We start from the raw sequence: 144,179 nt of genomic DNA, 5'->3' as shown, positions 1-144,179 counted from the left end.
CTCCCCCCAAGTTATTGACTACATTGCAGCTTTCTTTAGCATTATTGCTCATTTTTGCATCAGAACGCTATATATAAGCACTGTAGAGGATAGTCGGTGCTGATTCCTTTCTGTACATTTTCTTACTTGTTCATAACAATTCTCACTGACTGTTTGAGTGGGATATATTGACACAAAAACATCTACAACTTACTACAAGGAGTGGAGCGGTCCACCCCCACCATTTGCATGAGTGGGATGGCCCAACCACACAGCTGCTTCGCGGTTGGCTTGTTGGCAAAAGATGTTAATTCAATGTTGAATTATTATCACAAAGGTTGCATGTATGGTTGAGGTCAACAACTGACAGTGGATCAACAATAAAACACACTCTAAAAAGAAAATAGTTGAACCAACTGAATTGAATTGCTTCTGTAGGTAACAAGCAATTCAGTTAAGTTTATCCAACTGAATTTATTAAATTTATCCAACTTAATTTATTAAGTTTAACCAATTCAATATATTATAATCATCCAACTCAATTTGTTAATATATTTTTAACAAATTTATTAAGTATGTTTAAGATAACAGATTTAAGTCAGTCTTACTCAAATCATTTAGTTTACTTCAAAAATGGTAAACTTACATAGCACTTTTCCAGTCATTTTGACCACTGAAAGCACTTTATACACTAGAGTCACATTCACTTAATGCACAGATCAGTTGGGGTTGGGTGCCCAGGGGTCACTTTGACATGTGGCAGGAGGGAGCTGGAATTGAACCATCAACCTTCCGATCACAAGACAACTGCTCTACTCACAGAGCCACGGTGGCTTACCAGGAAATCTGTCCCTGGTTACCTTGAGTCATTCTGTCAGACGAGGGATACAAATGTATTGAACTTGATTATTTCAAGTAAAGTCAAAGTGAATCCAGTGTGTTTCAGCACTGGTCCTCCAAGCCCTGCAAGTTTTAGGCATTTCCCTAATTCGGCACACATGATTTTAATTGATGTCTTAACGGGGTTTTGCTGAAATGAAAACACGCAGGTCAGTTTGCCTTGAGGACAAGGTTTGGGGAAGAACTCGTGATCTAAATGTTCAATCAATGTAAGCTGTTTTTCACACCCCTCTACACACACCCCTTTCCCCCCACCACCCACCCCTCTCCTGGGCCCATCTACCCCTCAATCTCCTCCCCCTTTCCACTCACCTGCCCTCCTCCTTGGGCTCCCAGTGAAACAATTTTAATTTTAGGTGAGGGTTTTAAATTTTCACATTTTATTTTGTTAAATATTTTTTTGGCTCTAGTGACCTTTATTTGATAGTTAATTGACAAGAAAGGGGGTAATGAGAAAAGGGGGAAGACATGCAGCAAAGTTTGTCAAGGCCGGGAATCAAGCCTGTGACAGCTGCATCAGGGACTGGGGTGGGCAACTCCAGGCCTCGAGGGCCGGTCTCCTGCAACTTTTAGATGTGTCTCTACTTCAACACACCTGAGTCAAATAATGAGGTCGTTAGCAGGACTCTGGAGAACCTGACTGCACTGAGGAGGTGATTCAGCTATTGGATCCAGGTGTGTTCTACCAGTGAGACATCTAAGAGTTGCAGGACATCGGCCCTCGAGGACCAGGATTGCCCCACCCCTGGACTAAGGCCTCCATGTGTGCAATCTGTGCAGTTTGTTGCACCCCTCATCACCTTCTCATTTCCCCCTACTCCCTTCCAAAACTCCCCACACCCACTTGCTCCTCCCAGCCTTCCCCTCTTTACCCCTCTCTTTCCTTCTTCCCTCCCCCCATCCTTGAGCTCTGGGTCAGAACATTTTATTACAGTGGGGGTTAATCATGTTTCAAATTACGCACTACATGTTGAGAACATTGGGTTGTGATTTCTTTATGTACATTTTCTTACTTGTCTGTAAATATTATTACTGACTCTGCATAATGTGTTGACACAAAAACATCTACAAGTCTCTACTAGGAGTTGTACAGTCCGACTCCCCCTTTTTGTCCCAACCAAACAGCCACTTTGCTGCTGGCTTGTTTGCAACTGGTTTCTGAATTGAATTCTCCTCCGAGCAGTTTTATGGTAAGTTTTTCAATATTACTTTGATATTAAATGTGTTTATTGAAAAATAAGGGCATTGTTTTGTGCCCATAGTAATCCTGGTTATTTTGGGGCAAAACAGATATTTTTAATAATTGAGGTCATGTCTCATTTTGTATTATATTCATCCTGCCCACCGCACCAGGCCTAAGTATGAAATCCTGCGAGATTTTGTGAGATTTGAGTTTTTAAAATAGGGCGGGGCCTGTTTGGTCTGAGAGAGCATGTGGTGGACAAGGAAGTGTAAGGCTGGCTGCTCCAGGTGGTGCTTTAAATTGTTGTGATAGTAATCACTTGTTTTTAACTTTTTATTATGATGTGCTTAGGGACGTGCTTAGATGTGCCTCTGTTCCAGAACAACTGAGTTAGATGATTGCATGACCGTCTGCAGCCATCAAGAAGTGCAGAAGGTTGTTAATCATCCACAGATTAAATCCAGGTGAGGCAGAAGACAAACACTTAAAACATGTAAGGCAGGTGAAACATTGAACTAAACCTGCTAATGACTGATTCAGTCTGTTGTTTCTTGGATTGGTAACTGGTTAAACTGAACTGGTCTATTATTACTTGTGTGGGATCTTTATCAGCACGTGGACATTTTGTAATGAATTTAATAAACTTACTTGGAAATATTTGTAGTTGACTGAAGATTAAACCAACTATTTGATGGAAGTTTATTCTGTGTAAATTATATTTTCCAATTACAGTATAAATCACCTTTTGCTCTATTTATCTGTCTGGTGTGTTAAATAAACCCTGATCCTCCCTGAGTTTTATCTTTAGGTTTTCTGATAAACAGCCTTCATTTTAAATATTGATTCCCTCATTTTAACATGAGTGCAGCATAATAAATCCTACACTAGACTGCTGCTTCATAGGTAAATGTAGTTGTATATGTAAACATTAAGATAAATATTAATGAAAGATTAAGATAAAAATTTAACAGTAACAGAGTGTACATGGGGAACTATATGGTTAGTATTTGTTCTCAGACCTGTAACCAGTACACTGTTTAATATTTCAATGTCTTTCAGAACTTTTCAAATGTTTATCATCTTTCTAACCGGCACCTTCCTCACTTTTATTTTTGTTTTTCAGCCGTTGCTCTGCAGTTTGACCAAAAGCTGACTCTTGAGGACTGCAGCTAAACTGTCAAGTGGCTTCATTACATGCCAGAATGAGAGGAAGACATCACAAGGAATCAAAGTGACGCCAACCAGAGTGAAACTGGGGTTACCACAACAAGTACAGTTTCCCTGGTTCATACAGTACAAAGCTTAACCTCATGGACTCTGTTCTTTTGTGGACAACAGACTGTTCTGACAGTCAAAAAGGAGTCACATATGTTTAAAGATCTGTCCCTCTTTTCTTAAATAAAATGTTATATCAAACGTATGTCATTTTTAAACTTTTGTACACAGTTTACCCATCATCTGCCAATGATATAGTGTTTAACACCAGTGAAGAAACTTTTAGCGGAATGTTATGTAGACCTATCAGACCTAAAAATGTACATAAACCCTTAGCTTTCATTCAATATAAAATCAACCCAAATCTGCATGTAGATCTGCATTCAGATGATGGATGAATCGATGTTGATTCCTAACTGATTCAATGTAAAATCAACAGAAATATGCATGTAAATTGACATACAAATGATGGTTGAGTCTGCATAGATTCCAAACTAATTCAATGTAGAATCAACAGAAATGTGTGCAGATCCTCATTCAGATGAAGATTGAAACAACATTGATTCCTGACTGATTCAATGTAGAATAAACACAAATATGCATGCAGATCCACGTTCAGATGAAGGTTGAATAAACATGGACTCTTAACTGATTCAATGTAAAATCAACAGAAATGTGTCCAGATCCACGTTCAGATGGTTGAATCAACATTGATTCAATGTAAAAGAGATATGTGTGGAGAACCACATTCAGAGGAAGGTTGAATCAATGTTGATTCCTGATTCTATGTTATATCAACACAAATATGCATGTAAATTGACATACAAATGATGGTTGAATCTATATGTCAGTTATGGTTGAAACCCTAACGTTGATTCAACATACAAGTCACCGACCACTTTCAATGTTGTTTCAATGTCACGTTCAACGTTAATTCAATGTTTCTGGCTGACATTGATTCAATGTTGTTTCAATCATTCTGTGCTATCTGGGTCTGATCTTTCATCCTTACCTGGGGAAGGTAATCCTAAAGAATCCAGTTTGTTTCGTAAAAACGGTTGAAACACACAGCACAGGACTTAAGGATCTCTGATCGCCCTGCTGCCACATAGAAGATGGCGGACGCTGTTAAGTACGACTCAGCGCTCCATGAGGGGTCTACGTATTGATGTCTATGGGATAAGCAATGCAACGTGATCCTCTGCAGCAAGTGATGGCAAAACGGGGCGCGTCATCACTACTTTACATTTACATTCATTTACGCTACATTTACATTTACCTGGCATTTCCTTTCCATTTCCCATTTTAAATTCAGTTCGTTGGGCGTGGCCCTTTTTTGGGGGGGATTTCCTATGTAGTTGGTTCAGCTTCACCTTCATTTCAGCAGCTCGAGTTTCCAACTTTTTACGAAATTGTTCCATGGCCATAACCTGTTCCCTGAGGGGCTATCTCCGCAAGCAATCCCATGTTGTCGCTCTCCTCATCAGTTGTGTGTTACCATAAAGCTGAACCTTCACCAGTCCGTTTCATGTCATCAACCGACTTAATCTCATCTCTACTTTCACCCCTGATCATTTTGACTCTATTGTTAAACTGCCTCTCTCTGCCTCTGCTCAGTCTAGTTCAGCTATTAGGCGGAATCGTTCATTTCATGTTTAATCTCAGGTCTTGCTCTGTAATTTTATTTTCTATACGTCCCGTTTTTTTATCCTCATTTTGAATCTTAGTTTTTTTATGCTCATCTATAACTTCAAGCCCCTGAGTTTTGGATTATGTTCAACCAGTCTTCAAGCACTCCCTTGACTTTACACCAACACTCCTGTCCTTTTCAGTATTCTCTTCATGATTATGTATCTCTTCCCTGTGTCCGTAGCTTCCCTCTGTGCCAGACGAGCACTTCACAATTTGCTGGTGGTGGTTGGTCTACATTGTCCAAAGTGTAAACTTATCATGCGATTGTCCTATATGTCCCTTTTGTGTCCTCCCATGCTGCTACTTGCAGGTTCATTTCTGTGTTATCACACTCGCTCGCATCCTCCAAAGATTGAACCCGGAGGTCTACTTCTAGCTCTTTGTCCCTCAATCAAACAGCTCTATTGCCAACCTCTTTCTGTTTCCCTGAAGCTATCTCAGTAACTCATCAGCTGGCTCATCTATCAGTCTGGCTCCGTGCCATCCCAGTAACCCAGCGTTCTCTGCCCCTGCAGCTGGCCCATGTCCCAGCGTACTCTGCCCCTTCAGCTCACCCATGTCTTAGCCTTTCTCTCATTGTTGGCCCATGTCTGTTGTTTTCTTTTTCCCTCATACTTTTCAGCGTGGCTCCCTTGCAGCGGGCACCTATCCTCTAGCCTTTCTCCAGATGATTTTGTGTCATCTAGCTGATCCCATCTGCCTCGCTGTGCACCTTCAACTATCCTTCACTCTCTTGCCTGGTATTATTTTGGCCCTTTCTCTTAGCAGTCCTTCATTGGGCATCATGATACCATGAAAACCCCTCTATCAATCAAATTTGATTCCTCCTACCAGCTTCTCACCATCTAGTCTTCTGCACTCCTTTGGCTGACAACCTGTACTGTATTTTTCTCCCTGCATCTTCAAGTCAGCACACAAGTTTTAGGTCTCACTTTTCCTCGGGCCCGGCCTCAGCCCCTTTTTTGGGGGAGAGCATCCCTAATCAGTTATTGGGATGTTCGAGTTCACATCAAATCTCAGCTCAAATCAGCTGCCAGGGCCCGAGCGCCAAAGAACGGTTATTCATTCCTGTCATTAAATCTTTTAATTGTTCCTTTTTTCGTCGTCTGAGTCTGTCCAGATTGAAATGTAGCCAATAGCGAAAGTTCAAGCTGGAAGACTCCGCCCCCTCCGTTCCCCCATCGGCGTCATGCTCATCTCCGACCTCAGCGCTGGACCTCACCCGGCACGTCCAATCATCAATCAAGCTCTGCATAAAAGGATCCACACCCAAGCAGTCAGCCGGTTCCCAGCTGCGTTCAACCCACCACCGCCCCTTCTCCACCCACATCCTTCGGCTCTCCAGGATAGCACCCTTTCCTGACCTCCACCACCAGTGTCGGGCCCCGGGGGAGAGTATCCCTAATCAGTTATCGGGATGTTCATCGAGTTCACATCAAATCTCAGCTCAAATCAGCTGCCGGGGCCAGAGTGCCAAAGAACTATTAGTCATTCCTGTCATAAAATCTTTTAATTGTTCCTTTTTCTCCGTCTGAGTCTTTCCAGATTGAACTCCTGTTCTGCAAGCTATTTTGATAATGGAACCGAAACGCACAGAATTGCGCAATACTTTGTTGAAACAATTATTGAGATTATTATTTTTGTTGGGTCATTAATTTAAACATGTTCTTTAGTAAAGTTACGAACGTTTTGATAAGGAGCCAGAGGAGGACGTGCGCGTCTCAGTGTCCTGGCGGCGTTCAGTTTGTCACCTAATGCCGAGATCGACTCAAAACCTTCCGCTATTGACGTATTGCACCCCTGCTCTAGCAAAGCATGAACAGCTCAAACAATATAAAATGAAAAAAAAGCTATTTATTAACTGATCAAGTTGTATTTTAGATTGTTCTTGAAAAACTAACCAGTCACGGCTGATTAGTGGGTGCACTCATGGCTGCACAGTGAACCCATTGATTCTTTACAGCAGACAGCCGCTCCCCTCTCTTGCAGGTACTGCGTATCCCCGCTAAATCTTTTAGGGGTACGCAGTACCCGATCGTACCCCACTACAGCTTAGAGCTTACCGGCATTAGGACAAAACTATAAAGCAATTTTCCCAAATAATGTTCATCCCTTGGATGACAAAATAAATAATTTACAGCTGCCAGTGCACAAAAAGCAGGATTTAATATCAAGATCTTGTCCCATTTTTGTGTGTCCACTTTTGTTCAATATTACCTGATATGGATGTTTAGAAGTGGTAATGGTAATCATGAGCAGTTATTCAAAGTCTGTACAGCAACTATTTGGAGTGTTTTTAAATGTTATCAGATCCAGGATGTGGTTCCATTAGCTCCCGCTGCCCACTGCACCAACCGTCAGTTGGTGCAACTGACGGCAGGAATGTGGGAAACAGCAGACTGAGAGAAGGCATGACTGCTTCACCTCGTCCAGCACAGCCAGCAGCAATGCACAGCTCCTGCTCATGGTGACCTTGCTTTTCAGAGTGAAAACAGACCCATCAGCACCATACAACCAAACTACTGCCATTAAAGGAGGAAGTAACAAAACATTGGTCTCCTTTGCCACACTTCAAGAGTATAAAGTTTACAACTCAGGAACAATTTCTAAAAAAAAAAGAGAGAGAGCAAATAGTATTTGTGACAAGATTTGCTTGACTTTGTCATTTGAAGGAGCAAAAAATTAGTAAGCTTATTATTCTGACAAACTGGTCACACTGATTACCAGTGGCAAGTTCTTCAAAGCAAGTTCAAAAGCTTGCTTACAATCAATTTACATGTAGTGTATGTCTTTATGTCTGGGGTCTCAGATGTCAAATCAAACATCCCAATTTGCATGAAACAGAGTGTTGTTTGAAAAGCTGAGTGTTCAGCTGGACCAATAATAGAGGACCAGAGAATCCATTTCTAGTCAGTGGGAAGTTAAATGCATTAGTTAAAGCGTATTCCACAGTATGAAGGAATCATGAATTGAACCAGGTCAGAATGGAACTAAATTTGTTTGGCTCATTTGCATGTTGCATGCAAGTTGGACATTCACAGAATATAAATGCTGTTTTTCTTTTACTTTTTTTTTTTTTTTTTTTTGAAACGACAGCAAAACAAAAAAAAAAAAGGATAAACAAGAACTGACAGACAAGGTCATCATAACAGATAGAGGCTCACGAGTATGTGGAATTGAGCCTACAAGGTTACAAAGATATGTATGAACAGATTTAAATGGGGTGTATGGGCTTACACATGAATCATGATTCAATCAGGTTTTATCCTTCGAGTTATATTGCATACAGGATTCCTCTCCTTCTTGGTGGTGTATCTTAAAGAAGATGTCATTTGTTATTTTCCAAATCAAATTAAAAATGAATGGGGGTTCTTCTGATTTCCTAAACAAATTACCTCAAAAGTAAAGTCAATTTCTGTTTAAATAACAGATCTGACTGCAGACATGTCCTTCCAGTATAAGAGATAGCGGGATAATCCCAGAAAATGTGGAAATGTCCTGCAGAGTCATTACCACACAATCTCCAACGACACCCAACCTCTATTATTAAAGTAATGGAAAATATAAGTTTCTCCCAGCATATTCTCACCCTTTCACCCATATCGCCATGTTCTGGGGAATCCGTTTAACCCACATGCAGAATCGGACACAGGCAATTTGGAAAGTTTAACATTTTTTATTTTTTCCGGTTCAGATAAAAGCTCCGTAACTGCATGGCTTCTCGGGATGGGTCCAGAATTTTGACAACATCTAAGGGAGGATAAATGTTAGTACTATTTCAAAAATAAGATGTCTTATAGGGAGTTCTGGTGGATCTGAGACTCGGAGAGGGGGCCTGATCCAGATAGGGTTGAGTTTAGTAGATCTACTGCAGGAGGACAACCAATGACCAGCGAGATTGAAATCTTCCACCAGGAGACAGATAAATGATTGATCTTTACAGCTTGGAGAAATATTTTAACTCAGTTAAAAGATCAGAATCCTAAAAAACAAAATCCTAACAAAATGTCATTACTTCAGTAATAATGACAATAGATTTTATTCATAATGCCCTTTATATCTTTTGATCTCAAAGAGCAAAAACAAAAGAAGCAATCGCAATGGATACAAATAATTAAATTAATTAATTAATGAAGTACTGTTGAAAGTGTACTCCCAACTTGTCAACAACAAAATATATCAAGGTTTTTTTTTTTACCAGCATCATCAGCATTCCAGAATTAGTATATCTCAAAATTTGATCAGTTCCAAGTTTCCTCTGTACCAGTCTGAAACTCCCAACACCAGGTGTCCTGATTCACCAATACATGACAATGAACTGAAAATCTTAAGGTAAAAACACTCACATAGACACGTTGCAGATAAAAGTCGTGTTGCCATGTATGGAGGAGCACAGTTTTGGAAGACAGGCTGCAGCACATAGCTGGAGAAAGTAAGGGCAATAACAGCCAGGGTTGTTGGGTACATGATGAGGACTGCGCTCCACAACAACAGAAACCTGAAAGAGACAGGAAACCCTGGTGACATGGGACAAAATTAAAAACTCACCAAAAGAAAAGGAGACGGAGAACTTTAATGGAATTTCTATATAAAATTAATCAAAAAGCAAACAAAATGCTTGGATCAACACTGACCACTATATCAGCTTAGAGCACTGAATTTCCACAACAGATGTCATTTTTGTTGTTCTAGCAAATTGTTTGAAGTTCTAGCAAAATGTCAAAGTTGTCACCTAATTTGTTAGAAAGTGCAAAGTACATTTCTCTTAAAAGCTCAATTCTGAAAGTAGTATGTAAAGGCCTGACAAAAAACTTTTATGATAAATTAACTTTCTTGGCTGCAGTGTGAAGTGAAGGAAAGCTTTTACTCACCCTGTCAGCCCACCAAATATCTCTGTCACATAGGAGTAGTCGCCGCCAGATTTGGGAATGGTGACACCCAACTCAGCGTAGCACATTGAACCTAGAGCAGCAACACAGCCTCCCAGTGTCCACACCACCAAAGCCAAACCCACTGAACCAGAGTGCTCCAGGACCCCCTTTGGAGAAATAAAGATCCCAGAGCCAATGATGTTTCCTGGGGAGAAGAAGAAAGTCAATGTAGCAGACCCAGAGGAGTTCGTTTTCAAGACTGTCCTGTGCAATCATGGATCTCTTTATCGAGTTTAACAACACATGTTAATGCCAAGTCAAAAGATAGTGCTGATGAAAATAGCCTTTTCTGAAAAGCATTTCTATTTTTCTATTATGTTTAAAACAGAAATACGATGGGATTTAAACAGTGAGACATCAAATTTATAGTCAGTCTCTCCCAATTTCAGATTTATAGCCTGACCCCAAAAAGGCCAAAATTTTTAAAATTGGTGATCGTGACCTAGTTGGACTCAGGCTACTGTGTCATGTTTAATAAGCTCGCAATACATGCAGCACAAAAAAATCAAATGAGAATGTGTGTTATAAAATGACTTATAGTCAATAGGAGGAGGACATTTACCCTGTTGAAGAAAGAAAGAAAATAAAGTGCAGAAGTTCATTAGAGTATAACAAGATCAACACACGCCACAATAAATGGACATGCAGCTCTGCTATCAATCACACATCCCAGATAATTTGCACTTGACCCCCTGGTGGTTACAACAAGCAACAAAACGGAGCTGGAAGATGTTAGACAAAAACAAAAAAACAGATGAGATGCTTAATCAAATTATGGTCTAAAATGAAAGCAGTAAAATCATATGTCAAGTTTACTTTTGCCTTGAATTTTCTTAAATTATCTTTGTGTGATGTAATCACACAAAGATAAGACAAAAGTTCAAAAACAGGAAGAGCGACTTGGACAAATGAGAAAAAAACTTGCATGACCAAAGCAACATCAGCCACTGGGACATGGACCTCTCAGCTAAATGTCTTCTAAACAGACTGAGACACAGCGACATGACAATGTTTGATATTCAGGATGGAACAAAGAAGATTGATGAGATATTAGGGAACTGCTCCAAGGCTCACAGAGAATAAATAAATAAATAAATGCATATTTATTTAATTATTTATTAAGTTAAATAATTTAATTATTTAATCAATGTTTATAATGTTTGTTCAAATTAAAAAGATGTATTTTTGAATTTGAAACTTCAGGGAACATCTTGGGTAAAGCTAATAGAGTCTAGGATTTATTGTAGGCTGCAATTAAGTTTCAGTTTCAATGTCTAAATGAAAGTTAAATTCTCCCTATGATGACTTTATCAGTATTTGTTACTAAAACAGCTGAAAAATCCGAGAATTTAGAGAATTGTGGGCAAACCAAGAATACAAACAAAATAAGAGTTAGATATTTAAGAGCTGTATTCAAAAAATTTGCCCTGGATGAATCAATAAACCTGAATACAATGTGATTCTCTGTCCTTCATTTCTGACATTAATTCGTGGAGCTGGTCCATTTTTAAAAGGGGGAATGAGTTAACTGGCTTTTGCTAACATGATTCTACTGATGCAGCCACATTTCTATAGGTCAGGAAAAGCTAGTCATCACATCTTTAACTGTTAAAATAGTTTATGATAGAGATTTTATGTTAAATAAAACACTTTTTTTTTTTTTTGCTCCGTAAATAAGAATGTAGTTTTTAAAAATTCTATAATTTACCCTCTTTGACTTGGTTTTAAACTAGGTTAATTTGAAATTGAATGACTAGTAGGCATTGCCTCACCAGAAGCTATAAAAAGCTGAATTAAATTAGCCTGGCTATTGCCTTCTTGTGCAGCCCTGCTCGAAAAAAATATCACTTACTCTGTATGAAGCAAGTAGCCCAGGAGAAGGGGCTGGTCTTACTAGGCTAGAATTAAACCATACTTGTTTCCTTCCTCTATGTGTGACTGAATTGAAATCATATTTTTTGTAATATGTCTCACGAAGATATATGTTGTGAATTGCTGCTTTATAATTCTATTGAAATTTAACGTCACAAACAAGTATTATATAATGCTTGTTTATCCCTTAAAATCTCAAACACATTGAAGTTTGTGCTTCTCATGGGAGAAAATATGAAAAAATTCAAGTGGTATTGTCACTGTATATGTTCATTTGTCTGACGAATATGCACAAAAGCTCTTCAGGTAACAATAAAGTTTAAAAGGTTTACTGTGAAAAAATTGAACCTGGTGAAAACCAAGTTGTGTATACACTAAAATCTTAGAATTGTGTGTGTGTTTTTACTGTGACTTTAGAGTTATTTGGATATCATGTTTAGCATAATTCAATTTATGGATGTTTGTCCAAAAGGCTGTCATGTGGTTCAGCACACATGCTGATTCTAAGTGAATTTGTTTGTTGTCAAAGTCACTTATTCATACAACACTTGACCAAACTGCTTCACAATTTATATCAATCATTATTATTTGAAGGAGTTTTCAGTGACTGTATGACTTTCCTAAGCAACACTCACACTAGGAATTAGGAGGAATGTAGAGGATATTAATCAGGATACTCTTCAATAAATTCTCAATATGCACAGAAGAGTGCCGGTAGATCATACAAGTTCAGGCTACAGCACTACCAGTAGCGCAGCAGAAGGTAGCCAAGTGGCACACACAGCCCTTACATAAGCAGACATAAAACACACACTCTGGTCTGGAGAGATGGGAAGTGACTGCCTCATGTCATCAAAACACTATTCTAATATTGTTAACTGCATCACAATGGTGCTTTTCATGACACTATGACGAACAGATTCAGAATCATTAGTGCAAATGTGAAATGCTACAATCACTTTAAACAAACAACGCTTTATAAATTAGAACTGCACAGTATATCGTTAGAGCGTTGTCATGACTATGTAGCTGAACAATAGTTACATTGCAGCAGTAATGTAGGAGGAAAATGAACTCACCATGTTCTCATGTAATTTCAAGGGTACCTGACACGCACTGTGTGCAGCAATTCACCAATCACCAATGACAATCATTCTTAAATCAGTTTGTGGAAGCAGACCTACAAATGGAGTGAGTTGCTGGTTATAATATTGAGAAATGAGCAACAATCAAGAGACTGTTACAAAAAATAAACACGATGTCAGTTATCTGGAATAATTTTGGTTACAAGACGGATGTTCCGTTTTGATAGTGCCTTGCACCAATTTACAAGAGGTAATATCACTAATTTATATGACCATTTAAATCTTCACCATACACTTTCAGTTCAACAAATGTAGAGCCAAATCTGAATGTTGTCCGAAGCAAAAAAAATATATAATTTCGGAAGGTTTTGTAAGTGTTACTCCATATGAGAAAGGTTCTAAATGGCAGAAAGATATAAGATAAGCTCTCATGCTTTACCTAGCTTTTACCCATTTATAGTTTTTCCAAAGATGGTTTTAAAAGTCGTGATCAAACTACTTTTTTCCTTAAGCTACCATCCTGGAACTGCAGAGACTGTCTACTTCATTAATCAACACAGAAAAAAAACATATTGCAACATTCACAAAAAAGAATGTTGCAATATGATCTTCTGCAGATCAGTGCAGAAGATGGAAGAAGAGCAGCATAACTTAAGGTGCTGGTCATTTCATTTGTTGTATTTTTTTTATATAATGTAATATATATTGTAGCGTTTAAAAAAATGAAATATTAATTTTTTCAATATCAGTTCTATTGAAAATGCTATTCAATGACTGTTTTGGTTTTGCATATGTGCCCCAAACATTACTGGGACCTTTTGATAAGTCATTAAAGTGATCAGATAAAGTTTTTCTCTTCAAATTTCAAAAATCAGATATAACAAATCATATAAAATAAAAATCACGAGCAAAACAGTTTGTTTGATACTAGAGGAATTTGTGGCAAGATTTTCAAGGGTTTCATTTACATACATGTCTGTGCTGCTCAGCCCACAGAAGAGTTTTTCCAACAAATGTGGCATCATAATTTTTAGCAAGATGTGTAACTATTGTTTAAAGATAATAAATTATCTAGTTTGTCTTATTGTAAGCAAGCAGTTACATAGGTAATGTCAGGGTTCCTGTGTGTGTGTTGAGTGTGAGTGATGCATCTTTTCCAGCGAAGATCTTGGTGAAGAACCTGGGCAGCCTACCCAGGTGGATCTCATCAGCCTCATCAGTGTTGGGGATAAAGGAGCAGCAGAACCTTCACTCAGTGCTGGATGATTAACGTGCACCGGTAGTCTCTCTAGCAGTCTCTTGTAGTCTACAGTACTTGTTTTTTTCATCTGTCTCTTCAGTATTTTCCAGTGGTTTCAAAGTCCTTGTGTTTGCCGTCTCTAGATCAGTTTCTGGATTTTTCAACTGGATTAGTTCCATTGTTTCCTCCTCTTGTGGATCTCACCTGCAAGTCTGCCTGCCCGCTGCTCCCTCCACACCACTCCATAGATTCTCTGGCTCCCAGTCATCACCATCCTCACGCTCATCTCGGGAACCATTCTCCACACTGGACCTTGGGCACATTCCCCCACGCTTCAACCAGAACCATTCTAAAGTAAGCGTTTCATATTGTATTGCCGATCACCTCATTTTGGGCCACCAGTAACCTTGCTCTCATTCCAGGCACCTCCGATTGCACTACTCAACCGCTCCTGGAAGGATCAAGGAGAATTGTTTGTCTATTTTTGCAAGAAAATAAAACCCTTACCTCTACTCAGACTTGTTGATTTTGCATGTGGGTCAGAAGGTTAAAGCCGAACATGGCAGGTAATTTTGAATTAATAATAAAAATAAGTAGTTTAAGCAATCTTCATAATAATAGAAGACAATAACATTAATACTTTTCAATACATAAATCTGCATCAAAAGAATATTTTCCTTTTTTAATGAGGAGTCACTTAAACCAAATTCTGACCTCATCTAAAACAAAAGGAATCACTTTAATGAGAAAATAGAAACTTAAAGAAAACCTTTTGAAATAATGTCAACAGTTTATTACAATAGTTAGTATTTTGGGGGATCTCCACCACTGATGTGAATGCAGTATAATTACAGTGAATAAAGATCTAATGAAAAACAGCATACAGGGGGGGAAAAAAGCCCTGTTATAGCAGAGTCCTGCTATAACACTGCCTCCTAACCTTTCCTGTTGCCTTGTCCTCAGTGGCCGAGGCTCCTTGTGAAACTTCTACCTCTGAGGCTCTATCTGCTGCTGGGACCTGGAGATCACTCAGCGCCTTTTCAGAATACAGCAGAAGATTGGATTAAACAGAAAAAACCATAGGTGACAGGCTAGGTGAAGTTTCTTTGTTTTGTTTTTCATTTTATAATCCTCTCTTTTTCTGTCAAACACACAAGTTTATATGTGTGTTTCTATATTATGATTTTGTATTGATTTCCATTCATTTTAGCCACTTACTGTTGTCCTAGCAATGACTAGTTTATTACTAATCCTAACTTTAACCAAACTACTAACTATAGCAAAAAAAATACCCTAATCGATTTCCATTTGCTCCTAACCATTCGTCTGTCTGAGCCTCACTGCAGGGCATCTGACCACTGGACCTGAACTCCTCCACCCTGTGGGAGGAGAGAGATCAACACCACCAGTCGATGAAAGAGATTGAGACGATCCAGAGGATCATGAAGATGTCTGCTGATCTTTGACACCAGAGAACTGATGAAACCTTTCCATTCACTGGCCTCCTGTTAGTAACCTCTGTTGATCTGCTGTCTAACATCAGCAAGGAGAAGGAAAAGATAAACCTGCTTCAGAGCTGTGAGAGAAGGCACCACACTCAACTGCTTGATGCTCGTTTCATATGAGGACAACATGGACATTGGATGAGGGTCGGTCTGGAAAATCCAAAGAACCACTACCAGAACCAATTGGACTGATGGGGGGCCGGAGGAGAGAGAGGGGGGAGGGGAGGATTACGCTGCAGCAACGCCAGCAGCAAGGAGAAGTGAAAAGAGACATTAAGATTAGTTACATGCACACACACACAACCGTCGCACACACACTGCCACTGCAGAAAAGAATGACTTTTATAGAGGTTTCTTATGCTCAATATCAGATAAACTTTTTCAGTTGTTCCTGTTAACTCTGAGTCCTGAACAGAAGGACCACTGCTAGCTAAGGTCCACGAGTCCACAAGCCATAGATTGAGAAACTGTGAAGGAAATTCTAATCATTATGTCACTGAAATGCAGAAACTGAAAAAGTAGCGAACTTTCTAAGCCAAAAAGGGTTTTAAAACTTAAGATTGGCTAGTTTCAAACACAGAGTAAACTTGATTAAATTTAAGTGTTGAAATAAATGTTTAAAAAAAAGTTTAATAATTTTAGACTAAGAACATAAATAAAATGTTATCAACAGGCACGTGTAGGGGGGGGGGTCTGGGGGTGCTTGAGCACCTGCCCTTTTTGCTCCTTGCCCCCAAGTGCCCTTTTGGTCAATTTTCATTTTTATTTATTTATTTATTTTTTGTATTATTATTTTCTAAGCCCTCTTGTGACACCTAACATGTACTAAAATTATTATTATTATTATTATTATTATTATTATTATTATTATTATTATTATTATTTTATTTTTATTGAACAACATAATAAGCCCTCTGGTCACCTTGTTACCTTTGACCTGCCCGTGACGCATGACGCAGTTGCCTCTCGCGCAGTGAGATAAGGGGGCTAACTGGAGCTCAACGTAGCGGACATTCCAGATTACAGATCAGTTTTTGGTGAAAAAAAACAAAACGTTTTTGGTGAATAAAGTGGAGTAGACTTGCTACTTGTCAGATGACGGAAAACGTTGAACGTGTCGTTTCTGCTTTAGCACAGAGTAGCGGTTTAAGCAGAGAGGTAATGAAATACAACAGACACTGACAGGCCTCTGCGTCTGCCATTGTCTGATAAACTACTGAGCGGGAGGAGACAGCCAGGTGAGGAAAACTGTTCTTATCTATTGATTCAGTATTTTTATCATACAGACATTAGGCTGTTGTTGTTGTGCTATAAGCTAGCTGCTAGCTAACGATTTTGCTAGCAAAGCAAGATAACTAAAAAGCTTCTCCCCTGTATCTTTAATATCAGTCATTCTTTAGTATTTATTATGCAATAAGGGTACATCGCCCGTCCAAAACCGATCATCTCCATAATGGATATATGTCCAATCTTCTAATTTCCTTTGCTACATAATGTACATTTCATTTATTCTGGCGTTAGGTAAATGTATCTTGAAGGAAAATAACACTTAAATAAAAGTCCAACAAGGATATTCATTTAGAATTAAAAATAACTCACCCTGAATTACCATGATAGATATAATGAATGTAATAAAAGTGACATTAATGAAGGGGAAAAAAACTCAACCCAGAAGTAAGTTTAGGGTCTGGTTCGCAGAGTATGAAGTTACATTTTTCCCCCCCCAATTATTCAATGGGGGAAAAAACTAACCTCAGTTAAGTAAAATAAAATTGTAATCAAAACTTTTGGAATTGTAATGATTTCTTTTTTTTAAAAACTAATCGTTTTGTTTAAAAAACCTTTTAATTAAATAACTCATTTTTGTCTTGTGAACACAAGTTATTTTATAGATTACAGTCCACTAAAAGGTTGCATTGTGCCCTTGTTTATATTTTTAATAGTGTAATTATGTAAAGACAAAATATGTCTGGTGGTCCAGCTCTGATTTACATATCTTGCTAAACATTATAAACTGATGAAAACCCCCTGAAGTTTATAAAGGAATATTGCATTACATTACAGGTGTCAAACTCCAGTCTTGGAGGGCCACTGCCCTGCAACTTTTAGATGTGCCTCTGCTGCACCACACCTGAACAGATAATTAGGTCATTAGCAAGCCTCTACACAAGGAGGAGGTAATTAAGCCATTTCATTCCAGTGTTTCATATCTGCTGCACATCTAAAAACTGCAGGACAGTGGCCCTTGAAACCTTGAGTTTTCATTTCAACGCTCAACATTATCAATTTAAAAAATATTCCCTGGTTCAAAAATTTACCGAGGTAGTGGTTGCGATTTCAGACTCCAATTCTGGCAGCAAAGTTCAGATTCAGCCTCCAGAACATCAGAATCGCCATGAGACCACCGTGTCATCTGTCTGAGGCAAATGGTGGCAGGCTAACAATAAGACTAATCTGTGGAATGACTTAAAACCACAGCACTGACACACAGGCCTTATCGTAGTACCCGTCAGGCCTGGTAAAAAGCGTTAGAACCAAAGGAATACCTCAACTTTTTCCGTGAGGAAAACTTTTGCTGTAATAAAGTAAGAAGTGGAGCTGAGCACGCAGCTTGTTTTCCTGCCTCACCTATGATGATTGTGCAGGCACTCAGCAGCCCGATCTCCTTCTTCAAAGTCACCATCTCCGGGATTTCCTTTTTCTTCTTCTTGGAGTCCGTAGCGGGTTTATGCGTCCAGGAGCAGATGTTGTTGCAGCTCTGTCCTTCCATGTCTGATCCGGTCTGAGTTCGCCTCAGTCCCAGTACTCCCAAAGCTCCTGAGCTTTCCTCACTCCTCATTCATGCACGTTCAAAGAGCCGCGCTTGCGCAACGACCAGCCGTTCTCCAGGGTAGAATGCTAAATACCAGAACACACCATGATACGTTCAGGAACCCCAGGGGGACCCGTCCCAAACCCGAGGCACCTTCCAACCGCATCCAAACAGTTTTCATGGACAGTGGTAAGGTACTGGACTGGAACGGTCATATTCACAGGTAAGGAACCTTAAAAAGGCTGGAGAACTTTTAACCAAGAGCAAATTCAGAAGGTTCTGACAAAAATCCTGACTGCTGGTGTGATAAATCACTTTCATATCACACCTAAACTCTCAGGGCTAAAATGTGCAACTCAAGTCAACGTTTAAGATTTTGTCCAGCTCTAAAAGCTCTTTGCTCTACGAATTATAACTGCAGTTTTTAGCTAGAAAATTGGAAACTGGTATTATGTCCATTTCTATGCCATCCCAGGTGAAAAAAAGTATACTTTAGTATATTTCAAACATACTTACATTTGTGAAAGTACATTTTAAGTATAGTATTTTAAGTGTACTACCTATAAATATATCTGAAGTATACTTGTACCAATTTCAAAATTAGAACTTTAAACATAATTGTACAAAAATACATTTTTAATAAATATATTAAATAAAAGTATACTTGAAGTGAACAAAATATATATTTGCCCAAGTGTAAATATACACTTGCTCAAGTATATTTAAAATATATTTTGTGTATATTTTAAAATATATTCTCAAAATAGAATTTTTTTAAATTCACTTAACACTACTTTAAATTATTAATTTCACTGTTTTAAATTACATCTTAGTGTAAATTTTAGGCTAATAAAGTATGCCTTTTTAAAATTTTCTTCATTTAACCAGGTGAACCCTGTTGAGATCCAGATCTAATTTTCAAGAGGGACCTGGCAAAAGTCTGCAATACGCAGCAACCTGATTACAAAATAAAACTAATTAATACATATGCAGAAGTATGTCTTTTAGGCATCTACAAAGTACTTTTCATGTAATTTTTAGGCATACTTTTTAAGTACTGTTGGGAATAGGAATCCCGATCGATGAATCATAATTTGTATTGACACACGGAGCATAAAATCAGTCAAGAAAAGCATTCAGACTTTACTTATTTTATTCATGTTCAGTGCTGAAAGGAGATGCTTTAGCCATTACATTTGAGAAGAGTATCTAAAAAAGTCTGTGCAGCGTCCGAGGAGAAGGAGGGTAGCTGATTATATGGACTGAAGACACTCCCTGAAATCACAACATGTCTCTGTGGCCTGAGAATACGTTTCTTTTTCGTGAGAAATGGACCTTGGTGTTTAACAGAATCAAAAATGTAACTCTTTACTATGGGCCTTTTGTCTAACAGCATGTGACTCTTTGTTGACCTTGGTAAAGCGTCGCAACATTCCCCCTGTTGGGCTCTAAAAGAGCCCAAAAAGGAGAAGACAAATCCTAGAGTAGACACTATCCCTTCCAGAAAACATCCCCCGAGGCTTTTACAAATGTTGGCATACATAGCATCATTTCAAGTATTGATGTTGTCTTTCATTCATGTCATTTCATGTCATTTCATTTCATTTTTGGGGGTAAAAACGGACAGAGCACCCCTACGGCTCTTAGGCGGTGGATCGAAATCACAATGTCCCCCTTACAATCTAATAAAGAATATGTAAAGAAATAAAATTTTAAAGAATGTTAGGGTTAAGATTGGAAAAAGGACATTCAACCCTCCATGGCATTTACTGTTTCTTTTTGTGGTGGAAAAAAACGAAAATTTTAGGGTGATATTTAAAAGTTAATGAACCACAGAAAGGATGCAATGTTAAATGAAATGCTAAGAAAAGCTTAGAAGTAATGACTATGGAAAGGCACAGAACATACAACGAAAACTTGCATTAAACAGCAAACCAATAAATCAAGATCAAGGCAGCACAGTCAAAATATACTGGCATGAATGATGAGGAAACAAGTAAAACTGCTTTCTAAGTAAAATGCAATAACGGTAATAAAATCTAATATCAGTTTCTCTATAGCGAGACCTATCTTCGTCAAATCAGTTTCTGCGTGTGTAAAGATGCAGAGGCGGCGCATCTCCATGGGATACACCGACAGTGCCTGTGAGGCCTCAGTGTGGCATTTCAGCAGTAAATTGGTCCACCAATTGTGGAAATCGCCCATAGTCTCACATCCCAGCACACCCAGAAAGAATTGGACTTCATTCTGCAACAGAAAGAACAAAACAAAAAGTGAAATCAATGGATTATATAATGAACACTAGAGTAGAGGGAGGGGGTACTGGAGAGTGCCCCTCCTGGGGACTCCCTTGTTCTACTGGGGGACTTCAACGCTCACGTGGGCAATGACAGTGAGACCTGGAGAGGTGTGGTTGGGAGGAATGGCCCCCCCTATCTGAACTCGAGTGGCAGGCACGTGCAGATGGGGGGCCTGGGGGTGCTTGAGCACCTGCCCTTTTTGCTCCTTGGCGCCAAGTGCCCTTTTGGTCAATTTATTATTTTTTTTATTTGTTTTTTTGTATTATTATTTTCTAAGCCCTCTTGTGACACATAACATGTACTAAAATTATTATTTTATTTTTATTTTTTTTGTACAACATAATAAGCCCTCTGGTCACCTTGTTACCTTTGACCTTTTGCCCGTGACGCATGACGCAGTTGCCTCTCGCGCAGTTAGATAAGGCGGCTAACTGCAGACCTCAACGTAGCGATTCAGTATTTTTATCATACAGACATTAGGCTGTTGTTGTTGTGCTATAAGCTAGCTGCTAGCTAATGATTTTGCTAGCAAAGCAAGATAACTAAAAGCTTCTTCCCTGTACCGTTAATGATAGCGATCATTCTTTAGTATTTATTATGCAATAAGGGCACATCGCCCGTCCAAAACCGATCATGAATTGTTTTTTATTCAACAGTTCAACAATTCAGCGCACTTTGCACAAGGAGAAGCTGTATGGGAGAGTGATGCAAAAGAAGCCTTCTCTGCAAGCACGCCACAAACAGAGCCACTTGAGGTATGCAAAAGCACATTTGGACGAGCCAGCTTCATTTTGGAATAAGGTCCTGTGGACTGATGAAACAAAGATTGAGTTGTTTGGTCATTAAAAAAATGCCTTATAGATGGCAAAAAAACCCCACAGCATTCCAAGAAAAACACTTGCTACCCACTGGGAAATTTGGTCAAGGTTCCGTCATGCTTTGGGGCTGTGTGGCCAATGCCGGCACTGGGAATCTTGTTAACGTTGAAGGTCGCATGGATTCCACTCAATATCAACAGATTCTTGAGAATAATGTTCAAGAATCTGTTACGAGTTGAAGTTATGCCGGGGATGGATATTTCAGCAAGACAATGATCCAAAGCACCTCTCCAAATCTACTCAGGCATTCATGCAGAGGAACAATTACAATGTTCTGGAATGGCCATCCAGTCCCCAGACCTGAATGTCATTGAACATCTGATTTGAAGTGGGGTGTCCATGCTCGGCAACCATCAAACTTAACTGAACTGAAATTGTTTTGCAAAGAGAAATGGTCAAAAATACCTTCATCCAGGATCCAGGAACTTATTAAAAGCTACAGGAAGCGACTAGAGGCTGTTATTTTTGCTAAAGGAGGATCTACTAAATATTTATGTCACTTTTCTGTTGAGGTGCCCATACTTTTGCACCTGTCAAATTTTGTGTTAATGCGTACTGCACATTTTCTGTTGGTCCAATAAACCCCATTTCAATACTGAAATATTACTGTGTCCTTTAGTTATTAGATATATCAAACTGAAATAGCTGTTGCAAACATCCAAATTTTTAGAGCTAAAAATGAATAAGATTAATAGGGGTGCCCAAACTTTTTTATATGACTATATAAAAGTTTGGTATATATATATATATATATATATATATATATATATATATATATATATATGTACTAAGCCAATAGAGCATCAATATATCAATAACATTTGTTATTTAAGTTCTCCTCTTAATAATGGTTAAAGAAATGCTTAAATTAAGTGACACATTTCAACCTTCAAAAATAGCATTGCTTGTTTTAAGTGTTGCCATAATCATAGGATCAGACAAAATCAGAAACCAAACAAAAAGTCATGTAAAGGATCAGATTATGAAATGAATGTGCTGCCTGTAGTCATGTTTTATCAAAGGAATATCATTTGAAATGTATATAGGAATGATCCCTAATAGAAACTTTACCAGAAATCTTAAACCAATCTTTTGCTTTTGTTATTTTAATCAAGTTCAATCAAATAATCCTCATTTAACAAGAAGTAACCCGCTACACTAAAGGCTTGTAAAATATTATCAATAGTGTGAAACGTTAATGATCCGTGATAAATTAAGATCCTTTGTGATATATTCCATTCATGTAATAAAAGACAACCCTATTTTGTCTCAAATCAAAAACTGTAAATTATGATTATGAAAAATGTTTAGACATTATTACCTTGAATCAATAATTACACATAGAACTAGATTTTTAGTTTTATTCTGTCAATCCTTTTGACCCGCTTTAAGCAGTTACATAATTGCTCATTTGTAAACTCCCAATTTAATTTGAATCCTCGTATTTTCTTCTCATTTTAAAACCTCATATAATGATTAGCCTGTTTTACAAGAATAAAGTTAACCCTGTCACTCCATATTTAACTGACGTATTTTATTCTCATCAGGGTTTTTGTTAGGTATTTTCTGATATCTACATGGAAAAAGAGAACCACAGACAACGTATATGAGTTTTTAGCCAAGCATCTGCAGAAGGAGAAGACACAGTGAGCTGCTCCTACGAGCCGTTCACAGAGCGTTCTGCCAATCTTTGGGTAGAGCTTGTCTTTTATTATCAAACTTCAAAGTGGGAGGATAGGCAAGATAGACAGCAGAGGAAACAGCTGAGGTCGTAAAACATTTTACCTAAACACAGCAAAGGTCGTAAAACAATTTAACATCTGTCCCATGATCTGAGCCCGGTTCAAATCTCGGTCAAACTGTTTCACATGAAGATAACAGGCAGCTGTGACTTCCAGGTCAGTTCACACATACAGTTTAAAGAAGAGAACACTTTAAACTGGCGAACATTAGACTGAAATATGAACTAAAGTAACAACAAAATGATAATACCAAAAAATCCCTATCAGTTTTAAATCCCAAAAGTTAAACAATTTTAACCTTTGAAAAAGTGGTTCTTATGAAAACCCATCTGTAAAATATTTATTTAACTGAATTACACTCTTTTGTAGTGTTTATCACATTTATCAATGTTTTTGGCAGTTTTGGGGAAAATTTGATACAACTAGATTTATTAAATTATATAATGTTCAGGTTAGATCTTTCTGCATGACTTGGTTAAACAAATTATTTTGAATAATAGCAAGAGAGAAGCAGCAATCAAAGAATTTATTCCCTGTTTTAAAAAACTCTATTTGACACATGACATCATTGTTAATTTTAATGTATTCAATTAAGAATATTCAGTGTTACTTTGGAAACTCATTCGAATAATTAAAACATTTGTGAATTTTGATTTAACCTCTTTTACATTTTGTTGGACCAACCAGGGCAACAGACAAACAGGACCGCCCCTGAGTCTCAGTCCAACTTTACATGCGATGTTCCATTTGCCCCATCAGAAGCTGTCCAGGGCAGCATTCAGTCCCACTGTGCAGAAAAATCTGGACAAAGTATGTGGCCCCCCTTGACAGAGCGAGGGAGAGACGGAGAGATACAGCATGTCATTGTTTTCAAACCTCTGTCTCGCGTCGGGCAGAAGCCATAGGTCTTTTCTGCCATAGGAGACCCTCAGAAACGACGTCTGGGTCTCGTCCTTTAGCCAGGTGTTTCCTCAGAGATCAGAACCCTCAAGCTGCAATCCGTCCTCATGTGACAACAGGAAAAATCAATCCAACCTCACTGACCTCTGCAGAAGCTGTAAATCGTCCAATAGGTCTTTGCCCTCAAACAACAGTCCAGCAGGTACAATTCATATGTGCAGAAAGTGCAAACGTCCAAGTCATTGCGGCTAAGAACAGCGGAGGCCTTTCTCCTCACCTCCTCGCACGGCTCCGAGCCCGCAAAACCCGGCCCCCACAGTCCCCGTCAGACCACAGGAAGCAGCACTGCTAGAGTAAAACACAAAGTAAATTAAGAAAATAGAAGTGTAAAAGACAATTAATTATAAATTAACTGTCTTTTCTGTAGCTTGTGATGTAGATGAAGAGTTGCCTCTTCTTTTTGTTTCTTTTTTTCTTGTTTCAGCCAGGCTCAGGGTCATTGGAGTGGCTCAGATAACGTCCACTGCCTGAGTCCCTGAGCTCCGAAGAAAAGATAAAATAGAAATGAGTTAAGATGATGTTTCAGAATTAACCGATTGTGGAATCAACTCCTCTCAAGAATTAAACTCTAATTATTAAAAATGTAAACAAAATGTTGTATTTCCAGCTACGTACACTTTTTATAAATTGGTTATTCAAATGCATATGTAAAATAATTAATTCAATAGTGTCCAATTTTACACAAAAGCATCCTTGTGAAATTGCCATGCTTTAAGACAACCAGTCAAATTTCCTTAATAATTTAGGTCAAAAAGAAAACTAATCAAATATTATTTATTCCATTAATGAAAATATGACCATTATCCTGATATTTTTCAAAACAGCTGAGTGTTGTATTTATGTATTGTTCTTTTTAGAATTTAAAAAATTGTTCACATTTTGTCAGAATTTTTCTCCATGTCCCTTTAGCGGCTCCATAGAATCTAAAGTACTTTTAACCAAAATGTTCTCAATGGTAACAATTACATCCAACTGTAACTTTATACAATTAAAATTAGAGGCGATGCAGGAAACTCATCAATCCGCAAATAAACATGGCATAGATATTGATTTAAGCTATTCAATTTTACATTACCAATTTTAATTTAGTAAGAGCTTCTATAAAACTCTGTATTTCAGTCATGCAGGAAGGCCCAGTATAAGAGCTCATTAAATAAACTCACAATATACCAATGTCAAATGAATAAATTCATAATTAACTATATCTTTGAACCGATTAGTAATTAGGGTCTATTTCTTCTCCACCCCCTGTTGATATAATTTAAAAAATTTGAAAGCAATTTTGCATTTGTTACTATTCTCCAAAACTAAAATATTACAGGGTGTGTTACAAGTTTAATATGATAAAAGGTAAGGTTAATAATAACAGCATTTAAGTGTTAGATAACTGTTATTACTCATTGTCAATTCACCATTCTCTGACTGTGTATAAAATAAACAGCCTCCGATCGGAGAGTAAATCAACTAGCAGCAGCTTTAGCCACAATTGGGAAAATATGTACACCGTTGTCAGTCAGTGTTGTAACGTTAAAAGGTTCACTTTCTGTATCAACTTTAATAAAACAGTATTTACATGTTAGCCGTTATTAGTCATTGTCAATTTACCATTCTCCAGCTGTATTCAAAAGAACCAGCCTTCGATCGGAGAGTAAACCAGCTAGCAGCAGCTTTAGCCACAGTTAGGAAATATACACGTACACCGCTACCTTTCAGTGGTGTGTTGTTAAAAGTTTAACTAAAATCACTTACATCTTCCAACACTGTTGTTAAGAAAAGCATTTTAAATATTGATTTAAGCGCTACCTGCCAAATAATTTACATATTCTGATGTGATTCATAATTTTTCCATTTGTTTTGTTGTCCATCTTTCTCAACAGTAGCCGACCTAACAACCTACCATGTCTGAGATGGTCTTGTTCCTCTGTCCATGGCAGGTTCAGTCAATCAGCTGTGGGACATCTGCTGCCTAGTCAAACTATCATGGGTCTCTTGATTTAAAAGGAGAAACCAGTACAGAGCCTTCCTGCTCCTGCAAGTCACACTTCTTGGATGAACACTCACTACTTCTAGCAGCTGTTAGAAATGAAATCTTGGTGTAGCTATTCTGTAATTAATATCTATATGTATCTATTAATAAATGAATTGATGTTGTGTAGAGTTCTGTAAAACCTATTGTAAATGGCTTCTCTTGAGTAATCTAAATATGTGCAACTTTTACATTTAAATTGCTTCTTTTTGTAAATTTTACACATCTGGCAACGAAGTATGTGGAGGAGAGGAAATGCTAAAATTAAAGCTGCCATTGTGGAACAAAGACATAAGGTTTGTGGCTGTTTCTTTAAAACATCTATTTAATAATGATATTAAACACTGTACATGATTACTACATTACACAAACATAATTACCACAGTTAACAATTTAAGTCATTGATAGAGAAAATGTATTTACAAAAGGTATATCAATTTTATTTCAACAGTATGTACTCAAGGTTTCCAACTTAAGAAGACATCCATGTAGGGTCCTTGGCGTGTGCCAGTCTGCAGTGAACTGGTGGATGACAGAGACAATGGTAGTGAGCAGTTTGAAGCAGAAATCCCACCATGTGATCCACAGGGTTTTCCCACCTAAGCACAAACTTCATGCACTTTGTTTCCACAGGCACCACAGCAGAATCAAGTGTAATCTGTTAAAAGGGATATAAAGTTGTTATTCCTATGTTATCAATTTTATACTGCCAAGTCTACAACTGCAGGAAGACAAAGTAAAAGAAACTTAACCTTCATTGGAGAAATGTGAAGTTAATGAGCTAATATATATATATGCAGTGCAGTTATGCACAGCCAAGATACTGCGCAGAACCCTCAAGCTCCCAGGCTCTGGTAGAGGACCCGAGCTCAGAGGATGAAAGAGAGAGAGACAGAGAGAGACCAACCGTGGAGGGTGAGAAGGGAATTTATATTTTTAGATAGGTCATCACATTGACAGCGTCTTCCTCCTCATGTCTTGATCGTAGCAAGAGTTTAACTTCTCAGGGCGTGATGGAGTAGCGGGTGTTTGGCATAACTGTCAAGTTTTCGACTTGTGGATACAGGTAATCTCGCTACTGAGCGGGTGTTGCTCACTAATCAACCTGGTTAAGGTTGATGACTGATGGTGGACCAACCATCAAACAACCATCCAATGGTTGGTGGTGGTGTGGTCCAATTGTAATGATTGAAATGTCAAAGTATAATCCAGTGGTTTTCAAAGCTGATCCCTGATCCTCAAGCTAATCAATTTTGAATCCAAGTATGCTGTTTGTCACCAACCAGAATCAAACTTAGGTTACCCCAACTTGTACCGTTTCCCTGGTTCACACAGTACAAAGCTTAACCTCATGGACGCTGTTCTTCCATGGACAATTAACTGTTGTTCTGACAGTCAAAAAGGAGTCAAGTATGTTAGATGTATCCCTGTTTTCTTAAATAAAATGTTATATTCATGCCATGTTGTCATGTTTAAGCTTGTGTAAACACATTTTTGGAAATATGTTCATGTAAGCTGCGACAGACTGGCGACCTGTCCAGGGTGTACCCTGCCTCTCGCCCGGAGCATTAGCTGGAGACAGGCACCAGCAGCAACCCTCCCAACCCCACAAAAGGGGGGTCGGAAAATGGATGGATGTTAATGTAAGATAATTTTGAATGACATATCCATGTCATTATGGTACCCATAATACCCTCGTCTCCCAATAAAATTGTGTATTTAACACCAGTGAATGGTTAATAGTATGTTAATGGTATGTTATTATGTAGACCAGTGGTGTCCAAAGTCTGTACTCGAGGACCGGCATCCTGCATGTTTTAGTTCTCTCCCTGGTGGTACTAACAACCTTTTCAGCTTGTCAGTGTTCCTCTTAGGCCCTCTAATGAGACATCATTTGATCCAGGTGAATTAAACCAGGGAGAGAACTAAAGCATGCAGGATGCCGGCCCTCGATTACCGACTTTGGACACCACTGATGTAGACCAAAAACTGTACATGAATCAACATTGATTCCTTAGCCTTCAATCAATATAAAATCAGCCCAAATGCGCATGCAGAACACATTCAGATGACGGTTGAGTTAATATTGTTTCCTAACATTGGTTCAATGTAAAAATGCAAACGTGCATGTAGATGCACATTCAGATAATGGTTGAATCAATACTGATTCCTTACTCATTCAATGTAACATCAACACAAATCTGCATGCAGATCCACAGGCAGATGATGGTTAAATCAACATTGATATACTGTCAGTTATGGTTCTTGATTCAACATGTATGTTACCGACCACTTTCAATTTCGTTTCAATGTCAGGCTTCAACGTAGATTCAATGTTTCTGCCTGACATTGTTTCAATGTTGTTTCACTCATATTGTGCTAGCTGGGAAATTTTTATTTTTATTTCCACACCTCTTTGCATCTGCAATTGAATGTCCCTAATACAGTAACTAAACACCATCATTTAAGTTTGCTTAAAGTTAATGCTAATTTGTTTCTATCAAATAATCTCTTTAATTTGCACATTTGCAATGTAATCATCAGCAGTAACTCAAAAAATTTAAAAATTCCTGTACTTAGCAAGCAAGACTAATTTAAATGTTCTTGATACCTTACACATATTTATGCAAAAGATTAACTGTTTCGGAACCAGTACTGACCCCTGAGAAACCCCAAAAGCACTGTCCAAACATGACAATATACTCTCCCATCTTCATAAATTGTTTCCTGCTTCCAAAGTCACTTCTCACTCAGTACAATACTACTACCATGATACCATACATTCCAATTTATTGATTAATATTTTTATGATTAATTGTGGCAAAAGCTTGTTTAAGATCAATGAATGCTCCTACTACACAATTTATGGTCTCTTGCTTTTGGGATTTCCTCAGTTGATTCAATTATTACCGATGATGTTGAACTGTTGATCTGAATCTGTATTGACTGTCCAGAAAGTAATTTATATTTTTCTATGAATTCATCTTATTATTGAATAGTTCTTCTAGTAGTGTGGAGAACTGTGGACGTAAAATAACTTGTCTGTCCCCAGTCTTGCGCAGCAGCACAACTTTAGCTATTTTCAGTGAATTCATGTATAAACTTCAAACCCAAGTATTTAACGTGGTTAAAGTGAGCTTCGTCATTTAAATTCTGAGGTATTAGCTGTAAACCCAAACTACTGGCATCACCAAAAATAAAAATGGTTTCATAAGACATTATTGTACAGTCATTTCACACATTTTAAAACAGTTGTGGTTAAATTTTTTTATTTTTAACAAAAAGATTTCTTAAAGTCTACACATTGAGATGCATTGCATCTCCATATAATTTATATAATGGCCCAATGAACACTGAAAAGTACAAGTCAGTCTTTATGTTCCAGTAATAAGGTTTCCATGGAAGAAGCTGTGGATCTGCTGGGCGCTCCCCTCGCCCACTATGGGCTCTAGCTCAGCGGGAGATGCGTTGGAGATCTCCTTGAGACTGGGAAAATTCTGCATCAGAGTCAAAGCTTTGACCCTGCCAACCCCAGGGATCTGCTGGACCAAAATCAGGGTCACTGAGTCCAACAGCTGACCTGAAGTCTTCCGCCTAAAAGGATTCTCTCTGCCCTCCCCGTGGACCTAAAGATAAATGATAATACATTTTATTTGTAAAGCGCTTTGCTAAAAACTCAAGACACTTTACAGGAACACTGTAGTATAGGACGTCATGTAAGCACAGGAAAAGAGAGCTTGAGTTACTATGTGTATACACAAGATAGTTTCAAGTTAATAAAAACGACACCCACATGCTACACGTCTAAATATGAGTAGCATATTTAGACATGCTACACATATTTAGATGTGTAGTATGTGGGTGTCGCTTTTATTAACTCATGAGTTTTATTAACGCTACCGCTGCGTAGTGTGCTCAGTGTAGCTTAGCCTAGCACCGAATGTCAGACATGACGAGGAACGGCGGGCGGGACTTCCTTTAGAGGTCCACTCACCCTGTGGGCCGCACTAATATTATACTTTGATATTACGGTGGGGGCCACGAGACATCGTCATGCGGGCCGCAATTGGCCCGCGGGCCGCGAGAATGAGACCTCTGCTGTAAATTGTTCTGATTTCCTTGTGAAACAGAAATATTTAGACATGTGTAGCATGTGGGTGTCGTTTTTATTAACTTGAAACTATCTTGTGTATACACATAGTAACCCAAGCTCTCTTTTGCTGTGCTTACATGACGTCCTGTACTACAGTGTTCCCAGGGGCGCGGTAAAGGGGTGAGAGGTGATGACGATTCTAGGGGCCCTGACAAGCAGGGGGCCCTCCACAGTTTAATTATTTATATTTTGTTCATAGACATAAAATAAAAAAATCAGGGTCTTGTCAAATATAAAATTAATCATATTCAAAGATTCAAAGATTGTTTTCAGCAGTAAAAATTTAATGTTACCCCTCCCAGACCAAAAAACACACATCCGTTTTTGGCCTGTACTCCCCCCTGAATCTGCATGAAATGATTTGTTCCTGCAGTCAGTAGAAGCTGCAGCTGAATGCAGCGGCGACTGTGGCTTTTGCTATGCTGCTAATAATAGTTATAAAATCAGGTTTTCAAAAACAAAACAGAGAGGGAGAGAGAGAAAAAGGCAAGAGTGTTAATTTATAACCCAGTTTTTCTCCAAGTAGACTGTGAGATTATCATCCATTTAGCATAATTAGCTTAGCTACAAAACTATTGTTTGCCTCCATTTCACTAGCATTTAATGAATTAAGGAAAAAAATTACCAACATATTCACATATTTAACTTGTTCCCTGTGCCTTTTACCACTTAACAGATGAGTGAGTGAGCAGAAGCTCTAAACACGTCCCTCCTGATCCGTCCTCTCCTGAGTGAAATTAAAGCTGCAGTATGTACGTTTTATATAAATATTTTTTTCACATTTTTAAAACTGTCATTATATTGTGACAGAATAGTATGAGAGGTAATCTGTGAGAAATCCATTTCCTCTGCCTTTTCCCAGTGCTAGAAACAACCAGTCAGTGGCAGGAGAGTTTTAGTGCTGTCAATCACAATCTCATGTGGTGCTGCAAACAAATTCTTAAATTCTTTGTCAAGGGGCCCATGATTTCTGGCAGCGCTCCTGACTACGCTTGTAACAATAGTGCGGCGGATGATGGAACAGTGCGGTACTAGTTGCCCTTCCCTGCAGTCGCCATTCCGGTACTTTTTACCATTAACAAATGCCACGATCAAACGCAGAGAAAGGCGACTGCTACCGGGTCTTTAGCCAGCTAGCAACGTATGCTGTCCATACGTTGCTAGCTGGCTAAAGACTTCTATAAAACGTAGAACAAGAGCGATGTCAAGTGGAATAAACTTAGCCTGAAGTGACCTAATTCCGATTTTTTTGACGTAATGCGACCTGTATTTGATCTTTTCATGACAGTTTGAACAGCACTGGTCGGATTCTTTTCGAATCTGACCCATATCCGATACGTATCCGATTCAAATGCGACCTAACGTCCAGGCCGCATTCATCCAAACTGAACGTCACTGATACTGATAATCCACTTTGTTCGCCAGTCATGGATGGTGCGCTGTCTGTAATAATCCCAGAAATTTTATTCCACGGGAGTTTCATGTCATCCACGGCAGCGCAAACAGAAGAGAATAAATCTGTTCCTCTTGTTTGGTTTTTCAGACTCTTGAGGTCAAGTAGCTCATCGGTAACGTTCATTTCGTTGTCCACTCCTCTCAAAAAAGTAACTGAGCAGTGTCAGAGGCGTCTGTGCTTTCGTCGCAAGCTAACGAAAAAAAGTCAAACTCCTTTCCTCTGACCTCCCAATTGTCTTGATGTCTGATGACACTTCTTCAACCCTGCGTGCCACAGTGTTACGTGCCAGGCAGACTTTGGCAAACTCTTGCTGCTTCTCAGGACAGATTTTCTTCACCATAGTCATCACGCGTCTTTGATAAATTCACCCTCGGTGAAAGGTTTGCAATGCTTTGCGATCAGCACGGCTACCTTGCAACTAGCCTTTGTAGCTTCTCATTTGACTCTCGGGCTCTTGCAAAATGTCGCTGCTGTGAGATTAAACTAGCTTCAAGATGCTTCAGTTTCTCGCTGCGTTCCTTCCCTGTGATCTTATCGTATATGTCAGCATGTCTCCATGGTAATGTTGCTTCACATTGAACTCTTTAAAAACAGCCACAGCCTCTTTACAAATAAGACAGACACAGTTGTTGCATATGTCAGTGAAGAAATAGTCTAATTTCCACCCATCCTTGAACTGTCGGCCCTTGAAGTCAACTTTTTTGTTGATAGTCGCCATTTTAGAAAATTGAGGGGAAAGAGTCACACGGGCTGCTGCCCTCTAGTGGGTAAATGAGGAACAGCATTTAGTGTGTAAGCTACGCCATATGCAGGTAACAGTACTGCTGCCCGATGTATTAATTCTACGTGCGGGCCAGACGTTATTGATTTTATGACAGAGGCTGCGGGCCGGATGAAATTTGACCACAAGCCGGACCTCATTCATACGGAGTTTCCCGCTGCTGCCTTAAGCTCTCTGAGCCGTTCAGAGGGGGTAGAGGGAGGAAGCGCTCTGCTAAATGCGCTGTGGTGCGCCTTCAAAATAAAACCATGCGAGTGGAAAATTTTAAAATTCTTTGCAACTGCAGTGAAATTATTTGGGGGACGACGAATGTGACTGTCTCTAATATTGGGGGGGACATGTCCCCCCTCCGGTTCCTACACCTATGGTGGCAGTGAACGGCCGGCAAGAAAAATCCGATTTGACAAAAAATCGGAATTGGGTCACTTCAGGCTGCAGTGTGAACGCACCCTAAATTTTGTCACACCTCATCATGTCTGTCAAAAAGAAAAAATAATTAAATGTTGATGGCATTTAAGGATATTTTTTTAATGTTTTTTGTGGAATCCCTTACGCGGCCCAGCCTCACCCAGACTCTGCCTCCAGCGACCCCCAGGTAAATTGAGTTTGAGACCCATGATTTACAGCTTTAAATAAAGACTGATTTTATCTTATCAAATCATGTTCTTTGATTTCTCCAGTGAATTTAGCACAATTCAGCCTGATCTGCTCTGTGAGAAACTCCGGAAGACACAGATAGAGGACTCCACAATCACCTGGATCTATGACTAGCTGACTAACAGACCACAGTTTGTGAGACTGAAGAACTGAGTGTCTAACCAGGAGGTCAGCAATACAGGAGCTCCACAGGGAACTCTAGTCTCACCATTCATTTTCACTCTGTACATTTCAGACTTTCAGCACAAGTCCGACTCACTCTTTTATACACGAGGCCCCAGGACTCTAACATTAGACCATTCAAGTCTGCACACATGAAATATACATTTAATGTTCTGCATACCTCCATTACCAACACATGCAAGTTATCTGCATGTGATATATGTAAAATATACTATATCCAAAGAAAGATACATGGCTGTAGGTCTGTGATCCAGATCAATATTAGATACTTACAATCTGAGTGATGAGCTGTGAGGCTTCTGTTTGCCCACTAACTGGGAGCAGAGACAAACCTAAGTCAAACACCACAAATCTCTGCAAAGCAGAGAAGTATTGCTCACTGAGCCGTGTCCTCTCCACTAATACCAGCTCCTGAAAGCTGCTACTGGCCTGAAAAACACAAGAAGAACAGTGAAGACCAGTGAGAAGGTTTGCATAAAACTATACTGCCATAGAGCTCACTGGCACCACCTACGTTTCTGTATCGAACCAGCTTCCTTTTGTAGCCATTTCCTGCTATTATGTCACACTCTGACACGTAAAGAAGCCTCGTTTTGCTGGGAAGATGAAAATCTGCGACACCCAGCTCCTTTTCAAAGAGGATTTTCACACCTCCATCTGCAGAAGAAGTTCAGCGAGGTGACCGTTGGGATGCGAAAAGATGGCAGGAGTTCAAACTGATAAACAGTAATGTCGGTTCAAAAGTAGAAGTCATTATTTAGATTTACTACATACAGAGTGATAGATTTCAAATCTATTTCTTTCAAGTGCTATGTAATTTGACAATAATGGCTAACAGCAAACATCATGGCCAAGACAACCATTGGGAAAGCTCACAAGATGTGGACTGCAGCTTCAGTAAGAGCTTAAAGAGCAACTACACAGAGACATACCCAGGATATGGATTATAACTGCAGCATTTGTTGTATTAAGTCACTCCTGAACCACAGATAATGTGACTTTGTTGGTCAAGACAGAGAAAGGGCTAGGGGAATGGTATCTGACTGGTGATTTACGGCCATCAGATACCGTTCCCCACCCTTTAAAACAGGATGAATGGTATCTGATGTGTGATTTTTTAGTCATCAGATACCGTTCTCTCACTTTACCACAGGGGGAACGGTATCTGATGGGTAATATCGAGCATTAAAATGAATTGCCCTGTTTTTAATTCATATAACACTATCTATCAATCGATCTAATAAAAATTCCCTTATTACCCTCCGCGGGTGGTCTGTTTCATCCTCTGAGCTCGGGTCCTCTACCAGAGGCCTGGGAGCTTGAGGGTTCTGCGCAGCATCTTGGCTGTGCCTAGAACTGCACATTTCTGGACTGAGATGTCTGATGTTGTTCCTGGGATCTGTTTGAGCCACTGCTCCAGTTTGGGGGTGACTGCCCCGAGGGCCCCGATGACCACAGGCACCACTGTGGTCTTCACCTTCCAGGTCTTTTCCAGTTCCTCCCGGAGGCCCTGGTATTTCTCCAATTTCTCATGCTCCTTTTTCCTGATGTTGTAGTCACTTGGTATTGCTACATCCACCACAACGGCTTTCCTCTGTTCTTTATCCACCACAACAATGTCCGGTTGGTTCGCCATTACCATCTTGTCTGTCTGGATCTGGAAGTCCCACAGGATCTTAGCTCGGTCATTCTCCACCACTTTTGGGGGTGTTCCCCACTTTGATCTCGGGGCTTCCAGTCCATATTCTGCACAGATGTTCCTGTACACTATGCCCGCCACTTGGTTATGTCGTTCCATGTACGCTTTCCCTGCCAGCATCGTGCACCCTGCAATTATGTGCTGGACTGTCTCAGGGGCCTCCTTGCACAACCTACACCTTGGGTCTTGTCTGGTGTGGTAGATCTGAGCCTCTATTGCTCTGGTGTTTAGGGCCTGTTCCTGGGCGGCCAGGATGAGAGCCTCTGTGCTGTCTTTGAGTCCAGCTTTCTCCAGCCATTGGTAGGTTTTCCTGACATCAGCCACTTCAGTTATTTGTCGGTGGTACATCCCATGTAGGGGCTTGTCCTCCCATGATGGTACTTCCAGCACCTTGTCTTCTGTTCCCCATTACCTGAAACATTCGCTGAGCACATCGTCCGTTGAGGCTTTGTCCTTGATGTATTTATGGATCTTGGATGTTTCATCCTGGACAGTGGCTCTCACACTCACTAGTCCTCTGCCTCCTTCCTTACGGCTCGTGTACAGTCTCAGGGTGCTGGATTTGGGGTGGAATTCTCCATGCATGGTTAGTAGCTTCCTAGTCTTAACATCCGTGGCCTTCATCTCTTCCATTGGCCAGCTAATTATTCCGTCAGGGTATCTGATTACTGGTAAGGCATAGCTGTTTATTGCACGGATCTTGTTCTTGCCATTGAGCTGGCTTCTCAGGACTTGCCTTATTCGTTGGCGGTATTTGACTATATATATATATATATATATATATATATATATATATATATATATATATATATATATATGTGTGTGTGTATTTATTATTATTTGTTTCACGCAAAAACGTGTGGGGTTGGCAGGGTCAAAACGTGACGAAAGTGTGACAACTTTGCCAGAGTGACGAAAGTGTGACAACTTTGCCAGAACCGGTTGTTTGAGCTTTCACGGTGTCCGTAGTTCTCCAGATAAGCGCGCTGAACAAGCGCGTGCTTGCTACGCGCGTGCTTTCTCGGTGCGCGTATTTTCTCGCCTGAGAGGTGCGGAGCTTCAAGAAGACGCAACGGGAAGACCTCTTGTGCGAAATTCTGTTCCCCTGTGAAAATCTGTTTCCCCTGTGTCGGGAGCGCGCCTGACCATTTTCCTAACAGCGTAAAATACGGAGCCCTCCAGGGGACAAAAGGATTTTTTTTCTTTTGCGTTACCTCGCAATACTTTTTCGTTCCCTCGCAAAACTTTGGCGTTCCCTCGCAGTACTTTTGCATTCCCTCGCAAAAGGTTTTGCGTTCGCTCGCAATGATCTACTGATCAGTTCATGCGGCATAATTGAATACTGTAAGCCATTTTTACGGTGGCCGCCGTACTTTCTGCTTTAATACAAGCTTATAAGGTTTTTCCATGGACTATTGAGTTATTATCGCTGGGTAATCAGTCATCTGATTGTGTCTCTGTTGGGTTCGTAGTCTGAATGGTTTAAAGGGCTGCTTTCAGTGCCGTTCCATCTGAGCTTTAACAGACATAAACATTCAGTAAATGAATCGATTTTCAATCAGTTTTTTGCACCAAAGCGTTAATAATAATAATCTCGTTTTATTATAAAACACAGCAAACTAATGGTGGTAGAGGGGCTCACTGGGTTAACTCGGGGAATCTCATCTGTCCGTGTATCAATCAACTCCAAATATATTCTTTGTTCTGTCACAATTATCGATTTATTTAATTTTGATTATCATGCTCCTAACTTTGCGAGGACTGACCACCTCGCTCACCCGCTTCCTCATGCACACAGAGCCAGCAGCCAGTAACCTTCCCATTCATACTTCATGACAGTCACGCCCACATCGACACGCCCACCACCAGGTGTCAAAGCCGCTGCTTCTGTCATATCAATAATTATTTAATTCATATGGCTCCTATAGAGCCTCAGTGAAAACGTGTTTATTATTATTAACTCTTTGGTGCAAAAAACTGATAGAAAATCGATTTATTTACTGCATGTTTATGTCTGTTAAGGCTCAGATGGAATGGCACTGAAAGCAGCCCTCATTCAGACGAACACAATAGACACAATCAAATGACTTATTACCCCGCGATAATAACTCAATAGTCCATGGAAAAACCGCACATAAGCTTGTATTAAAGCAGAAAGTACGGAGCAAAATATTTTAGCTCTTGAAGCCACCTGAAATAATCTGTTCCCCCTACATAAAATAGAAACAAATTAATTTACCAGCAAATCTTTAACTGCTGGTACATAGTGTTCTTGAAGACGAGAATAACCTAGTCCAGATTAGAAGTGTCAGATCTACTTTTAATAACTATAGAAAATGAAATTATTGTACTTATTAAGTTACAGAAAAACAATTTTCTTATATAATTGTTTTCATATTCCATGTTGATGTATTATGTTTTGGCTAAGTACATATTTTTTTAAAATAAAAACATACAAGTTATAGTAATCATGATAAAAAAAATTTAACACTCAAAATAAGAATATTAATGTTATAATTAAGAATAAGTCTGTTAAGGATAAGTCTCACAGCTATGTCCAACCTGATGCTGTAGAACGCTGCAGTGGAAACACAAAAATCCACAACCTCATTTGCTAGGAGTTTTTCTGCAAACAGAAATGTACAGTTTCATTTAATGGTTCAAAGATTAGGTAACAAAGAAAGTAATTCGCTGTACATGTCCATTTTATGTAGGGGGAACAGATTGTTTCAAGCGGCTGAAAGAGCTAAAATATTTTGTTCCCCCCTCCTAACTTTGGCAAATAAAGAGCAAAAATTTTCAAATTTGCTGGATTTTTTGTTGATGATGAGATGAATGAACACAGTTAAAGACTTGCTGGTAAATGAATTTGTTTCCACTTTATGTAGGGGGATCAGATTATTTCAGGCAGCTGAAAGAGCTAAAATATTTTGTTTCCCCCTCCTAACTTTGGAAAATAAAGAGCAAATGTTATCAAAATCACAGGATTAGTTGTTGATGATGAGAGGAATCAACACAGTTCAAGACTTGCACGTAAATTAATTTGTTTACATTTTTTTAGAGGGGGAACAAATTATTTCAGGTGGCTGGAATATCCATTCTCTCCTCTCCCCATAACTTTGAGAAATAAAAAGCAACTGTTTCCAAATTCTCAAAAATTGTGTGTGATAGCATACTAGACATTTCCTTAATCCAGTAATCTGTCATATTTTACATTAAAACGGGATTTAACAAAAAGTCTACACTCTGATCTTTTCAGGAAGTCTTTATTTTTGTGCCCTGCTATCAGCCAGCTGCCATCCTCTTGTATCAGAAATGAAAAATTATGAATGCACAATACGTATTGGAAACCGGTGTTTGTTGACTGACTTTTATTTGTCAGGCTTCAGAGACAAAAGTTGAAAAAAGATCGATTCTCTTCGCGTTTAAAATAACACAAAACAGCGTAAAAAGACCTCGTTTATTTATTTATTTATTTTATTTTGATAGCTGCAGATTAAACTGAAAGTTACAACATTGACATGATTATATGGGTAGTTTTTACCGAGAAATCGATCAGAAGCGCCATAAAAATGGTCAGATCCGCCGGATCCACCTCTCTGGCTGCAATGCGCGCTCTGACACAGGGGGAACAGATTTTCACATGGGAACAGAATTTCGCACAAGATCGTATCTGATGGGGAAACGCGGATCGACGTAACACCGGTGTTATAGATCAACTGGTGGCTAAATCAACTGGTTGAAACCTATGCGCACCGCAGATGTTTCCAAATTGTAGGTGGCTGTGTCGATGCCTGATGAAAAATGCTACTTGGGTGAAAAAACCGTTTGCAAAACTTTATTATAAATCCAATTTAACGCAAATATGTTTAATGTTGCATGTGAAAATTACGTTTCAAAACAATTTTCTAAAGAACAACCTTCATTGCGCTTCGAAAACACCGCATTTGAGCATAACCAGATCAATGAACAACACAATCCCATTCACATTCAGGTTCACCAGAATACATCAATTCCAACTCATGAATAGCTGCAATGTAAACCTAAATGGATAGTTTTTGCTTTTTGTAACCAGCACTGATCAGAAAACCATTGGAATTAACTTTCAGGTACCTGTTATCCGAGTTGCTTACATAACAGGTAAGCAAAAGGTAAACAGTAAGTGTCGCATTGTTTAGCGACACTTACTACCCACAGTAAGTGTCGCTAAACAATGAGGTGGTTGCAGGCACGTGCAGAGGGAGGGACTGGGGGTACTTGAGCACCTGCCCTTTTTGCTCATTGCCGCTGTTACGTCAATCCGCGTTTCCCCATCAGATACGGTTCCCCTTGCGTCTTCTTGCCGCTCCGCTCCGCCCCGCCCACGCGGCAAAATACGCGCGTGCTCGTAATGAGCACCCAGAAAGCACGCGCGTAGGGAACTACGGACACCGTGAAAGTTCAAACGATATGTTTCGGCAAAGTTGTCACTTTCCTCACGTTTTTGCGGGAAACCAATAGTAATAATACTAATAACAATAATAATAAAAAAATAATAGTAATGATAAATACATATATGTCACATATGTTCTATTTATTATATATATATATATATATATATATATATATATATATATATATATATATATATATATATATATATATTTTATTTTTTATTTTTTATTTTTCCCAGGTCCACGGACCGGGGGTTGGGGACCACTGATCTAACGGACACCCCGCGCTTTAGGAAGCAAACCTGGATTAACTGGTGACGCTTTCAGAATCTCAGTTCGAGTGAAGATTTTAACCTGTTTCTGATGTAAAAGTATATAAGACAATGTTTTTTCCCAGATGTCTCATTTGGTTTAGAATTACGGTCATTTGATGTTAAGAATAAAGACGTTTAGTTAAATTACGAGAAAAAAACATCAACAATAACGAACAAATGACACTGTCACATAGATCTGCGGTAGCATATGTCTTCTGTAAATGAGCTAGGAAATAAAGTGTAACATTACAGAAACAGTTAAAAACATTTCGCTATAGTTTCTGTGGATATGTTTGAAATATCACAGTATGATGAATATGTGGAAAAACTACACAGCCAGTCGATCTTTTTAAACATTTTATTTTTAATCCCAAGGTTCTTCAACATTTATGTCGGTTTTCAGGGATTCTTCTTTGCTTTGAGATCTGGTCATGCCACATCGAGATCTATTTCGATCTTCATTTGACGAGTTTCAACCTCTGAAGCTTAAGTAAGGACAAGTTCTGCGTAATTTACATGCTTTGGTGGTTTTGCAGATTAACTTTAAAACAAAAAAGGGCAACATACCATATTAGACCAATAAAGTCTTTCTAATTAGTTATTCCCGAGATCTTGGTGGTTGTTTTACGGAATCGGATAGTATTTTTGCAAAGATTTGTAGTTCTTTAAGCTTATCGGATTGTTTACTTCCTGGTTCGGTGAGGGGGGGGGGGGGTCCTAAAAAGCCACGCCCACAGAAACATCAGTCTTTTCCAGCTGCCACCACCAGTTGATCTATAACACCGGCCCTTGAGGACCGAGTTTGGGCACTCCTGGTCTAGAAGTTCACAAACTTAATAAGCCATCCTTGTTTTGGAGAGAATGTGTTTATTCCTATAGCCCTTTAAACCTGCACTTTTCTCATTGTTCTGTCATTAAACATCAAGGAGAATCAAATACAGATTTCTGTTCTCAAACTGTGTACTGGCTCTCAGTCATGTAAGACATTCAGTGCTCGCCGCTGAAAGTAACAGAAGTAAAAGAATAAAAAAGCTTTTAACCTTTTAGGGCCTGAAGAAGAGACGAAGTCCTCCATTTTTCATGGCAAAGAATGTGTCCGTACGGAAGATCTGAATTCACCAAGACAGCTGCTTTGGGATCCATCCTGCCAAACACTGACTAAATGTTTTCAACCTGTTTAAGTCTCTTCGGCTTATTTTCAACCACCTCCCATCCCCAAGGAATGTTTCTTCTTCTTCTTCTTTAGTTGATGTTGATAGCAACGTACATTAGCGCCATCTGTTGGAATGGAATGTGAAACAGTCGAAAATTTCTTAGGCCTACATCTTATTCCTGCCTCGTAGCAAGAGAGTCCAGGTCTTGTGCGAAATTCTACCGGATTTGAATCGCAGCCTGTTCCAGTCTATTATCTATCAGTTCCAAACAAAGAAATTAATCAGACTAAAAAAGCATATTATATTAAAAGGGCAACTGTAGTACAAAACTACAGAGAGGATCTTATAGAATCGATATTGAGTCTATAACAGAACCATTAAAATCAGGCCTGAGCAAAGACATGTGGAGAAGAGCTGGTGCTCAAAGTTAAAAAGAGGCACATAGAAAGATCTCAAGACACTGTAAACAACATAACAACAACCCATGTCAATCAAGAATCTAATCTGAAATTGAATCATATGTGCCATTGTCATTATGTGGTGACAAAGCAATTGTATTTATGTATGTAAACTCCTAAAGTAAAACTATAGCTATTTGATAAAAGAACTTTGAAGTTGTTTTGTCAAATAAAATTACTCATATCGAGAGTAACAAGTCCCTCATTAAAATTTTTACTTCAGTTACATTGTTCTTAATTAAAGGAGCAAATTTTAAAGTAAAAATGAAACACAAAATAGTATTGTATATTTTTAATGGGACATTAATTTCCAATATCTTCTATCAGCTGCTGATAACCTCTCCCATGTCAGCATTCATCTCTCACATCAACATCTTTTCATCCTACATCTATGAAGCTTCTCTGTGGTTGTCCTCTTCCTGAGAACCTGGCTTTAGATTAGGAAAACTATTCGTCCAATATTCCACTGTCCTTCCTTGGTTTTAAATAACTGACTCCAAACTAAACTCCTGGTTTTCTGTTTTCAGCTTTAGTCTTGCACTTTTAACATTTTCTGTTTTACTTTCTTTACAGTTAGTCACTATTCTTTTTGGATTCTTTTTTCTGCTCAGTTTATTTTGCCAAACATTTTTGATTTTTGTTACTGATGTGTGACTTGGACTATTTTCTTTGAATTTTCAACAAAGACGAAAAAAACAACAACAAAACATTGCCATAATTCCGCCTTTTAACTCCAAACATCACGTGCAGCGACCAAACCCTTCAAAAGGAACGTGCATTTGAAGGACACAGCAGAAGGGCCGCAGGTGTGCGAGATTGGAGAACGCAGATTTTCTGAGTGGAAGAGTTTAAGCGATTTCTGGTGAGTAATAAGTTGATTTCTAAGGCGGTTTTGGCATAATCTCTAGACTGTGAGTAGATTAAGATGGCTAGTTGTAGTGGGAGAAGTTCAGAAGATGAAAATATGGACACAGGTTGAGCTTTAGTAGATAATAGAAAAGGGGGAGGAGGGAAATACAAGAGTAAAAAAGGACTAAATGTAGGCAAAAGATCTTTGGAAGATGAGGAAGAAAGTGTTGAGGTAAGGAAGAAAAAAAATGATGGAAGAATTTAAAGTTATATTAAAATTTAAAACTGGACAAGATATGAATGGGGTCAGTCCGATCAGTTTATCAAATGGACTAAAGAAAGTTATCGGAGATGTGGAACTGGCTAAAGTTTTAAGGGCTGGGAGCCTTCTTATTATCTGTAAGAATGTTGAACAAAAGAATAAGGCTTTAAAACTCCAAATGGTATGTAAAAAAGAAGTGGTGGAAAGGAGGGTAGTGGGGGAAGAAAGAGGAACAAAAGGAGTAATATTAGGGATCCCGATTGGAGAAAATTTGGAAGAACTAAAGAAAACAATAAAAGGAGAAGAGATTTCAGGCATAAAATGATTGCAGGCTTTTAGAAATGGGGAAAGATTGTACAGTACATCTGTGTTACTGGAATTCAAAGATAAAGTTAAACCTGATAAAGTAATGATTGGATACATGAGTTTCAGTGTAAGAACATATACTCCACCACATCTCAGATATTATAAGTGCCAAAGATATGGTCATATTGCAAATGTGTGTAGAGGAAAACAAAGATGTGGTAGATGTGGAGGTGAACACCCTTATGGGGAATGTGGAGAGAATCCAGTTAAATGTTGTAATTGTGGAGGTAATCATACTGCAGCTTATGCAGGACGTGTGGTAAGGAAAGAAGCAACTGAAGTTCAGAAAATTAAAACTGATAAAAAAATTACTTATGCTGAGGCAGTGAAAGAGTTGAAAAGTACGGAAAATGCCAAAACACAGTTAGAAAGGAAAAAGGAGACAGATAATACTCAAAATAATATCATGTTAGAAAACCTTATTCCTTTTCTGGCATATATCATTAACTGCAAGCAAGAACTAAAACTGAAAAAAAAAAATTATAGTAAAGGCAGCAGCAAAATGCTTTAATGTCAAAGATCTGTCATGGGAAAAGATTCAAGAGGAACTTAGATATGGAGAAGGATCGTCTGAAAATGAAGCTTCGCAAATCAATACATAATTCTAATACTACAATGGAACGCTCGAAGTTTAATAGCTAACAGACAGGAATTTAAAGGTTTCATTAACAAATAAAATCCAAAACAGACATAATATGTATTCAAGAAACATGGCTTAAATCATCATTGCAATTTAGTATTCATGGTTATGCAGTCTTATGTAAAGATAGAATAAATGGAAGTGGAGGAGGATGCGCTATATTTACAAAGGAAAACATAACATTTATTCAAATGCAAATAAATACGGATCTTGAAATTAATGTGGTTAAAGTTTGGACAAATAATGGAATTATTAAAATAATAAATTATTATAATCCTTGTAAGAAAATAGAGAAAGCAAAACTTGAAACAATCCTTAGACACTGGAGAGGGAAAATAATTTGGTGTGGGGATTTGAATGCACATAGTACTTTGTGGGGGGATCAAGATGATTATAATGGTGGGATCTTAGAAGAAGTGATTGAAGAAATAGAAATGGTAGTGTTAAATTATGGGTAGATTTGATAAGAGGTAAAGAATCAGCCATTGATCTGACACTGGTATCACAATCTTTGGTAGACAGTTGCAGCTGGAAAGTATATAAAAATAAAACTTACAAATAGGAAGTGAGTAAGTCAAGGGAAATGGAGATGTGGGGATACAAATTGGGAAAACTATAAAAAAATAAGTGAGGTTAATATGGTAAATATAGATATAAATAAACCAGTAAATGAATTAAATTTAGAAATTATTAATAGTATTGTTCATGCAGCAAAAACAATCATTCCTAGAAGTAAAGGGGTTATAAAGAAGAAGATAGTTCCTTGGTGGACTCTATAGTATTCAATAGCAATTAGAACAAGAAACAAGGCCTACAAAAATCTTAAAAAATATATTTGCTTAGAAAATTTAATAAATTATAAGAGAAAACAAGCAGAAGTCAGGAAGATCATAAGAAATGCTAAGAGGGATTATTGGAGGAAATATTGTGAGTCATTGGGGAAAAATACGGCATTAGACAGGGTTTGGAATACCATTAAGAAAATGTCAGGTAAGTCAAAAGAATACTTTATCCCAGTAATAAAAGATAATGGGAACACTATAATAGATAATAAGAACAAAACAGAGTTATTAGCAAGAGCATTTACTAAGATACATAGTATGGAGAATCTTAGTAATACTGAAAAAAAGGATGGGAAACAACATTAAAAAATCACAATGAGTTGCTATATAATGATGAAGATGACGAGAATATTATGAATATGAAATTTTCTTTAATAGAATTAAATTGAGGATTAAAAACTCTAGTAAATCAACGCCTGGGGAAGATCAAGTTAATTATATTATGTTAAATAATCTTAGTGAAAAAAGTAAGAAGATATTATTAGAAATATATAAGATATGGGAGGAAGGAATTCTACCGGATAAATGGAAAGAAGCTATCATTATTCCTATTTGTAAACCTGGCAAAGATCCAAATTTAGCTGAGAGTCATAGGCCGATAGCATAAACATCTTGTATTGGTAAAGTGATGGAAAAAATGATGAATAACAGATTAATATATTTTCTGGAATCTAAAGAGAAGATTAAACCATATCAATTTGGGTTTAAAAAAGGAAAAAGTACAATAGATCCTATACTATGTTTGGAACATGAAATTAGGAGGGCACAGGTGAATAAAGAAGTCTTGATAGCAATCTTTTTGGATATAGAAAAAAAGATTCTTTATGTTGTGGAAAGAAGGATTATTGATTAAAATAAAACAAATTGGTTAAGGGGTAAAATATATAGATGGATTAAAACATTTTTAACTGGAAGAAATATAAAAGTTAAAATAAGTAGTGAAGTAAGTTCAAAACATCGAATTGAAAACGGTACTCCTCAAGGAAGTATAAGTCCTATGCTATTTGTTATAATGATTGATGATATTTTTAGTAAAATAGATAAATATTTTGGAGTGTCGTTATTTGCAGATGGCGGCCTTATTTGGAAAAGGGGGAAAAATAAAAAAAATTATAAATAAGAAAATGCAAAAAGTAATACATCATGTAGAAGATTGGGCTTTACAATGGGGTTTTAGAATTCCAATATCTAAATCTAAGTTCATTACTTTTACTAATAGGAAAATAAATACTAATGTAAATCTTAAATTGTATGAGAATGATGTAGAAAGGATAGATCAGATTAAATATTTAGGAATTTGGTTTGACAAAAAACTTACATGGAAAATACATATAAGAAAAATAATTGAGAAAAGTAAAAAAAAATGTAAATATAATGAGATGTTTAAGAGGTAAAGATTGGGGAGCTGATAGGAAGGTATTAAAAACAATATACATAGGACTAATTAGATCAGTAATTGATTATGGATGTATTGTATATAATTCAGCTTCTAATAGTTTACTAAAAGAAATAGATAGAATACAATATCAGGCTTTAAGAATTTGTTGCGGAGCAATGAAAACAACCCCAGTATCAGCTTTTCAAGTTGAAATGGGTGAGATGCCACCAGAGCTCAGAAGAAAACAACTACACTCTTAGAAATGGCTGTAAATTTACGGCGGAATTCCAGCAGTAACATACTGTTATTCCAAAATACGGTAGGATATTGTCAATTTGATGTCTTCTTCTCTTGTCACAATCAAGACTGATGACTGGCAGTAAACTACCGCAAAATAATTGTACAACACAGTTTTTTCCTAGGCAAGACATTTTACTTGCATTTGCACCTTAGAGAACCAGCATTTAAAGACAATATTAAACTGAAAGAAAAAAATACTTTCCATAATAAATCTTTTAGGGAATGAATAAAAATCTACAGAACATAATCAAAAGTGTTAGATTGCCATTGTTGGTGTTGTATGTTAAAAATACAATGTTAGTTAAACACTTGTTTAGTCAAATTTAAAGATAGGTTTGTCAGTTTCCCTAAAAAGATGGTGTTTGATAAAGAGTTGCTCCCACAATCGCAACGTATCTGTGACGTCACGTGTTTGCCCGGGAGACAGCAGTATGGTGTCTTGCTAGGATCTTATCATAACAAGGTAAGTTCCCCAAATCTATTAAAACATACTCTTTTTGTTCTCTTTTTAATGTATTTATGTAATGTAATGGTAATGTATTGTCTCAATGTTTGTAACTCCCTGGCGGACATTATACCACAATGTATGCTGCGTTTATACTGTTATGTATTCTGTATCTCAATAAAGATCAGGGCCGTGCGGGGACCACTAAAGGGGCAGGTGCTCAACAATAAAAAAAGGGCACATCTAACTGCATTCTAGGACAGAATATTAACAAAGCCACAGTTTAATAAACAACGATAAATTACAAAATTGTGAGATATACAATCAAGCTAACGAACATCTCCATATAGAGCATAACACTATGCATATGCAAGATATTTTATTAGTAATTTCTTTCTGCAGGTCTATTTTGTTATAGGAAAGTATTGCAATATTCAAACCCGCAATTTAGCAAGATATGTAAATCAGAGCTAGACCACCAGACATATTTTGTCTTTACAGAATTACACTATTAAAAATATAAACAAGGGCACAATGCCACCTTTTAGTGACTGTAATCTATAAAAAGAGCTGCCTGTTTGCTGCACATGCAGTGGAGATGAAGATGGTCCATTCAGGAAAGCAGAGCTGCATGTGGAACTGCAGAAAAACAAAAAAAAACAAAAGCCAATATTGAATTGTTAATGCATGCCACCATGAGAAAAGCCTACTGAGTTTTGCTTAAAAAAACTTTATAAAAAATTTAAATCACACATTTTTGACTCATGAAGTTAACTTTCTTTTTTGCAAAACAAACTTATTTGCGCTTGTCAGAAATCTTTTCTTAATATTCTGAGGTTTTGTTTGTGACTCAAAGTTTTGCCCATTCTCTCATGATATCGTGGGCAGGGCCCAAAATCACAACAAAAGATTTCTGATGTGTGCAAATAAATGTTTTGTTTGGTAAAAATTAGTTATTTAATTAAAAAAAGTATTTTAAACAAAACTTTTTATTAAAGAAATCATTACAATTCCAAAAGTTTTGATTGTAATTGTATTTTACTTAACTGAGGTTAGTTCTTTTGTTTCCATTGAATAATTGGAAAACAAATGTAACCTCATACTCTGCGAACCAGACCCTAAACATAAAGTCTGGGTTGAGTTTTTCACCTGTCATTAATGACACACTTTTATTACATACATTATATCTGTCATGGTAATTCAGGGTGAGTTATTTTTAATTCTAAATGAATATTCTTGTTGGACTTTTATTTAAGTGTTATTCTCCTTCACGTTCGCTACGATTAGCTCCAGTTAGCCGCCTCATCTCACTGCGCGAGAGGCAACTGCATCATGGGTCACGGCCAAAAGGTCAAAGGTAACAATAAGACGGGCTTATTATGTTGTACAAAAAAATACCCAACAAAAGACTAATAATTTTAGTACATGTTATTATGTGTCAGAAGAGGACTTAGAAAATGATACAAAAAATAAATAAATAAAATTGACCAAAAGGGCACTTGGGGGCAAGGAGCAAAAAGGGCAGGTGCTCAAGCACCCCCAGCTCCCCCCTCTGCACGTGCCTGATAAAGATCTATTAAAAAAGGTAAGTTTCAAGTTAAGATCGTCATGTTTTTTATTTTGATTATTTTTATGAATGCATTAACTTTCTGTTTGCGCAAGAGTATCAACTTATGCTTAACGTAAGTTTATTTGATTGGATATCGCGGTACGACTGTTCAGTACAGGGTTACTGAAGTCCAGTCTTTGAGAGCTGCTATCCTGCAACTTTTTCAGATGCTTCTCTGCGCCAATTAACACACCTGAATCAAATGAAAGGCTGGTTAGCAGGTCTGTTCAGAGCTGATCCTGGTCTGTTGGAGTAAAGATTAATCGAAAAGTTGCAGGACGGTAGCTCTCGAGGACTTGAATTAAGTACCCTTGGTTTATTATTTTGTTAGTAGCTAAAGCTAGCCAAGCAGGTGTAGCACGGGGTGTCGGGTGGTTAAACGAACATTAAAACTGTCAGAAAGGCAGTTTGAGTTAACAGTATTTAGCTGCTGAGTCATTTTCTTGAAGTTTTCGGCTATAGATGCCATAATGGGGAGAGTGGCTGTGCTGGACTGGTGGTTTGATCTATGCCATTAAAGCTAAGCCAAAATGTTTTTGTCTCTATAAATAATGATAATAAACAATGACATATTGACTGCCTCTTTTTTTCTTCATTAGTATGTCATGTTGGTGACTGAAGCCTGTTATGATGACTTCAGCACATTTCTTCTTACAGGTTGGCAGAAAAAATACTGTCCAGAATGTTTCTATAAGCTGACTAATTTGTATTATGCCTAATGTCTGAGTTGTGTTCATGGTAATTATTTCTGACATTTTTATGCTTTATGTTGTAGGTGATGAAAAATGCTCTGCAGGGTAAACCGGGTGGACAAAGTATTTTGGTGGGTCTGGTTAGTTTTGCTCACTTCTCTAAAATGTTTATTTATTATCCTAATGTTTCTGCTATTTATCCTGTTCTTCACATAACAGAGTAATTAATCCTCTCTAGGATTAATTACGGTCAGGATTAATAACAGTACAGCTACTGTGTATTTACAGGAAACTACATCCTCTTCTGTGTTATGTGAAGTTCTGATTATGCAGATTATGCATTTTAGAACCGCACCAATTGTAGCACTTCTAAGAAGTTTACACTGGGTTAGGTATTAATGTTCTATGGTAAAACTAAGACTGTACTTTAAAAAGTAGCATTAGTTTTCTTGGCAGTAGCTTACTCATAAAGTGAATGCAGTAGTAAAACTAAATTCACAGTAAAAATACTGGAACGCCAGTATTTGAAGGTATATTTACTTTCACCACTGTATTTTACGGTGGCCAACAGGTACAAACACCCAGCAAAGACGAGAAAAACACATGCAACTGTGACCTTGAGTACCGCTCTAAACCCTCTTTTTACCAGATCACACAGATAAGTTTGTAAAAATGGATAGAGGCACTACTGCAGATTACAAACTGTCAGGGTCTGTTTTTCCTCCCCTTTTCTTTAGTTCCTTAGTTTGTTTTCTTTAGTTAGGTTTATTTTCACTTATCACTGGAACCACCACTTCTCATGACATCCACTAGATGTCACCCACGCTCCACCCCTGGGAAGTGTCGAGGTTCAACCCGGACGCACACCTGCAGCTTGTTTAGAGGGCGTGGATCTTCAATATAAGCAGCAGCTTCACTCCTTCTCATCGCCTGAGTGTTTGCTTACCTCGGTAACCTTCGTTCCAGAAATAGGCCTTCTGTGATCTGCTCCAGTCTAACCCCTTGTTGTCTTCCTCGTCAGATTATCCTGCCGCCTCCTCGTTGCTCTGGTGTAATCCATCGTCGCTGGGTTCTGAGTGAGTGTGCCTTTTCCCCGTCGTGGATCATCAACCTCCTGTGTGCTTCCCCGACGCTGCCGGTGTTACCGGTCAGACGCCACCCGTGTGAACCTACCTCCTGTGTCCTTCCCCGACGCTGTCGGTGTTGCCGGTCAGACGCCACTCCTCGTGTGTGTGCGTTTATTCCCCTTCGTTGATCCTTCTCCGGTGATTTCCCCTTCGGGACGCTACGGGTCAGGAGACCCACGCCCGAACACCCCGGAGAACTTCTCGGACGGACCTAGTTCCAGGTCGTTCCCGTTTATTGGAGCTACCTGACCGCTCACCTACGAGCTCATTGCCTGCGCTCCGCTTCGTCCACATCACCTCCATCCCAAGTAAGCACTCATCAGTTATTTCCTGGAAAGCATCGTTGATCTCCTCTTACCCTGCGTCTCCTGTTGACAGTAAGACGAACCGGTCCGCCGATCCAGCATTCACTACCCGCTTCCTGATCTTTCAATAAACCATCATTGTATTTTACTCGCTCTGTCTGATTGTGTTCTTGCATGTGGGTTCGAAAGCTAAGTCCCAACATGATAGAACACTCAGGCCAGTTCATAACCTCAGCAGACACAATCAGACGGGCTCTGTCTGAACAACACGCGCTCATCCAGTCTCATGACTCCGCATTACGGGAGTTAGGAAACCGCCAAGCCGAGACTAACGACAAATTAACAGAACTAACCACCTTCTTACAGAATTCAGTTCAACAGGCTCCCAGCACTCAACCTCCTCCGACTGTGGCTCCGGATCCACCAGCCCATCCCATGTTTTCGGACGTCCAGCCATCAGCGCCCGAGAAATTCTCAGGTGACGTCAGGAGGGTCAAGGGTTTCATTCTTCAGTGCAATATCATCTTTAATCATTCACCGCAGAGTTTTTTGCATGACGGTGCTAAAATTTCCTATGTATTATCCCTGTTGACGGGTTGAGCCCTAGAGTGGGCCGAAGCCCGGTTTTCCTCTGCCTCTAATTATGGGTGTACCTTCCCCGAGTTTTTGGAAGAACTAAAGCAGGTGTTTTGTCAAGAAGCTGAGAAAACTTCAGCATCCCGTGAATTGCACGGATTGAAGCAGGGCCAGAGGAGTGTGTCAGATTTCGCCATTGATTTTAGAATCATGGCTGCTGCTTCGGGCTGGAATCCTGCTGCACTTAAGAGCGCATTTTTCCATGGGCCAAATGAGCAAATAAAGGACCAACTGGCCACTCTAGATGAACCAGAGTCCCTGGATGAATTCATAAACTTATCTATAAGAATAGACAACCGGATCCGGTCAAGAATGAGGGAGTGATCCCACCGCATCACCCTTCTGCGCTCTGCACAGATCAGCAACCAGTCTGCTGTCCAGCCTCCACCCACCTTTCCCTCAGCTACAGGACCTGAACCCATGCAACTGGGACACACTAAGTTAACCCCAGAGGAAAGACAGAGGAGGCTACGTTCCCGGCTTTGCCTTTACTGTGGTGAACCCAATCATGTTATCGCTAACTGTCCAGTACGTTTAAACCCGCAGGTCCGGCAGTAAGGATGGGGAGACTGCCGGAGACACAAGCAGTAAGATCTCGCTTCATCATCCCTGTCTCCATATTCAACAACGAACCATACTCATTATCAGCCCTCATTGACTCAGGGTGTGAACAGAACCTCATCAACTCAGACATAGTTGAGCAACTGGCGATTGAGGTTGAACCACTTCTAGTCCCTCTCCGTGTCTCAGCCCTCGATGGAAGGAACCTGCCACATTTGGTTTGGTGATTACCCACCAAACCAAATCTGTACGTCTACTCATATCAGGTAATCACACTGAAGAGATTACTTTCCTCGTGTTTCCTGCCGTTAGCGCTTCCATCATCCTTGGTTTTAACTGGTTAACCACGCACAACCCGCACATAGACTGGGCTGAGGCCAAGATTGAGTCGTGGTCCACAAGGTGTCACAGTACCTGCCTTCACTCCGCCATTCCAGTTGTGACTACACCTACAGAGTCAGCAGAGATCGACCCATCTGACGTTTCCTCTATTCCTTGTGAGTATCATGATCTAGCTCCAGTTTTTAGTAAAGACAAAGCCCTATCTCTGCCACCCCACAGACCGTCTCCAGCTGGCACTCACTGAGAGTGTCTGTAATCAGAACTGTGACTATAATAATAATAACAATAATAATAATGGAGGAAGTTGGGTTGCGGTCTGAGAGAGGAATTCAAATGATTGATCTACAGGCAGTAGATCAATGACTGTGCCATTGATCTACTGCCTGGCGCTCCATTACCCAACAGCAAATTATATAACATTTCCAGAGCAGAACGACAAACCATGGAGGAATACATAAACAAGTCTCTAGCTGCAGGGATAATCCGCACCTCGTCCTCTCCTCTCGGAGCAGGGTTTTTCTTCGTAGGGAAGAAGGATGGTTCCCTCCGGCCCTGCATTGACTACCGTGGAATCAACCAGATCACTATCAAGAACAAGTACCCGTTGCCATTATTATCCTCAGCCTTTGAGCCTGTCCAAGAGGCAACCATCTTCACCAAGTTAGATCTCAGAAACGCTTACTACCTCCTACGCATAAGGGAGGGTGATGAGTGGAAGACGGTGTTTAAAACCCCCATGGGCCACTACGAATATCTGGTTATGCCTTTTGGGTTGTCTAACGCTCCTGCTTTCTTCCAGGCCCTGGTGAACGACGTCCTGAGAGATCTCATTAATGTTTTTGTGTTCGTCTACCTAGATGACATCCTGATATATTCCAAGTCCCTCGTTGAGCACAAACAACATGTCCGCCTGGTTCTCCAACGTCTTCTGGAGAATAAGCTTTACGTAAAAGCGGAAAAATGTGAGTTTCACCGTCCATCAGTAACCTTTCTAGGATACTTTCTTGAAAGTGGACAGGTTAGGGCATCAGAAGACAAGATCAAAGCAGTACTCGACTGGCCCAAACCTGAGAACCGCAAACAACTACAGCGTTTTTTGGGGTTTGCAAACTTCTACAGGAGGTTCGTACGCAACTACAGTCAGACTGCTTCTCCCCTTACCGCTCTCACTTCCAGCAAGAGAGAGTACGTCTGGACCCCTCAAGCGGAAGCAGCCTTCGAGGAGCTCAAATCCCGGTTTGCACACGCGCCCATTCTGGTTCAGCCTGATCCCAAGAAACAGTTTATTCTGGAAGTCGACGCCTCCGACACCGGGGTCGGCGCTGTACTTTCCCAGATGTCTACCCACGACCATAAGCTCCATCCATGCGCCTTTTTTTCCCATAGACTCTTGCCAGCAGAGAGGAATTACGATGTGGGCAACAGAGAGCTCCTGGCGATTAAACTCGCTCTGGAGGAGTGGCGCCACTGGCTGGAGGGAGCTGAACACCCCATACTGGTCTGGACCGATCACAAAAACCTGACATACTTACAAGCAGCCAAGAAATCCAATCCCCGCCAGTCTCGTTGGTCTCTGTTCTTTTCACGGTTTAACCTTTCTATCACATATCGCCCAGGTTCAAAGAATGTTAAACCCGATGCCCTATCTCGAGTCTATTCTCCAGACGACTCTGAGGAGGCCCCAGCTCCTATCCTGCCACCCAGTTGCACCGTGGGGATGGTCACCTGGGAGATCGAAGACATTGTCCGTCAAGCTCAGCAAACCGAACCAGCCCCAGAGTCCTGCCCACCGGGTAAGATGTATGTTCCGTCCTCTGTCCGATCCCGTTTTCTCCAGTGGATACACAATTCTAAAGAAACTAAGGTGTCGCTCACTTCTGGCTACCATCCACAAACCAATAGACAGACAGAACGTATGAACCAAGAGCTAGAGACGACCCTGCGATGCCTGACCTCTACGAACCCCGACGATTGGGCCCAGTACCTCCCTTGGGTTGAGTATGCACATAACAGCCACATTTCAGCAGCCACAGGTCTCTCTCCGTTTGAAGTAGTGCTGGGTTACCAACCACCACTCCTGCCCTCTGACGAAGAAAATCTCTCGGTCACGTCTGTACAACACCACATCCGACGAAGCCATAAAATTTGGAAGGACGCCATCACTGCCCTCAATAACACCTCCGCTATCAATAAACGCCTGGCTGACCATCGAAGAACCCCTGCACCTACATATACAGTGGGATAAAAGGTATGGTTATCCACACGCAATGTTCCCCTCAAGTCTATGTCAAGAAAGTTGTCCCCAAGGTTCATTGTTCCCTTTGAGGTGTTGGCAGTCATTAGTCCCTCAGCTGTACGCCTTCGCCTTCCCCCGTCTCTGCGTATCCACCCAACTTTCTACGTGTCCCAGATAAAGCCAGTGCTGTCCAGTGAACTTTGCCCTCTGGCCGAACCCCCTCCGCCCGCCCCGGACATTGATGGCCATCCGGCCTTCTCCGTCCGCCGGATTGTTGCCTCCTGGCAGCGAGGTCGGGGTCACCAGTTTCTCGTCGACTGGGAGGGCTATGGTCCAGAGGAACGTTCCTGGGTTCCTGGATCATTCATTTTAGACCCCTCCCTTATTAGAGACTTTAGGGACTCTCAATCCTCGTCCTCTGTTCGGCCGCCAGGTGGCGTCCGTTGAGGGGGGGATACTGTCAGGGTATGTTTTTCCTCCCCTTTTCTTTAGTTCCTTAGTTTGTTTTCTTTAGTTAGTTTTATTTTCACTTATCACTGGAACCACCACTACTCATGACATCCACTAGATGTCACCCAAGCTCCACCCCTGGGAAGTGACGAGGTTCAACCCGGACGCACACCTGCAGCTTGTTTAGAGGGCGTGGATCTTCAATATAAGCAGCAGCTTCACTCCTTCTCATCGCCTGAGTGTTTGCTTACCTCGGTAACCTTCGTTCCAGAAATAGGCCTTCTGTGATCTGCTCCAGTCTAACCCCTTGTTGTCTTCCTCGTCAGATTATCCTGCCGCCTCCTCGTTGCTCTGGTGTAATCCATCGTCGCTGGGTTCTGAGTGAGTGTGCCTTTTCCCCGTCGTGGATCATCAACCTCCTGTGTGCTTCCCCGACGCTGCCGGTGTTACCGGTCAGACGCCACCCGTGTGAACCTACCTCCTGTGTCCTTCCCCAACGCTGTCGGTGTTGCCGGTCAGACGCAACTCCTCGTGTGTGTGCGTTTATTCCCCTTCGTTGATCCTTCTCCGGTGATTTCCCCTTCGGGACGCTACGGGTCAGGAGACCCACGCCCGAACACCCCGGAGAACTTCTCGGACGGACCTAGTTCCAGGTCGTTCCCGTTTATTGGAGCTACCTGACCGCTCACCTACGAGCTCATTGCCTGCGCTCCGCTTCGTCCACATCACCTCCATCCCAAGTAAGCACTCATCAGTTATTTCCTGGAAAGCATCGTTGATCCCCTCTTACCCTGCGTCTCCTGTTGACAGTAAGACGAACCGGTCCGCCGATCCAGCATTCACTACCCGCTTCCTGATCTTTCAATAAACCATCATTGTATTTTACTCGCTCTGTCTGATTGTGTTCTTGCATGTGGGTTCGAAAGCTAAGTCCCAACATGACACAAACAGTTTATTGAATTCACAAAGTTGAGCAAAAATAAATAGTCACTTTATTTTATTTACCAAATGACCACTCTAAAAGTAGGAGTCTATGCTGGTCCTGAGATCCTTAAAGCTGAAAAATAATTAAAACCCGATTAAATAAAATTAGACTGTTTGGGGGAGGAATAATAAAGAAAACACAAATACAACTAAATGCACCCGAGTGTTGTCCAACAAAAGCACACACACAACAATTCCTGGTGAATACAAAGAAAAGAAAAACTCCCCTTCCACTAGTCTCAATCTAAATAAAACGGCTCAGGACCTAGGGACAGCATAGGTCCCAGTTTAAAACAAGCCAGGGAGTTTCTACAATAGAAAACAAAAGCAAAACAAGAAAAATTCTTTTAAATCAACAATAACCATCTAAAGTAACAAAAGTAAAACAAAGAAATTAAATTGAAACAAATCAAAAACTGAAACAGTAGCAGGCCAATCTACACACAAAAGAAATCAGGTTAGACAAGAACATTAAGCAGCCAGAAAAATCATAAGAAAAGGTTTGTACCTTCTCTAAAGTGAAACCAGTAAACGGCGCTCGACGTCACTAAGTGCGTTTCCTATAACCATCAGTGGCGGAATCAGACATAAATTCTAAACCCACCTCACGATCAATGTTAAACATACCTCTGTACGAGTCATCAGCCTGCATCTGATCTCCTCAGCGATCTATCCGCTTTTAAATGTAAATGCCGATTACCTGTCTCCCTAACAAGCCAGCTGCGCTCCGCCACAGCGTCTTCCATATATGGGCAAGAGGAAGAGGGCGCAGCAGCACACATTCGGGTGGGACAATATGCCCCGGCTACAATCTACCCCAGCTTTTTGTATTGACGTCCCGTCAATATACAGATTTACTAACACCATGGTCGAAAAATGTCAGTCGCGCTGCTGCCAGCACTAGTGATCTGAGAGACTGTAGCCCCTTCTGCCCTACATCTTGGCCTCTCTGGAAGGTGATGGGGGTTTGAATGATGACCGGCCGTTCTCCTTGTTGTCCTTCGGAGGGGTCCCAAACTTTCTCCAGTCTCTTGAAGAGCAACTGTAGGGGCAGATGGAGAAAGGACAGGGAGAGTACATTGATTTTCAGCCATCTGAACTGTAAAGGCCGATTCCTCCACACCCGTTGACCGAGTTACCACATAGACAAAATCCAGCTCTTCGTCCACGTCCTCTAGGGAGTGGACGAAGTGTTGGACGTCCACGTCCAACACTAGGGAGTGTTGGATATGTCCTTGGCTCTCCTGGGCTCTTGAGGCCAGAGTCCCACAGGAACTGGTTTCAACATCAAATGGTGGACTGTCCTCAGCATTTGACGGTTATCCAGGGGTGCCACAGTGTACACAGAACCTCCAGGAGTTGGAGCTTTAATCACAGTATGGATGATGGGATTCCATACATCCTGAATCTTACTCCTCCCTTTATTACTGTGATCTTTAACATAGACCAGTTCATTTTCAGACAATTCAGTGGTCAGGCCTCCAGCATTATGACGCTCCTTCCGACGGTCAGCAGCCATTTTCAGGCGATCTTGAGCACCATCAAAGGCGACCTGGAGTCTGTGCCTATGCTCCCGTACCCAGTCCTCCACCCGCCCCTCTCGGATCTCTGGAACCCTTCCAAGGAGAAAGTCGACAGGTAAACATGGCTCTTGGCCAAACATCAGAAGGTAAGGAGACTCACCCGTGGCCTGATGGACTGTGGTGTTGTAGGAATACAGAACTTGAGGCAAATACTGAGGCCACTGTCCCTTCTTCTCGATAGGTAGAGTTCGCAGCAAATCATGCAATGTTCGATTAAATCTTTCACATTGGCCGTTACCTTCAGGATGGTACGGGGTGGTACGAGTCTTCTGCACTCCATACAGCTCACACAACTGGATCAATGCGCTTTCAAAATTCCGGCCCTGATCAGAGTGTAATCTTGCTGGAACACCAAACTTGTAGAACCAGTCCTGTACAAGAACTAGCAACAGTAGAGGCCCTCTGGTCTTTGGTTGCTACAGCCTGGGTAAATTTTGAAAACACATCAGTCATGATGAGAACATTTTCCTTACCATCTTGTGATGGTTCCAGCAAGGTGAAATCTATTGCCAAGACTTGGTTTGGTCTTGAGGCCAATAAATGGCCCATGGCCACCCGTGCCTGGGGGTGAGTAGCTTTAGCCAAGGTGCAGCGTTCGCATTGTTGGCACCAATCTCTAATCTGTAGCTTACTTTTTTTTTTTAAGCTGTAGCTTTCAGCTAGCTGCTTAGCCTCTACCGTGGCGTTATGTTGCTTAGTGTGACAATGTGTATCACACAGCGGCGAAGAAAAAAAAAAACAGGCTCGGAGTATGTTTTTTTTTTTCTTCTCCTAATTTCTCTATTACTCTTCACCTTTTTTAATAAAGGCAGTTGCATATTTAAAATATTTTTGTCAGATTCTAAAATGTTTAAACACATATAGCACATTTACACAAGGAATGTAAACAAATAATCCCTTTTCAAATACTCTCCAAATCTCAGGTAAGACAATACAGTGTAATAAAACTATTATGTTTTGAGGCTTAACTTTAATCAGTCAAACCGATTTGCTCAGGAATAAATGAAATCTTTTAGTGAATCAAAAATATTCCAACTAGATGTTACCTGACTTAATATCTGTGTTTAACTGTCATTTGGGAAAGCCTAAATGAGTCAGGTCAGGTGTTCGTTCTCCCGTGGTATGCTAAACCTGGACCAGCTGGCAGCAGGCGAGGGGAGCTGCGTGTTAATGCAGTGGGAGCAGACGTCACCGAAAACGTCGGATATATATTGCAATTAGGTGATGCACTGATGAACCGAGCAGAAATGTGAGATTTATACATCTACATTCTCGCCTACAAGCAGTGGCGCAACTACACATTATTCAGGTGGATGCGAAAACATAGATCGGCGCCCCCCCCCCCAAACTACTAGCAGCTATAGACGCCAGAAGTTTACCGTTCTTTCACAGTATCCGTACCGTACTTGCATTGACGGTAATCTGCTGTCAAGATTAATTACGGTACAGCTACTGTGCATTTACAGTAAACTTCTGGTGTATGTTACTGTAAATTTACAGGATACTTTCTTAGAGCAGTGTTTCTCAAACTTTTTCGGGCCAGCGCCCCCTAGCCCTAATCCATGTTCCTCACCGCCCCCCACCAAAGAATTTGTAGGTTACTTTGCACTGACAATTATTTTATTATTGTAGTGACCATTTGTCTCTAAACTTAAATTCAAAAATCAAAAAACTCAAAACTCGAAGGTGATCTAAAGAAAAGGTGAATCAAACTCAAATAGTCACCTGATGCACCGTGGATTCTGGTTTACGCAGCAAGGATCAAAAGTCAAATAGTTCTTTGGTTTTATTCTTTTTAGATCAGGCAAAAGCTTCTGCTCCTATTCCTGCACCTGCTCTCTGACTGACAATAAAAACCGATATGACTTATTGGCTGATTCTGTAGGCTGGTAAAAAACCTTATGACCACCCACGTGCATAATATGCTACCTAAGACCCACCTATTTATACCGTGAAATACCCACATCCCAACCTGAAATTAATTAACTAATTAAGTGAATTCCTAATCAAAGAACTTATTCTAAACAACAAATTAAACAAAAATTCTAATGATAAATCAACTAGGAAATAAACAATAAGAATAAAACAATTTAAATTCTAAGATTTAACCAAAAGAAAAAAGGGGAAAATGGCTCCTACAATTATTAATATTACTATCATTATTGTAGATGTTTTGAATCGGCGCACCGATTATGTTTTCCCGTACACTTCGCGCCCCCTACGCTCCTTCACCTCGCGCACATAACGGGGTAAATGTAGAGAGTTTTGCCCTAAACGTATCTGCGTCTGGAGGAGGGGAGGTGGGGGGAGGCGAGCGTATGTTTCTACGCTCCTTCGTGGGGGGCGCCGATTTATGTTTTCGCATCCACCTGAATAATGTGTAGTTGCGCCCCTGCCCATGGCACTTCAACAATATTATTTTACCTTTTATCTGGAAATAGTGTCTGTTTATTCTTGCCATACCGTCTTCTGTATTAATTATTGCTCGAAAGATCTTGCCATAACAGTTTATTCCTCCGTATTTACTTTAGTTTCTTAGTTTATTCTTGCATTTTGTTCTTCATTCATCTCCATTTAGTTTCATTTGATTAGTTTTATCCTCTCGGTTTATTGCTATGCCCATTTTAGTTTCTTTCCTGTTGCTAGATTTATTTTGTCGTTTATTGACCACCAGTAATTTTCACTCATCACCTGCTGCTCCTCCATGTGTTTCACATCATGTGTTGATTTTTTCACTGTTCAGCGTCGGATTCTCTGTTTTTATGCCATAATTCACATCTAGTTCGTCGCTCCGTTTTATGTCCCACTTGTCCTGTTTCAGAGTTTAGCGCAATGTGCGCGGCGTTTTTGTTTTGTTTTAAATCCCTAAGATGCAGGGCGGTCGGGAAACATGTCGATGGGGAAAAGGCAGACTGACATGGACCTTTTAAAACAACGGAAACAATTTCTGCATTCTGATTATTGAAATTTAAAAGTGCTGTGTTGTTCTATTACCCCCGTTTTATACCGGACCACTTACAGCACCGTGTTAACGCTATAAAATGAACGCTCTCTATCGAGGTGTCACCCGTGGAGGGATTTCTTTATTTAAATGGGTTCATTTTTCAGAGGGATACAAAGTGAGGGTATCGTGATTTTAGTAATTACATGTTTATAAGAGCGATTTTCTGTTGTCCTTCCATGGAAGTGGGCAGCTTTCAAACGGAAATAAAACACTTTTTAATATAAATTGCTGCTTTGACATGATCACAGAACTGCCAAAACATATGTAGCCTATAAATACCAGACAAAGTGAATCACAGCAGCGTCATCAGCCGGTGTAACGCTGAACTGATGCGGAGCGGAGCTGCGCCATGAAGCTAAAAACACTGAATAGAAGAAGAGCTGCCATTGATACAGTTGCAGCCAAGCATGATATAATGTTACACAATACAGTTTTACCAAGTTGCTCAAAGTCTAAACTGGTATTGTTGTGGATTTAAGGTGTAAAGTTTACCTTCGACCAAACGCCCCCCAAAGGCATCCCAGCGCCCCCCTTTTGTAAAAATGTCCGCCAGCGCCCCCTGCCGTCCTCTAAACGCCCCCTGGGGGGCGGTACCGCCCACGTTGAGAACCGCTATCTTAGAGTGTAGCCATAAACTATTGGGCAAATGTTAAAGGACATAAAGAAAATTATCCTCCAAATGCTATGCTGCAACCTTGTCAAGAAAAAGTAAAAAATAAGAGAATCAATAGTTTTGGATGGATTATAAATAAGGAGATAAGTAAAATAGGAATAAATCATTATTTAATTAGTCCCGGGGTGAATATTCCTGATACTTCACCCTGGTTAAGTGGACAACCTGAAGTTGATTTAAGCTTATTGGGAAAAGGCACACAAATGGAAAAAAAGCAGTGGAAAGATATGTAAATAAAGGAAATGCTGAATATTTACAAATATATACAGATGCTTCTTAAATGATGAAATTAGAATAGCATTTATAATTCCGGACTTAAATATTATGAAAAATAAAAGAATAACAGATTCACAGTTCATACAGGTGAGCTAATGGCTATATTAATGGCTCTAGAATGGAGTGAGGAAACGAGAAAGAAAAAAATATTGATTTGTTCAGATTCAAGTAGTGCGTGAAGTATTTTAGAACAGAATTCAGAAACGAGACAAGATATCATATTGAATATTAATCAATTTTTAAAATAAAAAAATATGGGTCCAGGGTTAAGTTAATTTGGATTCCTGCTCATATTGGAATAGTAGGAAATGAGTTGGTGGATAAATTTGCTAAGAGTGCAGCAAAAAGGGATAGTGTTGAGGTAAATATCAAAATAAGCAGAAATTAGGTCAACAGTATAAGTAAAATATATATTAAAAAGAAATGGCAGGAATTATGGGATAGAGAAGAAAAGGCAAGATTTTATTATAACATTAAAAAAAGTAGGGAAATGTAGGGAAGGTAATAGGAATAAAAAAAGAAGAGGATGTTATATCCAGATTAAGGTTTGGGCACATGTATGGAGAGCCGTTTCAGCCAAAATTAATTAAATAAATAAATAAATAAATAAGTGGGTGAAATAAATAAAAAATGAGTAAAATAAATAAAAAAATTAAGAAAATTAGTGAAATAAATAAAAAATGTTAAATAACTTAGCTTTTTCATTAGCCCAATTTTTCATTTATTTTTTATTACAATTTCCCTTTTTTCATTTATCTCTTTTTTATTTACCCATTTTTCATTAATCTATTTTTCATTTAACCATTTTTTTATTTAGCTTTTTCATTAACCCAATTTTTCATTTATTTTCATATCAATATCTCTTTTACATTTATCTATTTTTCTTTTATCCCTTTATCTATTTACCCATCTTTCATTAATCTATTTTTTAATTTAACAATTTTTCAATTTCCTTTCCCCATTAACCTGATTTTGTATTTCCCAGTTTCATTAATCAATTTCTCATATATCCCTTTTTTATCTATTTTTCTTTTATCTATTTTTCCTTTAACATTTGTTTGAAAAATAGTTAATTTTCCAATTTCCCTTATTCATTTAGCATTTTCTTATTTATAACATTCTATTTCCCCCCAAAACTTAGAAAAAAATAAATGCAAATGAGGAGAGGCACGTCATCAGGCTACAACTTCCCCAATTGGTTGGTTAGCGTCACACCCATACTTAGCTTCAAGAAAGATGGCGACCTACTAACGGATTATCAATAAGCTGAAGCTCATTTTCTAACTTCATTAGAAAATAGTGTTATTACTCCTGACTTTAGTTTTCGTGTGGCCGCTCAGACAGAACGTGTTTCAGTTGGCGGCTCTCACGACCTCAGAGCTTCACCGTCGGGAGTTTTTATAGTTTGGACCAAGCGGCCGCTGAAGTTGGCTTACGATTGAGAAGTTCGGGACACCTTCGTAGCTACCAGCTGTGATCCAACTATAAGGAGCATACTTTACTGTACATCGTAAGTGAACTGCAATATCCAGAGGCAGCTCTATGGAGCATCGAGCTGAAAGAATGAAAGTGGCAGGCCTTGGAGATCTTCGTCAGAGGTAATCTTTCAGACATGCACTGCTGCTGTCCGTCCAGGAGTCCTCCGGTTGCCCAGACGTTGCACGGTAAGCTACCGCTGATGTTTGTTTTCCAACTACAGTCATATTTAATCAATAGGGGCGCTCAATTACGATCGCGAAAGGTTTTGAGTTGATCTCGGCAACTCAAATGATCACCTACTAGCTCAGTTAGGATGAGCTAACTGAACGCCTCCAGGATGTTGAGACCGGTGTTATGCCCAGAAAAGCCCCCCTGCCCAAATTTGCCTCCCCTGTCGCGGGAGCGCGCATCGCTCTAAGCTCTCGCATATTGACGAGGAAACGGATAAAAATATGACCGAAGAGGAAATTTTTAAGATATTTGTAACATTATCACGTTTCCTAACCATGTAATCCCTAATACGGTGGGTTTTATTTCGCAAATTATTTGAAATAAATACGGTTTTTACACTTTTATTGACACATATGAGTCGAACTTTTTTTCAGTCCGTCTCTGTTGTAAACGTTCTCCGCAAATGGTTTGAAATTCTCTGCTTTGTCTTTTGATATCATAATAGCTCAAAAGCATTACAACAGAGACCCATTATGTAGAACATTTTATATCATGCTTCACTTCTAGTCTGTTAATGTAGGAGGAAATGCAACTTAATTTATGAGCCTGAAAATATTGGCATCCGTCTTGTTGATATGAAACTTATAGCATTAGCTCAGAGAACAAGTGTAATTACGTAGAAGAGATTAAATCATTTCAACTCTTTATTTCCCCCAATTAGCACAGGGATGCATGTTTTGGCAATATAGATTTTGAGCCTGCCACAATATGCATCCCTTCTTTATTCCCCACAAATATTATCCTATCGATATAAAACATGTACCAGCAGTTCTTGGAACTACTCAGATTATGTAGAAAAAAATATTTCACTATTAACTCTTGAATTCTTTAAATTAGCACAGGGATGCATTTTTGGACAATATGGATTTCCAGCCTGCCAAAATATGCATCCCATATCTATTCCCCTCAAATATTATCCAATTGATTTAAAACTTATAACAGCAGTTCTTGGAGCTACTCTCATTATGTAGAAATAGTTATTTCATTCTTAACTCTTTAATTCTTCAAATTAGCACAGGGGTGCGTTTTTGGGCAAATTTCCAGCCTGCCAAAATATGCACCCCTCTCTATTCCCTTCAAATATTATCCTATTGATTTAAAACTTATACCAGCATTTCTTGGAGCTACTCTCATTATGTAGAAATAGTTATTTCATTCTTAACTCTTTAATTCTTCAAATTAGCACAGGGGTGCGTTTTTGGGCAATATGGATTTCCAGCCTGCCAAAATATGACGTTTTTTTGTAATTTCTTTTTTTTCCCTCTGATTCGCCGCTCTGTCGCTTTTTTTTCTCTCTGCGCTCTTCGTCTGTGCTGCAGAGGGTAGCTCCAAGAACTGCTGTTATAAGTTTTAAATCAATAGGATAATATTTGAAGGGAATAGAGAGGGGTGCATATTTTGGCAGGCTGGAAATTTGCCCAAAAATGCACCCCTGTGCTAATTTGAAGAATTAAAGAGTTAAGAATGAAATAACTATTTCTACATAATGAGAGTAGCTCCAAGAACTGCTGTTATAAGTTTTAAATCAATAGGATAATATTTGAAGGGAATAGAGAGGGGTGCATATTTTGGCAGGCTGGAAATTTGCCCAAAAATGCACCCCTGTGCTAATTTGAAGAATTAAAGAGTTAAGAATGAAATAACTATTTCTACATAATGAGAGTAGCTCCAAGAACTGCTGTTATAAGTTTTAAATCAATAGGATAATATTTGAAGGGAATAGAGAGGGGTGCATATTTTGGCAGGCTGGAAATTTGCCCAAAAACGCACCCCTGTGCTAATTTGAAGAATTAAAGAGTTAAGAATGAAATAACTATTTCTACATAATGAGAGTAGCTCCAAGAAATGCTGGTATAAGTTTTAAATCAATAGGATAATATTTGAAGGGAATAGAGAGGGGTGCATATTTTGGCAGGCTGGAAATCCATATTGCCCAAAAATGCATCCCTGTGCCAACTTTCAGAAATAAAGAGATAAAAGTAAAATAACTATTTCTACATAATGAGAGTAGCTCCAAGAACTGCTGTTATAAGTTTTAAATCAATTGGATAATATTTGAGGGGAATAGATATGGGATGCATATTTTGGCAGGCTGGAAATCCATATTGTCCAAAAATGCATCCCTGTGCTAATTTAAAGAATTCAAGAGTTAATAGTGAAATATTTTTTTCTACATAATCTGAGTAGTTCCAAGAACTGCTGGTACATGTTTTATATCGATAGGATAATATTTGTGGGGAATAAAGAAGGGATGCATATTGTGGCAGGCTCAAAATCTATATTGCCAAAACATGCATCCCTGTGCTAATTGGGGGAAATAAAGAGTTGAAATGATTTAATCTCTTCTACGTAATTACACTTGTTCTCTGAGCTAATGCTATAAGTTTCATATCAACAAGACGGATGCCAATATTTTCAGGCTCATAAATTAAGTTGCATTTCCTCCTACATTAACAGACTAGAAGTGAAGCATGATATAAAATGTTCTACATAATGGGTCTCTGTTGTAATGCTTTTGAGCTATTATGATATCAAAAGACAAAGCAGAGAATTTCAAACCATTTGCGGAGAACGTTTACAACAGAGACGGACTGAAAAAAAGTTCGACTCATATGTGTCAATAAAAGTGTAAAAACCGTATTTATTTCAAATAATTTGCGAAATAAAACCCACCGTATTAGGGATTACATGGTTAGGAAACGTGATAATGTTACAAATATCTTAAAAATTTCCTCTTCGGTCATATTTTTATCCGTTTCCTCGTCAATATGCGAGAGCTTAGAGCGATGCGCGCTCCCGCGACAGGGGAGGCAAATTTGGGCAGGGGGGCTTTTCTGGGCATAACACCGGCACGTCCTCTGATCCAATACATCTTAAGGAGAAAATCAACAAAACGTGTTCAAATTAATGGCCCAACAAAATTAATAATCTCAGTAATTAGTTTAAACATGGTGTGTGCATTTCAGTACCATTACAAAAATAAAAAGACTGATGAGCAGAGCAGTAAATATGAAGCCTGAAAACCTAATATCTTAACGGACTGAATATTTTGTGTTTTTAACTAATCTCTGCTGGGTTTGTGGGGCGCAAGCGGTTGCCACAGGTTGATTAAATGACATTAAAAAGTTAGAGGTTTAGAGTCGATCGCCTTGTTTTACCTTTGTTTACCTTTGCTGGGATGCATCACAGCTGCTGTAGTTTATGAACTTTCAATAAACGACAAACTTGGACTAACTACCTCGTTCGTCTGCGACTATATGTCATTAAGTAACAAACAAATGGCTTCTACCGCGATAATTATGTGAAATTAAATTAATATTTTTAAAAATTTTGTGCGCTCTGGCATCTTGCTTTTGAGTCTGAGAGGCTTTTCCTGTATCAAACATGCTATTTATTTAGTGGAAATATTGATGTGTTAGAATGGCCCTTAGCGGCTGGAGGAAGTAGGAGACTTGAGGCAGAGAAACAGTGCAAATCCCGCTGGGTGTTTATTCACCAACATTTAACACACAGACAACCCTGCTAACAGCGGCCTAGGGTCTCAGCAGCAACACTCTTCAATGTGGCCAACATGCAGCCTTTTATAGTAGCTGGCTGTTCCACTTTACAAACCCACCAAAAAACAGGGTAAAACAAAATACATACACACAAACACAGTTTGACAAACTAACACAATCTTCAGAATAATATACATTACCAAATGTTATTCATTTTAATAATCTCTAAAAACCAATCTCTATCAATCCAAATATAAATCCACCATTAAATATATAAAATGTGTAGCTCTACTGCTCCCCCTCTTCCATCTGCTTTGGTCTCTTCTGGAACCTTTAAAAGGTGCTCAGGCCCCTGGGGAATCTTTTAGCCTGAACACCCTGCAGAGGAAGAGACAGAGGTAAGCCACACCCACACAAAGCCTTCAAACATTTCAAACAATCACAATACTTATATTATCCCTTTGTTTGTTGTATTTTAACAGGTCACCATCAGTTCCAGCTGAGATGCCACTGCACAAAAACACACAATCAATAAAACACTTCAATCCGTTCCTACTAGTTTCATTTATCATTCAAAATGCATTTCTTTTGTCATTTAACACACATTTTAAGGGTTGTACAGCCAAAGTAATGAAGACCTTCATTACATGATGCCATAAAACTCTCTCCAAAATAACCTTTGAACTTTTAAAGCTCCACTGTTGAAAATGAGAAGCTGACATTCACAAATGACATTGAAATAAATTCTAGTCCAACTTCTGGTTTGTTGCGATTCCTCTGGATCCTGTTGGAGGAAAAATATCCCAACTTCACAAGATGTGGCTTTAACCTAATTCCTGTCAGTCTGAAGTTTCTCATATTTAGGTCATCAAACCAAAGTTCAGATCTACCATAACTGGTACCATTGCCACCAGGTCAAAAGTACAGCTTTTTGGCACAGTACATTCATTAATGTTTCCATCATGTATGTTTTCAGATGCAGACCATGATGCAGGTCTCTGGTCTCAGCGTTTCCCTTCAGACTCCCAGTGGGCTCACAGCTTCAGGATGACCAGAGACCTTCACCTTTTTGGAGCAGGAACACCCGACCAAATGCACTGGTGACACATTCATTTAAAAAAAATGTGGCTGTTCTTATACCATTGATATGCATGAACCATCTGTATTTTACTGTTTTGAATAAACAAAATGTTTTATTATGAAATCTGTGAAGTTCTAATTTAATCAAATCTCATGTTTTCACGTCCCAGAGACAATAAAATGGATCGTTTGTTTGTGGCTTAAAATAAACGAAACAATCTTAATAGAACAAAGCTACAAAAATAGAATACAGAAAGTTTTGGACCCGTTTTATTTTTTGGTTTCATTACACTGAAGATTCTTCAACATGAAGCTAAACAGTGAGTGGAGTACCTTGTATGTACAACAATGCAGAAATGAACAGACATGACATATTGGGTTCTTAATAGCAACCCTAACAGTTATTTTACACATCTTGGTTTATTGAATAATGATTGTGTTCACTTACGGACACCTTCAGTTGGAAATTTGCAATCTGAAGTGTCAATGAAATAGTTTAACCAGTCAGTCCTCAGGTCTGTCTGCATGTTCCAGGTGTTTTCTTCAGTCACACCTGGCCTCAGTAAATGTCTGATGGATGAGCTAATGCTATTGTTTGTATCAGGTGCTCTGGAACAAACACTTTAAAATGTAAAATGTTAATGTCCTATATAACAGAGTGATATAGACAAATGTTTTCATCTCACTGTGTCATTTTCACTCTTGGCTGAAGTTCATCACATTTCTGGATGTTCTGTGTTTCAGTTAAATTGAAGTTAGCAGGTTTTTAATCGGGGCCACAACACCCTGTGTGTGTTGGGTTTAAGAAAAGAGGCTGCTCTGTTGAGCACCAGCATTCATTTTTCCTCTGATGTTTGGGTGAACTCTTCTCTGTGGAGTTCGGCCATCTCTGCTTCGTCCTGAAGGAGATCCATCAGGAGTTCTGGTGCTGCTCACAGTGCAGACGGTTCTCCTCAGTATTCGCCGTGCCACCCCTGGTCCCTCTCAGCCAGAACCTCCACAATCATTCTGTTCCTTCACCCTTGAATAAACATAACAGAATATGTTCTGGGTGTTATGATTCATTTGTTAATTGAAACAATGTTTAATATCAAGATTAATTTATTTCCTTAACAGTTCCTTCTCCTGTTCCCTCAGAAGGGCAGAGTTTAGGAGTGACTAATTACATTTACTCAAATATAGTTGAGTAACTTTTTGAAACTCAAATGAACTTTTAGGAATACTCTTACTATGCTGAACTTTTTACTTTACTCAAGTCATTTTATTATGAAGCATCACTATTATTTAAACAAATTTTTAATTTTGTCTTTAAAATACCAAAATTTCCACTGAACTTTATATTTTGGGCCTTCTAATTGTGCAATTTTTTAAAGATATGAAATAATTGATAACTTGATCAGTTACTCAGTACTTGTATACACTTTTTACCAAATGCTTCTTTACTCTTCTGTAATTTCTTATTCAGCTACTTTTTACTTTACTTTTTACTTTGAGTAAAAAAGTAGCACTTTGAGTTGAAGTGCTCCCGTTATTCCTGGAGTATAAATTGTGGGTCCTCTGCCCACCTCTAAGGAACAGTAACCAAATGCTGAGGCATATATGTTGACCAAAAACAGGCAAACTAAGGTGGGCAAGTTATACATCCACAAAGAACTACTTAAATTAATAGTCAGATTTACTTTATATGCATGTGGGCCACACTTGGCACACCTCAGGGATGTAACCAAGAGAGGCAAAGATTGTAGCACGAGTTCAGCTTTTATCCATTCTGTACCCTCACTAAAGGTCACTGTATTCAGGTTGTCTGTTTACAAAGGTAAAATAACGGCGATCGACTCTAAACCTCTCCTACCATTTTACTGTCGTTTAATCAACCTGTTGCCGTGGCAAACGCATGCTCCCAGCATAGATTAGCTAAAAACACAACGGATTCAGTCCGTTAAGATATTAGGTTTTCAGGCTTCATATTTATTCCTCGGTTAACAAGCCTCTCCTCTCATCAACACAGCGGTGGCTGATTAGCCAATTTAAACTTCGCTCTGCTCATCAGGGTCTTTGAGTCCCTTTTTATTTTTGTAATGGTACCGAAATGCACACACCTTGTTTAAACAATAATTACTGAGATTATTAATTTTGTTGAGCCATTAATTTGAACACGTTTTGTTGATTTTATCCTTAATAAGATGTATTGGATCAGAGGACGTGCTGGTCTCAACATCCTGGAGGCGTTCAGTTTGTCATCTACTGCCGAGATCAACTCAAAACCTTCCGCGATCGTAATTGAGCCCTATTGATTAAATATGACTGTAGTTGGAAAACAAACATCAGCGGTAGCTTACCGTGCAACGTCTGGGCAACCGGAGGACTCCTGGACGGACAGCAGCAGTGCATGTCTGAAAGATGACCTCCGACGAAGATCTCCAAGGCCTGCCACTCTCATTCTTTCAGCTCGATGCTCCATAGAGCTGCCTCTGGATATTGCAGTTCACTTACGATGTACAGTAAAGTCTGCTCCTTATAGTTGGATCACAGCTGGTAGCTACGAAGGTGTCCCGAACCTCTCAATCGTAAGCCAACTTCAGCGGCCGCTTCGTCCAAACTATAAAAACTCCCGACGGTGAAGCTCTGAGTCCATGAGAGCCGCCAACTGAAACACGTTTGTCTGAGCGGCCACACGAAAACTAAAGTCAGGAGTAATAACACTATTTTCTCATGAAGTTAATGAGCTTCAGCTTATTGATAACCCGTTAGTAGGTCGCCATCTTTCTTGAAGCAAAGTATGGGTGTGACGCTAACCAACCAATTGGGGAAGTTGTAGCCTGATGACGTGCCTCTCCTCATTTGCATTTATTTTTTTTCTAAATTTTGCAGGGAAATAGAATGTGATAAATAAGAAAATAAGGAAATACTAAATGAATAAGGGAAATTGGAAAATGAGAAAATTAACCATTTTTCAAACAAATGCTAAATGAAAAATAGATAAAAGAAAAAATAAGTAAATAAAAAGGGGATATATGAGAAATTGATTAATGAAACTGGGAAATAGAAAATCAGGTTAATGGAAAAAGGAAATTGAAAAATTGTTAAATTAAAAAATAGATTAATGAAAGATGGGTAAATAGACAAAGGGATAAATGAAAAATAGATAAATGAAAAATAGATAAATGAAAAAGAAAACTGAGAAATTGATAATCAGAAAAATAAATAAATGAAAAAATTGGGTTAATGAAAAAGGGAAATTGAAAAGTGGTTAAATGAAAAAATAGATTAATGAAAAATGGGTAAATGAAAAATAGATAAATGGAAAAAGGGAAATTAAGAAATTGATATGAAAAATAAATAAAAAAAATGGGTTAATAAAAAAACTAAATTATTTATTTAACAAATATTTTATTTATTTCACTTATTTTCTTCATTTTTTGATTTATTTTACTCATTATTTATTTATTTATTTATTTGTTTGTTTATTTATTTATTTAATTGTGGCTGAAAGGACATCTAATCTATACTCCAGTCTGGAAGGTGGCGGTAATGCACCTATAAGTTGCTTGCCAACCGCCATAAAACAAAGAAGAAGAAGAAGAAGAAGAAGAAGGAAGAAGGAAGACACAGCAGAAGCATAGACATAATATAAGGATACCCTTTTATATTATGTCTATAGACATAATATAAGGATACCCTCTTATACCCTCTTATATTATGTCTATGAGCAGAAGGATGAGTCCTCGATAAAATAGGCGGAGCAAGAACACATCCGGGTACTTTGAGCGTTCTTGCCTTGATGCGTAATTAGAAATGGAACAGTAAATAGACAGAGTAAATAGCCAATAGACATTAATACTGGGCCACTGTCCATGACATTTCACGAATACCCGAGAACAGACAAGTACGCATATTGAAAAACGGCCAAGGGCGAAACAAGGGTGCAAGTGCGAGTATTCGGACAGGGCCAGTATCTGAAGGGAAAACGTAACACTTGTTTAAAGTTTTAACTTCTGAAATCTAGTGGCGCGGAAATCTGACAAAGACTCACCGAATTTTAACAGTGCTTACCCTCACTTCTCAAGCCACCATGTAAAGATATTGCTGAATCCAGTTTTGGGAAAAAATGCCACTACCTCTAGCGGACAGTGTGAGAATAGCTGCCACCTTTCTTTGAATCAGTCAGCGGTAATTGGTGAACCTCTGAGAAAGGTATGTTTTGTTGCATTGAGTAAGCTGTAAATAACCCGACGAACAAAGAGAATGTAATTTTAGCGTTGTTAAAATGCGCTTTAAAGGACATTAGCTGGTATGTTAAGAATGTATAAACTTATTTTTATTGTAAATTAGAGAAACCCCATTTGCTTACGTCAGCTAGCTTGGCTAACAAGTAAAGCTAGCTGACAAGTTAGATTGTGGCTTTTATTCCGTCCCAGATAAACTCTTTAACACTTGCTGCTTCTGTTTTCTTGTTTCCCAGCTTCTGGTTCATTCACAAAATGTTGGAAATATCCATTTTGAAGGTAAGAAGCATTCCGCCACGACACTGAATTATTGAAGTTGGCGTCCGATAGCAGCTGTTGTTTTTGGCGCTATATATATATATATATATATATAAGTCGCAAGGAAAGGTCACTTTCCTTGTGACCTTGATGAGGTCACAAGGAAAGGAGCCACAGCCAAATACCTCCAATGAATATGGCAAGTCCTGAGAAGCCAGCTCAATGGCAAGAACAAGATCCGTGCAATAAACAGCTATGCCTTAATAGTAATCAGATACCCTGCAGGAATAATTAGCTGGCCACCCCAAATCCAGCATCCTGAGACTGTACACGAGCTGCAAGGAAGGAGGCAGAGGACTAGTGAGTGTGAGAGCCACTGTCCAGGATGAAACATCCAAGATCCATAAATACATATGGATGGATGGACAAAGCACAAAGCCTCAACAGACGATGTGCTCAGTGAATGTCTCAGACAATGGGGAACAGAGGACGAGGTGCTGGAGGTACCGTCATGGAAGGACAAGCCCCTACATGGGATGTATCACCAATAAATAACTGAAGTGGCTGATATCAGGAAATCCTACCAATGGCTGGAAAAAGCTGGACTCAAGGACAGCACAGAGGCACTCATCCTGGCTGCACAGGAACAGGCCTTAAACACCAGAGCAATAAAGGCTCAGATCTACCACACCAGACAAGACCCAAGGTGTAGGTTGTGCAAGGAGGCCCCTGAGTCAAGATGCTGGCAGGGAAAGTGTACATGGAACGACATAACCAAGTGGCGGGCATAGTGTACAGAAACATCTGTGCAGAATATGAACTGGAAGCTGTGAGATCAAAGTGGGGAACACCCTCGAAGGTGGTGGAGAATGACCGACCTAAGATCCTGTGGGACTTCCAGATCCAGACAGACAAAATGGTAATGGCGAACCAACCGGACATTGTGGTGGTGGATAAACAATAGAGGAAAGCCGTTGTGGTGGATGTAGCAATACCAAGTAATTACAACATCAGAAAAAAGGAGCACAAGAAACTGGAGAAATACCAGGGCCTCGGAGAGGAACTGGAAAAGACCTGGAAGGTGAAGACCACAGTGGTGCCTGTGGTCATCGGGGCCCTTGGGGCAGTCACCCCCAAACTGGAGCAGTGGCTAAAACATCCCACGAACAACATCAGACATCTAAGTCCAGAAGTGTGCAGTTTTAGGCACAGCCAAGATACTGCGCAGAACCCTCAAGCTCCCAGGCCTCTGGTAAAGGACCCGAGCTCAGAGGATGAAAGAGACCACCCGCGGAGGGTGAGAAGGGAATTTTTTTTATATATATAGCTACACATGTTTATTAAACATGTGTAGCTTGTGGTGTGCTGTAGTGGCGAAGGGGTTAAGCACAACCCACATATGGAGGGATGCCTTAGTCCTCGACGTGGCCGTCGTAGGTTTGATTCCCAACCTGGCAACCTTTGCTGCATGCTTTCCCTTTCTCATTTCCCACTTTCCTGTCAATTAACTATCAAATAAAGGCCACTAGAGCCAATAAAACCTTTAAAAAATGTGTAGCTTAGAAGAGGGAGGTTTTACTTTTTCTTAAAGGACGAGGCTACATTTATAAAAATCATTTGAATACCACAAGTAGTCTACATTTATGGCAAATTACAGAACATCCATTTTATGATTTGTGAAGACTGAAGACTTTTGAGCTTCTGTGGTATAAAACCAACAGTATCAGTGGCCCACCATATTTGTTTACATAGTTTCCACAGTATGGTAACATTGCCTTTGGACTATATGGCTTGGGTCAGAGGTTTTGGGTTTCCTTCCTCAAAGTTCTCACAATAGTTTGTCCCATTCTTCCTAAAAGAACAGGCATAGGTTTGGTCAGCTTTTTAGGCTGGAGCTTACAGTTCTCTGCCTGATATCTTGGCTGTTGTCTTTTGCCTTCTCCAATGTGTCAAATTTCTAATCTAGAATTTGCTTAAATTCTAGATTAGAAATTTCTGCTGATATGATTTCTCATATAAACCTTTTTAAGTCTTTTTGACTCTTGAACATCTTGAAGATGATCTAAAAACATTCAAAATTCTTACACTACAACCCACAGTGAAATGTGCATGGCAATGGGATATTGTAAGTATGTTCATTTGAAGTGTCAGACCATGACTGCGTTGGTATATAATTTTAGCAGCTGAGGCCTTAAAATCCACAAATGTGCCTCCAATTAACTCCAATGTGTTAGTTTGGCTATCAGAAGTTTTCAAAGCCACGCCCTCCTCATCTGAGCTTTCCCCTATGGTTTAAAAAGATGGTCATCATTATGTATCAAAGACATTAACAAATACATTTGACATAATCTTTCATTATTGTGGCATGTAGCATATAGAAATAATTTTGGAAATTCAAACTAACATAGAACAAGAGATTTTTGTTTGGTTCTGATTTAACTTGAGACAGTGAAAAATGTCAAAATTTTTTGGTGTGTTTAAACATTTGGTTTCAGCTGTAGTTCTTCTCCACTTAGACTTTTTTTTGTAAAATGTGTTGAGATATTTGTTGTGATTTGGCAGTATTTAAATAAATAGAATTTAAATTAACCATATTGATTCATTTCTTTGCCTAATATACTGTTCCATCAACATAAAACCATTTCGCTTTTAGCATTTATCAATTTAACTGAGCTTATGGTCACTTAAAATATCTAAGTATGAGTTTGAAAGATGATTTGTGTGTTGGTTTCTCCTGACCTCTGAAGGTTGAGAATCCATCTTGCCTCTGGGGTCGGGTTGTTTGCGGTGCAGTTGGGAGTGTGGAGACCACGGAACATTACACGATTCTTCAGGCTCAGATGAACCTTTTCTACCACGATGTAACTCAAGATCTACATCAACTGAAACCCACTTCACTAGAGGAAGGACAGGTATTGAAACCCTAACAGTTTGTTGTCGGATACATTTAGAGCTGGCTATGATTTGGATATTTTTGATCTTAAGTTCTTCCATCTGAACATGTTTTTTGCTCAAATTCTAATTAGAAATTTCTGCTGATATGATTTCTCATATAAACCTTTTTAAGTCTTTTTGACTCTTGAACATCTTGAAGATAATCTAAAAACATTCAAAATTCTTACACTACAACCACAGTGAAATGTGCATGGCAATGTGATATTGTAAGTATGTTCATTTGAAGTGTCAGACCAGGACTGCGTTAGTATGTAATTTTAGCAGAATAACAGTATAAAGTATCAATATCACTACAGTGGTGGAAATGCACTGATTTTGCAGATCTTCTCACTTTCAAAGCATTTAGAAGTCTTGAATTTTTATCATAGTTACTCTTCAACTGTGAGTGATCGAATTTAAAACAAAATTCCAGAAAATCACATTGTATATTTCTTTAAGTAATTAATTTGCAGATCAAAAAGACATTTGATCAAAGATCAAAATGGGGAAATTTTGTGGTTTTCCACACATGAAGCTCTGCCTGCCTTACACCTCTTATCTTGACTCTATGACTAAATTACTTGTCACTTGCCAAAATCAGCAGACCTTTGACTGCATTCAGCCTTTCTTTTTTTATGAGGACATCTTGCAGCTAATCCTGAACTTTTCAAATCTACAGCCAGGTTGGCAGTAAATACATAGAAGGATGTGAGTTGGAAGTTTACCTATCCATTTTTTTTCAATATCGATTTAATTTAAACAATTTTAAAAAAATAAAAACAAGCAATGGTCAGTCTGGTGGGGGCAGATAAAGCCTGGTAGCCCGCCAGGCTTATAATACATTGAGGTGTGTGTTTTCCTCAATGCAGTGGATGAAAAAGAGAGGGAATACTGCTGTTGGTTTATCAATAGGACATCTAGTTAAATCACAATTTACACTGAAAGTTAAAGTTGAAAGGCTATTTTGTGTTTGAATGATAAATTATGTTTTGAGTTTGCTTTTCACCGTTACTTGGGCAAGCTTGGCTAATATATTGAGCAGCTTTTGCAATAATTAATGATAGAATTCTTGATGTTAAATTGTTTGATGTGAATCCACACGGACTGTCAGTAAAGAAGTTATTTATTTGTATTTGTATGATTTTCCTCCTGACTACCAGTAGTTCAAATTTGTCCTCTGCAGAGGACATTTGTAAACTTGAATATCTCCCACCCACTGCATTCTACTGAATAAATTTCTTTTGGTATCTACAGAGGACATTTAGGGCTTTCATGATACCAAATGTGAAGGGGGGACTTTAGTACCTTCCTTTTCCCCATTCAGAAAAATGGTGTCCATAAGTACAAGCACATTTTATAGGAAGAGATAAAGTAAGTGCAGAATACTTTTTATTGTGCACATTTTGGTTTAAAATTTTGTTGGCATATTCTAAATAATATGCCAACAAAGGCTTATTATTATATATTATTCTAAATAATATGCCAACAAAGGCTTGAGGCAGTGTGTTACGGGCGGCAGCCGAGGGAGGGGACCCTGGTGGTCTGATCCTCGGCTGCAGAAGCTGACTCTTGGGATGTGGAACGTCACCTCTCTGGTGGGGAAGGAACCGGAGCTAGTGTGCAAGGCTGAGAGGTTCCGGCTAGAAATGCCTCCCCTCGACGCATGGCTCTGGTTCTGGAACCACTCTCCTTGAGAGGGGCTTGACGTACTTCCACTCTGGAGTTGCCCACGGTGAGAGGCACTGGGCAGGAGTGGAAATACTTGTTGCCCCCCCATCTTGGCGCCTGTACGTTGGGGTTTACCCCCGTGAACGAGAGGGTAGTCTCCCTCTGCCTACGGGTGGGGGGACAGGTTCTGACTGTTTGTGCTTACGGGCCGAACAGCAGTTCAGATTACCCACCCTTCTTGGAGTCCTTAGAGGGGGTACTGGAGAGTGCCCCTCCTGGGGACTCCCTTGGTCTACTGGGGGACTTCAACGCTCACGTGGGCAATGACGGTGAGACCTGGAGGGACGTGGTTGGGAGGAACTCAACCGATCTGAACTCGTGTGGTGTTCTGATGTTGGACTTCTTGCTCGTCACGGATTGTCCATCACAAACACCATGTTCAGGCATAAGGGTGTCCATATGTGCACTTGGCACCAGGACACCCTAGGCCACAGCTCGATGATCGATTTTTGTCATCGTTTCATCGGATCTGCGGCCGTATGTCTTGGACATTCAGGTGATGAGAGTTGCGGAGCTGTCCACTGACTTCTACCTGGTGGTGAGTTGGCTCCGGTGGTGGGGGAGGAAGCCGGTCAGACCTGGCAGGCACAAACGTGTAGTGAGGGTCTGCTGGGAACGTCTGGCGGAGTACCCAGTGAGACGGAGCTTTAACTCCCATCTCCGGCAGAACTTCGAACATGTTCCGGGGGAGGTGGGGGACATTGAGTCTGAGTGGACCATGTTCCGTGCCTCCATTGCAGAGGTGGCTTATCGGGGCTGTGGCCGCAAGGTTGTTGGTGCCTGTCGCGCTCGAACCCGTTGGTGGACGCCTTCGGTGAGGGATGCTGTCAAGCTGAAGAAGGAGTCCTATCGGGCTTTTTTGGCCTGTGGGACTCCAGAAGCAGCTGATGGGTACTGGCGGGTGAAGCGGCATGCGGCTCGGGTGGTCGGTGAGGCAAAAACTTGGGCGTGGGAGGAGTTTGGAAAGGCCATGGAGACAGACTTCCGTACGGCTTCGAGGCAATTCTGGTCCACCATCCGGCGTCTCAGGAGGGGGAAGCACTGCAGCACCAACATTGTTTATAGTGGGGATGGTGTGCTGCTGACCTCAACTCGGGACGTTGTGTGCCGGTGGACGGAATACTTCGAAGACCTCCTCAATCCCACCAACATGCCTTCTGTTGAGGAAGCTGAGCCTGGGGACTCTGCAATAGTGCATGGACATCGGGGGAAGTTCCCCTGGATTGGCAGACTGGGGTGGTGGTCCCCCTGTTCAAAAAGGGGGACCGGAGGGTGTGCTCCAATTACAGGGGGGTCTTAAGCCTCTTAAGCCTCCCTGATAAGGTCTATTCAAGGGTCCTGGAGAGGAGGGTCCGTGGAATAGTCGAACCTCGGATTCAGGAAGAGCAGTGTGGTTTTCGTCCTGGTCGTGGAACACTGGACCAGCTCTACACCCTCAGCAGGGTCCTGGAGGGTGCATGGGAATTCGCCCAACCAGTCTACATGTGTTTTGTGGACTTGGAGAAGGCGTTTGACCGTGTCCCTAGGGGGGCCTTGTGAGGGGTTCTCCAGGGGTATGGGGCACCTTGCCCTTTGTTACGGGCTGTCAGGTCCCTGTATGACCGGTGTCAGAGTCTGCATTGCCGGCAGTAAGTCGGGCTCATTTCCGGTGAGAGTTGGACTCCGCCAAGGCTGCCCTTTGTCACCGATTCTGTTCATTGCTTTCATGGACAGAATTTCTAGGCACAGCCGAGGTGTTGAGGGGATCCATTTTGGTGGCCTTAGGATCACATCTCTGCTTTTTGCGGATGATGTGGTCCTGTTGGCTTCATCAAATCGTGATCTGCAGCTCTCGCTGGAGCGGTTCGCGGCCGGGATGAGACTTAGTGCCTCCAAATCCAAGGCCATGGTCTTGAGCCGGAAAAGGGTAGAGTGCCTTCTCTGGGTCAGGGGGGTCGTCCTACCTCAAGTGGAGGAGTTTAAGTATCTGGGGATCTTGTTCACGAATGGAGGAAGAAGGGAGCGGGAGATCGATGGGCAGATTGGGGCAGCGTCTGCCGTGAAACGGGCACTGTACCGGTCCGTCGTGGTGAAGAGAGAGCTGAGTCAAAAAGCGAAGCTCTCGATTTACCGGTCGATCTATGTTCCCACCCTCATCTATGGTCATGAGCTTTGGGTCATGACCGAAAAAACGAGATCGCGGATACAAGCGGCCGAAATGGGTTTCCTCCGCCAGGTGGCTGGGCTCTCCCTTAGAGATAGGGTGAGAAGCTCTGTCATCCGGGAGGGACTCAGAGTAGAGCCGCTGCTCCTCCACGTCGAGAGGAGCCAGTTGAGGTGGCTCGGGCATCTGGTAAGGATGCCTCCTGGACGCCTCCCTGGTGAGGCGTTCCAGGCACGTCCCACCGGGAGGAGGCCTCGGGGAAGACCCGGGACACGCTGGAAGGGACTTTGTCTCGGCTGGTCTGGGAACGCCTTGGGGTTCCCCCGGAGGAGCTGGAAGAAGTGGCTGGGGAGAGGGAAGTCTGGGCCTCCCTTCTGAAGCTGCTGCCCCCGCGACCCGGCCCTGGAGAAGCGGAAGAAAATGGATGAATGGATGGATGAATGGATTCTATAATAAGTCTCTTATTTAGAATCCAAATAAGAGACAGTTGAAAAATTGTCCTCTGTAGTGGACATTTGTAATTATTTTCTGTTTTGTTCTGTGTCCGTCCGTCCCTCCCTCCCTCCCTCCCACCCACCCACTTATTTCTTAGTGGGGTCAGGAGGTGCTGGTGCCTCTCCAGCTAACGTTCCGGGCAAGAGGTCACCAGTCTGTCGCAGGGCAAACACGGAGATGGACAGGACAAACAACCATGCACACACACACTCACACCTTGGGACAATTTAGAGAAATCAATTAACTGGCAGTCATTTTTTTGGCCTGTTGGAGGAAGCTGGAGTACCCGGAGAGAACCCACCATGCACAGGGAGAACATGCAAACTCCATACAGAAAGACTCCGGACCGGGAATCGAACCCAGAACCTTCTTGTTAGGCAACAGTGCTCAGTTTTGTCAGTGTGAAATTAATTCTTATGTTGATATTTGGATATTTTCTTTGGGACAAACTGGTTGCCATCAAGGTTCAATTTCAAATGTATGGTGTTCCGATGTCCACTGTAGTAGACACATGATATTTAAAAAATAAAAACCTTTTTTCCAATTTTTTTTTTCAGTATTCTAATTGCCTTACAAAGATTGTTGAATTTAAAAAAAATGGTGATTGAACAATATTTTTTTTTCCTGGTAGTTAGGAGGATGTAACAAAATTTTATTGTTGCATAACAGCTCAACTTTGACTTGTCCTGTGATTTTGTGTTTCTGTTTTACTTCTCAGGTGTATGTGGTATACTGGACTGTGAAGAAGTCATGGTGTCGTGCTGTGGTGCGGTCCGTCATCACTGACCCAACATGCTGTCGAGCCTTCTGCTTCCTGGTTGACCACGGAGAAATGATTGTGGTCTCCTTAGACAAGTAAGGCAAATATAGCTCTGGTTCCCTGCTCAAAGTGAAACTTACTTATTACATAAGTAAGTAGCAGTTACAATCTCAGATGTGTAAGGGCTGTGCTGATTGTTAAATTGTATTTTCTTGTTTCTTGTGTCCTACCAAGAATACGAGTGTCATTACAGAAGTTCCTCCAGCTTCCTTTTTGGGTGAGGAGGTTCCATCTGGCACGAATCCAACCAATAACTCTTCGAGTATCTATACTTGCAGAAAAAGTAGAACTTGAGTGAGACATTGAGTTGTTTTCATTTAATATTTAAACTTTTGACACTTCATTGTTGACTGTTTTACTTAACCTATATTACTATTACTGTTGCTTTTTCCTGCAGACCTTCTAAACAGTGGGACTTTTCGGCTACACTTTACCTGCACAACTTGCTTCGAGGTTAAAAGAATTAGTATTTAGTATGATTATAATAAGATGTTAATATTTGTACTAAAATGTTTTTGTCAATTGTTTGATTTTTCCTTATAGCATCCACCCAAACAGAAGCTGTGTTGCATGAGTTGGAGTCGGACTCTACCTCCATTGAGCTCTATCTTACCATCAGCAACATCAAGGTGAACTTTGTCATAAGTACATGTATTTTTTTAGAGGTGGGTATTATTAATTACAACATCTGTAATGAATCACAATCGCATTTTGATTGAAAACTACATATCAACAAAATAAGCTACATTCTCAATTCAAAAACTTGCTGCTTAATTATTGAATAAATAGGTGTATAAGCTTAACAACAAAGACATTTAATTGTTTTCAGTCTATTAGGTTATTCATCCATGTGTGAAGTGCTGTTATACCTATTTAGCTTTCAAGTGTTTCAGGAAGCCATGATTATTCCTGGATCTTCTTTAGAAATGTTTCTGTTGACGCTGACAGAATGTTGGGGATATCTGTGCTGCTGCAACATGTTGTGCATTTAGATGCTATTTTAGGCTTGAATAACTTCACTGATGGGGCAACTCCTTTTGGTACAACTTGAACACAAGTCAAGTGAACACAATCTTTTCCAGTGTCCCGTCAAATTGTTCTTTTGAAGCAAAAATGAACCATCTGTGGACAAGAGAACTTACTTTGTCATCTATTGCTGTTTTTGGAGGCTGTCGCTTGTGTGTCAGATTTATGGGTGTACTAAAAACTCATGAATACAAAATTATAACTGGAACTGGTTTGTAAAAAATAGTTTGAGTTAACTTTTGTAACACGTCAAAATCTACATAATCATTTAATCAAAATTAACACGTTAAAGTCCTGGCCTTAGTATTTTTTATTACATATCCACCTTGTAGTTGTTGTTCTTGATATTCATTATAAGCCTGGCTTGGGGGTAAGAAGTTTATAATATTTCTTTCTTTTACAGATCTGCGTGAATGATGACCTGGTGGCCAATAGGTTTGCATGTTACAGCAGCAGTGGCCTGGACGCCTCTGACAGGTTTCCTCTCATGTTGTCCCCCAGCATCCTAACTCGGACTGCTTCCAAATGCTCTGACAAGCAGATGGAGCAAAACCTGCATTCTCCCAGTGAGCATGGAGGTATGACCCTTCTACTCAGCACAGACCAGAATTATTAATAATTCTCAAGAGGCTTCCCATTTACTAAAAGATAGGCAGTCAAAAAGATGATACTACTTCTAAATTTAAAAATGACTCATGTATTTAAGGAGACAAAATGCAATACAATTTCTAGTAGAGGTGTGCCGATCGATCTGCCACCAATCATAATCGGCGGATTTCCGTGAAAAAGTGTATGATCGGTGATCGCCGATCACGGTCTCTTGTTGCCAATCACACAAACCGATCACCTGCATCTCATTTCGCAGCCTGCCTGTGCAGCTGGTCTCCTCTTTCCTTCACACTGTGCAAACGCGCAGCAACAAACCCAGGCGATGTCGTGTGGAACTATAACGCACTGAGTGAATGGGCGAGTGAGTGTTGCGGCGGAAAATTGAAGCACGTCATAATGCATCAACGCGACGAATCTAATATGGCATAAAAACAATGCCATGCCATACTTGACGAAGTTTGGCTAAATCGAGGCTCACAGCAGTAAAAAAGACATATGGAGCGATCAGATGGCAGGTAAAGCAGCGCACAGCTACACTCACCCGGATTAGCATGACGGTTGGAAAGCTAAACAAATAACCCGCAAAATTATTTAAGTCTTCGAGCTAACGGTATAAGACGCTGGTTCTGTTCTCGCTGTTGAGCTGCTGCTACGCGCTACAGGTAGTAATATTTCACAGACAGAGCGCCGCTTCTGCTCCACCTGGGAGTGAGCTCTCACTCCCAGGTGATATTTTACTTATGTAAAATATATTTTACATAAGTAAAATATATTTTACTTATGTAAAATATATTTTACATAAGTATTAAAACTTTTGCTGTCCTAACATGAGACAAATAATCTCTGAAAAAATATTAAATCTCCTCTGCCTCCTCCCTGTTCTGCATAATTACTCCGCTCAGTCAGAAACAGCCACTCAGAACTAGCAGTAATCAGCTAGCCATGCTATCAGGAAGTTTCATTCAGTAACTCAAGATAGTTTATTGTAATGGACCTGTATTTGCCTTTGAATGTTAAGTTTTATACTTTAATCTTTTGGCAATGTTGAGAGGTTTTATTTTGCGTTACTTAGCCTCTTCAGAGCCTTCATATGTTTTCAGGCTGTTAAAGATAGTGTTACATATAGCAGTACAATTTGCACAATACCTGTTTTGTTTTTTTCTTGGAAAAAGTTATTAAAACCAAGTTTTTGTCTAGATTAAGGTGAATTCATGGTTTCTTTTTCCACATAATGTAACCGGTAGTGCTTATGATTAAAAAAAATAATAATTATGTGATCGTTATCGGTGATCGGCAGGAAAAAACCTGATCGGCACATCTCTAATTTCTAGTCGACCATAGCAGTTTAAATATTATTTAAATATACCATAGACTTCATGTTAATAAAGTGTGATGTCAGCACCTGCTTGGGACTTCTGCCAATCACATTTTTATGATGAGTCCATATGGTTGAGATGAAGAAAGTCATGCTGTGGAAACTCTTCTGTCTGGTGCAACAGGATTTTTGGGTTAGCTAAAATTTTCTTTTGCCAACTATGCAAGTTATAGATCCATTTCTTCTAGCACTTTCAGTGGACATTGCTATTCTGATCATGGTTCTGTTCTCTCAACATGCATTCAGTGTGAATGACAGTTACAATTGCAGAGTCCTTTGGTGTCACTGGCAGAATCTTAATGGTTTTTCCTACTTTTTTAAAAAGTATTTTGTTTTACCTTCCTTTAAGTTGTTGTAGAGCCACCTGACAGAAGATTAGGTAGCTTTCCCATCTATAAGTACAGCTCAGAATATTAGAATATTGTAAAAAAAAAAAAAAAAAAGCAATATTTTTGCCACTGGTTTCAGAAAGTGAAACTTCTGTTATATACATTAATTACGCAGATTGAAGTCTTTATTTCTTGAATTTGAACTATTTCTGGCTTACATGTAATGAAAACTCAATATGTAGTGTCTCAAAAAATAGAATATAACAAAAGGACAATTAAAAAAATAGACTTTTAAACAGTAATGTCAAACCTTTGGAAAGCATGTTCATTTCTATGCACTCAATACTTGGTTGCATCCTGGAGCCCTGGGTTTTTAAGGTAACCAAGCATGTGCAGGTTGGCCTCTTGTTTCATCTCTTTTACTGGTAGTAAGATTCAATGTCAGAGTGAGCTTACTATAAAAGTATGAAAATAACTCAATCAGGTCAACTTTCTGAACTATGGAGGAACATGAGCATCAAATGCTTGACTTGCTCTCACATCTGGACCGGTTTCCTGAGAATCTGATCAATGAGTGATGAGCAGGAGCAGAGATTCCATCAGTACATAAAAGAGACGAGAATTTTACACAATCAAGCAATAATGTTCAATTCACATGTACTTACCCTTATCAGTGTTTATTATACAATTTACAAAAATCCAAGTTGGTAACATGTAATTAATGCATTCTTTTAGAAAACCACTTTATCCCCTAAAACATTTTTGGATGAGATATATTAACAGAAATGAACTGATAATGTCACAAAAATGTCATCGATTTAGCCAGAAGATCAGATTTCTCTAACAGAAATTAGAATAAAAACCTGATTGAGAAAAATGGATGTCATTTATGGATTCAACGGTGCAAAATAATCCCAATTCAGTTGACAAAACATAGACACTTCCAAAATATATTCTTTTGTAACTCAGTGTTATAAGACATCTAATGTCTGGGAAGCATAGAACCATATCATCAATGCTGCTACACAACTTAATGGTGCATTGCGGGGCCATGAAAAAAAAATATTGAGAAAGGGGAAGGTTTCTACAAGATGTTTCTTCTTCGTGCTCCCTTTTCACTACTGCAGAGTAAATGTTGTAATAGAATATGCTTTGTTAAATTGAGTGAATAAATTGAGTGCTGTCCTCCACAGTGGAGCCGGTCGTGAATGGACAGACTAGTTAGCATGGCCACCGATGACGGTGGCTGAACAGTATTCCTGTAACTTTAGGTTGTTTCTCCACCTGTAGCACAGCTGCAGTAAACCACCAATCTTGAGCTTGAGCTTGCTCACTGTGCAGGGAAGGGTGTGAGCAGCATAACTGAATGTGCTAATGCCTTCTTCCTGGCTGTGATTGGTTGTTTCTGAACCAAAGCCGTGTATTTCTGCAGATGGCAGTAGGACCACAGAGGAAGCAAAGCAACTTGATTTTTATTATATTATATTGTGAGTACGTAGTGACGGTTAACAAATATGTAAAAGATATCTACTGCAGCTTTGAAGTATCTGTTTTAAAGATAATTACGTAAAATAGTTTTGTATACCAGTCAAAGTCACTAACTCTGATCTGTTCTTACCCTCAGGGTCATCAGAGAGTCCTGGCACTTCAGAGGCAGGGGACTGGCTGACAACTCCCTCTTTATCTCAGGTTTAGCACTCTGTGCACTTTCTGCTTTAAAGTAGCAACTCCTACCAAGTGATACCTACTATTGCATCTTATTTTAAAGAAATGTTTGTCTTGTGAACGGTCTCATCACACATTAATTGCAATAGTACGTACATCACAGGTGATGTAAAGCCAGTGGAAATGTTCTATGCACCACCTCCAGCACATGCCCTATGCAAGCCCTCAAGGAGCGGAAAACAAAATAAAACAATACATGTTTTGTGAAACATGTTTGTTTCCAAAGACACTTTAAAAGAAATCACTAGGTTGACCTTATATTTGTTTTCCAGTTTAAGAAAATGAGGAACTCCCCATCCTGCTTGGTTTAGTTACTGACTTTAAGTAAAGAGCTGTGGTCATCTGAACTTCCTGACTGATGAAGCTGCCAGTAATGTGTTTCTTAATACTGCCTTCTGAAAAAACTGATGCCAGATGTTCTAATCCCCTTAGAGTCAAATCCCTGAGCTGGTAACTTCTGAGGAAGGCAGCAGATCAGAGGATACTAAAGAACTAATGTTTTTTAACAACCAAACCAAGCATGGCCCAAAAGCTTCAGGGGCAGAGAGGTAAGTAATTTGTGCAGGTTAAAGTTGAACAGGCACAGCCGAGGTGTTGAGGGGATCCGTTTTGGTGGTCTTAGGATTGCATCTCTTCTTTTTGCGGATGATGTGGTCCTATTGGCTTCATCAAGCCATGATCTGCAGCTCTCACTGGAGCGGTTCGCAGCAGAGTGTGAAGCTGCTGGGATTAGGATCAGTGCCTCCAAATCCGAGACCATGGTCTTGAGCTGGAAAAGGGTAGAGTGCCTTTTCTGGGTCAGGGGGGGTGTCCTGCCCCAAGTGGAGGAGTTTAAGTGTCTGGAGATCTTGTTCACGAATGAGGGAAGAAGGGAGCGGGAGATCGACAGGCGGATTGGGGCAGCGTCTGCCGTGAAGTGGGCACTGTACCGGTCCGTCGTGGTGAAAAGAGAGCTGAGTCAAAAAGCGAAGCTCTCGATTTACCGGTCGATCTATGTTCCTACCCTCATCTATGGTCATGAGCTTTGGGTCATGACTGAAAGAATGAGGTCTGAAATGAGTTTCCTCCGCAGGGTGGCTGGGCTCTCCCTTAGAGATAGGGTGAGAAGCTCGGTCATCCGAGAGGGACTCAGAGTAGAGCCGCTGCTCCTCCACGTCAAGAGGAGCCAGTTGAGGTGGCTCGGGCATCTGGTTAGGATGCCTCCTGGACGCCTCCCTGGTGAGGTGTTCCGGGCACGTCCCACTGGGGGAGGCCCCGGGGAAGACCCGGGACACGCTGGAGGGACTATGTCTCTCGGCTGGCCTGGGAACGCCTTGGGATCCCCCCGGCAGAGCTGGAAGAAGTGGCCGGGGAGAGGGAAGTCTGGGCCTACCTTCTGAAGCTGCTGTCCTCGCGACCCGACCCCGGATAAGATAGACTGACGGACGGACGGGCGGGCGGGCGGGATTCATCTGGTACACTGAAATGAGTGTTGAGAGAACTGAGTTAATATGGAGGGTGAGAAGGAGACTGCTTTCCCTGTTTGACTGACTGATGACTGATGTTCCTTTTCTCGTGTGTTATTGCGCTTGTGTGCGTCTTAATTATTGTGGATCTGGATGTTTATTTTATGATAGTTTTTTAAGCTGTTCCACCAGCTTTGTAGTATCTTAGTTCTTGAATCTGTTAGCAACATGATTCTGTAACAGGAATTGAAAAGACTTTATTACCATAATGACATAAACTGACCTCCTTTTTCAGTGATTCCTCAGAGGAAACTGACTTCTCTCTTGCTTCAGCGCTAACCAAAAGCCTTGATCTGTTCCGGTGAGGTTGGGCATTTTACACATGCATATGTCATTTGCTGAACATGACAGCAGATTCTTTCCTGACTTGTTGGTAAGAACTTTTCTATTGTGCAGGTTCTTGAAGTTTCTAAATCCTGGCAGAAGCGATCAACTGGGAGACTTGGACGTGAGATCACTTAAAAATCTCAATTATTATTTATATTTAATTTTAGAAATTGATTGAGATGTTAACTTTCCTTGAGTCATTCTACAGTTATAATTAAAAGATATCTGGATAATTAAGTATGAATTTAATAAAAATGGATTAAAAGATTTTACCAAAACAAAGTTCTTTCAAAAATGTAATTGTAAAACTCTGAAGTATTTCAACATTGTTTACATTCTAAGTCCCAGTTGGGAATTCCGATTCGCAAAGACAATTGTAAAAGAGGGCATCAAGAGAAAACTGATGTTTCAATGTGGTTAGTGGACATACAGATTTATACAGATCCAGGTGTGAATTCTGACCATGGTGTGTGTCCTGTTCAACAACCTGCCAGAGCCAGCAAAAGGCAAAAAAAACAAAACTTCTCATAGTTTTCCTCCCAACAAATTCAGTAAGCTGAGAAAGGCTGTTGCAGGCAAATAATGTTAGCTAAACGGTCACTAATAATTATATCCTAGCATATTATGTTAAGACTAACAAGAAGACTAAAAGGATGTTGTTGCCCAACATCCTTTGCTAGTTAGTGCCAGGAATAAACCATCTTTAATTTAAGTACAGAATTTGGGATTACTGTTCTTTCCACATATTTAAAATAAATCCTTATTGCCTCAATAGAAAGAGCAAAGCCAGGAAGGAGACGTCAGACCAGAGGCCAAATGTAGGGGTGATGACACAGGATCTTCTCAGGTAAGGATAGATTATAACTTGCTCAGAAAAAGATATCTGTCCTGATAAAAATTCTGTTAAAAACAGTTTTTACAGATATTTCAGAAGTCCTCTTTCACACTTGAAAATATTTTCTTCTCTGTATTATAGGTAGCACAGGCAGAAGGTCAAGTGTAGTTTGTATTTAGACATTTTTATTTATTTTTGAACAGTTCCACCAGGTGTTTACTATTTGCTGCTGGTGAGTGTGAAGGAGCTGAGGGGACGGCTGCTCTGTGAGGCAGAAGCTTGGAAGCTTGAACACTGCAGCTTGAAAGTGGTGCTAGGTCCAACCAGGCACTTTGCATAGCTCAATAGTTGCCATGGGAAATTAAAGGATTTCTCAAACATGCATGAAAGAATCAAGGGATATATTTTTGATGAGGGAATAACATAACATAATGCAAAGCTCAAACAGTCAATTTTACATAATAATGCCTCTTTAAGCAATTTCCCCCCCAATAAATTAAAAATTGGCACTGAATATAGTAAAGCCAGCACTTTTCTTTTTACACCAGCATCCTGCATGTTCAAACTTCTATTTATTGATACAAACCTCACTGAAGTTGACCCAGGTACTGAGTCAGGAACACCATACCGCTTGGATAGATTTTTTCTTATCTTTCATAGTTTTGACAGTTCTGGGAGTTTCTTTCCCGCACTAATATGTTGAATCATGCTTACTCAAAGCTCGTGCTGTTAGAAGAGTTAGGTTTGGTTGGTTTGTCTCTCTTGCAGGTGGAGCAGAATGATGACCTGAACAACTATCATCCTGAGATGACTGAACTGTCTGCAACTGGCACTGAACAAGAGCAGGATGCTGCCAGCCTGTTCTCAGAAACCAAGTAGCCATTCTTATTGTTCTTATCAGTTAGTGAGAGCTGTTCTTTGTTTTTTTTTTTTTTTTTACAGTCTAGCTTACTTATAATGCTCTGCACAGATCAATAGCAGTTATTTTTACTTAATTTAAGGTAATTCACTCTGCAAATTGATACAATAAATGCAATTGATAGAAATGTTTGGATAAGTTTTGAAAATATTTTCTGCATATTTATTGCAAAAGAGCATCTTTCTTTCTGCCAAAGGAGCTCAAGTGTATTTTTCTTTTATTATACTTTTAAATTACAAATAGCCCTAAAAGGACATTAATGCACACAACATTTACAGTAAAGAATAACATAGATAATTTATCAATTATTGTATTTTGAACAAATCTTAATGTTACATAATGGAGATGATTCAACTTTTTTTGAATTTCAAAAACTGTATTAGAGATAAATGGACTTGTTCTTAGAAAAATGTACATGTTCAAAAACTGATCTTTTTAGGGACTCTTTAAAGTTAATGGATCCTGAAGATTTGGTTAGGCCATACGTCCCACCGTTAGCTTCAGGCTGGTAATGTAAATGAACAGCCTTTGTTAACAACCTCATGTTGTTCAGCAGGTTTGGAGAGAGACTTTCAGAACTCAATTCTCTGAAATCTCGTTTTATGAGTGCCAACATTCAAACGGCCATATTTTGTTCATTTCTGTATTTATTACCATGTGTTTGACATAATTGGAAAGTTCACAATCCACACTTTGACAATCTGTAAATAACTCAAAACGCCCGTTCACTTCACACTTTTGCTATGGCCAGTCACATTTATTTGTTAAACTATATATTGTGTGAATAATTAATTTATCAATCTATCTATCTCTGTATCTATCCTTAATTAAGGCAAGTTTGGTCCTTGCCTTAATTAAGGCAAGGCCGGTAACAGTCTCGTGTGTTTCTTTTTAGTAAAAAAGTAACACACGAGACTGTACCTTTGATTTAGTCACGCAACCAGAGCCAGCCAATGACTAGTTCTAAAGTAGTGATTGAACTTGAAGAAATCACTTATGTACTGCAGGTCCATATGCACCCATGCTACTTTGCATCTTAGTCTGTGTTTTATTTGCCCCATCGATTATCACTACACAAATTCAGTAGTAAATTGAACCCATCAGTGTTTTCTCCACCCCACACCCTACCACAATCCCACCTTTATGCTGCCAGATTTCCCTGGCAGCACTTTTGGTGTCAGAAATCTAAACACACAAATGTGACAGAGCACATTTGCAGCAGATTTTATGCTTAATTTTTCAGTTCCAGTTTTGTTCCACTTGAGAGCAAAACTGGGACTTTAAAAACTGAGATTACTCTTTTGAAGAGTAATTTCTGTCAACTTATTTTACTTGAACTTGTTTTTCAACAGCCTGCAAAGTAAAACTGGAGATGTTTCTCAAAGTATTCTAGTTGAAAGTCCTGGGCATGCGGAAGCAAGGTGAATGTGCTTTATTGTCAACATACATTTGACAATAAAATTTTTATGTAGTTTGTCTAAGTAATATTGTGACTGCATATTGTTTGCAATGCGATATGTAGAAAGCTCCCTTTAACTGATTTTATCTGCGATTGTAGTGATTTAAGTACGTCAGTGGAGTGTGGAATGAGGAGGAGTGAAGAGGACAGAGTCTGCTCACGGTGGGCCCAGGATCTGCTTCTGATAGACTGTTGCTTAGCCGCAATTATTTTTGGTTTCTAGTGAGAAGAAACATTCACATCTCTAAAAAAAAACTGCTATTAAAGGAGCCAGGAATGGAGATCAACAACTACAAAAATGTATTGTGAACACAGTCATCTGAGTTAGTTTATACAATTGTGCTCCCACCAGTAAAAACCAAGGTTTTTTTCTTGTTTTATCCAGTGTATCTCGTCTAATTTAGAGTCCATATTTTTTTTATACTCCAGTTTTAATTACTATTGAACATAAAGAAGATCAAACATCATTTTAAAAATATTGAAAATGTGTGTTTTGAAGTGAATACTCATTGAATCCCCAGAATAAAACCTCTGTTGGCTCTGGGCATACAGGAATGTATTCCTTGCCTGTAGAAATGCTTTGTGAAAATATTTGTAAATCATATTGACGTTTCATCCTTTTATCTCTTTCTTTCAGTGCTTTGCAAAGCTGTGACTTGAATTATGATTTCTGATTTCCCCCCTGCTGTAGTCTTTTAGAGTGGCTGAACCCAGAGCCTTTCAACGCCAATCCTGATGCTGGAGATGATGTGGTATGTTTTCTTGACTTTAAGTATTTGACACAGAATTATTTGCAAAGGCTTCCACTTAAAAATTGTGATAACTTATTGAAGGCCTCAGTAAGAATGTGTTTTATGCTTTTTATGATTTTTTTTATTGTACTGTTTATGCCAATGGTTTCAAACTGTAGTCCTTGAGGACCAGAGTCCTGCAACTTTTAAATGTATCTTTTGTCATAAACATATGAATGAAATGACTAAACTGCCTCAGTAGCATGCAGTCAAGCTGTTTACTGAAGCAGAGAGACTTCAAAAAGTTGCAGGACGCTGGCCAATGAGGACTGGAATTTGAGACCACTGGCTTATGTATGCCTAAATTAAATGGCCCTTATGTAAGGGCAATTAAAAAAATTATCTTTCTATCCTTCACACCTGCAGTATCCGACGGAAGCGCATTGCTATCATGCAGGGAGGAAAAAATTCGAGAGCTATGACGATATAACGTGATACGTATCTTGTTAAAACGTGATACGTATCTTGTTATAACGTGATACGTATCTTGTTAAAACGTGAACGTATCTTGTTAAAACGTGATACGTATCTTGTTAAAACGTGATACGTATCTTGTATAAACGTGATAATTTTACGTTCAGGAAGTGGCGGTATTATGCTAAGCTATTACAGTGGCTAACAGGAATTGCTCAGGTTTCCCTTCATGTTTGGTGTACACGGATACGGATGCTGCTTTGCACTGTGGTTAAAACCATTAATAGCATGCTACTCTGAGAAGGATCCTAAATAGAACGGGCCTGCACAGAAGGAAACGTCAATTCGGTCCTCTAGCTGTGGCGGTGTTCCTGACTGTCTGGATCGATGCTGAAGTTGGCTTCCGATTGTAGCTTTTGATTCGGGAAATGGCTAAAGAGCGATTACTCTTTAGCCATTTCCACTGAACACTGAACTAAATGCATTTTGCTGACCGGGAGCTTACAGCACGTTGAAGAGCTATGGGCATGATACTTTTGAGTGTGTGGTTAAGAAGCGCATTCCAAGCTTTGGCTGAATTGGCATGTTAACAATCCTACAGTACAGTACATAGAAAACTAAAGAGAACGATATGTTGTGTTAATAAACTGTTTAAATGGTGGAGTAGACCGTTTACATTGTTAAACAAAGAAAGTAATGAGTTAATTGGACTGTAACGAGCACAGTGCGCTGCATAACTACACGCGGCTCCGCCCAGCTCTGCCTGAGCTGCGGAGATAAAATTCTTTCAATCAATCATCCTACTTATCCTGCAATAGAATAAAAGACAAAAAAGAGCTGGAAGATATTATACCAAAGATGCTTATTCAAATAGTGCTTTGAAAACAAAAGCAGTAAAATCTTAGTTAAAATAATATGTTGGGTTTACTTCAGGCTCAAGCCTCTAATTAAAGTTAATCAGTTTGGTTGGACCGGGTCTCGGTCCGGGTCAGGTTGGGCTTTTTAGGCCCGATCTAAACTTTAGCACAAATTTCTCCTCTACACGCAAACTAGGAGGAAGTTGTGAGGCTGCTCATGAACATTGCTGCATTTATCTTTCCCTCTTTCCTGACTAGTCTGTCTGTTTCTTCACATTCATCTTTGTTAGGTTTCACTCAGTGATCCTTGGATGAAGGGGATTCTAGTACATTCAGCCCTTTCCATGGAACCATGCAACACATTAGAAGATGCTCCCATCACAGATTCTCTCCGTCAGGTAAACAATGATTTAAGTTCTTGGGGTGTTTTGCATTAAAGATCAATACCAAAAAACTTTAATATAGAAAATGTATGTGTTCAGAGATGGAAGTATTGATGGTTTTTAACCTGCTTGACATGTTTTACTTCAGTAGTGCCCCAGGAATTGACAGTATTTTTTTCCTATCTAGGTTTTACTGTTCTGGAAAAATGCAAGTGGTTCTCATGTGTAAGGTGTAGGGATGCACAGATCCACATTTTTTGTCTCTTCCAATCCAATCCTGAACTTTTTTGCTCTATGCAGCACAGAAAAAAAAAATTTATTGGCCAAAATCAAAATCAGCTGGTCAGATGCTGGTTCCTCGTTTTGTTCTCTTTCTGCTATCACAAATTGGATGTAAATGAACCACTCAAACACAGTGAAGCGTCGTTTTTTGCGGGGGCTGCGTTCCGAAAAGAACAAGTGGTGAAATCCGTGAAGTAGTTACCTTTATTTTTTACAATTATTATACAGCATAATTAAATACTCTACATTGAAACCAAAGAACAAAACCTGTTTTCAGGCCAAAGCATTTTTTTTAACAAATAGAACGCTTTCTTACAAATAACTACAGTAAAATAATAATTTTTTATCATCAGTACGAAGTACAGTAGGAGAAATTGTGACTCTCATATTTCACTGTGCTTCTGGACTCTGACGCTGAGGCCTGACTCTGCTCTGTAGTGTCTTTTTCTTCTGAAGCCTGTGGTGCAGGTGTGTTTTTTCGAGAGAAGAGAAGAACATAGTTATTGGTAGTTGTTGTCGTTCTTTTTTCTTCTGGGCAAAAATATTTGCCAAAATTTGCCAAGCTGTATTACGTATATTTAAATACCGTAACATTATTGGCACGCAGGTAGAGAAGAGACGTGGAGACTGTTTAGCCAATCAGAATGCAGATCACAATGCTCTATGGAGAAAAACCGCACAAAAAAAATCCTCGAGGCCGTGAAAGGTGAACCGCGTTATAGCGAGGGTTCACTGTATTTTGAATAAAGATCTGTATGAATGTTCTCCCCACATGTTGCAGGAAGCAGTAAATAGATCATTAGAGAGAAATGATCATCAATATAAATATGGAAAGTTCTTCACCAAGTTCAAGTCTGAAATACTTATTCTTAAGAAAAATGGTTTAAACCAGTGTTTCTCAACGTTTTTTGGGCCAGCGCCCCCCTATCCATTATCCAGGTCCCTCACCGCCCCCCACCAAAGAAATTGTAGGTTACTTTGCACTGAATATTATTTTATTAATATTATTATGACTATTGTTGATGTTTTGATTTTTATGCTTGTTTTTGTATTTATCATCAAAAGTAATTTTCCAGAGAACAAAAAAGCCATGGGAATAGAAATTATTTTTACAGGCGTCTACAAAAAATGTAATGGACATTCAACTTCAAATCGGTAGGCCTTTTATCTGGTCACAAAATGACCAGATAAAAGATGTACAGCAATGCCAGTTTAAACTTTGATTTATTTGCAAAACGACTGTGCTCTGCAACATTAAAACATGGATATAACTGCAACTGCATTAACCATAACTCTTCTTCTCTGCAGTGTTTCTGTGAGTTTCTGGTGGAGCAGCTCTGTGATTTTGTTTATTCTTGCCATGTAGTCCTCTATATTAATTATTGATCGTAAGGTCATGCCATACCAGCTTATTTCTCTGTATTTAATTTAGTTTCTTAGTTTATTATTTTGTTGTTCATTCATTTCCATTTAGTTTTCTTTGATTAACATTATCCTCTTTTGGTTTATTGTTAGGTCCTCTTTAGTTTCTTTCATCATTTATTGACGCTCACCACCAGTAATTTTCACTCATCATGCTAATCACCTGCTGCGCCGCCTAATCATCTGTGTTTCACATCATGTGTTGATTCGACACTCACATTGATTTTTCACTGTTCACCGTCGGATTCTCGGTTTCTGAGTTTTTCAACTTGCGTGTCGTTTTTCTTTTCTTTTTTTTTCCCCCCATACGAAGTGGAGCAGTCGGGAAGCGTATCGATGGAACAAAGCAGTTTGACGTAAGCTTTTTAAAACAACAGAAAAAATCCTGGTATTCTGATGACTGACATTCAAAACTGCTCTGGTACTATCGGGTAAGGGTAAGGGTAAGGGTGTTGTTAACTATATAAAATGAACGCTGTCTATCGTGGTATCACCCATGGAAGGATTTTTTTATTATTTAAATGGGTTAATTTCTCAGAGGGATACACAGTGAGGGTATCGTGATTTTAGTAATCACGTTTATAAGAGCGATATTTTGTTGTCCTTCCATGGAAGCGGGCAGTATTCAGATGAACAATAAAACACTTTTTAATATAAGTTGCTGCTTTGACATGATCACAGCACTGGCAAAACATACTGTATGTACAAAAATCCTCAATAAAACATAAAATATTTGAAAATCAGACACCAGACAAGTGAATCTCACAGCAGCGTCATCAGCCGATGTAATGCTGAACTGATGCGGTGAAGCTACAGTAGCAGGAGAACGGAGCTGTACCAAGAAGCTACTATAACTGAAGAGAAGGAGAGCTACCATCGATACAGTTGCAGCCAGGCATGTTTTAATGTTACACAATACAATTTTTGCAAGTTGTTTAAAGTCTAAACTGGTATTGTGCATTTAAGGTGTAATGTTTACCTTCGAGCAAATGTCCCCCAAAGGAATCCCAGCGCCCCCCTTTTGTAAAAAATTTCACTACAGCCCCCTGCCATCCTCTTGACAAACACTAAGTGAAATGTTCAGTTTGAGATGTTCTTGAGCTGTTGAGCAATGTTAGCATTTGCACTTAGAATTTAGATTTTCTTTTATTTCATAAGATAATTTCATTCAATTGTTTTTTTTCCTAAGTTATACCTAGATTTAAATTTCAGCTCATCAAATCACTCTGAACACTTTTTCATCAAGTTACAATTGTGCTTCAAATAAAGAAGTCAGTTTACTAGATCAGGTAAGTAGTCTGACAGGTTTCAAGGCTGCCATACTCTGGCAGGCAAGGTGGGTGAAGTGTCTGTCCCAAGGATACAGAGGCTGGGGAAGAAGCAATTAAGCCAGTAACCCACTGATTGCGGGATGAACTCCTCCAACCGTTGCCACCATTAAGATCTGTTTCCTCTAAATTGCCTAAATTCCATATAACTGGTTTGTCTTGCAGGTGTTGCTTCGGAAAAACTATCATACTCTTTCTCCAGCTGACCGCTACAGTTGGCCAGCTGTGGCTCGTGGCTGCAACACTTTCGTTATCTCCCAGAATGCTGACCAGCCACTTGGCTACCTTATCCCCCTGCTCACCCACATTCTTTTGAACTCCCTCCTCTTATCCCACCTCTCCAGTTCAGGGGTGAGTAAATATTTAGTAAAACACAAAGCCACATGTATTTGTGCCTGTTTTATAATATTGTGTTTGCATACAGCCCATAGCAGTGCTGCTGTGTCCAGGCTGGGAGAAGGCTCAGATGATATACAACCTGCTGGAGGAAAGCAAGGTTTCTCAAACCCTTCACCCAATTATTGTCTTGGTGGGCATTGGCAAGGATGAAGCCAAAGCTGTAAAATTCCCCAAAAACTGTGAGCAAAACAGAAACAAGGCTTTGTCTATCCATTCAGTTTCTGACTATATCTTACTTTCGTTAGATCTAAGTTAAATGTTTTATTCTCTTTACAACAGGCCTGCTATTAGTGACCACCCCATTCACTCTTGTCCGTTTGCTGTCTTGTCACTGCTTTCTTTTCCTGCGACTGTATCATCTAGTATTAGATGAGGCTGACCAGCTCTTCACTTTTGCACCTGATGAGGTAACTGTTTTTGTTATCAAGTAGGAGCCATTACAATGGACTTTAAAAAATGGCAGCAAACTTAACACTTTTAGGAGTTTGTCTGCCATGCTGTTGTCTGGGTCAGTGGATTCCAAACTCTTCATGCCTTGACCCTCCTTTGCAAACCCACAGACAATACTACAAAATATATAAAGAAATATTGACTTTTAGTATGTTTTTTCTCACTTTTGTTCACTATTAAATAATTGTTACATTCATCTAGCATAAATGTTGTCTCATACCTTCTGATTTTAGTCAGCCATGACTTCTTTGGGTTTTTTGCAGTTGAGTCCTCCACAGCCTGGCTCCTGGATGGTTAATTCTGTCTTTTTCCTGTTAGAAACTTTTTACGTTTGCTGTGCTAGCTTAAGAGGCAAAGCAGGAAGTTGTTTTAACTTATTGAAAAACAGACTAAATTTTATGATTGAAAAATAAATGCAATTAAAAAAAGTGTATTACATTTTTTTATTTTTTTATTTTTTCTCATCCTACATCCAACTTTCTGGGGCGAACTTGCCACCACCTGGTGACTGCCACTTTGGTCGTTGCAAGGCTAAATCAATTGCAATTCAGCTCCTAACCCAAAGAGGTTTGATTGTAAATGGCATTTTCCAAGTCTGTTGTGGGCACCCTCACTTTGTCGTTTAGTGGTTGGAGTCACATGTGCATCAGTGAAGCACAGACCTATCAACTTTATTATTTTCCAAACTAATTTGTCAGTTTGCATCATTTTCAAGCAACCATTTGTTTTGTCAATCATGTGTGACAGAAACGGATAACAAAGAAGCATTGTACTTAAAGAAGTGGGGTTGTGTATTGTAATTTTTGTTTCTGTGTAGGCATAAGTATTGATGCTCTTTTTTTCCCAGATGGGAACCATCCTACAACATTTTCAGAAGGTGACTTCCAGTGAAGAGAAAGCATCCTGTCCTCGGCAACTGGTTGCTGTGACCAAAAGATGGACCAGTCCCATGGAGGATTTAATCTCTAAGCATATGCCCGATCCCTCCATCGTTATAACTGTCCCTGAGGAGGCTGCACTGTATGGTAACATACAGCAGGTTAGTCAAATATAAGCAGTGTGGTGTTTAACTTGGGCTAAGGCAACCTATAAATGCTTACCATAAATTTGCAAACCATGTACTAAGACTGATTTTCTGCTATTGAAGAACTTGAGATCACAGTGACACAATAATTTAATGTCCACAGCACCTCAAAATTCTTGTATGCTTCTTTAATTAGCAGTGCTTTGTGGGGGTCAGTAACATCTTAGTTCAGTAGAAGAAATAATCATGTTTGAAAAATCAATCATTTTAATCTAACTTTTCTTTCCCTAATTCTTAAACCGAAGGAATCAAAGATGGAAGATGGTTTGCGTACCCCGAGTCGTATATGGTATTTTCCACCTGTACCAGTGTTTCTCAATGTCTGTCTTCATGGTCCACTGCCCTGCATGTTTTAGGAACTTCCTCCTGCTGCACGCCTGTCTTGTCACATCTCAAATATGCAGGCAGTGGTCCCTGAGGACTAGAATTATTGTGGAACCAAAATATAGGAAAGTGCTGAGGGTCAACAAAAATTCATTAAACCCATGGAACCATACTTCTGTTTCAAGTTTAAGAAAAACTACTGTTTGGAATGAAATATGCAGTCTAAATATGTGCACTAAAATATAAATTTTTCTGACTTTGCATTTTGGTTTGTACAGGTTATCCTGATGACTATTGAGAGCAACAAGATATCTGCACTTCTGGGAGTGTTGGATTTCAGTCCTGAAGTTGGCCAAAAGACACTGATTGTAGCAAACTTTGCTGAGGAGGTTGAAGATGTGTTTAAGGTGACAAAAGTTTTAACTCATTGTCCTGATGTTTTATGTTGCGCTATAATAATTATTTTAATTTATTTTTTATTTATTTCAGTTCCTGCTTTTCTATGCATCTGTTAGTGATTAACTGAGCAAAACAGGTTGAATATTATATTTTTTATGGCATTTTACATCAGATTGAATATAAAAGTATAGTGTGGTTAAATGTAGTGTTGATCACATGTTTTAACATGCCAAAACCTGACTACGGCACTGTGATGTAGTTGTACCAAGGTACAATGCAGAGGCATACTGTCCCAATTCAATAAAATTTTTGCACAATTGTAACCTGTGCACTCAAACCCTTATGTTCACTTTGATGAGTCCCTTCATAAAGGGGTGTAGGGTGTAATGCAAGCATTGGGACCGGGCCTTGGACATCTACAAAAGTCTAAAATCCTGCGGCACTCCTTGGAAAAATTGAAAATACAGTTTCAGTTTTAGCTGGGAATGCTATTTCTTTAGCACTCGCTTCTTAAGAAATGTTTGACACGTTTCTTGGGGGAGTTTCTTTAACACCACATATGCAGTTTAAAATATTCACACGTCTGCTCTTTATTTTGTGGTGTCAGCCTTTTTTTTAATTGCTGTGTAGATCATTTTTACTGGCGACACATGATCCCCACACTTACATTTACTCAGGCACTCAAGAGTACAAAGTTTTGTTAGCGACCTATCCAATATATTTCACTTCTTGCTTAATTACTGCTGGAGATAAGGGATATGGTTCAGAAGTTGTGCCAATAAGATGTCTGTTAACAGAATTTGTTTGAGCGTGTATTAAACAGGAAGAGTGGATGCTACCATTGTCCGTGCATAGATGAGTGTGTATAAAGGATGGATAGACTGGATAGAGTCACATGCTTCTATATTGCAGGCTGTCAGCAACAAATCAGCATTCTGTCTCAAGATCCACAAGGGATTACTGGACCATCTTGACTTTGTCATCCAGCAGTGGAGGAAAAACATTGGCCCTGGCACTCATGTTATACTGGGTAAATTTATTATAACAATTGTTGCTAATATTAAGGAGTGGGTATAATCAAACATGCATTGCAATTATTGTTTAGAAATGCACTGTCCTTCTTAAATAAAATCAAGGCAATTAAATATCAAAGTATTTAAGACAATATTGAATCAAAATCGAGTCGAGAAGAATTTAAATTTAACTGCGAGGTTCATTACATTACCCAGCACTACTCTGCTCATAGATGATTGTAAAAGTATTTTCAGTAATTCACCTAAAATTTTACAGAATTGCAATATTGCTGCTGTTTCTTTTGCATTTGTTTTTCCTTCATCCTTCAGTGAGCACCAGTGAGTGCTTGAGGAGCCTTGGCATCAGAGATGCAGCTTGTGTTGTCCACTATGGATTTCCGCCTTCTCCTAAAGTGTTTGGCTACAGACTCTTTTGCATGGCTGAAAACTTTCAAAATCGACCTAAACAAGTAAGTTAACCAATTACCAGCACATAATCTTTTTCTTTTTTTTCCCTGTAAATATACATGGTCTTATTCATGTAAATTCATCACTTGGTGAGGAGCCACAGATGGGGTCAGGGGGGACACAGACATCAATTGGGGGAAAAGGATAATATTGATCTGTCTTAGAGATTGACCAACATAGATTTTTGAGGCAGATGCCAACACAACTATTTTGACATCAGTCAAACCAATCTCCAGTACGTGCTGCCAATTATTTTGGGAATGATTCTTTAAGACAAAGTTGCTTTTTATTCTTCCATTTACATGAATAAAATGGCACCATAACAAATGTTATACACATATCAATTTAAAAAGGGAAGGAAGAAAATTTAAAAAGGAAATATAAAAGGAGCAAAATAAGTCAATATATAATTTTTAAAAAAGTGACGGTAAATATATACATAATACAGAAAAATGAAGAAATGTCATAGTAAATAAAAATATTCCATTAAATAAATGCAATAAATATGAAAAAGAAAAACAAATGGGGAAACAATGAAAGAATAGTGATAGCGTTACATCAATAATGTTAAAAATTATAAACAAATATTACTTTTGTCACATTGCATTATCAAAGGAGCTTGGAAAGTTTTTATTTTTAATGCAATATTTGCCACATTAATTACCTTATCAAGCCATAAATTTTTTTCTGTAGTTACTGACAATTTTGGCAGGCTCCGTCCTCCATAACTTTGTCTTCACACTGTATCTGCGTATCTTCTAGAGTTTAAACTTTGTATGTTGGTGAATCTGTGCATGAACGGGTGAATGATTGAATCTAGAGTTGGAGTCCTCAGACTTGATGATATACAATACAAAACAGGTCATTTATCATTTCTTACATTTTCTGTTCACCGCTGCTAAATGAGAAAAATCTGAGCCTCATAGTAACGGTGATATTTTGTAGCATCGGCTAGTTAATGGAGCTGCTGATTTCACTTCTGCTGTTTAAGCCACAGATATATTCTGAGCCAGTTAGCTTGACACTTTTCTCTTTGGGCAGCTTGGTAACCACCACCTGGTGGAGGAAACAAGGATTTGAGTCGTTACCAACATTACTGGCATCATTGCCACCACCAGTGCTGTTTTTTTTCTGTAGTTCCTCAAATCTTCTTCCAGTTGATAATTTTATGTTTTAACGAGCTTCATGTTTTGGTTAGCTCACAGTTAAAAGAATCCAACAGCTGTTTTTTGATAGCAAGGGATACAGTTGGACAGCAGAGGGAGCTCATACTAAAGAGAAGAGCTCTAGAAGTGTTCTAGTTCAAAGCTCCCACGCAAACGTCACATTATCATACACCGCTGTAATTATATGCAGAAATGTTCTGCAATATATAAACTAGATTTGAGGGAATCAACTACCAAATGCGCAACACCTGCAATCCAACAGTGAATTTCAGGCCCTGAACCCGTTGTCACGGGGAAACAGACACACACCTCTGTTCCGTCCTGCTCACAGTGAGACAGAGACAGACTTTCAAATCGCAGATGCAACTAAATTAGACGGTTAGAAATTCATCACTGTTGAAAACGTACCATGTTGGCGCAGAGTCTTACAAAATTACTAGCCACTGTCTGCCAGGGAGGGAGCGGCTGAATGCGCTAATGCACGCATGCACTTATTGGCTGATGTTCCGGTCGACGTCTCATCTGTTGCTATATGTCCCAAAATGATGTTTATTCTATTCGCAAGAAACCTAGCTTGTAGTCCTCTCAGCATCATATTTACTGGCTCACGCCCACCTTAACATTTATACATTTATCAGAAAGTAGCTTTTATCACAAAACATAAATAAAATAGCTATCTGAACTTGTTTCTAAAATGTGCATCTGTTGATGTTTTTTCTGGTTTGTGGTTTTCCCTCAGGATCAAACAGACGGTTGTTCTCCAATTAGCAGATCAGTGCTGCTGATCTCAGAAAGAAATGCTCGCCATGTTGTGGGAGTTCTCCGTTATCTGGAACGAACTGACGCACCACTTCCTCCTGTGCTGTTCTCCTTTGCTGAGGGGGTACACGTGGCCCGCGAAGACCAGAAGACAGATCGACCTTTTTGCAGCTATCTGAAGAGCTTTGGATTCTGCAGGTGTGTTTTTTTGTGTCATTTAGTTCAGATAAGTCATACTTTTACATCTCAAAAAGTGAAATTGATGTTGTAGTTGCTGCTATTACCTAAGTTTATTTAAAGAGTCACAGAATGGGAAGACAAGTATTTGATACGCTGCTGATTTTGCAGGTACGACTCTTCAACAATGAGTAAGAAACAAAAACAAAAATCCATAAAATCTCATCTACCAAATGCGATATGCTTACTGATACATGCAAAAACTGTCAAGTCAGAATATTTCCATTGAATTTCCATCATCAACTTGAATTGAAGTACAAACAACAATTAATCAAATTAATTGTTGTTTGTGTATACTGACTACAAACAGACATGACAACGAATGAATGAATATACATCATTAATCCCAGAGGAAATCTGCATTAAAACTAGTAAAGATGTATGGTAGGACTACCGGGTATGACCGCAAGGTAGAAGGTCATGTTCGACACTGCTCCTGACAAGAATCCTGAAAATTCCCTTTTAAAAATTGCTGAACACTACAACAACGGTAACTGTTTGATTAGTGTGAAACTATGCCAGGCCCTGGAAGACCGAGCTAAGATAAATCAAGAATAACTATGCAATCCAAGTTGACGGACTACGGACCACAAAACGTGGAGCCTAGCACAAACGAAGCTAGCAAGAAAGTTAGCAAAGAGCCAAGCAGCAGCAAGGGAGTAGATGAAGAACTAGCAGCTAACAGCGGCGAAATGAATAACTCACTTGGTGACAAAGCAGATATACTTGGAGCAATAAAGAGCTTAAAGTCTGAGTTTTCTGGAAGGTTTGATGGTGTTATGACAGCCATAGAAGCAGTGAGGAAAGAAGTGGGTGAGTGTGTGAAGCGTTTGACGCATGCAGAGGAACGTTTGTCCACAATGAAAGACGAGCAAATGTTGCTAGTTAACAAAGTTAAGAGCGGTTATGCGGTTCCTTTACTATAAACAAAAATATATAATATTCAAAGCAAGCAAAGCAAAAATGGATATCCTCTATAACAGTGGTCCCCAACCTTTTTATTACCGCGGACCGGTCAAGACTTAGAAATTTGGCAGCCGTCAGATAAGGCTTCTGCATGTTTTGTGTTGGTGTTCCCGGTAAAGCCTGAATATACCGAATTTGCGTTGGCCCTTTTATCGCAGCAGGTGGGATTTTCCCTGACTGGGAACGAGAATATGACCTGTTGAATGTGACAGGTAGCCAATCAGAAAGCGCAGTGACATAAGTACAGAGTGGAATCCTAAACAGCTGACATATCACGCAACTGAGAGTCCGGTGGATATCGGAGATGATATGTGGAAATGTTTATTATTATATTATGTAAAGGTCATTATTATATATTATTATGTTTATTCAGTTAAAAATGTTAACTATGAAAATACAGTCACCTCCAAATCATAGTGCAACAAATAGAGCGGCTGCTCCCGTCTTTTATCCAATGCCCTTTCTTTTTGTTACGTCTTTTATCTCTTAAAATGAATCCACAAACTATCACTATTGCTTCTACATCGTCATCCGTGTTTGGTCATTCTAAATTCCCGTATGCTATGTTGGGGGTTTTACTGGATTATCCTCTGGAATCGGGATGTTCGTGAGTAGAATCGGTTCGTGTGGTGTGTTGCTCCTGCCGTGTGACTAAACACGAACCGATCAAACCTGTTGTACTTTTATCACCTCTGTGGTCAAAGAGGTTTGGAGAATCGGCTGACAATTCTTAAATCTTGCCGTCTAAACCAGACTTAAGACTCACAAGCTCTACTCATCTCCTCTCGACCACTGCCCAAACGCTCTCTGACGCTGGTCGCTATGGTAACGTTTACATATCCCTTCAAAATAAGATACAGATGCGCCACAAAAACTAACATTTTACTTTCGTGAACATTTTTCGGGAGCCCTGAGTTTGTTTCTCTGCAACGAGACGGTCCCATCTGGGAGTGATGGGAGACAATGACACCTGAAGTGTTGCTTATATCCACACTTAGTCTCTACGTGGCGAAGCAGTTTGAAGGATTCATTGCCTCATTAGCGAGCCGCGAGCCGCATGTTAAGCAGAGCGGGCTTGTAATGTGGGACTCACCTACCGGTCCGGGATAAATCCATTCTCCTGTCTCTTCTCTGGGCCTTTCCCCCTTTGTAAAGAAACTTTCCAAAGACATCTGATCTGTTTTTTACTCATTTTGCTGCTTGTGGGCTCAGTGTTGGCGCACAAGTAACCGAGAGAATCCGGTTAAAGGATTTTCAAAATAAAAGCTCCTCCAGACTCAATACATAAAACGGAAATATTTCATTATGTTCTGGACCCCTCTCTGGACAGGGCTTCAGAAGCTGACCAAACACACACCAGGAGTAGGGAAACAATTTGTAATTTTATGAAAGAATTAAATCTGCTAGATATCTGGAGACATTTAAAACCTACTGAAACAATTACCGTATTTTCCGCACTATAAGGCGCACCTGAAAACCTTCAATTTCCTCAAAAGCCGACAGTGCGCCTTATAATCCGGTGCGCCTTATATATGAACCAATATTGAGCCACAACAGGTCTAGCAACTATGGTAAGCAGCCGCCGACTTCATTTTTGCCCGTAGAAGAAGAAGCGCGCGGTGCATGCTGGGATAGTTGTCAGAACGCTGGTTTGTTAATAAAGTTTGACTGACCTATCTACCTACCGACCTGATAATCAGGTCGTCTGCAGGTCATTTAGCACCACATTCTCCACGAACATGCTGTGCGCAAATGGAGAAGGATGACCATCGTCCGGCCACGCCCCGCCCAGTCACGGAAGGCTCTTCTCGCTGACCCGATTCGGACTGTTTTGTTGACATTCTTTATGTCAACAAAGTGGCCTTTAGATATTCATCCGGGGTGCTTCGACTAGGGTTACCAAGGGACCAGCCCCTATACATTTAAAGCCTGGGGGACGGGGGAAGAGAGACGGAGACTGCGGCAGCAGCGTGTCGGTTGGTCTGTGTTATCCAGAAAGCAGTTGGGCACAATATCGCAACACCAACACCGTTAGTGAAACAATGACTGGGGCAGCCTACTATATAAAGTACTTGGGGACCACTTCTTTATTATTACACATCCACATATGTAGAGTACGGAACAAATCGCGTCCCATATAGGTTCATTACGGGACGGGTGGCAACCCTAACTGTAGCGTCTATTCTGTGCGCCTTATATATGAAAAAAGTTTCAAAATAGGCCATTCATTGAAGGTGCGCCTTATAATCCGGTGCGCCTTATAGCGCGGAAAATACGGTACTCATGCCATTCAAGAACATTTAGAACATACTCGCATATACTATTTTTTGATTTCATTAGAATTACTCTCAAATATAACTGATTGTTGCTATGATAGCATACTTCTATAAGATCATGCTCTCTGTAATTTAATATATTCTAACAGCCTGATGAGAGACCCTCCTAGATGGTGTTTACATCAGAAATAGCTGAAAGATGAGAAATTTCTTAATTATGTTGGAGAAAGGATAGACAAATATTTCAGTATCAACACCACACAAACTTCATCCTGTATAAAATGGGATGCTTTTAAGGCATGTTTAAGGGGTTATATAATTGGTTACACTGCGTCAAAATCTAAAGAGCAACGCAAGAGCAGACAACAATTAGAATCTAAGATTATATCATTAGAATTACAGGTTTTAAGAAATGGCAACACAGATGGAATTGCTGTTATTAAAGGCACAATATGAAAAAGAATCTGCAGACAGAGCGGCCTCCAGTTTATTAAGATTAAATCAATCATTCTATGAACAAGGAGAAAAACAGGGGAAACTCTTGGCATGGCAAACAAAACAATTGGAAGTGCAAAAAACATAACCTCTATTATTAATAGTAAAGGGGAAACTTCAGTAGACCTAATCAAAATAAATGAAGAGTTTAGAAAACACTATGAAAGGCTATGTAAGGTGTCTCAAGACACTTCCGATATACAGGAACATGACCTATTTCTAAATAAGTTAATTATTCCCTCGATAGATGAAGCCTATAGAGAGCAACTGGAAGCTGAAATTACAGAAGAAGAACTGGGTAAGGCTATTGACTGCATGAGGGCAGGGAATAAAGCTGGGCCTGATGGGTTCCCTATAGACTTTTATAAAAAATTTTAAAAAACATCTTAACATCTGAAACATCTTAGAGATGTTTCAGGAGGCATATTGCAATTGTAGCCTACCAAAATCTGTGACAAGTGCTTTAATCTTTGTGCTACCCAAACCAGGGAAACTCAGCAATAAATGTGAGAACATGAGGCCAATAAGTTTGCTTAACGCTGACCTAAAATACTCTGTAAAATATTAGCAATGCGCTTACAAGATTCACTTCCTTCAATGATACACATTGAAGGAATGTGTATCATTCCTTCATTATGTAGACCCTGTTTTGGGACGGCAGGGTCTACATAATGTGAGGAAACTTCTAAACATTATTCATGGCACAGGTGTTAAATCAGAAACTGCACTTCTTTCTCTAGATGCCAAGAAGGCATTCGACCAAGTCGAATGGGCCTATCTATTCAACATTTTAAATAGTTTTGGTTATGGAAATAATTTTAAAAAATTTATATATTTTATAAATGTATGTGTATATATATATACAGTGGTGTGAAAAAGTGTTTGCCCCCTTCCTTATTTCCTGTTTTTTTGCATGTTTGTCACACTTAAGTGTTTCGGAACATCAAACCAATTTAAACAACAGTCAAGGACAACACAAGTAAACACAAAATGCAATTTGTAAATGAAGGTGTTTATTATTAAAGGAGAAAAAAAATCCAAACCATCATAGCCCTGTGTGAAAAAGTGATTGCCCCCTAAACCTAATAACTGGTTGGGCCACCCTTGGCAGCAACAACTGCAACCAAGCGTTTGCGATAACTTGCAATGAGTTTTTTACAGCGTTCTGGAGGAATTTTGGCCCACTCGTCTTTGCAGAATTGTTCTAATTCAGTTACATTAGAGGGTTTTCGAGCATGAACGGCCTTTTTAAGGTCATACCACAACATCTCAATAGGATTCAGGTCAGGACTTTGGCTAGGCCACTCCAAAGTCTTCATTTTGTTTTTCTTCAGCCATTTAGTGGTGGACTTGCTGGTGTGTTTAGGATCATTGTCCTGCTGCAGAACCCAAGTTCGTTTCAGCTTGAGTTCACGAACAGATGGTCGGACATTCTCCTTCAGGATCTTTTGGTAGACAGCAGAATTCATAGTTCCATTTATCACAGCAAGTCTTCCAGGTCCTGACGCAGTAAAACAGCCCCAGACCATCACACTACCACCACCATATTTTACTGTTGGTATAATGTTCTTTTTCTGAAATGCAGTGTTCCTTTTACGCCAGATGTAATGGAACACATACCTTCCAAAGAGTTCCACTTTTGTCTCATCGGTCCACAGAATGTTTTCCCAAAAGTCTTGGGGATCATCAAGGTGTGTTTTGGAAAAATTGAGACGAGCTTTAATGTTCTTTTTGCTCAGCAGTGGTTTTCTTCTTGGAACTCTGCCATGCAGGCCATTTTTGCCCAGTCTTTTTCTGATGGTGGAGGCATGAACGCTGACCTTAACTGAGGCAAGTGAGGCCTGCAGTTCTTTGGATGTTGTTGTGGCGTCTTTTGTGACCTCTTGGATGAGTCGTCGCTGCGCTCTTGGGGTAATTTTGGGCGGCCGGCCACTCCTGGGAAGGTTCACCACTGTTCCATGTCTTCGCCATTTGTGGATAATGGCTCTCACTGTGGTTCGCTGGATTTCCAAAGCTTTGGAAATGGCTTTATAACCCTTTCCAGACTGATAGATCTTAATTACTTTCTTTCTCAATTGTTCCTGAATTTCTTTGGATCTCGGCATGATGTGTAGCTTTTAAGGATCTTTTAGTGGACTTCACTGTGTCAGGCAGCTCCTATTTAAGTGATGTCTTGATTGAAAATAGGTGTGGCAATAATCAGGCCTGGGTGTGGCTAGAGAAATTGAACTCGGGTGTTAAAAACCACAGTTATAGTATATTTTAACAGGGGGGCAATCACTTTTTCACACAGGGCCATGAGGGTTTGGATTTTTTTCTCCTTTAATAATAAACACCTTCAATTACAAATTGCATTTTGTGTTTATTTGTGTTGTTCTTGACTATTGTTTAAATTGGTTTGATGTTCCGAAACACTTAAGTGTGACAAACATGCAAAAAAACAGGGAATGAGGAAGGGGGCAAACACTTTTTCACACCACTGTATATATATATATATATATATATATATATATATATATATATATATATATATATATATATATATCCTACTGCATAAATATTAACAAATAAAAATGTGTCTAAACCAATTGTTATCAAACGAGAATGTCGTCAAGGATGTCCTTTATCCCCTTTATTATTTACTTTAGCATTGGAGCCTCTTGCTATAGCTGTAATGTCCCATAAATCTATAGCAGGAATTACAATCAGACAAGTAGAACACAAACTTTCATAATATGCAGATGACATAATTCTGTTCATTTCAAACTTAAAAGAATCTATTCCAAGTTTGCTTAATTTAATGGAGGAATATGGTCATATTTCAGGGTATAATATAAATAAAACTAAATCTTCATTATTACTATTGAATGATAAAGAAATATCCCCAGAAATAAGTTCAGAATTTTAGGTTGTTGGAGAACTCACTTATTTTCAAATCTAGATATGATTATCAAGAAGAACCATGAACGTTTAACAAAAGAAATAACTGAAAATATCAATAGATGGATGCCCCTTCCCTTATCACTGATTGGCAGGATCAACAGCTACAAAATGAATATACTCCCAAAAGTATTGTATATTTTTCAGAATGTCCCTCTGACGCCTCCTGCAAACTGGTTTGATAATTTCCGGAAGTTAATTGTTGGGTTTTTATGGCAAAATAAACGGCCCAGGATTAGAATGTCACTCTTACACTTACCTCACAATGAGGGGGGTCTAGGGTGTCCGAACATTAAGTGGTATTACTGGGCAGCCCAACTTAGGACTATTAGATATTACTTTAATGCTAGGGACACCCCTCAATGGACAGAAATGGAATCTGAGTCAGTAAGGCCACCCTTACCTCTATATACTTTTCTGATTCAGTTCCAAGATTGTTGGGAAAAACGGTTAATCCTATAGTTAAAAACATGATCAAAATATGGTATGACATAAAAAAATTCACAAAAGAACCAGTTATATTATCACAGTTTACTCCAATATGGGAAAACCAAGATTTTATTCCTGGAAGAGCAGATTCTGTATTTAAACAATGGGCCACAAAGAGAATAGATAAAATTCAAGATTTGTATCAAGCAAATTCAGCTTACATGATTTCTTTTGAAGAATTCAGGCAGAAATTTAATATAAATAGAAAGTACTTCTTTAAATACCTTCAGCTCAGAAGCTACATTAGAACAAAAAACAAAGAACTAACCAAGCCACCAAAGTCCCAACTAGAAGAAATTGCTTGCAAAGATAGCACAAGTAAAGGTGCAATTTCAGAATTCTACAACTTTATGGTTTTGAATTCCACAGAGGACTCAACATTGAAACTGGAAGCCTGGAAATCAAACTTGGGAGTAAACTTGTCACAGGAGGATTAACAGTCTGTCTGTACAAGGGCTCGGAACCAAACGGTTAAATCTCGCTCAAGTTTACTGCAGTACAAATGGTTAATGCAAATCTATATTACACCAGTCAATTTAAATCGGTACAATTCTAATGTATAAGACATGCACAAAATGTTTAGAAGAAAAAGGGACTTGCATCTGGGAATGTAGGGAAATTAAAAAATTTTGGAAAGCAATAAAAGAAACTGTAGAACATCTTGTCTCAAAAGACATTGTACTAGATCCGGTTTTTCTAATTTTGGGTCTGTATCCAAAAAATTATTTGTTTACCAAATGTGAACAATTGTTGATTGATATGATTGATACTAGAAGCTAAAAGACTGATAGCACTATTTTGGAAGAGAACAACAGGACCAGGTATCAAACAATGGAGCAGTCACAGCAGACTTTACCTCTGGAACGCAAAACATATCTTTACAAAGGGAAAAGCAAATTATTTGAAAGCATTTGGACCCTCCCTGAATTTTGTTAAAGGTGTGGACTTGTCTCAAGACGAAGAAGCCAGCTAAAGACGAGATTAATGTCAGACCATAATGTTAAACAAAGGAGCCTCAACAGTGGACTATTATCTCCTGTATACTTAAAGGAATTTATGCTTTGTGTGTATCTAAGAGGGCGTTTGTTGGTTTTGTTGACTGTCTTGGTTATATGGCAAATATATCTGTAAATAATTCAATAAAAATATTGATGGAAAAAAAGGAGATGTATGGTAGCTTCTTTTTTTAAGCTGATACCGACAACCAATAGTTTTATTAAACCAACATTTGCCAAAAATATTAAACAAATTCATATCTCAAATGGCTTTGAGAAATAGATGTTCACATGAACATCTATTTAAATAAGCAGCAATACTTGATGTAAAAAAAAGTGAAAGAAAAAATGCATGCTCAAAAAAATGCTCAAAATAGAAAAGTTTCTGACACAAATTAGAGTCGAAGTAGATTTATGTTATTAATGTATAATTGTTTTTATGGTTCCATACAATGCAAATATTCACGGTAAAGTTTAGGCAAGTCAGCATACACCCTGCCGGAAATTATTAAGAAGATGACGAAGCAGAAGCTTGTCGATCAAAGTGTGAATGCATTTGATAATCACATTATACTAGAAGACGCATCAGAAAAATGCTGACGGCTCAGCATGATAAAACGTGGCTACAAGTGGCTGAGAAAAGCTTAGGCCTGGTGGCTCACCAGCAAAATGTGGGCCGCCACATTTTGCTGGTGGGCCACATTTTCCATGTCCATGGAAATGAGGATGAGGGCTGTTGTAAACATTTAGTTATCGAGTGATCTGTTTATTATTCTGATGATTAATCAAGTAATTGAATAAGTGAATTAAGAAAACTAAAATATTGGTAAATTCTGCTAGTCTGGCCATTGCCTTCCTGTGCAATTCCACTCGAAAAAAGCTCTCACATTCAACACAGACTCCTCTTGACTTGGATTCTCTCCGGTTGATTTTTGACCAGGTCAATCAGTATCAGTAAGTTTACATTTCTGAGCTGTGTTACATGTTGCTTTCTAAAAACAATAAGCTTAAGGGGTTGACTAAATAAAAAAGCAAAGGGACATTTCCAATAAGTCTGTTGGAAGTGAGTTTGGAGTTTGGTGCTGTTTTCTTCAAATTTATGTGTTGGAAAAGAATTTCAGCAAGTGAAAAGATATTGCCACGTTTAAATTCTGTGTGGCCCCTGCAGGGACAGGAGTGTTTGCCCTGATCGTCACAGAATCAACCCTCAGTCAGACAAGTCTGTTCTTCCTGCATCTGGAGTCATTGAAGTGAGAGAATTTTTTATTCATTTATTTTTTTATTTTTTTAAGCCTTTTTAGCACCAAGCAACTCTGGTTGTACATGAAAGCATTAAATGGATCATTTTAAAAATATTTGGTAAGATCAGTTTTGTAAAATGTTCTTCTGGTGTACTTCTAGGTCTTACCGCTCTACATTAAGACAGCATCTGTCTTCTATGGTCGTTTGGTCAGACAGAATGACAAGGAGTTTGATAAAATGGCCTCTGAGATGATGTCTTATTATGCTGACAAGAAACCTGGAGCCAAGGAGCTGCTGGAAGGAGCTTTATATGCAGTTGAAGAGGACGAGATCTTCCACAGGTTTGTAATAGTGGCAGCCATGCATTTTTCATAAGTGTTCTTATTAGAGGTGTGCCGATTGATCGGCCACCGATCATAATCGGCCGATTTCCGTGAAAAAGTGTATGACCGGTGATCGCCGATCACGGTCTCTTGTTGCCGATCACACAAACCAATCACCTGCTTCTCATTTTGCAGCCTGCCTGTGCAGCTGGTCTCCTCTTTCCTTCACACTGCGCAAACATGCAGCAACAAATCCTAAGCAATGTTTGTGGAACTATAACGCACTGAGTGAATGGGGAAGTTTGCGTGTTGCGGCGGAAAATTACCTTGGGGTCGGGGGTGAAGCAGGTCAAAATGCATCAACACGACAAATCTAATATGGCATAAAAACAATGCCATACTTGACGGAGTTTGGCTACATTGAGGCTCACAACAGTTAATTAAAAAAAGACGTATGGAGCGATCAGATAGCAGGTAAAGCAGCACACAGCTACAAACACTCACCGGGATTAGCATGATGGTCAGAAAGCTAAACAAATAACCCGCAAAATTATTTAAGCCTTCGAGCTGCGATGTAAGACGCTGGTTCTGTTATCGCTGTTGAACCGCTGCTACGCGCTACGGGTAGTAATATTTCAGACGGAGCGCCGCTTCTGCTCCACCTGGTAGTGAACTCTCACACCGAACCTCTGCTTAAAGCTGCAGCATCTAACTTAAAAAAATACATTTTACATGCGTATTAAAACTTTTGCCGTCCTATCATGAGACAGATAATTGCTGAAAAAATAATCGATCTCCTCCCTGTTCTGCATAATTACTCTGCTCAATCAGAAACAGCCACTCAGAACTTGCAGTAATCAGCTAGCCATGCTATCAGGAAGTTTTCATTCAGTAACTCAGGATTGTTTATTGTAATGGAACCTGTATTTGCCTTTGAATGCTAAGTTTTATACTTGAATTTTTTTGGCAATGTTGAGAGGTTTTATTTTGACTTTTTGCATTATTTAGCCTCTTCAGAGCCTTCATATGTTTTCAGTCTGTTAAAGATAGTATTACCGATAGCAGTACAATTTGCACAATGCCTGGTTTATTTTGTTTTTTTCTTGGAGTTATTAAAAACAAGTTTTTGTCTAAATTAAGGTGAATTCGTGGTTTCTTTTTCCACACAATGTAACTGGTAGTGTTTATGATTAAAAAAATAATAATTATCAGTTGATCGGCATTGATAATCGGCCGTGATCGGTACTCATGAGTGATCGGAATCGGCAGGAAAAAACCTGATCGGCACATCTCTAGTTCTTATTCATGAAATGCATTGACATTGTTTATTACCAAGATTGTTTCAGGATCGTTACAAGGACTGCACTTAATTACGTTGTTCTCAGTTTGTCCAGCTTGATATTTATTAGACTGTTCAACACACAAAAATCTTGATCAACTTAAATTTTTCATGTCAGTGAACATCAGAGTTTCACACACCCTTTATTTTCATTCATTGCGGAATTGCATTACAAAACAAAATTTTCCAAGAAGATGAGGATCTAGGTGAGTTTGTCAGGTTAGTTTGAATTGTATAAAAGTATAAAGTAATTTACCAACGAGGTACAGCAAACTCAAGAGACCCCAAAGGTTATCGGTATAGGAGCGTCACCTGGAGACCTCAGCGCGGCTGTCCCAAGCTCGACTCCCATCCTCAGTTCCTTTCCTTTCTCCCTCCACCCCCTGTTTGTCCCTTTCTAGTTGCATTACTGTCAAATAAGGGCTACAAAAAAATCTGAATAATGTGCGGCAATGGGACGTGATGTCTGTTTTTTTTTTCCTTTTCATTCAAGCGTCACCACTATTAATGTGCACAATTGTGGTCAACGTCATATGATTCCTATATGTGCAGCTATCCAAGACGAGCAGACCGATCATCAGTACCAGACAGTGTGTATTGGAAAAAAGTGTCAGACTCGACTTTGTGCAACTTTTTGGTCCACAGTGATAGAAGATCTTTGCTGCTGCTGAAGAGGTTTGGGATAATGTTTGTTTTTTGTTCTTTTCATTCTGCATAATATACTTCTGTCTAAGCTGTATTTTGCTACTATTTGCTATGAGTAAATCCTGTATAAATTGCTGTGAAACATTTTGCTGGTGGGCCACCAGCAAAATGTAAGCAATGTTAATTTATTTATTATAGTTTTTTATTCACCAGTACCAAGGATGGCAAAGACGGGTTAAATAATCTCTTTGATGAAACAATTGGAAGCACAATACCAACATAGTGTGGTCAGTATGTGAACACATAGGGAGACTGAGGTCAGGGTTATTTTTATTCAGTGGAACTCTGTAACCACTGTCTGACTTCATCGGTCTGCTAACAACTTCAGTCAATTAAGTGATAAGTCACAGAAAAAAGATAAAAATGAAACACAAGAAGTGCAAAACATTTATATTTATTGTATTTTTTCCATTACATTTCCCTTTGGTTTTTAGACTTTATAGTTTATTTTTAGGTATAGTTAAAATGTATTGCAATAACACATACATAGCTAGTGATATTTTCAAATTTCCTTTCAACTTTTAACTATTTTTTTTTACTCAAACTCAGGTTGCTGGATTTTTGCCATAGCGCCCCCGCTACTGAGTTTTCTAGGGGAAACCCTGATATATTTGTGAGATTTATGTAATGTTACTGTGTGTTTCCTGGCAGAGTGAAGATCCTGGCGCTACCTGACCATAATGAAAGCATCTTTTACAATGTCTTGGTTCGGTTCATTGATATTGGAAAGGAGAGTGATGTCAAATCCCATCAGATCCTTGAGCTGCCGCCGCAGTTTCATTTTCTGCCTAACCAAGCCATTGAGATGGTGGTCTGCAGGGTGAAGCCAGCTGATGCTGAGATTGAGTGGCATCCAAAGGTCTTTCCACTTCCTCACATCGCATTAATGCATAATCACATCACTTGGATAATCATTACTAATTAATACTAATAATTACTTCTTTTCTAAATATATTTGTATTTTTTTTTCTCAGCATTTATTCAATAGACTGGGGTATCGTGATATGAGTAGGATGGGTGGAAATAGCAAAAAAGTTGGTGTCCTTTTGGACAGTTTACAGTAGTTTACCAGAACCTTGATGGTGAGGGCTATGTGTCTTAAATTTCTTCATCCATGCCTACCAATAAAGTGTCTTTCAGGAATTCCCCACAGACATTTGAAAACAGCTCTGATTTTTAAAGTTTTTTTTTTAATGGTACTGACTTTGCATATCAACAGGAACTCATTCAAAGGATGGCTCCAAATGCACAGCAGACAGAAAAAAAACAAGCCAGGTCAAAGGAGCAGGAGAAGAAAAACAATAAGGATACAATTACAAGGCTGTAGTGAAGAAAGTTAATATATAATATAATTTATTATGTTTTTAAGTACACTGTGTAAGCAAATATCTTGTAGTTCAAAACAGTAAATTTTTACATACCAAATGTAAAATTGCATTTTTATTAGTTAACAAAGGTGTTTATTCTGATAGTTATAGAAAGTGCGGTTAAGCTATGATTAATGAAAAAAAAAACCTCATGAATTTAAGTAAACAATAGTTCCCTGTGTCTGAAATAATTAACATAAGTGTGCAATTTGTTCATAAATGAAATCTCTCAGCATGACATTTGTGGTCTTAACATCATCATACAATCCTAAAATAAAGATCCACTTTGGGTGGTAGAACTCATTTACTAACTCAATTGATTTTTTTTCATAAACAAGTGATTGTGATAATGACACAACAATCTTGTGATTAATCAGACAAAAAAATGTAATTGTTTTGATGCCCTATTAATTGTGTTTACAACATTCCCAAACAATTCATTTTGGGAGTTTCAATTATTGGTGACAATGTGGAAATGTTTCTAAAGAAAGTTCATGCAAGGTTCAAGAAACAAGACTCTTTTTTCTGGCGGCAGGTCACCAGAGCTATCAGCCAGAAGATCCGAGGTCTGCAGCATCGAGCCAGAGCTGTTCTGTGCCTGGGGAATACAGTTTTTGTCGATCCTATGGTGAATTTCTTTTTTAAAATTTTTTTTTTTTTACTTTATTTTGTTGATTTTCAGAACAATAAACAAGAATGCAAAAGCAAACATACAAAAGATCCCCATCTCAAATCAACACAGAGCACTGTAGTGTCTGCATGAAAACATACATAAAATACAGACATTCCCTGATGTGATTTAAAGTAGAATGTCACCAAGCTGTCAAAAGGGCAGCAAAGTAAATAACACATTGAAGGTAAAAAAAAAAAAAAGTCAGTCCTCATCTCCAGGTGATATCATAGCTTATCTAAAAAAGATTGCAATGGTTTACAGATTGAAGATCAGGAGTCCATTTTTCAACCTGGATAATGGCAGAGATTTGTGATATCCACGTCAGCTGTACAGACCCGGTGTGCTGACCATTTAGTATAGCGGTTCTCAACGTGGACGGTACCGCCCCTCAGGGGGCGCTAGCAGACATTTTTACAAAAGGGGGACGCTGGGATGCCTTTTGGGGACGTTTGGTCGAAGGTAAACTTTACACCTTAAATGTACAACAATGCCAGTTTAGACTTTGAGCAACTTGGTAAAACTGTATTGTGTAACATTAAATCATGCTTGGCTGCAACTGTATCGATGGCAGCTCTTCTTCTGTTCAGTGTTTGTTAGCTTCTTGGCGCAGCTTCTTGGCGCAGCTCCGTTCTCCTGCTACTGGTAGCTAAAATCACGATACCCTCACTGAGTATCCCTCTGAAAAATGAACCCATTTAAATAAAGAAATCCCTCCATGGGTGATGCCACGATAGAGAGCGTTCATTTTATAGCGTTAACACCGGTGGTGTAAGTGGTCCGGTATGAAAACGGGGGTGATGGAACAACACAGCACTTTTAAATTTCAATAATCAGAATGCAGAAATTGTTTCCGTTGTTTCAGTCTGCTTTTTCCCCATCGATACACTTCCCGACCGCCCTGCACATTAGGGGCTTAAAAAAACCCGCCGCGCACATTGCGCAAAACTCTGAAACAGGTGAAGCTACGAACTAGATGTGAATTATGGCATAAAAACAGAGAATCCGACGCTGAACAGTGAAAAAATCAACACATGATGTGAAACGCATCATGACAATTACGCGGCGCAGCAGGTGATGAGTGAAGATTACTGGTGGTCAATAAACGATAAAATAAATGTAGCAACAGGAAAGAAACTAAAGTGGACATAGCAATAAACAGAGGAATAACCTGGTATGGCAAGACCTTTCGAGCAATAATTAATACAGAGGACTGTATGGCAAGAATAAACAGACACTATTTCCAGATAAAAGGTCAAATATTATTCTTGAAATGTCATGGGTTTGTTGAGACCATATCTAGTACTGAGAATAAATATATCTTACAAACCATAACAGTAAAGAACTGATCACTTATTTATGTTTTTAATTAGATTTGATATATTTATTTCGTCAATATTATTTTTCATGTTATGAGGCTGATGACTCCATGACACTTTCAATTTGACTCATTAGGATTCGATTAAGAACCAGATTTGTTCTTTGTTCTTTCTGTCCAGTAAAACTATTAATCTATAAAGCAATAGACAGGTCTATATAAAGATTTAGTCTATGTTTCTGTCTCATATTTGTATGGCATTAAAAAGATCTGGAACTTTTGTTTTTCCACTGAAAGCTCTGGTTTGCACAATAAATGCCATGTGGGTGAAGTTTTATGAATGATACTCTGATGTCCCATTCTCCTGAAGGCAGCACAGAGCTGCACCACCAGAAACTGACAAACACTGAAGAAAAGAAGAGCTATGATTAATGTAGTTACAGTTCTATCCATGTTTTGATGTTGCAGAGCTCAGTTGTTTAAACTGGCATGTTGTACATCTTTTATCTGGTCATTTTGTGCAAGATTTAACAACTAGAAAATGGCACAAAATAAGAATATTTTTTCCACACTGATTGGCTGCTGTTAGGCCTACCAATTTTAACTTGAATGTTCATTGCATTTTTCGTAGACGCCTGTGAAAATAATTTTTATTCCTATGACTTTTTTGTTCTCTGGGAAATTATTTTTCATGATAAATACATAAACAAGCATAAAAATCTAAACATCTACAATAGTGATAGTAATATTAATGATAAAATAATGATCAGTGCAAAGTAGCCTGCAAATTCTTTGGTGGGGGGGCGGTGAGGGACCTGGATAAAGGCTAGGGGGGCGCTGGCCCAAAAAAGGTTGAGAAACACTGATCTAGTATATGTTTCTTGGCCAGAAATACAAGGATTACAAGCAAAGCGCTGCATTAAATATAATGTCTGGAGCATGATTAAAAAGACAGAAGGATGGGGTCAGCAGGAACTGTTAATTTCTTTTTTTAACCTGGTCATTCAATAAGATTTGTATCTATTTAACAAAAATTGCTGTGCTGAGGGAGCCCTATGGTTAAAGCACAGGAGGCTACCTCTGGATGAAGTAGTATACACAATTATTGTATGTGATTAAGTTATAAGAATTTCACTTCTTTTTTTTCAATCTGTCTTTCATTAGGTACGAGTTACTCAGATGCCAGGCACAAAAACATGTATAAATGAGTACAATGTGCAGACTGAGATACTAAAGACGGGGATGGGAGTCAATAATCCCAAGCATCTGGACTTCTTCAGAGCAGCTTTTCAAGATGGCAGCAAAGATGGAGGTCACACATCCAGGTTAGAACAAAAAAGTTACATTCTGAAAGTAAGCTGGTGGGCACAAGTGTATATTTACCAGCTACTTTATTGATGAGATTAAGTACAAAATATTTACTTTAATTAAATTACAGAATGGGAATTTGCTGCTTGGAGAAATGCTGTCTGTTTTCTAAAGCATTGCTTGACTCAGTTGATGGTTATTGTTGTGTTGTAAAAGTTCTAGTTTCGTAATGTAGTTTCATCATTCCACTCTTTTGATTAATCTTAATCACAAAACCCCAAAAGAAATGTACTTATGATAGAGCAATTAAAAACAAATGGAGTAATGCAAATGTCAGTAAATGAAAAAAATCTTAGAAATGCAAACTTAAAACAAAACAATAAGATTAAAACGCATAATAAAAACAATATGGTCATATTCTAAACAAAATTTCAGTGTAGGTCCTATGCTGTTATTTAGAGGATATGCTGTTATCCTCTAAATAACAGCATAATAAAACAAAAGATATTAATGCATTTACTGTGTAGAATAATAATGTTAGGACCAGCCAGAGCCTGTTTGTGGGTCCAGGGCTGACCTCTGGAATTCAGGTCCTTGCTCCTCCCACCAACGGACACCAGACAGGTTAGTCAGATGCTCATTACGTTTCATAACGTAATGAGCATCTGATAATGGCAGAGATTTGTGATATCCACATGTCAGCTGTACAGACCCAGTGTGCTGACTGGGTCCGTCAGCTCACCGGGCTGATGGGGCGGTGGTCGGAGGGAACACGTGTTCAGAAATCATATTGATCTGCCTCTCCATACTTTTTTCACTGACTCAGCTCTCAGCACATACAGGGGTGTGGGTGAGAGAAGCTCTGTGTAACATCAGTAACGCCCCATGTTGGTAATTTTTTAACATCGGTTTCAGTCAGATAAGTAAAATTGGGCCAATATGAGCAACTGATACTGATTTTCATCTTGTGTTTCTAGAAGAGGAGAGCAGGGGGTTGTGGTCATGTGATAGTTTTTTTGTTCGAACTAAGATGTATTTGTATATTGTTGATGTAACTGGTGTTCTAAACAGAAACTGATTTATGTCTACAGCGATGAAGACAGAAGAGGAACTTACGAAAGTAACCCTGCTGCCTCTTTGAGCCTTCATGAAAACGGTAAAATGGCATTCCAACTCCACATCAACTTTTCATATATGCTGTGTTGAAACATCACAACCTTTAAAAGTGACATCCCATAAAGACGTAACTGTGCATTGGTCTGTGCACCAGGCCCGTGCAGAGACCACTAAAGGGGCAGGTGCTCAAAAAAAAAAAAAGAAGGGCACATCTAACTGCATTCTAGGACAGAATATTAACAAAGCCACTCAGCTTTCAGAGTTTAATAAACAATGATAAATTACAAAAATGTGACGTATACAATCAAAGTGCATCAAACGAACATCTCCATATAGAGCATAACACTATGCCTATGTAAGATATTTCGTTAGTAATTTCTTTCTGCAGGTCTATTTTGTTATAGGAAAGTATTGAAATATTAAAACCCGCAATTTAGCAAGATATGTAAATCAGAGCTGGACCACCAGACATATTTTGTCTTTATAGAATTACACTATTAAAAATATAAATAAGGGCACAATGCAACCTTTTAGTGGACTGTAATCTATAAAAAACGAGCTGCCTGTTTGCTACAGTGGAGATGAAGATGGTCCATTCAGGAAAGCAGAGCTGCATCAAACTTTAACGTGGAACTCCAGAAAAAAGAAAAAAACAAAAGCAAAAATTGAATTGTTAATGCATGTCACCATGAGAAAAGCCTACTGAGTTTTGCTTAAAAAAACTTTTTTTTAAACATTTACACCACATTCGTCTCATGAAGTGCATTTTTTTTTTGCAAAACAAACTTATTTTGCATGTCAGAAATCTTTTCTTGCTATTCTAAGTTTTTGTTTGACTCAAAGTTTTGCTTGTGATTCTCATGACGTCTTGAGCAGGGCCTAAAATCGCAACAAAAGATTTCTGATGTGTGCAAATAAAAGTTTATGTTTGGCAAATAACTAAGTTCACAAGACAAAAATTAGTTATTTAATTTAAAGTTTTTTAAACAAAACGATTTGTTTTTAAAAAAGAAATCATTACAATTCCAAAGGTTTTGATTACAATTTTATTTTACTTAACTGAGGTTAGTTTTTTCTCTCCATTGAATAATTGGGAAACAAATTTAACTTCATACTCTGCGAACCAGACCCTAAACTTAAAAGTCTGAATTGAGTTTTTTCCCCCTTCATTAATGTCACTTTTATTACATTCATTATATCTATCATGGTAATTCAGTGTGAGTTATTTTTAATTCTAAATGAATATCCTTGTTGGACTTTTATGTAAGTGTTATTCTCCTTCAAGATACATTTCCTAACGCCAGAATAAATGAAATGTACATTATGTAGCAAAGGAAATTAGAAGATTGGACATATATTCATTATGGAGATGATCAGTTTTGGACGGGCGATGTGCCCTTATTGCATAATAAATACTAAAGAATGACTGATATTAAAGATACAGGGGAGAAGCTTTTTAGTTATCTTGCTTTGCTAGCAAAATCGTTAGCTAGCAGCTAGCTTATAGCACACCAACAACAACCTAATGTCTGTATGATAAAAATACTGAATCGGTAGATAAGAACAGTTTTTCCTCACCTGGCTTTCTCCTCCCGCTCAGTAGTTCATCAGAGAAAGGCAGACGCAGAGGTTTGTCAGTGTCTGTTGTATTTCATTACCTTTCTGCTTAAACCGCTACTCCGAGCTGAAGCAGAAACGATACGTTCAACGTTTTCCGTCATCTGACAAGTAGCAAGTCTACTCCACTTTATTCACTAAAAACGTTTTTTTTTTTATTCACCAAAAACTGTTCTGTAATCTGGAACGTTCACTACGTTTAGCTCCCGTTAGCCGCCTTATCGCACTGCGCGAGAGGCAACTGCGTCATGCGTCACGGGCAAAAGGTCAAAGGTAACAAGGTGACCGGAGGGCTTATTATGTTGTACAAAAAATAATAAAAATAATTTTAGTACATGTTATGTGTCAGAAGAGGGATTAGAAAATAGTAATACAAAAATAAAATAAAAATAAAAATTGACCAAAAGGGCACTTTGGGGCAAGGAGCAAAAAGGGCAGGTGCTCAAGCACCCCCAGGCCCCCCCTCTGCACGTGCCTGCTGTGCACCAAAGCACTTTGATTCTTATGAAAAAGAAAATGGGGTCAAATCAGCAGATTAACTCCAAACAGGTCAGTATGGACAAGATGTGTAAATAATCACACTTGCATAAGCAGGTGGACAAAGGTGGGCTGTGTAATTGTGGAATGCTTTAATTGGCACTGATGGAGCACATCCCCGATAGAAGGATACAGAGGGAAAACGTGTTCAGAAATCATATTGGTCTGCTGGGAAATGTTGATGATGGTTTATTAGCGTTTAGATTTCCCACAGTGATCATCCTGGGGCTCTGCGCAAACCTTGTCCCAGCCTTACAGAAGGAGCTGTGCTTTAACGGTGCAGCTGGAGCTGCTAACGTGTCCAAACAGTCATCCCTCAGTCAAGTCATGCCAGCTTTGTGAATGCGTCTTTGAATAAAACAGACTTTCTATTCTTTAAATATGCAACTTGTATGCACAAGCGTGCCTAATAAATATAGAGGCACATTGGCCTGGATCAATACACAATTCAGCCATTTGGAATTAACTTCCACATTTCCCACTCACATTAAAGGACTCTCTGATACACTGCTTGCCTTTAATCTCTGTTCCAATAATTATTACCACTTGGATTAATCAAGTGGTAATATTTATTTTCTGTTCCTTCTATTGGAAATGTTTTTCCCTTAGCTTGACCTTATGTGCCCTGAAATATGTCTTTTTATATAATATATATAATTATCATTAGAACAACTTTAACTACTACAACCAAGAACCGTTGCTATGGTTATTGGGACACGTATTCCGGGTATTTATACTAATTTACATACTCGTATTTATGGGAAGTGACTGGATGGACCAGCCACTCAGCTCCATTTCCCGCAGATTGGGATATATAAAGAAAAGTTGCACAGCCAGATACGTGTGCATAATTTTATACATCAGATTTTTTTGTGTGTTCAAATTTGACCCTTCACTCATTTTTAGTGTGAAAATTGTGCATGTACACTTTTGTACATGAGGCTCTGGTCATTTCTTTCCATTTACAGTAAACAATAGCCATCGCACTATTACCAACTCTGCGTCTTTCTTATTATATTTAGCAACATTTCAGATAAAAAATATTGGTATTGGCCAAAATCAGAATCAGGAGGTCAGGCTTTTTAAAGATCGGTAATCAGTGATTGGACAGAAAACTGCAATCGTTGCAGCCCTAAATAAAACCATAAATATATTTATCAGTTCAACCTGGTGGTTAGTTTTCCTGGGGTAATCAGTTTTTGTGTGTTTACAGGCGAGCCTGATGGTGATGAGCAGGTTGTGTCCAGTGATGAAACAGTCTGCAATGACCTGCCAAAGAGGTGCAAAATAACTTTTTCTTAGATGATCTTTACAGCATTATGGAGTAGTTTTTCTAATGCATGACCTACTTTTAATACTAGAAAAGTGGATGTATGTATATGTCATGATTAACTTTAAGTGATCTCATTTTGTGGGAACATAAACAGAAGTTGTTCCAGTGCTATTTTATTAAATATAATGTCTTTTATGAAGGAAAAGTGACAAGTAACATTGCTGATTTGAAAATGAGATTTGAAAACTTATAGGGTTAATTTAAAGTGAAATTGCATTTTGAACCTTTCTTGTGTTCTGTCTGGTTGCATTTCAGTTTATACCCTCAGGTTGTTTGGTACCAAACCTGTGACTCTGTAATTGTAACAGTGAAGTTGATGAATCCAGAGAGTCAACGCTGCAATTTCTACACAGACAGAGTTGTCTACAGGTCAGTCATGATCACAACAGTAAGAGCTCACTTATTGTCATTCTGCTCAATATTCAGTTTAACCTTTTTTTCCACAGTACTAGTAGTGGGTACATTTTAAGCACAGCCTGCCAGTCTAGTTTGAACACACACAAACATAAGTGTGGTGTGGTTATGTTTTCCCTCCAATATAAATTTGTAACGCATCTACCTTTCATTGTTGGGACAATGTGTTACTTCAATTATACTGTGTGCAGTCTCCTGTTTGACTCCTTTTGGCCAGTGCTTGTCTGCAAATGTCTGATTGTTTATTCACCTTTTACTGGTCGAGACACTGTCATGTTTACACCACACTGTGGCCACAGTCAGCCTGGTGAACTTCACAGCGTAACTTCTTTCGTGATGGAGCTGGTGCATCACTTACGTCCCCGGCCAAACATTAGGGATACACCGATCCTCTTTTTTCACTTAATACCGATACAGATATCTATAGATCGTGGTGATCACAATTATTTATTTTTTAATCATGCCTGTTTTATTTACTATCAGCAACAAAGTTATCGGTGGAATGAAAATAATTCAGAATCTAAATCTGCTAGGCATTTGAATAAAAGTGGATTCAACTGTATCTGTGGATATGCAGAGGATCCAAATCCAAACTTGAATAGGATTCTGTAGAACATTGTGGCAGCTCAAGTTCTGATCACTTCTAAAGGATTCACCTTTCAGTGGTTGCCACAGTGTGCTACTACAAACTCTGCCTCTATTGAAGCTGCTGGTTTTAGACTGAAATGCTCTGCTTGTGTTTTTCATTGAAATAAAACTGTAAAAGGCTTTCTCCTGTGTTCAGTGGGAGAGTGAACGGTCGTTCCTACATGGCTGATCTGGAGCTTCACCAGAAAATAGACGCAGACATTTGCCACTGGGAAATGAAGTCCAATCAGCCTGTTCTTAAACTGGTAAAACAGCAGCAAGGACACTGGGAGAGACTCATCAGGAGTAAGGTACCAAAATCATGCTCACTCTGTCAAGATTATTTAAGCAGTAAGGTAGTTCACAGTGTGCTTACATGTGCAAACATAACACAATTAACAAAACTGAAAAAAAAAAAAAAATTCATTACATTGGCAGAATAAACAGACATAATAAAAGGTTGAAATCCAGACCAGGTTTAATCTGTCCAGTGAGAAACGTTGGTGTTGAGAAAATTGTGACTTTAAAAAAATGATTTCATTCCACAGAATATTTTTGTGAGTTATGACATGGACCATGTTGACGACGAGGAAGACACATCAAGTTGTAAGACAAAATCTGCCAAAGCTTTTTGATAAATGAAAAAAGTAAAATATTGGAGCTCATGCAGATGCTCATCATGTTTCTTCTTTTTTTTTTTAGGTCGGTTGTTTGTGGAGAACATAGGAGAGGATAGCTGCTATCTGAAGTCAGAGAGCGGCAGCGATAGTGACTGAACCCAAAATTTTCTTGTTTACATCTTCACCTCTTCCCTTAAGATATATTTCACATTCCTTTTGCAGTTGTTTTATTGTTCTCGTATGTAGAGTTTAGTTGGTTGCCCTTCAGAGGCCAACATTCGGAGTCTGAAATCTATTGTTTGGAAATTGTCATCTTTTTTTCTCTATTGTTTCAGTCGCAGACGAGCAAATACATTCATTTTCATTCATGTACTTTGAATTTAGATCTGGGTACATAGGTCAACACACATGACTGTTTCCTTATTATAAAAACAATTCATAATCACATTTAATGGCAGCTTGTGATACCGTGGGCAATTGAGAAACCAGTTTTATTTGTCCCCCAATCTTTTGTTCAAATAATTGCTTGGAAATGTGATAAATAGTTTTATTACCTTTGAGCTGTTTCAAGTTGGGATCCAGTCAGGCTCTGTGCATTTTGGTGTGTATTGTGTATGGAGACAGATGGCTTGATAAAGTAATAAATGTGTCAAAAAATAAGAACTTTGCCAATTTCTTTGATTATGAAATGTAGCATTAATTAATTTATAATTTCCAGCAATATTAATTTAACATCACTATCATTTATCCCACCTGCAGTCTTAAAAGGGGTGGAGTAGACCCCCTGTTCGTGGTCCCGCTGGTGTTACGCTGATCACTGAGGTTTTCTTCCTCCGTGGTTTTGGAAACTGAAAGGACTCCCCCATCACTTTCCCGCTGTCCGACTGTGACGTCTGCTGCGTTCTGAGTGTGAAGCTGGGACAGTGGGAGGCTTATCAAAAACTTAAGAAAATAATTAAATGAAACGAAAACTAATAAAATAAGATTATAACTAAAATGGAGAATTAAATTTAAGCAATTTCTCCTTAGAGATCACTTGTCCGTTCTATTCAAAATTATCAACAAATATGGACATTACATAATTAAATTGTAAAAATAATTTATTTTGGATGCTATATGACACACAAATTACTTTATTGAGCCACTTATTAATTTCTATGTTTATTCACAATTTTGCTAAGATCCTTTTCTAAACGTATTAGGGGCAGCATGAAATTGGGAATTAAAATTTGCCACGATTAGTACAGTTCTGAGCAAAATATGTAGCATTATTGTTCAGTCACTTCTGTTGATGTAATTAACACCTATTTACAACAAATGCCATTCAAGGTACTTTACAAAACAAATGGCTTCTAATCATATCCAGCTGCATAGAGAATCTAATTTGGTTAAAATTCACTTCAAAATAATCCGTCCGGTTAAGAACCATGTTCATAGTCAGTGTAATTGAACAAATTAAATTAGTAATACAGTGCCCGTTGGTAATTGTCTACTGTAAGGAAGCCCAACCCAGTACATCAAGTAACTGAATTTGCAGCAATCCTTCCGTTTTATTTTCAAGAAAACAGAAATGGACAAGAAAATAGTTTACTGATATCTTCAGAGTATTTGCTGGGTGTTTGTGTCATTGCCTCGAGTTTGTAAGTATGAAGTGTAACCTACACAAGTTATGATTTGTGCTGTAACTTTTTCATGACAAGGCATGTATTCAAGTACACGTTATTGGTTACCTTCTTAACTTCTGTTCACAACCATGGGAGAGCTTTTAGAGGGACAACAGTTTGTTTTGTTTGCAGTCTGTTTTGTTTTACCAAGTAAAACTGAGGCATTATAAAGCTTTATTTGAATCTACACTTAAGACAAGCATACCGCCTCAGCTGCCTCGTGGCAACTGGTATGTTACTGTTACCTTGTTTTTGCAGTGCTGCATTGTAGCTACATTAAAATTATTTACATGGTTCTTCAAATTTATATTTAAAATAATCTTTTCAGTTTGACCAACATGCTTGTTATGTCTGGGAGTAATAGTAACAGTTTGAAGTGGCCCATCCACAGGCCTGGAGCTTAGAGAGTTTAGTATTGGGGGAATGTAAAAAGGACTTCCAAACCACAAGGACTTGAAGGAGAGTGTCCAAAGTAATGAAGACAGCAAACAGTGATGTTAACAGGAGTTACAGGACAGATTTGTTTGGTGCAATTCCTTTTCCATTGATGTTAGTGAATAATTCTTGTACATTTTTGTTTTTGGATAAAAATAAAAAGTATAATATCTTGTATGGTCCTAGTTTGTGGAAGATACCTGACATTTTCCAATCAGAAAAAAAATTGTTGGTTAAAGCTGCAGTAGGTAACTAAAAAAATGTTGGGTTTTTTCTCTCTTTCTTTTAAATTGTCACTGTGTCTTGACAGAATGGTACGAGACAGATAATCTGTGAACAGAATCAATCTTCTCCACCTCTTCCCAGTGCTACTATTGCAATCTGCAGAAATGTGCCGCTCCTGGTCAAAAACAGCCAATCAGAGTCAGGAGGAAGGTCATAGCACTATACATTACACTTGTGTGTGCACTGCTCAATGTGCTAATGGTGGAGAAACAACTTACTGTTCCAGGAAAACCGTTTACCTGCTGTCACTGGTGACAGTGCTAACTACCTGAGCATTTGTGTCAAGCTGTGTTATCAGGAAGAAGCTGTAACGTAGCAGAGAGCAAGGGGGGTAAGCAGTGTGTACACAAGCGTGATTGACACGTGTTTTTGACAGCATTGTATTTCTGCTCAGAGTGCACTGATTACAGTTTTGTGGCCAATTGCTGATTACCGTTCTTTAAAAAACCTGAGCTGCTGATTCCGATTTTGGCAGATAATTTTTTTTTTTTTTTTTTTGCCTGAAATGTTGCCAAATATAAGAAAGTCGCTGAGTTGGAAACAGTGGGATGACTATTGATTACTGCAAATGTGCAGACGTGACCACGGCAGAGCAACAGAGGACGGTGGGATTTTTAAACCTTAGCCGAGGTCTTTAAGATTGGTGGATAAGTTTGGCTTCACATGTGGCTTCACATGCTGATACCTTCACATGTAGGTATCAGCTAATCACCGGTCTCCCAAAATTGGGAAGAGGAAATTGGGGCCAATTTATCAGTGCATCTCTAACTTCTGCAGCTAGCACTGGGAAAAGGTAGAGGAGCTTATAGATGTACAGTTTTAGCAAATGTATAAAACTATATTTCCTATAACTGCTACATACAGCAGTCTTGAGGGAAAATTGTAAATGTATATCTGCCAGGGATATGAATAATTGTAGACATAAGTGCCTGTGTACCAGGAGTTTAGGTTAAAGTGTAACTTTTGTTTAAAAAATGTTTTTTGCATATTTGTTAAAACTGTCACTATGTCCTGTAAGTAGAATATGTACAGCTTTATGGATCAATCCTTAAAATTAAGTCGTATTGACTTATTTTGTTAATATTCTGTATCTGTTTAAGACTCTGAGGAGAAATGTATCAGTTAAGACTTAATGTGCTTTTCCTTTTTGAACATTTGTTTGAATGCTGCAGTTTTACATTGTTAGATGCTGTTTGAATTATTAGTAAATGTACTTTCTATATATCATAAAACAATAAATTGATCTGCGCCTGCACCTGTTTTCTTTACAGATGGTTGTTACAAAGGAGCATCTAGTCCCAACACCAGAACATATTTAGATTTGCAAAGAGTCAACAGTGACTCTTTGCAAAGTCACTATTGACTTTGCAAGTGACTTGGTGTGTTTTGGTCACCAAAACACACAGAAAACACAGCAAAAATCACAAGTGTGCCTTAAATAAATTTACAAAATGTCAGCATCTCAGATTTATGGGAAGCAAATACATCATCATCATTAAATGTTAAATTTACCCTGCAACCTCGGATGGCTGAGGGTAATGTATAAGATGATCTTCCCTCAACGTGTGATGCTGGGGTATGAGAAAGACGAGACACACAGGTTAAACTTCCTTCACATTCAACCGGAAGATTTATTCTTCTTCTGTGTTAACACTCTTCATATACACCATACTTAAGATATCACATACTTCAGGTATTGTATACTTAAGGTATCACATACTTCAGGTAGAGAACCATTAACTTCATTACATCAGAAATGACTAATATATCTTAAACCAAACAACATTCTTTAACATGCTCTATTTAGCGTTATGAATTCACAAGAAGTTTTTTTTTCAACAAACCCATGAAAAACATCACATTTATAAAATAAAGAAACCAGAACAATGTCCTTTGAGTGAGAACTCTCTCAAAAAGTGCAAAATACAAGTTCAAATTAACTCAGCTGTCAATTGTAAATGTATATCTGCCAGGGATATGAATAATTGTAGACATAAGTGCCTGTGTACCAGGAGTTTAGGTTAAAGCTGTAACTTTTGTTTAAAAAATGTTTTTTTGCATATTTGTTAAAACTGTCACTATGTCCTGTAAGTAGAATATGTACACCTTTACACACGTGTAAAGGCCCGCTAGCATTAGCTCCCATTGGGCTTCATGAACAAGTTTTCGTGGCATGTCCCGTTTTCGTACACAATAACAATTACAAAGCAAACTTCACGACTCATTAGTTGAGATTTGATTCGAGAACCTTTTCAACTCTTCCAAGAGACAAATAAAACGCATTTTTACTGACCTGCGGTATGAGAAAGACGAGACACACGTTTAGCTTCCTTCACATTCAGCCGGAAGAAGCAAGGAAGGACGGGTGATGTGGGCACACGTGCTACTCTGAGCTCCGTTCGTGCAGCCCTCAACCAGCTACATAAACTGGCCCTTTACACATAATTTCATTCTCAAGGTGGACCCGAATATCCACGTTCTAAAGTAAGGAGGAAAAAATTGAGTTTTTATAAACGATGTCGGCCGTTAATGAGAAAGATTTCCCTAGTCTGAAGAATGCTAACGCTACTAAGCTAAACTTGCATAACTATGCTGCTGCTGCTAGCGCTGAAACACCGATGGAGACGTCAAAAAATGCCTCCGGTACAAGACGACAACTAAACGCGACTCCAACCAAACTCCCACCTGCTAAAAAACAAGCCACTGAGACTGAGGTCTCCTTAGCCGCCGTGTTAGCAGCCATTAAAAGCCTGGATAGCAAGGTTGACTACTTTGGAAAACAGCTAAAAGAAAATTCTGTCCTGTTTGCCCGCATCACTCTCCAAGTGGAGCAGAACACACTCGGCATTGCTGAATGTAAGTCTACTATGGAAAACCTTGAACAGAAGTTTACTGCAATGAATAAAGAAAACGCAGCTCTGAAAGAAAAACTCCTGGAGGCTGAAAGATACAAGCGTCGTTGGAACCTGAGGCTGTCGGGCCTCAAAGAGCAAGAAGGAGAAAACCTCAGAGAAAAGGCAGAACATCTTCTCTCAAGAATCGTACCACAATGGGCAAACCAGGCAGGAGATGTAATCGACACAATACACCGTTTGGGAAGAAAGGAAGAAGGACGGACCCGTCAGGTCATCCTGCAGTTCACTAGGAGGCGCCATCGAGACACAGTCTGGAAAGTGACCAAGGATTCAGCAGTCTGCAAAGAAGAAGGTCTGCGTTTTGCTCAAGATCTTATTAAGGAAGACCGACTGGCAAGAGAAGAACTGTGGCCTACGATTACAAAAGCCAGATCCCAGGGTAAGGTGGCCTTTTATAGAGGTCACATCGCAGTGATCGACGGCAAGGTGACCAAGGCTTCTTCTCCCTTCTGAGACTATAGATTATTCTCTGTTTCCTGCATCCTCCTATTACAGGATTAAAAAACAGCACTGCCTTCCCTTTTAATATTGAATTATATCTGCTTGTCATAGAAAGAATCTGACTTGCGCTCCAGAGGTTGTTTCTGTTTTTGCTCAAATGAAAAAGGAGTAGTTTTATGTTATGTTTAGGGAAGGTTGTGGATGCAAGGTTGTTTTCTCCAAGGTATAAGGTAAAGGGCATCCTTTGACTTTCCAGGGGCTTGCCTTTAGTTCGTTCTATCTAAACAAAACTTTCAACTTTACTGTTTGTGTCTTTAAAACTAACTTTTTCTTTTTTTTAAATCAATTTTATGTCTTTAAAAACTAATCTTAGTTTTTTGTCGCTAAATGTAAGGGGCTTAAGAGAAAATGTAAAAAGGAAGGCAATGTTTATGTATTGTAGAAAAAATAATCCACATTGTATTCTTCTTCAAGAAACCCATTCAACAGACTCTGATGAGAAATTTTGGTCTAATCAGTGGGGAGATCAGATTATTTATTCACATGGAACAACAAAATCAGCAGGTGTGGCTATATTATTGAATAACTTTCCAGGGAAAATAATTCATACAAAACATGATAGTGATGGCCATTGGTCTCTTTCCGTACTACATGTTGAGGACTCATTAATAATCCTAGGTAATATTTATGGCTATTGTAATATCTCAAAAAATAAAGAGCTTCTTACAATTATTGAAATAAATGTCGAACAACTTAAACAAACATTTTCTACTAAATATGTTTTATTAGGTGGAGATTGGAATATGGTTATGGACGAAGCTCTTGATAGATACCCAAAAAAATGTGTCAATGCCCATCCAAACTGCATTTTGTCTGATTTCTGTAACAACTTAGGACTTATTGACTTATGGAGAGACAAACATATTAACGAAAAACAATTCTCTTGGTTTAAATCAGACGCATCAAGCAGATCAAGAATAGACTTTTGGCTAGGAACAGATGATATTCTCGAACTAACTTCAGATTGTAATATGTCTCCAACTCCTCTGACGGATCATTGTAGCATGAACTTATTAATTACTCCTCTTCCTGAGAGTTTGAGACATAGAGGGTATTGGAAATTCAATGCAAATCTCTTAAAATATGAGCTGTATTGCCAGGAAATCAAAGAACTAATGAAAAAGATCCTTTTAGACGATTCAATAACAACCTACATCAAAAAATGGGAATACCTAAAATATAAGATACGGGCTTACTCTATTTCTTTTAGCAAAAACTTAAAAAGAAACAATGACCTGGAAGAAGAAAGGTTAGTGAAAGAGCTAAACCTTTTATGTGTTAAACAGATGTTGACTGATGCAGACAAAAATAACCTCCTGGCCCTACAAGCTAAATTAGACTCAATCTATGAAACAAAGGCCCGAGGAGCTTTTGTCAGATCCAGAGCAAAATGGATTGAAGAAGGGGAGAAAAATATGAAATTATTGCTCTTCTTTCTCAACCCCAGACTGCGACTTTCTGCTGGACCAAGTCAAAGACTTCGTCCCTCAAATCTCTGAGGATTTCAAGGAAAATTGTGACAAAGACATTAATATCGAAGAACTAGATGGTGCCATCATGTGCTTGAAACTCAATAAATCCCCCGGTCCTGATGGCCTTACTGCCAATTTCTATAGACATTTCTGGGATTGCCTCAAAGAATTTTTATTCCAGGTTTTTAAAGAGATCCTATGTAATAACTCACTTCCACACAGCATGAAGCAGGGCGTTATCACCCTCATACCCAAACCAGGAAGAGACGGCAAGGTTCTAGACAACTACCGTCCAATCACTCTTCTAAACTGTGATTATAAGCTATTGACGTATATCTACACAAACGGACTAAAATCTGGGATTAAGGGTGTTATTTCTGAAACACAGACAGGTTTTATGTCCAAAAGGTCTATACACAATAACATCAGACTGGTGCAGGATTTACTGGAGTACAGTGACCTGATTGAGGACAAAGGCTTCATCCTTTTCCTAGACTTCTACAAAGCCTTTGACATGTTGGAGCATCAGTTTCTTTTCAAGGTTTTACAAAGGTTTGGATTTGGGTCAAACTTCTGTAGAATAATTGAAAGCTTTTATAACAGTACCTCAAGTTCAGTGGCGCTTCCACACGGTACGTCTCCTCGTTTCACCATTAATAGGGGAGTAAAACAGGGATGTAATATTTCCCCCTTCCTCTTCATCTTGGCCGTTGAAGTGATGAGTATTTTTATAAAAAAAACTCAAATATACCTAAATTGAAAGTTTTCGATCACCAAATTATAATCAGTCAGCTAGCTGACGACACCACAATTTTTTTGAAAAATTTAGACCAAACCCCTAAAGTCCTTGAGTTAATTAATACTTTCTCCAAAGCATCAGGATTAACCCTAAACCTGCAGAAGTGTGAACTGATGGCGATTCATGGCTCTGATCTGACAGAAGCTTATAATATTCCCATTAAATCTTCAGTTAAATATCTTGGAATTCTAATAACTAAAGATGCCAAACTCAGTGAAACTGTTAACATAGAGAATAAGATACAGAATTGCAAATCTCAGTTAAATAGATGGCTCCAAAGAGATCTGACCCTGTTTGGGAGAACCTATTTAACCAAAATGGAGTCGCTGTCCCGATGCATATACCCAGCTTATTCTATGGCCATACCTAACAGATACATTAAAGATATAAATCAGCTGAACTTTAATTTCATCTGGAAAAATCGTGTTCACTACTTAAAGAAAGCCAATATGGTTAAAGACTTTAAGGATGGAGGTTTACAAGCTATTGACTTTGAATGTTTAAATGCAGTCTTAAAGGTAAACTGGCTGAAATCATTTTTAATTGATGGAAATAGTATCTGGTTTTGTCTCCCCAAGGGTTTGTTTAAAAAGATGGGATGCATAGATTTTGTTCTTAGATGTGACTTTGGTGTTGACAGACTTCCTGTTAAGTTATCTGCCTTTCACAAGCAGGTGTTGTTGTGCTGGAAACTCATGTACACACAACTTTACTCCTCACCAGACTCCTATCTGGAACAACAGATATGTGCTGCACAGGAATAAGTCTCTGTATTTGGATCACTGGATGGAAAAGGGTATTTGGTCCATAAGACATTTTCTTAATGACAGTGGAGATTGGTTGTCTTATGATGAATTTTGCTTATTACATAATTTGGACTGTTCGCGCTCTCAGTTTTACACAGTATTGAACTCTATTCCCACTGCAGTCAAATATCTTGTTCAGAATATAAACATTCAATCAGCTGACCTTCAGTTACCTGCACTTCAGCTGTTTGGAGTTAACCTTTTGGATAAAAGTAATTCTAACAAAAGGATGCGCCAACATCTAACCAATTTAATATTTCCTGTCCGATCAAATAAAAACTCCATCTTAAATTTGTTTCCTGATTCAGAGGTTAATAAGTGGAGAACAGCTTACCTTAAATTCCCTCTAAGCCCTAAAGCTAAAGAAGTTCATTTTAAAATTCTCAATAATATTTTTCCATCCAGGGAACTATTACGACAAAGATTCAATTTTGACACTAGCAGCTGTACCTTCTGTGATAATGATATTGAAACAACAGATCATCTCTTTTTCTTCTGTGTGCACACTGGGACATTTTGGGGAAACTTTCAGGACCGGATCTCATCAAAACTTTTCCTAAATCATCCTTTAAAAAGAGAGGATATAATATTTGGAACCACCCACAGAGACAAAAGAACCGACCTCATACTTAACAACCTGCTGATCCTTGCAAAATTCTTCATCCACTCATGTAAATGGGGAGATAGAAAACCTGACTTTACATGCTTTAAAAACCTTCTAACGGACAGCCACTTCAGAACTTTAAAACGGATGAAAAACAAGCATGGACTGCAGCTCTTGGATGCCTATAATGATGTGAAATTATTTGAAAACTAGTGCCCCCTTTTTTTTTTTTTTTTGTATTTTGTCATCTTATAATTTTATGTGCCTTAAGTAATTGAGACTTATCGTCTTTATGTATGTACATGCCATGTGACTCTGTACAGCTCGAATTGTTTAATTAAAGGAAAAAGAAAGAAAAAAAGAAGAAGAAAAAAAAAAAAACATTCAGCCGGAAGATTTTTTTCTTCTTGTGTGCTCAATCTTCTCTATGCCACCAACGCGGCAGCGCCCCTAGCGGTTGTTGTGTGCAATTGCATAGGACTAACTAAAATGACACTAAAGAACTTAGTACAATGAGAAATTAAAGATACAAAAATAAAAATTATGTTGGGGTGCCTATTTTCTTACTTATTGTTTTTATTTACTAAGAACTAATTTTTCACCCCTCTACATTAACTATTAGGTTTAACATTTAAGAAAACTGAAGAGAGACTAAAATCAAAAAGATTCATGTCCTGCATGGCTTTATGGTATTCCTTTTAGTTACATAACTCAGTATGGTTATTCTTTTCAAAGCTTGTAGGATAGATGTTACTAGAATGAAGACCTAAACATCTCAAAAGAAATGGACATACAGTGTACTGACTAGATGTTTTAGTGAAACTTTGATTCATTTTAAAATAGGGATGTCAAAAGATCTTGTGGTATAAAAACACCTCAGTATGTTCTTGTTGACATGAAGTCTGTTTTGTGATGTGAAGTCTGTCAATGAACCTTGCTTGATAAAGTGTAAGAGACCTATATAGGATTTTTTTTTTTTAGGGTTGAACTCATGTATGTTTGGGACTCTTATTGTGAAGTTAAAAAGGAGAACTTCCTGCTTTGATGTGTTTTAACACATTCTGCTCACATTGCACATACAGTGGGGCAAAAAAGTATTTAGTCAGCCACCAAGTGTGCAAGTTCTCCCACTTAAAAAGATGAGAGAGGCCTGTAATTTCCGTCATAGATGTACCTCAACTATGACAGACAAAAGGAGAAAAAAAAAATCCAGAAAATCACATTTTCTGATTTTTAAAGAATTTATTGGCACTATATGGTGGAAAATAAGTATTTGGTCAGCTACAAACAAGCAAGATTTCAGGCTCTCGCAGCCGTGTAACTTCTTCTGTAAGAGGTTCCTCTGTCCTCCACTTGTTACCTGTATTAATGGCACCTATTTGAACTCGTTATCAGTATAAAACACACCTGTCCACAACCTCAAACAGTCACACTCTAAACTCCACCATGGCCAAAACTTGAGAGCTGTCAAAGGACACCCGAAACAAAATTATAAACCTGCGGAATACTGAATCTGCAATAGGTAAACAGCTTGGTGTAAAGAAATCAACTGTGGGATCAATTATTAGAAAATGGAACACTTACAAGACCACTGATAATCTCCCTTGATCTGGGGGTCCACGCAAGATCACACCCCGTGGGGTCAAAATGATCACAAGAACGGTGAGCAAAAATCCAGAACCACATGGGGGAACCTAGTGAATGACCTGCAGAGAGCTGGGACCAAAGTAACAAAGGCTACCATCAGTAACACACTACGCCACCAGGGACTCAAACCTGCAGTGCCAGACGTGTCCCCCTGCTTAAGCCAGTACATGTCAAGGCCCGTCTCAAGTTTGCTAGAGAGCATTTGCATGATCCAGAAGATGACTGGGAGAATATCATATGGTCAGATGAAACCAAAGTAGAACTTTTTGGTCAAAACTCTACTCGTCGTGTTTGGAGGAGAATGAATGCTGAGTTGCATCCAAAGAACACCATGCCTACTGTGAAGAATGGGGGTGGAAACATCATGCTTTAGGGCTGTTTTTCTGCAAAGGGACCAGGACGACTGATCCGTGTAAAGGAAAGAATGAATGGGGCCATCATCACATTTTGAGTGAAAACCTCCTTCCATCAACAAGGGCATTGAAGGTGAAACGTGGCTGGGTCTTTCAGCAGGACGATGATCCCAAACACACCACCCGGGTAACGAGGAGTGGCTTCGTAAGAAGCATTTCAAGGTCCTGGAGTGGCCTAGCCAGTCTCCAGATGTCAACCCCATAGAAAATCTGTGGAGGGAGTTGAAAGTCTGTGTTGTCCAGCGACAGCCCCAGAACATCACGGCTCTAGAGAAGATCTGCATGGAGGATCCCATTCCTGGAGACTTCCGGTGGTTTTGGAAGGAGATGTCACCATCCTCAGGAACTCCTCTCTGATTTGTTTAGCAGGAAGGTGCCTAACAGGATATTTCATTTTTGTGAAAAAATTGGGACTTTTTAACATAGATTTAGAAGTGCAAAAACACACATACCTATGTTTATTAATTGTGTGAGCCATCAGTATGTTCACCACTTGACTTCTTATGGCATCACTGAGGGTTTCTGTTGTTCCACACTCATGCAGAACGTATTCACCACCAGACATCTTTTGTAGGGCACTTCAACTAGCTATGAAATGAAAAATAATTAAACAAAAATAAATATATGGAAAATTTAGAAGCAACACATAAAGGGTGTAAAAATGTCTTGAGCTAACACGCACTTGTATATTGTGTGCTGGGCAGGCTGGACGCTGAGCCGGCAAGCTTTACCGCGGTAAAAAACGAATGTAGAGCTGCGAATTCACAGATAGTATATTTCTCATTTCTTTCGCTGAGATAAAGCTTTTTTGGTTTCTTGCATGCTACTCTCTTGAAACACAAGATTAAGACCTGATTCCAGTTTGAAACAGCCTGATCTATTGCTTCTCAGCATTTCGGAGCTGTCCAACATCTAACAAGGCTGAAAATTGAATGTAGAGCTGCGAATTCACTTATTGTGCATTTTTCACTACTTTCCGTGAGATAAAGCTTTTTGGCTTCTAGGCTTCTGTTCTCATCAAACATTAGATTTAGACCTGTTTCCAGTTTGAAACAGCCAGATCTATTTCTTTTCAGCATTTCGGAGCTGTCCAACATCTAATAAGGCTGAAAATTGAATGTAGAGCAGCGAATTCACTTATTGTCCATTTTTCACTACTTTCCCTGAGAGAAAGCGTTTATGGCCTCTTGGTTTCTGTTCTCTTCAAACATTAGATTTAGACTTGATTGCAATTTGAAACAGCCAGATCTATTGCTTCTCAGCATTTCGGAGCTGTCCAACATCTAATAAGGCTGAATGTGATGGCTGCAGTTACAGCCACACAAATGTGGTAACATTCACTTTCACCACACGCAACGGGTCCACATTCACTCTCACTACAAATGGGTTCACCTCACTTATATTTGGGTTTCTTTAAGTCTAGGATTCAATTTACAGAATAACTGGTTTTGTTTAGAAGGCAACACATTGCATTGTATTCTAGAATAAGTGCGCACATTTTAGTCTACATTGTTGTGTTTTGCTTGATTTAACCTTTGTTTGTTTTTGAGTTTCCTTAGTGCTGGCTGCTCCAATCCTTTAGGAGAGCAGAGAGGTGGAGATGGATGGTGGAGCAAGCCAGCTGAGTCTGCAAATTGGTTCATACCACTACTCATCATCCAGAGGGGGGGAATGGGTTTTTTCTATGTTGGTCTCAGTTAGGTTTTTGTGTATTTTCCCCTTGGTGTGTTGTATGTGGCCTGACCAGCCAGTATTTAAGTTTCCCCTTTTTGTCTGTTAGTTAGGTCTGTTTGATTGAGTTATTGTGAGATGATGTCTGTTACTTTGACCTCTTTTATGGGCCAAATTTTGTCATTTTTTCTATTATTTACCCAAGTGTTGTTTGGGTTAAATAAAAAACAATTTTTTTTTTGACTTAAAACTGGTGCCTGGTTGTTCCTTTACTGCTCGGTCCATCACACTGAAAATTGAATGTAGAGCTGAGAATTCACTTAATGTCCATTTTTCACTTCTTTCGCTGAGATAAAGCGTTTATGGCTTCTTGGTTTCTGTTCTCTTCAAACATTAGAGATAGACTTGATTGCAGTTTGAAACAGCCAGATCTATTGCTTCTCAGCATTTCGGAGCTGTCCAACATCTAATAAGGCTGAATGTGATGGCTGCAGTTACAGCCACACAAATGTGGTAACATTCACTTTCACCACACGCAACGGGTCCACATTCACTCTCACTACAAATGGGTTCACTGCACTTATATTTGGGTTTCTTTAAGTCTAGGATTCAATTTAAAGAATAACTGGTTTTGTTTAGAAGGCAACACATTGCATTGTATTCTAGAATAAATGCGCACATTTTAGTCTACATTGTTGTGTTTTGCTTGATTTAACCTTTGTTTGTTTTTGAGTTTCCTTAGTGCTGGCTGCTCCAATCCTTTAGGAGAGCAGAGAGGTGGAGATGGATGGTGGAGCAAGCCAGCTGAGACTGCAAATTGGTTCGTACCACTACTCATCATCCAGAGGGGGGGAATGGGATTTTTCTATGTTGGTCTCAGTTAGGTTTTTGTGTATTTTCTTCAAACATTAGATTTAGATCTTTTTCCAGTTTGAAACAGTCAGATCTATTGCTTCTCAGCATTTCGGAGCTGTTCAACATCTCATAAGGCTGAAAATTGAATGTAGAGCTACGATTTCACATGTAGTAAATTTTTCATTTCTTTCGCTGAGATAAAGGTTTTTTGGTTTCTTGCATGCTGCTCTATTGAAATATGACATTTAGACCTTTCTCCAGTTTGAAACAGTCAGATCAATTGCTTCTCAGCATTTCGGAGCTGTCCAACATCTAATAAGGCTGAAAATTGAATGTAGGGCTGTGAATTCACATTGTCCATTTTTCACTTCTTTTGCTAAGATAAAGCTTTTCCGGCTTCTTGCATGCTGCTCTATTGAAACATGACATTTAAACCTTTTTCCAGTTAGAAATAAGCCAGATATATTGCTTCTCAGCATTTCGGAGCTGTCCAACATCTAATAAGGCTGAAAATTGAATGTAGAGCTGCAAATTCACATGTATTCCATTTTTCACTTCTTTCGCTGAGAAAAAGCTTTTATGGCTTCTTGCATGCTGCTCTGTTGGAACATGACATTTAGACCTTTTTCAAGATTGAAACAGTCAGATCTATTCCTTCTCAGCATTTCGGAGCTGTCCAACATGTAATAAGTCTGAAAATTGAATGTAGAGCTGCGAATTCACATGTGGTCCATTTTTCGCTTCTTTCGCTAAGATAAATCTTTTTAGGCTTCTTGAATGCTGCTCTTTTGAAACATGACATTTAGACTTTTTTTATGTTTGAAACAGGTAGATCTATTGCCTGTCTGCATTTAGGAGCTGTCCAACATCTAATGAGGCTGAAAATTGAATGTACAGCTGCGAATACACATATTGTCCATTTTTCACTTCTTTCGCTGAGATAAAGCTATTTTGGCTTCTTGGCTTCTGTTTTCCTTAAGCATTAGATTTAGACCTGTTTCCAGTTTGAAACAACCAGATCAATTGCTTTTCGGCATTTCGGAGCGGTCCAACATCTAATAAGGCTGAAAATTGAATATAGAGCTGCGAATTCACAGATAGTCCATTTTTCACTTCTTTCGCTGAGATAAAGCGTTTCAGGCTTCTTGGCTTCTGTACTTTTCAAACATTAGATTCAGACTTGATTGCAGTTTGAAACAGCCAGACCTATTGCTTCTCAGGTTTTCGGAGCTGTCCAACATCTAATAAGGATGAAAATTGAATGAAGAGCTGCGAATTCACTTAATATCCATTTTTCACTTCTTTCGCTGAGATAAAACGTTTATGGCTTCTTGGCTTATGTTCTCTTCAAACATTAGATTCAGACCTGTTTCCAGTTTGAAACAGCCAGACCTATTGCTTCTCAGGTTTTCGGAGCTGTCCAACATCTAATAAGGCTGGAAATTTAATGTAGAGGTACAAATTCACTTAATGTCCATTTTTCCCTTCTTTCGCTGACATAAAGCGTTTATGGCTTCTTTGGCTTCTGTTCTCTTCAAACATTAGATTTACATCTGTTTCCAGTTTTAAACAGTTGTTTACCAGTAACCTGCTCCCAGTGTCAGAATCTCACTGAGGAAGAAACAGGATTAGGTTTTCTGTCACTTTATTATTTCTGCTATAACTGATGTATATTCGCATATAAAATAAGTCAATAGAGTTTAATTTGCAATTTTTCTGTCTTTGTCTCATGAGGTAGATCTCAGGCAGCTGGTGAGTTGCTTCTCAACTTTTCGGGGCTGTTCAACATCTAATAAGGCTGAAAATTGAATGTAGAGCTGCGAATTCACATATATACCATTTTTCACTACTTTCCCTGAGATAAAGCGTTTATGGCGGTTATGGCTACTTGGCATATTTTCAAACAGTAGATTTAGACTTGATTGCAGTTTGAAACAACCAGATCAATTGCTTTTCGGCATTTCGGAGCTGTGCAACATCTAATAAGGCTGAAAATTGAATATAGAGCTGCGAATACACGGATAGTCCATTTTTCACTTCTTTCGCTGAGATAAAGCGTTTCGGGCTTCTTGGCTTCTGTACTTTTCAAACATTAGATTCAGACTTGATTGCAGTTTGAAACAGCCAGACCTATTGCTTCTCAGGTTTTTGGAGCTGTCCAACATCTAATAAGGATGAAAATTGAATAAAGAGCTGCGAATTCACTTAATGTCCATTTTTCACTTATTTCGCTGAGATAAAACGTTTATGGCTTCTTGGCTTATGTTCTCTTCAAACATTAGATTTAGACCTGTTTCCAGTTTGAAACAGCCAGACCTATTGCTTCTCAGGTTTTCGGAGCTGTCCAACAACTAATAAGGCTGGAAATTGAATGTAGAGGTACAAATTCACTTAATGTCCATTTTTCCCTTCTTTCGCTGACATAAAGCGTTTATGGCTTCTTTGGCTTCTGTTCTCTTCAAACATTAGATTTACATCTGTTTCCAGTTTTAAACAGTTGTTTACCAGTAACCTGCTCCCAGTGTCAGAATCTCACTGAGGAAGAAACAGGATTAGGTTTTCTGTCACTTTATTATTTCTGCTATAACTGATGTATATTCGCATATAAAATAAGTCAATAGAGTTTAATTTGCAATTTTTCTGTCTTTGTCTCATGAGGTAGATCTCAGGTGGCTGGTGAGTTGCTTCTCAACTTTTCGGAGCTGTCCAACATTTAATAAGGCTGAAAATTGAATATGCAGCTGCGAATTCACAGATAATCCATTTTTCACTTCGTTCGCTGAGATAAAGCATTTCGGGCTTCTTGGCTTCTGTACTTTTCAAACATTAGATTCAGACTTGATTGCAGTTTGAAACAGCCAGACCTATTACTTCTCAGGTTTTGGATATGTCCAACATCTAAAAAGGCTGAAAATTGAATGAAGAGCTGCGAATTCACTTAATGTCCATTTTTCACTTCTATCGCTGAGATAAAACGTTTATGGCTTCTAGGCTCATGTTATTTTCAAACATGAGATTTAGATTTGATTGCAGTTTGAAACAGCCAGATCTATTGCTTCTCAGCATTTCGGAGCTGTCCAACAACTAATAAGGCTGGAATTTGAATGTAGAGGTACAAATTCACTTAATGTCAATTTTTCCCTTCTTTCGCTGACATAAAGCGTTTATGGCTTCTTTGGCTTCTGTTCTCTTCAAACATTAGATTTACATCTGTTTCCAGTTTTAAACAGCCAGAACTATTGCTTCTCAACCTTTTGGGGCTGTTCAACATCTAATAAGGCTGAAAATTGAATGTAGAGCTGCGAATTCACATATAGACAATTTTTCACTACTTTCCCTGAGATAAAGCGTATATGGCTACTTGGCTTCTGTTCTTTTCAAACATTAGATTTAGACTTGATTGCAGTTTGAAACATTCAGATCAATTGCTTCTCAGCATTTCGGAGATGTCCAATATCTAATAAGGCTCAATATTGAAAGTAGAGCTACAAATTCACTTAATGTCTATTTTTCACTTCTTTCCCTGAGATAAAGCGTTTATGGCGTCTTGGCTTCTGTTCTCTTCAAACATTTGATTTAGTCCTGTTTCCAGTTTGTAACAGCCAGAACTATTACTTCTCAGCTTTTCGGAGCTGTCCAACATCTAATAAGGCTGAACATTGTATGTAGAGCAGCGAATTCAGAGATAGTCCATTTTTCACTACGTTCCCTGAGATAAAGAATTTTTGGCTTCTTGGCTTCTGTTCTCTTCAAACATTAGATTTAGAGCTGTTTCCAATTTGAAACACCCAGATCCATTGCTTCTCAGCATTTGGGAGCTGTCCAACATCTAATAAGGCTGAAAATTATATGTAGAGCACCGAATTCACATATAGTCCATTTTTCACTTCTTTCGCTGAGATAAAGCTGTTTTGGCTTCTTGCAAGCGGCTCTATTGAAACATCACATTTTGAACTGTTTCCAGTTTGAAACTGCCAGATCTACAGCTTCATAGCTTTTGGGAGCAGTCCAACATCTAATAAGGCTGAAAATTGAATGTAGAGCTTCTTGCTTCTTGCCTCCTAGATATTGCTGAGAAGCAAGAAGCCATTTTTCACTTCTTTCGTTGAGAAAAAGCTTTTTTGTATTCTTGATTCTGTTCTCTTCAAACATTAGATTTAGACCTGTTTCCAGTCTGAAACTGCCAGATCTATTGCTTCTTAGCATTTGGGAGCTGTCCAACATCTAATAAGCCTGAAAATTTAATGTAGAGCTGCGAATTCACATGTCCATTTCTAACTTCTTTCGCTGAAATAAAGCTTTTTTGGCTTCTTTCATGCTGCTATATTGTAACATGACATTTAGACCTGTTTCCAGGTTGAAACAGCCAGATCTAATGCTTCTCAGTATTTCGGAGCTGTCCAACATCTAATAAGGCTGAAAATTGAATGTAGAGCTGCGAATTCAGATGTTGTCCATTTTTCACTTTTTTCGCTGAGATAAAGCTTTTTTGGCTTCTTTCATGCTGCTCTATTGTAACATGACATTTAGACCTGTTTCCGGTTTGAAACAGCCTGATCTATTGCTTCTCAGCATTTCGGAGCTGTCCAACATTAAATAAGGCTGAAAATTGAATGTAGTGCAGCGAATTCAGATGTTGTCCATTTTTCACTTCTTTCGCTGAGATAAAGTTTTTTTGGCTTCTTGCATGCTGCTCTTTTGAAACATGATATTTAGACCTGTTTCCAGTCTGAAACTGCCAGATCTATTGCTTCTTAGCATCTGGGAGCTGTCCAACAACTAATAAGACTGAAAATTGAATGTAGAGCTGCGAATTCACATGTTGTCCATTTCTCACTTCTTTCCCTGAAATAAAGCTTTTTCGGCTTCTTTCATGCTGCTCTATTGTAACATGACATTTAGACCTATTTCCAGTTTGTAACAGCCAGATCTATTGCTTTTCTGCATTTCGGAACTGTTCAACATCTAATAGGGCTGAAAATTCAATGTAAAGCTGCGAATTCACATGTTGTCCATTTTTCACTTCTTTCGCTGAGATAAAGCTTTGTTGGCTTCTTGCATGCTGCTCTATTGAACCATGACATTTAGACCTTTTTCCAGTTTGTAACAGCCAGATCTATTGCTTCTCAGCATTTCGGAGCTGTCCAACATTTAATATGGCTGACATTTGAAAGTAGAGCAGCGAATTCACATGTTGTCCATTTTTCACTTCTTTCGCTGAGATAAAGCTTTTTTGGCTTCTTGCATGCAACTCTTTTGAAACATGACATTTAGATCTGTTTCCAGTTTGAAACACCCAGATCAATTGCATCTCAGCATTTTGGAGCTGTCCAACATCTAATAAGGTTGAAAATTTAATGTAGAGCTGCGAATTGACATGTTGTCCATTTTTAACTTCTTTCGCTGAGATAAAGCTTTTTTGGCTTCTTGCATGGTGCTCTATTGAAACATGACATTTAGACCTGTTTCCA

The 144,179-nt window shown here is 39.0% G+C and overlaps 4 protein-coding genes and 2 long non-coding RNA genes across 15 annotated transcripts in view; 3 read left to right on the top strand and 3 right to left on the bottom strand.

Moving 5' to 3' along the window:
* The window catches only part of LOC145551876 (uncharacterized), a 9,772-nt gene extending 5,747 nt beyond the window's left edge, over positions 1-4,025 (top strand). The window contains exons 1-2 of the mRNA XM_081607566.1: positions 1-2,526; positions 3,186-4,025. The exon at positions 1-2,526 is cut by the window's left edge and continues 5,747 nt beyond it. The gene's annotated coding sequence lies outside the window, so the exon portion shown is untranslated. The remainder of the gene's footprint in view (positions 2,527-3,185) is intronic.
* Positions 1-18,441, bottom strand: part of slc7a10b (solute carrier family 7 member 10b) — a 68,106-nt gene extending 49,665 nt beyond the window's left edge. For 3 of the 4 annotated variants that reach the window (XR_014087735.1, XM_081607558.1, XM_081607559.1), the window contains exons 1-3: positions 18,231-18,372; positions 9,841-10,045; positions 9,316-9,467 (exon numbers count right to left, since the gene is read on the bottom strand). Coding sequence is in view for 3 of the 4 variants with exons in the window: in XM_081607558.1 (XP_081463684.1) it covers positions 9,316-9,467; positions 9,841-10,045; positions 18,231-18,372 (499 nt within the window). In the remaining variant the exon portion in view is untranslated. Of the gene's footprint in view, positions 1-9,315; positions 9,468-9,840; positions 10,046-18,230 lie in introns of all 4 variants that reach the window. The other variant, XM_081607557.1, reaches the window with a different exon arrangement.
* LOC108165986 (uncharacterized) overlaps positions 1-26,255 on the top strand; it is a 137,229-nt gene extending 110,974 nt beyond the window's left edge. The window contains exons 3-5 of one of the 2 annotated variants that reach the window (XR_014087737.1): positions 15,061-18,637; positions 21,371-21,469; positions 26,172-26,255. This is a non-coding gene — a long non-coding RNA (uncharacterized LOC108165986). Of the gene's footprint in view, positions 1-15,060; positions 18,638-21,370; positions 22,289-26,171 lie in introns of those variants that run through there. The other variant, XR_014087736.1, reaches the window with a different exon arrangement.
* faap24 (FA core complex associated protein 24) lies at positions 23,200-41,249 on the bottom strand. 2 transcript variants are annotated; one of them, XM_008402894.3, is made up of 5 exons: positions 41,037-41,249; positions 34,065-34,207; positions 33,824-33,979; positions 26,920-26,978; positions 23,200-26,842 (listed from the first exon to the last, which is right to left on the bottom strand). In XM_008402894.3, the coding sequence occupies exons 1-5, from the start codon at positions 41,137-41,139 to the stop codon at positions 26,779-26,781; spliced, it is 525 nt and encodes a 174-aa protein (XP_008401116.1). In that variant the 5' UTR covers positions 41,140-41,249; the 3' UTR covers positions 23,200-26,778. The 2 variants fall into 2 exon arrangements, with proteins under 2 accessions (XP_008401116.1, XP_008401115.1); XM_008402893.3 differs by lacking the exons at positions 23,200-26,842; positions 26,920-26,978 and adding an exon at positions 29,573-29,946 and having other exon boundaries at positions 41,037-41,246.
* Positions 41,250-66,342: 25,093 nt separating this feature from the next.
* On the bottom strand, positions 66,343-67,023 carry LOC145551875 (uncharacterized). The gene is made up of 2 exons (XR_014087734.1): positions 66,980-67,023; positions 66,343-66,885 (listed from the first exon to the last, which is right to left on the bottom strand). It is a non-coding gene; the product is annotated as an uncharacterized LOC145551875 (long non-coding RNA).
* Positions 67,024-70,985: 3,962 nt separating this feature from the next.
* tdrd12 (tudor domain containing 12) lies at positions 70,986-128,280 on the top strand. Of its 5 annotated transcripts, none has more exons than XM_081607544.1 (38): positions 70,986-71,649; positions 71,918-71,960; positions 74,687-74,851; positions 79,958-80,094; positions 80,234-80,353; positions 80,457-80,512; positions 80,603-80,688; positions 81,489-81,663; positions 85,023-85,087; positions 85,556-85,671; positions 86,864-86,929; positions 87,025-87,076; positions 87,731-87,802; positions 88,559-88,665; positions 90,062-90,130; positions 90,268-90,330; positions 90,860-90,920; positions 92,521-92,628; positions 95,811-95,996; positions 96,070-96,223; positions 96,408-96,451; positions 97,342-97,533; positions 98,181-98,309; positions 99,214-99,331; positions 99,645-99,784; positions 101,688-101,905; positions 111,274-111,355; positions 111,507-111,688; positions 113,562-113,684; positions 114,366-114,573; positions 115,617-115,709; positions 118,234-118,394; positions 119,469-119,533; positions 122,861-122,927; positions 123,236-123,349; positions 124,179-124,332; positions 124,570-124,627; positions 124,724-128,280. In XM_081607544.1, the coding sequence occupies exons 2-38, from the start codon at positions 71,937-71,939 to the stop codon at positions 124,795-124,797; spliced, it is 4,104 nt and encodes a 1,367-aa protein (XP_081463670.1). In that variant the 5' UTR covers positions 70,986-71,649; positions 71,918-71,936; the 3' UTR covers positions 124,798-128,280. The 5 variants fall into 5 exon arrangements, with proteins under 5 accessions (XP_081463670.1, XP_081463672.1, XP_081463669.1 ...); XM_081607543.1 differs by having other exon boundaries at positions 70,992-71,213; positions 96,324-96,451; XM_081607542.1 differs by having other exon boundaries at positions 70,993-71,649; positions 96,324-96,451.
* The last annotated feature ends 15,899 nt before the right edge of the window (positions 128,281-144,179 follow it).

The sequence above is a fragment of the Poecilia reticulata genome, chromosome 6, assembly GCF_904066995.2.
Source record: "Poecilia reticulata chromosome 6, P_reticulata-male-v2, whole genome shotgun sequence".
Taxonomy (NCBI): domain Eukaryota; kingdom Metazoa; phylum Chordata; class Actinopteri; order Cyprinodontiformes; family Poeciliidae; genus Poecilia; species Poecilia reticulata.
Note: the sequence above shows the minus strand (reverse complement) of the source record. Positions and strands in the feature narration are given on the sequence as shown.

What these genes read in the sequence shown, in the direction of transcription:
- faap24 (XM_008402893.3), bottom strand. Translation starts at nt 41,139, where the DNA reads ATGGATCCCAAAGCAGCTGTCTTGGTGAATTCAGATCTTCCGTACGGA. An exon ending in TCTTCTTCAGGCCCTAAAAG is followed by an intron (nt 34,208 to 41,036) that starts GTTAAAAGCTTT and finishes CTTCTTCTGCAG; the next exon opens with ATGGAGGTGTGAAAATCCTC. An exon ending in AGCTGGTTCGATACAGAAAC is followed by an intron (nt 33,980 to 34,064) that starts GTAGGTGGTGCC and finishes TGTGTTTTTCAG; the next exon opens with GCCAGTAGCAGCTTTCAGGA.
- tdrd12 (XM_081607543.1), top strand. Translation starts at nt 71,937, where the DNA reads ATGTTGGAAATATCCATTTTGAAG. An exon ending in AAAAGCCTTGATCTGTTCCG is followed by an intron (nt 86,930 to 87,024) that starts GTGAGGTTGGGC and finishes TCTATTGTGCAG; the next exon opens with GTTCTTGAAGTTTCTAAATC. An exon ending in AGAGACTCATCAGGAGTAAG is followed by an intron (nt 124,333 to 124,569) that starts GTACCAAAATCA and finishes TTCATTCCACAG; the next exon opens with AATATTTTTGTGAGTTATGA.